This window comes from Apus apus, chromosome 1, assembly GCF_020740795.1.
Source record: "Apus apus isolate bApuApu2 chromosome 1, bApuApu2.pri.cur, whole genome shotgun sequence".
NCBI lineage: Eukaryota > Metazoa > Chordata > Aves > Apodiformes > Apodidae > Apus > Apus apus.
Window position 1 is genome coordinate 130258975 of NC_067282.1, and position 143483 is coordinate 130402457.

Genomic DNA, 143483 nt, shown 5'->3' on the forward strand with positions numbered 1-143483 from the left:
CTGGGAGCCCTGGGAGCTGCTGCCCTCCCTCCCGGAGGTGCCTGGCGGGCCTCCCCGCGCAGCACTTGGGCGAAGGTGGAGCTTACCCCCCTTCTCCTCAGCCTTTCCCGAAGGGAGACGCCGAGCCTCCCAGGCCAGACGCCAGGAGGAGGCCGGCCGGCTCGGCTGACACCCAGCGCTTGGCTGCAAAACCAGGAGGCGAATCCAGGAGGCAGCCGGCACTCGGCTGCCCCGCGGGCAGCTCCCCGGGCCGGGCACGGCACGGCCCCGCACGGAGCGCGGGACGCCGGGACGGGCGCCATTCCCAGCCCGCCCAGGGGCTGCCAGGCACGGCCCGGGCTGAGCTGGGGGGCCGGCTCGGCCGGGGAGCCCGCCTCCCAGGACTTCCAGGCCGGGGCAGGGCGCTGTGCCGCCGGCAGCGGCTCCCGGCCCGCCCCCCCGCACACCTCCCGCATCCCGCTCGCCCCGCGCGGTGGCGGCTGGCCGGGTGGTTCGCCCGCTCCCGGGCTTCGCTGGGGCTGCACCGGCCGATTCAGCCTCTCCCCCAACCCCCCCCGGGCAGGGCAGGGCAGGGCAGGACCGGGGCAGGCTTCCCCGGTCACCCCCCGGCAGAGCCTGATGTCCGCCGCGCCCGTCCGATCCCCGACGCTGCGGCCGCACAGGATGAAGAAAGACGAATCGTTCCTGGGCAAGCTAGGCGGGACCCTGGCGAGGAAGAAGAAAGCCAAGGAGGGTGAGTTCGCCCGAAGGAAAAGTGCGCCCGACCGGCGTGACTTGCAGCTCCTCCGTCCCGTCCCTCTGCGGGAGCCTGGCGTGGGGGGGCAGGAACCCCCCTTTTTGTCCTTCAGCCGCAGGGGGCAGCGCCGCCCGGGGAGGGGGCCAAGGGCCGGGCGGTGTGCGGGGTCCCGGCACGGCGGCGGTCCCGCGGGGAGCCCCGCGCCCGGAGCCCCGCGCTGCGCGTTCCTCGGGCGTGCGGGGCCGCTCGCAGCACCCCGGCCCCGCTCCCCTCCTGGTGCGGCTGCGCTGGGGAGCCCGCCGCGGGCTTTTCTGCTGCGCGGGCAGCTCCTGGTGAGCCGGGGGGCTTGGCGGGGGCCGTTCCTTCTGGGCTGGGAGCTGAGGAAGCTGCAAGGGAACCCGCCCGTGTTTCCTCGCAGGCCCGCGTCATCCGTGGGTTTTGTGTTGGGTAGAGAGGTACTTTTTCCAGAGCGGTTTATCCGACAAACACCCGCTAGCCCTCGAGCACCAGGGTGTTGCCTGGGCACCCTCACGCCAGGGTGCGTGGAGGGTGTGCGTTCGGGTTGTCACTGCTGGCACCGTGTGGGCAGGGAGGCCGGATTCCTCCCTCCGGCGCGGGGAGCCTGGGGAAGCTGCCTCAGCCCCAGCCCGGTGGGACCAGCGCCTGCTCAGGGTGGCTCAAACAGCGTGTGCCTGTCTCCCGCACTCCCAGGACAGCGTGCTCTACCCTCCTCTGCATCCCTGACTGACTCAGTACTGGCTTCGGTGGAGAAACTCATCCTGCGGGTTATTCCCACGCCGCCGCCGTCTGCTAGCGGGAAAACGGGGTGTCCTTGCCTTAACGTTTTAAGGCGGTTTCAGCTTCCCAGCCTTGGTTTGGTTCTAGTGTCCAGTGGGTGTAGGGAAGGGACAGGATGTGAGCTTCAGCCTTCTTACGGCTGGCTGTACAGCGAGCACATGTTTTACCCATATTGAGTCTATTAATTGCCAGCAGCTTTTTAATGTTTAAAAATAACATCTGGCTTCCAAACCTGGCTGAAGGAAATTGCTTCCTTTTCCTTCTCCTGGCTGTTTTGGTGTGGCTTACTGGTACTTCCTTGGCTCTCTGTTTTTACTCAAGTTTCTCCAACGTGGTTCTGCTGAGGAGCAGCAGAAGCGGTCGCGCCTTCCTGATGACCTCATCTGCTTCTCAAGGAAGATGGTGGAGAAAACTCGCATCCAGCGGGGGATGCCGGCCTCACACTGCAAAGCAGTGAATTTCATTCAGAAGTGGTTTGTAAGTGTCAACAGGTTGGCAGCACCCCTTCTGACATGAGAAACTTCAGCACTGCTGGGTGATGTGTTTTTGAGTCGACCGCTTTCGGCAGGGGCCACCCACTTGTTCGGCTGAGTTTGTCCTTTTGCCTGCTGATGTGGCTGCAGCTCCTCTTGGCAGTGGAAAGGCCTGTTCTGGTTACTTCCCTCAGTGCTTCGTGGTCACGCTGAAACTCGTGGCTCGGCTTTTTGACTTCAATATTCCTTCAGCCTGAAAACGTGGAGGGAGGGAAGGCCGCTTGCAAGCCATGGAGTGTGACAGGCTGCGGGGATGCAGGTGGCTGGGGCCCATTGTTGTAAGGCAAAACAGCTTCTTGCCTTTTGAAGTCTTCCTCCGCTTGTGGTTTTAAGGCCTGAGCAAGGCACATTTTACACTTTCTTTGCCCAGTGGCGTAGTTCTAGAAGCGGAATCTTTTTACCTAAGTGTGAAGCAGACGTAAATCGTAAGCTCACCTGAGTTGGCTTTCCTGGAATGAGTAGATAGACCATATAGGAGCCGTATGGTCAACTTTTTCTCTGTGCCTGGGAGCCTCTTTGCCCTTCCTCCCTCCAGGTAGATTTTGCTGGTTTTCTCTGAGGGGACCAGCAGAGGTCAGAATGATCTTCCCAGAGTAAATACCACACTCTCCAGCTGCTCTCCACTATAGCAAATGGAAGTGTTGGCTGCTCTTTTGCCACAACCGAAAATCATTCTTACTTCTCTGCCTCTAACAGCATGAATAACAAGCAAGTGAGAGGGCTCTTTAGTAATACTTCTTGCTTTCACTGCTTGTCTTTTGTAGAGCAGCATAAATACAGGCCTGCTGTCACCATCTCAGCTGTATCCATGTAACAGCCTTTAACCTGGTCTGTGCAAGAGCTGTAATCCAGTTATATTAATCTTTTTCATCTTTGTGCACAACTTCTGAGCCACGCAGCTCAAAGATCCTTCGGACGATACTGAAAAAGTTTGTGTTTGTTACTTACACAGATTTCTTTTTTTAATCATGGGTGGCCAGCACGTAATAAATAACAGTAATGTATGGCTACCAACCCATAAGCAACTAAATTTAAATATTTTTTTTTGCTAACTACTTTATATGATGTTACAGTCTTTTTTTTTTAGAGAGGCTACATTGGGAGAGGAGGGCTAGCTAGGCTTGTCAAGGTAGCCAGTGTAAGCTGGTACCAGTGCTTTATGACAGGAGGGTAAATAAGGTTCCTAGGTATGCTGGTGATAGTCACTGTCGCAGTATTCAAGAGCAGGTGGCAGGTAAAGAGCTTTGTTGCTGCTCGTGCCTTAGCAGCATGGCATGACTTGGTGCTTTGCAAGTGGGTGCTGTAGGTGTGGTAGGGTTAAGACCTCAGGTCAAATTTGTCAGTGTTTTAAGTCAAATTCTGTAGGTTGCTTAACTGTTTGAGAAAGCCTTTGCATTCCTACCTGGAACCTCGGCTTTATACTGTTGCACCTTTTATCTATGTTTCTGAATTTTTATGGCTGAAGTGGCTTATTGGGTAGCCCTTAAATAGCAGCCGTTTTTACCCTGGTTTCCTATGGAAGTATGGGGTGTGTGATCTCACTGTCTGTTTGGCTCCTCCCTTCCTTTTCCTTCTCAGAAATATTTTTAACCCATAATGTGGCTAAAAATGCCCCCGAGAGAAAACTACTGGTCTTAAAGGTTATTGGCACGACTGCAGATTGTGTCAAATCAGGTCACCAACAAGGACAGAAAGACCTTAGTGGAGTTCCGCAGCAGGAACACCTGCAGATGAGCTCAGACCTTGCACCTTACTAGAGACCCCCCGTGGGAGGGACATGGCTGGAGAAAGAGCCTGTCTATGGGGAGAGCACTGCATGGAGAGGGTCAGTCATGACACACATCCTTAGAAAAGCAGGATGTGTTAGTTCCAGTGCTTGTACGACTGCTTGGTTTTTACTTCTCCCTGCCCCCCTCCATTAGGCTGTGTGGAAATCTGCAAAAAACTAACTTCGCCTGATGTTACTGTGACATGGCTCTGTCTTGGTGTTGCTTGGGCTTTCAAGATGTGATTGCTAAACTTATCACACCTGTTCAAGAGCTCCAAAATCTGCTTTAATTACCTTAGGAAACTATTGGGGTGCTGGTAGGGCCCACAGCAGGATACTGTTTGTAAGCTAGATGATCCCTTAGCTTCTTTTCAGACCTGTAAAAGATACTTTTTCAGACAGTGCTGTGTTTCATCTCAATCTATAACAGGAACTTTATATATATATTTTTTTATATATATATATCTCCTTTCCTGCTGGTCTCTACTGGAATTAAGGAGGGTGTTTGCTGTAAGCTGTGCTCCAAGCCTCCTTGCAAAGCTTTGTTTTATTTTCGTCAAAACACACTATATGAAAGATCTGGGCAGCAGGTGTTTGGCTAAATAAACCTTGTATTATTCTATCTGTTTGTGTGTGTGTCTGTGTGTATAGCCCATATGGAGGATTCAGTGAGAGAAATACAGCAGACTTAATTGCTTACTTTTGTTTCCCGGTGACACTATTAAAGGTGGGCATAGGGATGAGAAAAATGCTCCAGAAAAGACCGGTTTTTGGTGCCTGATGAAATCAACAGGAGGGGGAGAAAGAAAGAGAGATGACAGTGCTGCAGAGGGCAGAATTATTGCAACAGCAGCTGAATAATATGAAAATTTTATGCATGTCAAGGGAGGTTAAAGCATTGGTCTTGGGGGTCTGTGGCTCAGTATAAAAGTGAGACAAAGTGGCTGTGAAAAGTTTGCTGTTGTGTTTGCCTGTGGGCACACTGATGTGATCAGTAGCTTGGTAGACGTGTATTTCACTAGATGGCAAGGTTTTTCTCTCAAGAGAAAGGTGGCAGTTGTTGCTCGTGTTTTGCAAGGAGAAAAGGTGGAGGGTGAGAAGTGATTTCTTCAAGATTGTCTGGCAAGCAGCGAAAAAGCCAGAGGAGGAAACTGTTGCCTCCCGAGTCCTCTGTGTTGCCCTGATCCTCAGGCAAAATCCATAATCTGCCTGTTTCCCACAGCTCTGCACATGCTAAAATCCATCTCTGAATAGTTCAGGTGGGACTGCTTGTACTGCTCGTTCCACTTCGGCTTTCTGGAGGGAAGAACATGAGGAAATAAGCTCAACAGCAGAATTAAATAGGAGGAAACCGTTTCTTTATCATTCCTTTGAAACTGATGGGGCTGGTTGTGCAGATAATTGCTCTCTGGAGAGAGAAAGGTTCAAAACCAGATCTACTTCATTGCACATGTCAGGTCTGTAAGGCATCCCCTCAAATACATCAGGATAGGTGAACTGGACTTGCTTAGAAAATGGATCTCCTATTGCATTTGAACATGGTATACTGAAAATAGGGTAAATCTCTTTTTAATGCTGTATGTTATGTAGTTTCCAGAGGTGTATCTGTGTAAACAGACTGCAAAAATGGTAACTTCTCTGTCTTTGTTGTGCCTCATCTTTGCTTTAGCCACTGCCCATTGGCTGCTTGAGACTTCCAACAAATTTATGTAGCTTTAAAATGATGCTGAGAGATGCCTGGTGAATAGATCCTAGAAAGATGTAAGGCACAAGTAACTCAGTCTTCATTCACCTTGTAGGTGGGGATTTGTCCTGGTCGCAACCATTCCTGGCCATTGCAGATTGTTCCGTGCTGGCTGTGCCCATGTATCCTACTTGATGAGCTGGTTGGTACTGTTGGAGTGATTGCTCTGACCTTTCTGATGTGGAAGAACTTGAACTTCAGCATTCACCTGGTACCTAGAGAGGTCAGGGTGGAGGTGTGCTACTACTAACACGGTGGCTTGCAGTCTGGCCTTTGTTCTGAGTAGCAGCAAAGTGCCGTGTAACTTGCAGGGTAGGCTTGTGATAACAGCCTCATGAGCAAATCTGCCTCTCATGGAATCTTGAGGTGCACTGTGAGATAAGCCTCAAATGGTTGATTCTTACTATTTCCTGACCTAGTACTTAATGTATTTTTAAGGCTCTTCTTCTCAGTAGACTGGTGTTGGAGCTCACCCTGATCTTAACTTAGTTTCCATTCTGGTAGTATATGGCAGTGAGTTTTTAGTCAGATGATGAGAGAAATACCAACTGTGTATGGTTTAATTCTGATGTCCTGATTCACAGCAGTATTTTTGCAGCAACCTGAGAGGATGCTTGACTAAGGAAGCATGTTTGTGTGCTGTAGTGGGCTGCTGCTGCTGAAATATCCAAACAGAAGATGAGATGGTTGCTGGTTAAGCAGAATTATTTGCTTTTTAAGAGAGGAATTTGCATATAATTACATTGAAGCTATGTACTGTTCTGGACATGTATAGATCCATAAAAAGACTGTGTGCAGAAATATGAAAATTCAGGTTGAATTTATTATCCTTTCTACTACTAATTTAAACGCAGAGAGACCTAAATTTCCAGTTGGAACCTGTGTAGAGTAATTGCTGTGTTTCTCCTGTAGGGCTTAGCCATACCTCTGACCAGGTCTGGCTTCAGTCTTTTCTTGCTTGAGCAGTGCCATTTTGGGGTCTGACACTATGCTATTCTGACAAAAGCTAAACTGTGTATATATTTTGTGTCAGTGTCTCAACTGAAATGAACTTCACATGCACAGGAATCATCCTTTTAATTGTGTCATAAACCCCATGTTTTTCTCCTGTAACTGCAGCTACTCTAGGATGGTTCACTCACAGGCACAGTGTCTTGGTGAGACAATGGAGTTTTGAATTACAGCTCCAAGTTTTCTTGCAGACAGGATGCAGTGAGATATGCAAAATAGCTCTGTAGCTCTTCAGTAGTGGATTGAAGAAAATGACTTGTCTGGTTTTCTTAAATAAGAACATCTTAAAGTTTTTGGTTGGTTTTTTTTCTGTTGTGTTTTTTCAGAGTTGCAGTCGTTAACATAGAATTAAGAATATGATGTTGCATCATAAAACCTTATCAAGGTGATTATCAACACTTTTAATTTTCCACAACCAGATTTTAGAATTTCTTGAAGTACTAATGAAAGGATTTTGAAAGGGACTCCTTTTTCTCATTAAAAATTAGTCAACCTTTACTTAAAAGCACTTGCTCAGTGATACTTGTTTATTTCAGTGTCTTCTACAGAATTTATTAATACTAATACCTTGGGAGAGAGACTTCCTGAAGCTGGCATCAGGCTTTTAGTTTTGAGGAGCATGTGGATGAGCCCTGTGAGACTTCAGTGTATGGACCTGATAGTAGTGGGGGAAGCTGCAAAAGTCACAACTTAATTCAGAGTCTGTGCAGATTATTTCTGCTGGGCGATGTGAAGGGGGAATTCTTGGCCCAGCTGGTGGATCTGTGCTGTGTTCTGCAATGCATTCTATCATACTGACTTAAATACGTGTTTTTAATCTAATAGTTGTAATATTTAAGATATCTTTATTAATACATATGCATCATATTGATTTGCATGTCGGCAATACAGGAGTTCAAAAGATTTAGTGTAGGTAAGCATAACAGTACTAAATGTCTTTTTATGTACTTGAAGAACTGTTACAGGCCAGCTGATCCAAAACCAGATGAAGCTGGTGAGGTTTTCCAGTGCACTGCTTTGAGCTTTGGATCATACTTTGATGTTAGGAGATTTGGAAGATTAGCCGGCAAGCTCTTTTCCATTGTGAAGCATGTTGGAACAACTTGTTGCTAAGGGATCCACGGCTATGTGGTCTGTGGCAAGACCAGCACAAAGCAGAGTCTGCTCATTGTAGGAATTGGTGTTTCAGCAATTACAGCTTTGCTGTTGAACTGAAATGTAGTGTGTGTAAATTATGCATCCAAATGTTATGGACACAGGAGATTCAAGTTTGTAGCTATGGAAGAGACAGTGGAGCTGGTACTTCAAAGCTGCTACTGTGGGATTAGGATGCCAAACTGTTACTAGTTTTCAGAGGGAGTTTAGTGTATGAATCTCTTGGGCAGCAATAGAAATCTTGGCCTGCAAATACGTACCTGAGAGGTTGTCAGTGTGAGGATGTCTGGCATATGGTCTCTTGACATGGACATATAGCCAAACAGAGATGCTGACATTTATCATAAGCAGCAGGAGTTTTTTACCTCTCCTATAAAATAATCTCTTTGTGACCCATGTCACCCTTGCTGTTGCTGGTAACATAGGAGCCTTCTTAAACCTCAAGTCTTGTTCCCTTTTCAGCGTTTTCAGCCTGTCCATGTTCTTGTGCTGACTGGACAAGGTCTTCACTACAGCAGCAACTTCAACCTCCTCACAGTCGTTGGCCAGCAAGAAAGAAGGGAAAGCTTGTTTATCAAAGGCTTGTCCTTGTCCTGACCTCTGCACGTTACAGCAGTGATGACTTCAGCAACCTTCAGATTCTTTGAACTAACAGGATCTGCATATTTTGTTATAGAAGCCAGAGATTTGAAAGACAACCACATGGCTCCAGGGAAGGATCTGACCTGTGCCGGTGTATGGACATAACAGATGCATGTGCTCTGTTCTGGTCAACTGTCATGGTGTCCACTGGAGGATACGCTGCAATCTGATGCATTACTCTTGAGTTCTGTGTCATGACTTTGGTCGTTGCTTATCCTCTCCTTCATACGTCCTCTTTCGGCTCTGTGGAATGTTAGATATACACCTCGTCACTGAGGAACCTTATTTTTTTCCTCAGGGTAATGTAGAATCAACTGATGCAGTTGTCAGAGTTGTTTACTGTAACATGCAGGCTCTGTGTATGTGCAGCAGGTTCTCCTTGGGTTTATATGGCATTCATGGACTGACCCCTGCTTTATGTGCTGTCCTGGTGGCCTTGATTTACCTGTTTCTGGTTGTTGTTACAGGCTGCATCGATCCTTCTTGCCCTAGGCAGTGGAGAGAAGTGTGACATGAGTTGCAGTGAGGAGGAGTGACATGGAAGAGAAGGAGGAGCAGGGTGAGCAGTGGGAGAGCCCTGCTTTTTGGGGGACTCATCAAGGCTGCCCTCAGAAGGAGTACTGGATCCTGGGACCTCTGATGCAGGACAGGCCACTTGGTGATGGTACACGCTGTCCCCACCAGTCAGGAGGAGCTGTGTGTGTGTGAGCTAAACGAGCAGTTCTCATGTGGATGACAGTGACTCCCATCAGGTGGGCTGATCATGGAGTAAAAAGTAGAAACAGGAACCTCTGTGTTTCACAACTAGTAGGTCACAGCCAAGTGATCCCTCCAGGGTGAAGCATATTCAGCCTGGACAGGTATAGATTTCCTAATTGTGGGCTCTTCTGTTGGCCAAGTAGAAAGCTGCAACCTAAATTTCGTGACTTCTGTTGTATATGTCTAGTTGAGCTGGAAAAGTGTTATGGCTAACATATGTGGGTTTAGGGTTTTGTAATTTGAATCTTGCTTAGTCTTCCTATGAAAACCAGATGTGGAGAGAACATGCACACCTGGCAACGTCCACTGGCCTAGAGCAGTGGCTCTGTACTCTTCAGGCCCTTAAATCATTGTCACTTCCTTGTGGAAGAACATACATCTGCACAACAAAGCTTCTAATTATAAATCCTGCACACACAATTTGTTTCCATGCACCCGCTGCAGACTCCTCTCCCGAGCCCTTGGGCTGAGAGGGGAGGCCATGGGATGGGGTTCTGGCTTTGGCTTTGTTAGTGGCAAGCAACAGGATCTTTGGGGATTCTGTTTTGCCTCTCAGTCATTGTTTCTGCAAGTTAAGAAAGGATGTTTTATAATCCCTGGGACCTGCCTGGCAGTGAGATATAAACTCTAATAACATCTTTTTTTTTAACGTATGCTGCATTTTGGTTATAAAACAAGCAAGCTGTTCTGGCTCCTGGAATTCCATTTCCTTCTTTAGTACTTCTTTTGTTGCGTGGTTGAACCATAATGAAATCCACTGAAAAAAGATGTTGTGTGTATTTCATTATAGCTGCCATATGGCCTTATTACTAATTTTTAGTTAGCTGAGATGGTTGCATATATGATCTATTTGGAGTAAGGAAGGAGACTGTAAGAGCTGGATGAGGAGGAGAGCTATTCTGATGTCTGTATAGAGGCACAGTGTCTTTTTTTTACTGTTTTTAAATAGAAAAACATGAAGCTCTCAGAAAGTGTCTTTCCACTCGGTCTGTTTGGCAGATGTATGCATGCATGTTATTAAACAGATGCAGATACTTCTGTCATTTTAAAATAGAATAGTGTTGCTTGGTGTCTGGCTTTCCTCCTCCAGGAAATGGATTTAGAGGTTTTGCAAAATTGACAGCATTTTCTTTGGAAATGGTAGAGCAGGTGAAAGTACCAGGGCATCCACGCTTGCATTTTCTGCTTAATGTTCCTCCTCCTCAGGAATAGGATTATAAAACTGTGTCTTGGGCTTGCTGTTTGCCATCTTCCCTGTGTATGGCTCCCCGTATTGTCACAGTGATGGTTTCATGGGAAAATTAGGCAGGCTGGGAGGATGCTAACCCTATAGATACATCTTTGATCTCTACTGAATTTGGTCCGATAGGGATCCTGACTCTCTAATTAGATAATTAAATAAGCATATATAATAGAGCCCTATCACTGGGAGACTGGTTTATAATTGGGTGCGGGATGTAATGCTCCAAATCGTCCTGCTGTGCCAGGTGATGATTGTCTGGGAGCAAAGCAGATCTGCTGCCTCTCTAGCAGAACTGGTGCTGTCTGCCCCACAAACTGATGGGGGGTTTTGTGCAGTCATGACTGACCTCTTCTAATGTGGCAATAGTCCATAGAATAGAAGCTGGATCTCGGGAGGTCCTTCCAAGCAGTATTTCTCAGGTTCTGTGGAGCTGGATTTTTTGGGGGAGTCCCTGGGAGAGAAGCTGATGGGAAGGAAAAAGGGACTGGCCTTAGTGTCTGCTCTCTGCTGTATGGTTGAAGGAGGAAGGTATATACTTGTTTCCTTTAGGTGTCTGGGATAACTTGTGAGTTTTTCCTCTGGCTGCTCACACAGATTCAGACATAGTTTCCCTCGACTTTTCACGATGTGTTAATTAGACCTCTGTCTTGAAAATGCCCACTTTTACTGTAGCTGTAGCTGCATTAACACAGTGAGGGGCCGTAGTTTAAACCAGCACCTTGGATCTTCAGTATCATTTAGCTTCATATCATGTAGTTTAAGAAACTAAACTGTGGTGGCTGTTGTTCTGCTGACATCAGAGGAGAAAGCAGTAAGAAGGCTAGGGAGCCATGCTGGACCAAGCCATGACTCTGCCATTTAAGGTAGTTGTTTATTTTATACTGTCTCTCCATCTGTATATTTCTGTTCCCCTAATTCTTCTAATTTACATGTTAACAAACAGATCACAGATACCAACATTTGCCAGGCTAGTTCTGCACCTGGTAAAATGCCTTTCTCCATCAGCTCTTTAACCAATGGGGAACACTTCTGAATTTTCTTTTCTGTGGACAAGCTGCTAAAAAAAATAGTTTTTAGTGGGTGACTTTGCATCCCATGAATGGCATTACATCTTGATAGAAGACTGGGTTCCTCTATTTGCTAAAAAAATGTGCTGCCAAAACACAATTAATCTGAAACTGAGCTGGGGCGGTCAAGTTTTTTACTGAATCCACAGGAGATGGGCACCTTTGTTCCAGAGAGGAATTTGGTGTGTCGAAGTGTTAAGAACTGTTATGATTAATAGCCTTACTTAGCATTAGTAGCTACATTTGCTGAAGCTTTGAGCTTTCACCTAGATACTGCTGAGCCTATGCTGAACTTTCACTTAGTTACACAATGGAAGGTCCCCACATCGATGCAAGCCAGAAAGATAAGGTAGCCACATCTGTCAGCAGAAGCTGCATCCTTGAGATAAGAGAGCCTGCCTGTAGACAGAGAAAGGATCTGGTGAGGAACAAAAAGACCCCAGGCCCAAATAAAACTATGGGACGGGATCGTCGTGTGGGGCAAGGGAAACTTAGATTGTAAGCATATAATTGCCAGAGCTTTCTTTGCTTGGGATCCCTTTCCAGAAGCACCCGGCTCAAGCTGTTCTTTGCTGCCGTACTGCTCGATACATTCATCTGGTGCCTTATCGTGTCAGTTCCTCTTCTCCAGGGAACGTGGAGTCAGCCCTGAGGAAGAGGAGGCACCGCAGAGTGAGTGTGTGTGTGAGTGAGGAGGTGAAGGGGGCACCTGTGTGAAGGGACCCAGTCCGAGCAGTTCAAGTCTCGGGTCGTGTGTGTGCGACTCCTTGGATGGGGTGTGAATGCTCGGGCAGTGGCTTCTGGCTGGATGATTCTGTGGAACTGTATCGGGAATGTGAAAGATTTCATGTCTGTTACACTGGAGGAGTAAAAAAGCAAAGTAACTAATCCCTGAGACCCACAATATCCTGGGCTGTAATAGCAGAAACAGAGCCATAAGATTGAGCAAAATGCTTTATCCTCTCTCTGCTGAGCACTCCTTAGATCCCAGCTGATACGCTGTGTCCAGTTTGGGGCTCCTCAGTACAGGCAAGACATGGCTAAACTGGAGCCCCTTCAGTAGCTGGCCAGCAGAACGGGCTGGAGCACTTGTGGTGCGAGGAGGGCTGGGCTTGTTCAGCCGATGGAAGAGTCTGCTTCAGGGTTGTCTTTAGTAAGCAGTCTGCTGATACCTGTGAGGATATTACTGAGAAGACGGAGGCAGATTCTTCACTGTTGCGTATAGCAGAGGATAGAGACAACAGGTATAAACAAAGGAGGTTCAGTCTGGACAAAGGGAAAACACTTTGTCATGCTGGCGACTATGAAGCAGTGGGACAGGTTGCCGAGGGAGTTTGTGCAGCCTCCTTTGTTGGAGGTTTTCAGACATGACACGATAAAGCCCTGAGCAACCTGGTCAGATCTCAGAGCTGACCTGGCTTTTGAGTAGTAGGTTCAGCTGGAGGCCCTTTCCTACCCTGAATTATCCAATGATCTTATGCGACTCCCTGGCAGCTTAGACCCTTCCAAGACTGGAGTAAGGACATTTCTTAAACATTGTGACATCTATGGATTAATGTTTTATGAGCATGTGAATACCAGGGTGTGTAGTGGAACTGTGCTTCTCATCGGGGCCCTTTTACTTGTTTAGCACTGAGGTGCTGGTCGAAGTACACTTTTTTATTTCCTGTCTTTTTTGCCTGTCTAACCTTCCAGTGAGAAGGAAAGCATGGATTCCCCTGGGCTGCTGCTTTGGTGGCTTTAGTGAGGGTGAGTGGAGAGGCTGTGTAGTTAAGAAGCTGTTTTGGGACAGATCAGTCTGAGAGTATTCAAGATGTCTAGCCCCATGGAAACGCTACCTTGTCTGGCTCATAGGACCTGGTATTACCAGTGCAAAGGCTTTGAAAGGGACCACAAAAAGCTAGAACTGCAAATTCTGTAGAACTTCAGGGTGCTGACTAAGTAAAAAGGTAACAGCTGCAGGTCTTCTTGATACTTGGTGAAATGTGACATTTTCTTGTGCTTTGGACTTGTTTTGATTTGATTTCCGGGCTGTTGTTTCATGATGGCATTTTATTATCCCTTGAGGACTGTATTTGGGAGACTGGCTTGGAAAGGCAGTCAGAGGTCTGGACTCTACTCTTTCTACATAGTCTTCCAGCAGCTCTGTTAGGATGTGGTGGTGTCTGTTTCTTAATCCTGGCAGAGTTAAACATCTGAATGCTTTTATGGCAGCTGCTATCTTCACTGTACCTTCCCCTCATGGACTGCCTCTGAGTTCCAGGCTTTCTTCTACTGTGAGGTGTGTAGTGTTTATCACTTAAGTGCTTGTCTTGGCAGGCTCTTCTGGTGCTCAAAGCAACAAGTGAAATAATTTTCCACATATGACTTGTCTGGAAACCACTGGGAAAAATTCTTTGTATTGTACAGTGTCTGCTCTTATAGTGAGATGTTTCAGTTCATTTTCAATACACTGCTTTGCAGCCCTGGGTGCAGGTAGGATGCAGAAATGGTAGAGCTGGGCATGAGCAACCTTAGTATAAGGTACTCTGAAAACTGTGTGTTGAGTGTTTAGATGAAAGCTTCTAGTCTGTAGCACTGCCTATCCCTGCATTGGTCCTGTGCTCTGCTGAACTGAAAACTAGTATTTACTTGAAAACCCTCAACTTGTGGGTTGCAAATATAGTTGTTATAAATTAATGTTTTTCAGAGTTTTCCTTGTCTTTCTGGATGGCATCTAGTGAGTAGGCATGTGTGCTTTTTGTGGTTTGTGGGGTTGTTTATCTCAGATTATTCTTCCTGTAGAATAATGTTACACAAGCAAAAAAGTTGTTTGCTTTTAATTCCAAGTCATAGCTGTAGCTTCCCTTCCATTTGCGTGAAGTTGGTTTGTTGAGCTGTACTATCAGCTGGAGAAGGTGCCTTTCTGCTACTTCGTGTGCTCACCTGCCATCGCTGCCTTCAGAAGTGAGTCTGTTGCTCTGTACTTCTTTCGAGGTGTTCAGAAGAACAACCAGAATGGGATTGTTTCATATTTGCACAGTAGCCTGCTTTTGGTGGTGGTTGTTAACCTTTTCATGACTTTGGAAAGGGGGGCAAAGGATGTGGGGAAAGCAGTAAGCCGAAGTAGGTAAAACTGCTTGAGCTGTTAATTAACTGAGGGGGTTTCATTTGGGTGCCTACAAATTAAGTGTCAAACCATGAGAAGGAAGTGGAAGCTGGTGGAGGGAGGGAAACAAGCTTAGTTGTAAAATGTGTTACCATGAGCTGCAGTAGTGACTTTTTTGATGCCAAGTGTCCTACTTGGTAAAGTTTGCACAGTTAGATTTATGTGTGGGATCAGAGAGGGAGCTTGTAGGAGGCAGTAACCTGAAGTGCTGTTTTCTCCCTGGTTTCTTCATGCTGCAGCAGACAAGAATTGAAGGAATTGCCTAGGCATCTCTATTCCTAAGTAATGCTGTTCGGTCTGCTTCTGACAGCCTCTGCTGCCTTGGTGATTTGCTTTGGCCAGACACAACAAACATGGATCCCTTAAGCAGTGAGCCAATTCTGGTTTCTAAAGTTGCTTTTGGTTGAAGGAGTTTTGCTGGTGCTTGGCATCTTGCAGAACTCAACCTGCTTCACTGAGTCTTTGGACTGAGTTCCTAGACTGTGAATGTGTGGTTCCCTACCTACTTGAGCCCATCAGCTTTGGTTGGAGGAGTACACAGAAGCCTTGAAGAGTCCCAAGCACTACATAGTAGAATACAGTATTTCACAGAGAATTGATGGCAGGAAATCTAAAATGCCTTGTAGGTTTGTTACTGGGAGTGGTTACAGGCCTTCAGGCCTTTCCTCTTTTTATCAGACTTACTCTTTACCTGTGTTATCATCAGGCAGATTGGAAACCACATCCTTTTCTCAGGTGGAAGTTGTCCTGGTGCTCATGAAGTATGCTTGGGATAACATGATCCTCCACCATTGCTTCATGGGAAGAAACGACCTTTTGTATTTTGTGATGAAATTGTAACTGGGGGAGGCTGAGGAAGTACATTTTCCCTGTTTTCAAGTAGAATTTGTGCACAGAGGGAGGAGTTTAGCTTTCCCTATTTGCTTTTAAGGCAGTTATTGCCTGTGGTGTTTGGGGCAGCAGCCTTGCTTTTCCCTGTCAAGATACTTTTGGATTGCAGCCCTCTGATTACAAGTTCAGGACAACACAAGTGCCACAGGTATGTCCACTTCATGTCCTGCAGTGTAGAAGCTGTATAGTTTTGGTGTGTGCTATGTTAGTGCTTAGAAGAGCTGGGTGAGGGGTGGATGCTTTAGATATTATGGGGTTTTTTGCTTTAGAAGTAAAACGCACACATGGGGGCCTGGGACCCTTGTTACCTGAAACAATTTCCCATTATTAACAGGCCTGTGCAAAAGCTGCTGCAAAGGGCAGGAAATAGGGAGGAAAAATCTCATGTCCATGAAATGAATGGATACATGATGTTAAGTTGCAGAGTCCTGCTCCCAGCCAGGTGCTGGTTCCAGAGCTCAGAGTGTGCACAGACTCTAAGCAGCACTGAGCTTTTACAGCTAATGTGCATCCAGGATCCCACGGCACAATTCAAGCAGCCAGTGCAGCTTGTTGACCTCTCCTTGCTCATCTGCATGGAGGGGAGTGTTGTTCCATTTCAGGCAGGGAGGACAAAATGTCCAAACTGGGAGCTGCTTAAAAATGTCCTTACACCTCTCGGGCATGAGGAAATGGGATGAAAAACAGTATGCCATTTTCAAAGTTGTGGAATTGATGATGTAAGGTCAGTGTAAGGAGACAGAAGCAGAGCTGACAAGGTCAGTGTGTTGGCTCTGTATCCTATTGAGTGGCTTTTTCCATACTTGAACACCTTGCTTTTGTAAGTGTAGTTTTTTATATACTTTAAAACACCATTCTTGTTCACACTCCTATTTCTGCTGGGGTTTGTTGGTTTTTTTTAGCTAGCATGTGTAGTTGTATTAACTTTATATTTTTTTCCTTATGTGCTTAGTTTTCAGGCACACTGTGTCCCTGCTCTGTGCTATAATGTGGCTTCTGCAACTGCTAGAGCCAGCAAAAGGCAAGTGGTGAGTGGCAGCTAGGGATGGAGGAAAAGTCTGGAGTGCCCCTTTGCTGATAGCATGGAAGGATGCCTGCCTGATAAAGACAAGCTATGTAACTTAAGATAAGAATTAAAGAAATGAGAAGCAGGGACTTAGAGCTAAATGATGAAACCCAAGTTTGACTTTCAGTTTTGGCTCTGTAGCTCTGTCAGCTTCTGTTAAAGCCTGTATCTTCCTTTTCTGCTTTGCAAAGCATATTTTGAAGGATTCTTTTGTATTTACTATAATACTCTTGTATTTACTAAGTGGGTTTAGACCTGTTGCATGAGCTGAGCAGAAAGGGAGTAAAAAAGCCAGGGAGCCAAATGCTGAGATGCATTCTGGCTTGGTGCTTTGGTAGCTCTGAGGCTTGGATGGAAGCAATCCAACTTCTGGTAAGAAGACCTGAATGTTAAATGCAGTGGGTCTGTGTTGTTACTGTGTGCTCGTCTTGGCTTTTATCAGTGCCTATTAATACCCAGGCAACTGTCGGTCAGCTCCAGGTTGATAAGGTGTTACCAGAGCCAAATCAATACCTGAGGGTGAATCTGTCTGTTCAGTTATTCCAGCAGTGTAACAGCAGGGGTAGTCAGTCTTGCTTTGCTGGCTGTTGTGTTGTCTACAGCTGCCCAGCACAGTCAGTGGCTGGGTGAGGGCAGGATCCTCCTTCCTTCTTGGCAGCAGCAGCAGCACTGCAATCTCGGGACCCTGCAGGGAGCTGGAGCAGGAAACTGGTTCAACACAGAGCAACTTAATTTCATAGGATTCAGCTTTCTGAACTGAAATGGACCAAGTAACTGGCTAAAGATCTGTCTGCTTAGTACTTACAGTCTCATTTTGTTTGATTTGGTGTTCAACTGCCACTGCTGGTTACGTTGAAAGCCACTTGCGGTCACTGTGGTCTGTTTAGTGCTCCTCTCTCCCAAGATGCTGCTTCTCTGCTTGTTCCTCTTCTGCCTCTACACACCCTTCCTCTTTTCATGAGGGAAGATACATGTGCAGGGCTTGGCCAGGACAGCTGTAGCCGTTGACTATCTCAACACAGGCATCATCCACCGAAAAATGAAAATTTGTTTTTCACCAAAATTTAAAAAAATCCCCAAACAACTTGATAGAAGGGTAAGGATTTTAATGGGAGGAAGCCTGAAAGCATGATTTCATCCTCATAAGCAAAACAAAACAACCACCCAACTTCTCATACATGTTACTCACTGGCACAAGTATTGTATGTTCTGCTACATATTTTACCCCTGGAAAAAGTAAGGAAAAGATCTTTGTTCTGGCAGTCACAGAATTGACCACTGATTTCTGTAACACATCCATTGTAAAAGCAAACCTGTAAGCAAGAATCCTGCTTTTTTTAACAAAACAAAAGGATTATTACAGCCCTTTCCTAAAAGTTGACTTTAGCTTTACTCTTCACTTTTTTTAGGTCTTTCTGTTTCTTTAAGTGAGAGAGCCTGGCCATTGTGAGTACCTTGTCTGCCTACTGAGGCATATAAATAATTTCCCTTATTACCACAGTTCTGCTTTGAGTACAGTCCCTTGGTACAGTGCCTTTATGTGGATTTTATAAAGTCTTTCCCTTTGATGTGCCTGTGATTATTAATTCTCTCTTATAATTAATGGAGGCTTTGTCTTTCTCCTGCAGTCTCTATCAAAAGATCTCAGAGCCTTTTGTAAATGTGAAGTGATTAGTGATGCGGTAGCAGACTGGTTGAGTTGCGTGTGTGGTTTGTCTCTAAGAAGGAGACAAAGAGTTTCAGTGTATCAGCCTGCACTGCATTTGGGGCTGGTTTGAAATCTTTCAGTATTTCAGTTTTTCTTGGAAAATACCAGGTTTTGTAAAATGTTTTGTGTTCTTCGAAGGCTTAACAGTTTTGAAGATGACTTTTTGTGAAAGAGTCGTAGGTGTCAGGTGGAAATTCTGCATGTGTTGGTCTGTGATAGGCAAACTGAGGAGCAGGATAAGAGAGAGGCACTGCAGAGCCTTTACCCACCTGTTGCCTTCTCGTCTGACACCTCGTGGGAATTGGGAGCTCCAGCATCCTTGCAGGATATGCAAGGGTTGGCTACTTCATCAGGGGGATTTGTCCCATGGCCACATCTCACCTGAGGTGTGAGTGAATGATGTTCACATCACTGGTCCGAATGGGGTAGAAGTGGTCTTGAATATGGACTTTCTATTTTGCATCTGATTATCTGAGCTCTTAGGATATGAGTTGCAGGCAGGTGAGTTGCTGTCTGAAAAAGTGCAGCTGCTTGCAGATTTGCCTCTGGGAACAGTAAGGAAACTTGGGAAGCAGTTAAGATATTGTGGGCAGGAAAAGAGCTTCCGTGCAGTTCGCATTACATGGTCATTGCACATTTCCCTTCTGTGTGCCGCTCCGAGCAAAGAAGATGACAGTTACTTGAACAAATCATCTGTGATGGAGCCAAGAGTAACAAAACAGCCTAATAGCTTTGAAAGTTAGAGTTTAGTCACGAGATGAAAGTACATTGTGTAAAAGTTGTGGTCAGGCCATGCTGCGGAGCCAGCTCGGCGCTGGTTGAACGTGAAGGAAAGCACAGTATCCAGAAACCCGTGATTAGCATCATGAGGGCTTCTGCTTTCTGTGGGGTGGGATTCAGCTTTGCAGGCAGAAATAACTAGAGCTAAAATTAAGTAGCATTTACCATCTGTTTTTGTAAGAGGCAGAGGCTTGTGGTAAATTTTTTATTAACAAAGCAGTGAACGGTAAAGACTTCGGAGGTGAACTGTACTGTTGTTATATCTTTTAATATTGCACTAAAATTTTGAAGAGTGAAGGTAGAAAGGATTAAATTATCATCTTGCTCTTATAAAAAGGAGAAAGCAGGGACTTTTCTTCGTTTTATAGTGCTCCTGCTGACTTTAAAGGCCATTTTCTGATTTGTAAGAAATCCCTGACAGCTCTGGTGGTGCTTCCAACTTTCTGCAGCTCATTGCTCCTGTTCCGTGGAGTTTGCGTGTAATCCCGTACACCAAGACATCCTGCCTGGTTTACAGATGTAGTGCTGTATAGCATGTTTATGTTATATTACTTTGGTTGAAAGGCCAGCACAGCTTCCAATGTGACTAAATCATGTTGACTGCTTGACAGTGCCAGGAGACTGTTAAAACATTGGAGGGCTTCCAGGAACCTGCGCTGCTATCCTGGGGACTGGTAGAGAAATGACCTTTAACTCATGCATTTGAATTTCTGGTTTAGAGAAACACTCACGGTTTTTTGCTGAATGCCTTGGCTGTTTGCCCATCCCTTGTTACATTTGGATTTTGCTAGTGCTGGCTGAAGCAGTTCGGAGGACTAGTGCTGCCTGTTAATTGCGGATCTGCTCAGAGAGATCTCCAGCCAGAAGGGAGGGAGGCTGTAACAGACATCTGGAAGACATTGTAGCTAATTCTGCCAGATATCCTTCCAAAGCATCATCTTTCTGTGTCTGTAGTTACACCTCACTTGTCCTGTGTAAGTTCACAGCTGAGTCATTTAGACCATTGGCAGGTTTTGTATGAAGGTTGCAACCATTTGGCAGAGTCTGTGTTGTGGGTCAAGGTGGGGGCAATCTCTTTTTGCAGGCTGGCGAGGGTTCCCTGGATGCTGGGGCTGCTTATACAAGTTCTGCTGGCACGTCTGAGGGAGACCTCTGCCCTTGTCTGATGTGATGTTCCAGTGGGAGCAAACATATTTGACTGGAGCAGCAGATACAGGAAAGGTTCTGCTGGAGAGCAGCCTGGACTAAGCAATACTACCACAGCCTATCTTAAATTTCCTATCCCTTCCAAGTCTTCCCCTGCTTTAGGTTTCCTGTGACCAATCTGTGAAATTAAATGATCAGGCTTTAGAGAAAGATTTATTTTTTTTTACACAGATCTCATTTAGAGGGCGAAGAACTATGCCAGAACAACAGGGGGAGATGTTTCCAGTGGGAAGGGCAAAAGAAGAGGACCAGTGAATGGGCAGGTGGAGAGCAGAGAAGCAGCAATGATACTATAGCCTGTTGTGCAAGTGCACCTCTGTTCTACCAGTAAAGTGCTCTCTTGCATGGGTGGCTTGCTTGATGTAAGGATCTGGTATAAATCTGACAGCAAAGCCACTGTTGCTGGTATGAAATCAATTAATGTCCATAGTCTTTTACAGTACCTTTGGGTTTGTGAAAGTATGGGCTGTGAAAACCTTTCTTTGTTGTAAATTTGCAGTCAGATTCTTCTCAGAAATGTACCTGTTGCTCCATCCTGACTATTCTTTTTAACTGTCTCCACTTTGCTCCTTTGTGGGTTCTCTGCTTTTTCCAGTCTTGTGACTCAGTTCAATTTTCCTGCTTCTGTTTCTTTACTTAGTAGTGATAAGTGAACATTTGGGACAGGGAAAAAGTCCTCAGCGTTTGTTCAACCACAGTGTGAAAGGGTTCTGGAGTGCAGCAAGTGTTGGGAGTGCCCTGGCAAATTAGTGTTCCTGAGCACAATTTCTTCTGGTTATTTCTCTGTGAACCCATGTGTTCCTGGGACAGGCTGTCGGGGTGGGCAACCTGACTGTGCTTTGACCAGAGGGTGGAGATGTCTTTCTCAGGAAGCTCCTTGCAGAGGAAACACCATCTTTGAGGTGCCTGCTCTGAGGCAGCCACCATCAGACCAAGGGAGGCACTTGGCCGTCTCTAGGAGCAGCAAGGATTGGGAGATTCCTGGCTGGGAAGCCACGGCCAAGTGCTGTGTCCTCTGTCCTGGCCCCCACCCCCACCTAGCAGCTGGGAAGCTATCTTAGTGCCTCTGCGTGTGTCACTCTGCCCAAATTAACGCAGGTTTGGCAGTCCCGGGGTGGCAGCTCCTTATCCAGTTGCTGCCCCTCCTCCAGCACTCAGGCAGCCTGTGCTCTTCATCTGTGACCTGTGTGTGCTGCTGGGGCTGGGATGGCAGGGCTCCTGTGCAAAAGGCGCAAAAAAGGAGGTAGGAAAGAGTATAGTTGTAGCAAAAATCTCTTCCTAAGCTGTCTGCCTAGGAGGTGGTGTACGGGCTCTCTGTAAGCAGGGCTCTCACTGGGCAGCAGGCTTTGGGAGGCTTCCTGATGGTCTAGCCATGCTTTGCCAGGATCTGTAGCCGAGGGTGTTTTGGTCCCATGGATCTGATCCAGCCACATGGGATCTGAAGGCAAGTGTAAAGGTTTTATGTGGCTCTTTATCTCGTGAGGGAGGGGGCTTAATAGACAAATTCATGTTGACATTCTCTTTCAGGTCAGTAAATTGCTTGGCAAGTATTTGCACTAAGAAGAATGTGATATTTTTTATATTAAAAGAAAATGAGCAAGTGTATAATCTAATTGAACTTCTAGGAATAAAACCAATTTAGCTGCATTTGAAGGTATTCTGGCTTGAAATCTATGCAGTATTTTGTTTATATAGCATCCACTGAAGACATGCCATGTATTCACTGCTCTGAGGAACTTAGCAGCTCTCATCTGCATTTGCAGGGCATTAGGAACAGCGATGTCCTGACCTTACTGAACGCTTGGCATTCCCAGAAAAACAGCAATGCTGTAGTAATGACAAGAGTTACAGCTAGAAAGAAAGCTGGTACAGAGTGTGGTTTAAGTGGAATTCGGGCATTTAAAGTCCTTGCGGGGTTTTAAAAATCTCTGCCTGTAATGTCCAGTTTCCACACAATTTTTCTTGTTTCTCCTGGTGGCTGTATTCTTGTTGGCATCACAGCGTAGGAGTTGCTTGGGTGAGAAAGCTGGGTGTAGCTGGGTGTAATGCAGACAGGCTGAGTAAGGCATGCTGTGAGAGCTGCTTTGGTCTGTTGCATGAGGCCTCTTAGCTCCCTGACTTTTCTTTGGAGAGGTTTCCAAAAAATGAGAATCAATGCAGAAAAGGGATAATTAAGAGTTTCTTTAATAATGACGTTTATTCAGGAGGTTAAATCTCAGCCTGCAGATATTGTATTCTTTTTGCAGTCGAGAAGCCTCTTCTGTTCCCTTCCCTCTGCAGAGGGTACACAATACAGAAAGCAACCTGGGCTTCCTGCTGGCAGACCCTCTCCCCCACAGGCTTCATGCCATGTTAGCTCTAATCAGCCCCTCTCACATGGTTTATAAGCCAGAAGGTCTCAAAAATATGGGACTAGCTTTGTTGCTTGCAGAACATGAGAACACAGTTTCATAATTGAGGATTATAGTCATGCTCAATATCATGCTGCGAACCAGATTTAGCTAACATTTGGAACTGCAATTAAGAAATGTGGTAACTTGTTTTAGGCATCATCTTTTCAAGTATCCGTGAGAGAAGGAGGGGAGATTGTAATGTGTTCTTCTTCTCTATCCTCCTCTGGGGAAGTAGGATCACTGTGTTTTCCCCTTCTATCAAGCAGAAAAAAAAAGCAAGTACTGATACAGGATTTTGTAACCTTTGCAGACTGCATGCAAACGATTTTCCAGCATAAAAGAGGAATGATGACTGGTCCTGAAAGAAGTGCTTGTTGGGATACTGTGACTAGTAATTGACTGTTCTTCCTTTTCTTCTCTTTTTCTTCTGCAAGTTTGTCTTGCAAACCTTACTCATTTGGAAATCTTTGCTTTCCGCCTAAGAGGATGGGACTTGGACCTCTCCCAAGGAGACTGCAATACCACAAATGCTGCCACAAATTATCTTAGCCCGTGCTAACACAGAACTGTAACTGAATAGAAGGGGTTGTTACCTTGTCTTTGTATCCCATTTAAAATGCGTGTGCTTCTATAGCTTGACTTATAAATAATAATAATAATAATAATAATAATAATAATAATAATAATAATAATAATAATAATAATAATAATAATTTGAGCTTAGGGAAGGGTCTACCTTCGAGAGTGTAGAAATGTTACAGTGTTGCTAGTGCTCTTCTTACTGTAAAGCTCTGTCAAGATACTAAAAAATTATCCAGTACTTTTTCTCAAGTACAGTTCCTCCTGTGTGGCAGGATGTAGGAAAGTAATTTAATATCTGCTCTATTGATGAAGGGTTCTTTATTGACTTTCCCAAATGAGAGCTGTAGGTTTGGGATAAAAGCTTGAAATTACAAATTCCAGATTTGTGTTCACCAGGTTGTGCTACATTTTTAGCTAGTGGCACTGCTAGAATTAAATACACTTTCATCTGTACTTGGTAGGTCTCCCTGGGATTCTCGGAGGCTTTTAATAAGGCCAGTAGCAGGTTGCAGTTCCTTGTGTTCTGCAGCTGGAAAAGGTGAAGATGAGTGGTGGTTGTGCTGCTAGAAAATAGTTTGTTTTTACAGTTTGCTGTCTGCTCTAGATCTGGGCTGTCCCGCAGGCAAAGCCCACGCCCCTTCCTTCTGGAGAAACAAGCACTCTGAGGCTGCTCTTTCCACAGAATTGGGATTCTTGCAAAATATTTTCAGCCAGTAATGTGGTGGCTCAGTTTAATAAGAAACTATAAAAGGATGTTACTTTGATTTTATTTTCCACTGTGGCTGCAGTTCTTAATTCCCTAAACCATGGGCCCATTTTGAAATGGTTCTACCAGATGTTTTCTTTTATTATGAACACCCACCTTAACCCCTGCATATCTGCAAACTTTGCATTTATTACAGTCTTCCTTTCTGTTTTTTCCCTCTCTTCAGTGAGTGACCTCCAAGAAGAAGGTAAAAATGCTATCAATGCACCAATGAACCCAAGCACCATGGACATCCATCCGGAAGACACACTATTAGGTAAAGTATTTGACCTAAAGACCTCAACTGAGCAACTACTCATGAAGGTGGCCACTGTGACCCCCATATCCATTGCTTTACTGTTGAATGTAGGTTGCTGAGAACCATTGCATGTCATGACTGGAAATTAGAAGGTATAAAATGGAATTTATAGAGTAGTGCCAGCTACGTAGATGTACTTTAACTAGGTAGTTTATGGGAAAATGGACTTGTTCAATGAATTGGCAGAGAACTTCAGTTATTCTGTGATCACTCTCAGAGCAAACAGAAAGTTGATATTTGCAGAGAATTAGATGGAAAATACTCCTGAATTTTCCTGCATAAGGTTTACTTCAGTTCCATTAGCCCACTGGCCAAGTGGATCTCAGTCTTTATTTGTCCTCGTGGACATCATTCTTTGGTGAGGAAGGTGGTATCTTCTCTCTACAGATAGGGAACTGAATTGCAAGAAGAAAGCCTGTAACAAAAATTTGTTTTCTGGTTCCTATGGAACCCTTAGGCTGCCTTGTCTTAATAGACGTTTACTCATAGAACAGTTTGGGTTGGAAAGGACCTTAAAGATCATCTAGTTCCAATCCCCCTGCATGGGCAGAGACACCTCCCATTAGACCAGGTTGTTCAAAGCTCCATCCAGCATGGCCTTGAACACTTCCAGGGATGGGGCTTCCATATGTACATATGTACATATGTATGTACATGTAGTACATACTGCACTGTTGTTAACTAGTGGATGCCGTATTTCTCCTTGGTTACTCCTGCCACTTTGCAAGTGACAGTACAGCAAAATATACCTGATACAGAATGAACAGATGAGCATTTAGGCTGCTGAAAATAGTAATTAAATGTGGTTAGGATAGAAGTATGTAAAACAAGGAATGATTTATAAAAGGAAAGCAAATATTAAAATTTCTCTTCTCTCTTTTCCCTGTCTTCCTCAAATCCCTACAAGAGCAACAGCGTAATTTAATAGCAAAAAAGTGTTTAAAACTTGTTGGAATAAACCACTTTTTTTCTTTCCTGGCCTTATTTATCTTAGTCTATGTAATTAGGTGAAGCAGCCTGTCATGGTGACAAATAATAAAATAGGAAATGAAAATAAAAAAAGTCTTACTAATTTAGATTTTCTGTTTAGAAGAGCAGTAGGAAATGCTAAGTGCTGTTCTTCTGAGACACAGGCAAAGTGTTGATTGCTCTGTGTATATGTATGGGCCAGCTGTGTCTCCAGCGATTTCTTCTGGGTACCACTAAAGGTGTGTATGACTTCAGAAGATGCAGGACCACTCCTGTAGGCCTGTCATGTAAAGACATCATCACTGGGGAACCTTAAGCAAAGTTCTGTGGTGACTCATATGCCATTATTGGTCAAATCTTGTTCAGATTTTCAGTTAGCAGTATTTTGGGTGTGTTGTGGGTATCACTTCCTTACAACTAGACTGCTTGATTCATCTCAAGGAGTAATGAGGAAGTAAAGTAACAGGGGGGAAAAAGCAGCAAAAGAATTCATGTTTTTTCCTAGGTTCATAGAAATTTGTCAAGGATGTTCAGATAGCAGGGTCTTATTTTTGCCCTTCACTTGAAGGAACAGATCTAACCTAGATCACAGCTACCACTTGGCTACTAAAGGAGCTAAAATGAAGGGTGCAGGGAAAGGTCTGCTACTTGAAAGCAAGCATCAGAATTTAAAATACGAGACTTGCTTCAACTGCTTCCGAAATACGGGTGTCCATATCCGTGGTAACATTACACTTGCACATGATCCACGTGTCTATATGTGTTGTTGCAAAGATAATTCTGACAAAAGTTGTGCAGTGGTGAGCCTTATTGAGCTCAAGTTGATTCTGCTACCAACATTTCCGTACCAAATCATCCCTTCTAAAATTAACATTAACGTTCATGCTTCTTGAGGTAGTTGTACTGGCTATTGGAGAAAATTTCTCATGTCTCTCCATCCCACAGCAGCAGCAGATAGAGAAGACAACTATACCTGAGAAATCTGCTTTATGTTCTTCGCCCATGCACAAATACAACTGATGTAAATGGGGGTAATTTTCATTCTCCAGCTTAACCAGAGGTTAAGGAGTTCACGCACTCAGGGCCACATGTGTGACCAAGTTTCAAGGAACCAGAGGGCGAGGCACAAGTCTCAGCAGTTGCCCTGAGTGCAGTGCCATAAGCTTGCTGTACTCTTCTAGATGGTGTAATTTGGGACAGGTGTTTTCAAATAGAAATTTAGTAAAAGTTGAGGAGAGGGAGAAAAGTAGTGACAGCACTTTTGGGCATGTTAATATTGACATGCCCCACAGGATACAGATGACAGTGATCTTCCTCTGATGCATTCTGAGTTCAAGGAGGTCAGTGGAAACATTTTAGGGTAGTTAGGGCTGTGCTTCCTTTCTGTGTCCCTAAAAACGCCTAACACTTTGATTGTTGGATATCCCCATGCTAAGAGGATGACTAATCACTGTCATTTCTTGATCAGCTGACAGACCACTTCATGATTAGGAATTGTTACAGTGTTTCAGCAGTGTGCATTTGAAGTGGCTCTCACTAAAGTTTCCCATTTTACTTGGACAGAGGAGAACGAGGAACGCACTATGATTGATCCTAACTCAAAAGAAGACCCCAAGTTCAAAGAACTGATCAAGGTAGGAGATCACTGTTTTGTCCTCCTTCAATTTAACTAGGGAGCTGGAGTAGTTTACAGGCTGATTACCTAGATATATTATAAAGAACACATCTTGTTACTGAAGTGTATCTGTGAAAACTGAGGTCATCAACAAGGTAAGGTTAAAACCAATGAAAGAAACAAGAAAAAGCTGTCAGAGTGCTCATAGTAGTTATGGAGTAAAAGCCTTACTGTCCATTTATATCTGTGTGATTATTGCAGTGAGGATCAGTGCTTAGCTTGTATCTACCTGAAGTCACTGCATGTAAACCTGGGTTCCTTCTGTCTATGAAGACAGGGAAGGAGCTTTGGAAAGTGTTAGTGAGATTTCAGGAGAGGAAAGAGCAGGACAGAATAAGCAAGGGCATGGCAGGGGACAATAAGGAGATCTCTGGTTTAACAGGAAGGTTGGAATTGAGATTCTTCTTACCCTGTATTCTGTTGGGTTTTTTTAAAGAAGAAAAGTCCTCATTTTCTCTGTGTGCTAGGACAGGGGCTAGATTGTCCTGAACCTGTATTGTCACTGGAGACACCTGCCCAAGGTGTTGATAGTGGTGTTCCCAGCTGTGATGATGTGGGGTGGGTCTCTCTGCCCAGCAATGCTCTTGAGGGAGGATATGATCTTGAGGGATTAGTGTTTAGGAGAACCTTGTGTATGCGGTAAGTTGTTGAGGTTAATGGTGAAAGCTTGTGCAGGGTGAGAAGAGCTGGCAACTCTGAACAAACACGATCTATCTCTTTCCAAAACGTGTTCGTGCTTGGGTTGTACGTCCCGCTATACTTCCTCTTTTTTATTTTTAAAATTTTGTTTTTAGAAATATGTTCTTTTAGAAACAACAACACAGCTGCAGCTGGGTGGGTCTGAAAACTTTGGATGGTGTATAGTGTCTCCAAACAGGGGGTTGAGCTGTGGCACATTCCTTTCAGGAGACCTTGTGCACCTGGCTGCACACATGCTGCACAGAATGCCTCAGCAAACCACTTGCCTGGTACATCTTTAGAACAAGCCCAGTGGTCTGTTATTAAATGAATAACATTACAAAACCACATCAAACTGAGTTTACCAAGGAGCTGTGCTCAAGTTTCTTTGTTATTCTAATTCACCTGGAATACATTGTGGCTTTAAATTAAGTGCATTTGCACATTGTTTGTTAATACCAGATTTGTTAGTTCTCTCAAAAGGTACAATGGTCTTGCAACACTCATTCAAAATGTCCTGTGGTTTCTTTGCTAGTAGGTATTATAATGAATAATTCAGCTGAACCAGAGTCGTTGCAGTGAAGGAACCAGATGCACTCTGTGATGCAGGAGACTTGATATTAAGATCAGAATTGCTTTTAAACTGGAAATTTTGCCGTTGAATTTAATATCAATTGATGAGTCTTTCCTGGATGTCATAGTTTAGCAAGGTTGTATTTTCCAACTGAAAAACCTGAAAAACTCTAGGGGGAATGAAGATCAGGGATAAAGCTGTACTTGGGATTGTATCTGAGTGCAGAGAGCACATTACAAAAGCAGGTTCTGATTCACTGCACCATGAAGAAATGGAACATTTGCTCTGTAAAGAAAGGCTGAGAGAGCTGGGTCTGTTTAGCCCGGAGGAGACAAATGGGGGTTCTCTTGAATGCTTATAAATATCTAAAGAGCAGTTGTCAGGAGGATGGGCCCACTCTCTTTTCTGCAGTGTCCAATGACAGGACAAGGAGCAATGAGCACAAGATGGAGCACAGCAGGTTCAGCCTAAACATAAGTAAAAAATTCTTTACTGTGAGAGTAACAGAGCACTGAACAGGCTGCCCAGAGAGGTTGTGGAGTCTCCTTCTCAGGAGCCATTAAAAAAACTGCCTGGACACGTTCCTGTGTGGTGTGCTCTGGGTGACCCTGCTCTGGCAGGGGGGTTGGACTATGTGGTGTTCAGAGGTCCCTTCCAACCTTGACGACTCTTGACACTTTTTGACGTTTACACTTGAATGAAAAGAGACTAATGTATTACCAATTGAAGTGGAGCAACTGGTGCAGGGAGCAGCATGCAACTGGGGATTGTTTCCTTGGGATCATCCTCAAAGGAGAGATGTCTCCTGTAGTGTGCCTACTTGAAAATTACGTAATTTAGGTAATTGCTAATCATTTGCATACCTCTCAGCAGTTGAGAGTTTTTACAGAGATTCAGCTAGAGAAATATTTAACACTATGTTGGTGTGAATCTGTAAGGCAGCAAGAGGTTTGAATTATGTTGGCAAAACCCATTTTGTGCCGCAGAGTTTGGATGATGTGAAAAAATGAGCAAATGTATTCCTTGTTTTCCATTCTTCAGTTGTTAATGACATTTTCCAAGAGCCCATTGCTGGATGACAATTAGCCATGCTAAGTGCTATTCAGCAGCAGCCAGCAGAAAAGACTGCCTGCCCCACAGAGCTTGAAATGAAATATCTCCACAAACTAGCCAGGACTGACGAGTTGAATAGATGGAGTTTTTTCTAGTTCAGATTATTCTCTGTCTTTTCCCCTCAGAGAGGAATGTGTCAATAGCAGCGATAGAGCTTGGTGGCTTTTGAAATTTGGCAATGTGACTTTGTTTAATTGGTGCCAGCCCAAATCTCTTTCAATACCAGAATTAGACATGCCCATGGTTTGCCATCACTGATCTGGGGCATTTCTGTTCTGTCAGTTGCATGAAGTTTAGTGAGTGGATCTCCGTGCAAAGAAACAGCAGAGCTATCTCTTGCTGACACTGGTTTAGTATCTTTGTCTCCACAAAATGTTGTTTTAATGTCTGCTAGCCTCATCCCATAGGAATTACGTGTGTAGTGGATTGATCAGTGCAAGCTCATGGGAGCATTTAAAAGTGATTTTGACAGAGTTGTCATAAGTCTGGAGAGACAGATTGTATAGCATTGTGGTAACAGGGAGAGAGAAACAGAAGAAAAACCAACATTCCTCAAAGCAAATATATAGTGTGAACCCCCCTGTTGCAAGCTATTTAGCTGTGGGTGCTTTAAGTCCTCTTGCACATACAAAAATAATCAGGAACTAGTATTACGCTTCACAGTGTTGTTTTTTATCGTCATTGATGGTATTCTAAAAATAGTTGGCCACAAATTATCAATATGAAGTCTTCAACCAAGTTCCCTCTGTGGCCAGCAGCTTTTTTTTCTTCATTTACTCTGTGTCTAGTCAAGCAGAATTTGGTACATGGCTGAACAGACCCAAAGCTGAAAATTCAGATCAGGGAAAGAGAGAAGAGTTATCTGTTTCTTTAAATGTGTGTATAAATAATATATTCACAAAATACTCTAGTGTCTGAAACGTGTGAACTTCTTTTCATTGCCCAGTATTTGTCAAGTGACAAGTGCACAACTAACTTCAAGTAAGTGAATTACAAGTTTGGAGTATTTTGTGATCGGATAAAGAGGTATCCTGTGATACATTGTTTTTATTGTATGCTTTGGAGTCAGGTTTCTAGTCTATGTGTTATTGTGAATCTGTTTAAAATTCAGTTTCCATTAATATATAAAGTTCCCTTAGCTGGTCTATGTCACTAATTATAAAGAGCGTTTTGGGGTTCTTGTAGCTCACTTTTGAATACTTAAAAGGAAGCTGATCTGTGTGTGCTTTCCTTGTTCAAATGTGTTTCTTTGTATATTGGGTGTGAAGGTGGAAGGAATTTTTTTTCCCCCTTCTGGTTCAGATATGGCTGAAGGGTAAAAGTTTCAAAAGCTTCATTACTGGTTGTCTCTTAAACTTAATGAGACTTATTAGGCTGTAGGAATTGACTCAGAGGCTTTAAGAAGACATTTTAACATTTCATATAAGTGGCAGCTTTCCTGGAGTTTTCTCATGTATTTTGGTAGAGATAGTATGAAGAAGAGTTTCCAATAATTGAATGAAAAATTTTAGAACAGCAACTTGCAAGAATTTGGTCCCATCTGAAAGTGCCTTGACAAAAGACAACAAGTCACATTGCAAGATGATTTCCCTCCCTGCAAAGATATCTGTAAGAGCAGCTGATATTACAACTTGGGGCCTTTAAAACCTCATCTAAACTTAACAGGGATTCAAACATTTCTGCTCTAGATACTGTCTGAATGAGGAAATATCCTCATTTGTAGTAAATCATTAACTGTCCTAGAAATTGTCACCTTTTTCTATGTCTAATTTTACGGCTTTTTAAAATTCCCTGTGGTAAAGAGAAAACCAGAGTGAAGCCACTGTCCTTTTCATAAGGTTTCACATGTGACCAGATGAAATAATGCTTCCTAAATGCTCCATAGTCTGCTTTTCAAAACAAGCAGCCTTCTCTTTGTTTACAGTGCTTTGTGCTTAGTCAACAGTTTCCAGGCCTGAATATGAATTTTTAATATTAATTTCCATGCTCAGCCCTGAAGCCAGTTAAGCTTTCATACATTTGATCCCTTGTTTCCTAGTTCTCCCAGAATTCGGGAGAAAAGGGTCATTGAAATCAGGGTTTGCTTTCTTTGCTGGGCTTCCTGTTTTCCAATTGTGCCAGATGTGTTCATGTATTTTGTCTTGTTTTTCATTTTGTTCATTACTGTGTAGCAGTGACTGTGGAGTCCTTATGCCCTTGATCTCTGCAGATTATCTCTGAATGTGCCTCACCCCCGTGGGAGCAGCCAGCCTGCAGAGCACAAATACTGCACCGAGCTGGTGAAGTTGGATGTAAAAACCCATCTTGCATGAACTAAAAAACAAAGTGGCCAGGCAGACTCATTTTTCCTTCTAGATTTATAGCACTCTTTTGTCTCCGCTATCTTGCCTCGTGGTGAATTTCAGTTTTCAATCCAGTGTTTAGTAATGGCAACATGGCTCATTTAACCAGCCATACATTTGTCCTAAAAATGATAGGATAAATGGATGTGTCAGAATTTAAATCACCCCTGGAAATTTTACAACTACTAATGTGTATGTCTGGGTATTTGATGCAGTTCAGAAATGTTTTATGTAACTATGGATAGGCATGAAGGAGCAGCAAGGCTTTTGAGGACATGGAGATATTGTATTAAAGCTTTAAAATCATGCTGCTAATCCCAAATGCTATAGACTCTAGAAAAGCAGCTTTTAATGAACGTATGACAAGTTAAATGACCTAACAAACATTTCCATGTACCTGCATGCTGTTTTGTGAGTCTCCAAGTACTGAACAAGAAGATGAGCCTGAGGTTCATTGAAGATCATCAGCTGCATGTGGGATTTTATACCAGCCGTGGAGTGTAAGGCATGTTGTTAGGGCTAAGACTGGTAGAACAGTCATTGCAGTGAAGCACTTCCTGCCCAGCAAATGGCATTAGGTGGATGTGAGAGTGTGGGACAACTTGGTGGCATGTGTTGGAACGCTGGTGGTAGTTACAAGTGCACAGCAGAGGCCATCTGATAGAGGGAATGGCCCAAGTGATAGCTAAGGTTCCTACTAAGTCACAGGGGAGCAGTGGGGCAATAATTCTGGTGCAGAGCACATCCTTTTAAATTCGTGTCTCTGTTCAAACATAATCTCCACTTTCCTTTATGCTTTAGAGAAGACCACTTTTGATAAAAGTTGCAGATACTGACTAGTGAACAACTTACCAGAAAAGCTTTATTTTGAAAGAAAGCTCTTCAAAGGAGTAATTTTTATTATTGAGATTTTTCATCCCTCTGGGCAGCTTAGAGGGCAAAAGTGATTTACATAGGTGAGCGTTGTTGCTGATCCTTGTTTTCCATGAACTGACTGGTTGCCCTATCCCCAGATAAAATTTGCCACTTACACTATTTTTAGAGCTGAGTTTCAGTCTTGCACATTTTCAGCATGCTTTGGAAGTACTATAGGTATAGATTAGAGGTACATAATGCATTAGTATCTCATATTTGGATTGTACATTTATTTGTGGATACTAAGCCTAGCAAAACCCAGTTGAGGTTCATAGATTCAATGGACCTCAGTAGCCAGACTGAGTCACTTAAATGTTCTTTTGACAAATGCTTCTGTTTCCTAGAATTGCCAAGTAGGTGTTTTCCAGTGCAAGCTTATCTATAGTTTCTTTATTTGCTTTTGTTTTACAACTTCTTTTATATTAAAATGCCCAAACTTTCTTAGCCCTCATGACTGCTGAGAAGAGGCAGAATGGGATCTAATCAGAAAATAAATTTAATGAATTCACAATTTCATATGAAATAAATTTAAAAATGCAGAATTTTTAAATGAGGATCGATGCTTTAGGTGGCTCTAATTAATGGATTTTGTGTGTCTATGGCTGGCAATACTCTTTTCCTCTTATAGGATTTAGCAGTATTTAACATTCCATCTCTTTCCACAGAACGATATTACTTTTCCAGAAGTAATTTAATTTTCCAAATTACAAATTGGAGGAAAGCACTACTACCAACTTCAAACAGTCTAGGCTGTTTTTCCTGTAACTGCTTGGCAATTATTATCTTTGGCACCTGAAAAACTGAATTCAGCTCCTTTTATTTTTAAAGGTTCTTTATGTTCATTCCTGTTTTGCAGGTGATTGAATGGTTTTTATAGTTACAATAGTCAGCCTATGGGGACTATTATATGTGTTGTAGAATGGTTATTGGGTCCATTTGACCAAAATTTTACAGAATACAGACTTCTGTTTTCTGCAGTATCTTAAGATAAAATACTTCGTCCTGTTGCTCATGGCAGGGATCTGTTTAGTGCATCTGTTCAGCTCCTGTTAGTAGAAGTGTTCACTCTTTCCCCTCTGAAGATCTTTCTGGTGCACAATCTACATCTGTTCATGGCAGGGATCATGGTGGGAGCGTGGGACTCTTGTCATCTATTGGCAGGTCTGCTGTTCACATGAAATAGGTAAGACATGAGTTTTGTGACATGTAGAACAGATACACTAGCAAAGATTATTGTTGCAGAGCTACTAGTTGCTACTTGCTTTAGAATTGGTGCAATAAGGGGAATGTTTTAGTGAGGAAAAATAGAGGGCAGTAAAATTGCCATGCTGCAATATCTGAATGAAAACACAACTGAGCAACAGTATCTCTGTTATTTCTCCATAAATACATAAATATGGTTATTCTTGCTCTGTTTTATATTCCTGATTACTACCTGGAATGGAAGGAACATATTTCAGTGGTTTATAGACATTTGCTTCCTTTTTTTTTTACTTTCAGGTTCTAATTGACTGGATCAATGATGTGCTGGTGGAGGAGAGAATCATTGTCAAACAGCTTGAAGAGGATCTTTATGATGGGCAGGTGCTGCAAAAGCTGCTGGGTGAGTTCACACAAGAGAAGGCAGCCCCAAAGACTGGAAGGGGCCCCAAGTTAGCATCTTCCAAAGCTGCGGAGAGCTGTGCAGTAACTCACCATCTCACCAGGGATGCAGTTAGTTTCACTGATAGCTACAGTATCAGCTTCTTCATCTGTTCTTCTCAGGCTGTCTGCTGAAAGGAGAGAAAGTCCAGATGATTCCTGAGTATCTGTTTCATGGACTAAGTATAGTCCATGAAATGGACTGAAATACGTGGTATAAAAAAGGTGTAGTCCAAAATTTTATCTGTGTAGTTGCTTCTGAAAGCTTTTGGGCTGAGAGCTTTTTTCAGGTCCTGATAGAATTAATTTTAGGGGGAAAAATGAGAAAAAGAGAATGTGTGGCAGCAGGGACATAGGCATAATGTGCACTTCTGTGCAAATGATTCATGGAAGCCTATACTCAATGCAGCAGTTGTGATTTTGCAGCCCCCTCACATCTTAGCAATAAGTGTGTTCATGCAAGAAGCACAGTGGAGAAAACCTTACGATGATGCTATGATTTATGGGGGTGCTTTTAGCAAACAAAGAGACTTGAAGCTTCAAGTGCCATTGTAAATCCACTCTTTTTCCACTGATGAAAAGTCAGGCTGCTCTCAGTTTTCTTATGACATGTTTTCAAGAGTGGGCTGGGATGTGTGATGCATGTGTTCGAGTGGGGCAAGAGGACCTACTGGTGCTAATTCCACTGGTGCTAACAGATGCTGATGACTGAATTTTCTGCACATGCCCCTTAAATAGCAGGTCTGCAGCATTTTGATTAACGTTCACAAGCTTTTAAACTGGGTTAAGAACAATTAACTTTGTGTGCAATTTAAACTCCTCAAGAACAATTTGAGGAATAAAACAAAGAGTACTTTTAACACTGCTTGGTTAGACTGCAGCTGGGACCCTCCAGACAGGATGGGGAGCAGGAGTGTAGAGTTAATTTTAGCTTGGGAATATTTGTGTGAATACAATTGTACTTCTTAACCTATAGACAGTACTGGTTCAGCAGATGGTAGCACATTTCACTGGAGGCCTTTGTCATAGGTATCACTGCTTTCTTATACTCCCTCTGGAGGCCTTGGTTCCACCCTAAGGCCTGCAGGCTTTTAGAAGGTGCTTAGGTGTACATACATATATTTCCCCCTCCCTGGAAGTGTTCTAGGCCAGGCTGGATGAGGCTTTGAGCAGCCTGGTCTAGTGGGAGGCGTCCCTGCCCATGGCAGGAGGGTTGAATCTAGATTATCTTTAAGGTCCCTGCCAACCCAAACCGTTCTATGATTCTATATGTAGTTCAGTTGGACTTAGCATAGCTTATAGAAGAAGAGGTGGGCACGTGTGTCTTGCTGCCTGAGACTTTCACTGGACTGTTTTTTCCTCATTTTCTTACTGTTGGGTCTCTGACTGAAGATGTTTCTCTTCTGACCTGAAGCTATCACTGCTCAGTCCCAATCTTGTGTGGTTCTTCAATGATGTCTTGGTTTCTTCAGCAAAACTTGAATTACTGAGTCTATCAATCTTCCTGCTGTCACATGGATGCAGGAGGCAAAACCCATCATGCTTGTGGCCGTGCTCCTGATGCTTGAAGCCTGAGAGTTAGGTCAGCCCTCTGTTGTGCAAGTCATGTTTTCTGGTGCCTGGAGGAGGTGATAAGAACCCAGGGTCATTAACCTTCAAGTAGTAGTTATCATTCCTTGTGTGTGAGATGTTTTAAGCAGATCTGTCTTGATAGGCAGACCAAAAAAACCAAAAGACAACTAAAGAGCATTTTTTCCACTTGTATTATTCAGATATTGATAAAAAATTCCTACTGTAGATTGATGGAAACAATCAAAATGTTCAGTATTTGTGAGTCAATAACTTGGAAGTCTCTTCTGTTTGGGTTGTTTTGCGTTATTAAAGTGCTCTTGTAGTTTTGTAACTTAAAATGTAGACATAAATATATATATATATGTGTGTGTATCTCTTCAGCTAGTTGAAATATCCAGAAGAAACATTTTCAGAGCAAACATATTTTCATTATTGAAATCATAACTTTTGACAACTCTGAAATGTTTCTGAAAGAATCTTTTGAGTTGAAGCCCATCCCATTTTGTGAAAACAGTTCTGGTGATGTTTTTTCTATTTTAAAAACTGGAATAATAATATATAATTGGAGTATGTTCAACAAGTCCTAACTTCCTAGACCCTGCAGCAGGGTGAGTTTAACCACTTTTTTCTCCTTGGTTGAGGGAGAGGAGGGATCAGCTGTTCCCATGGCTTTGGTGGCTGGAGGACTCTACCCTACCTTCCTCAGCTCCTGTGTCTTTGGCAAGGGCCACAATACAGAGGAAGAGAATATATACTATGGACTAGTTGTCTGTAACTTTGGCAACAAATAATTATGTTACAGAAGTAGAATTCAGATTTTAGTAAGGGCATTTTACCAAATTTTCTGCAGTATTTCACTTTTGGAAGTAATCAACCATCAAGTGACAATGTCATAACAACATGAGAATATTATACCAATTTACTTCTTTCTTTAAATTAGTTCCACTAAGCCAGTGCAAATCTGTGGGATGTATGACTTGATGGTTTGAGGAGGCAAACTTTGCTTTAGCTTAAATTTGTGCCTTCAGCTAACCTGAAATAAAGCGTATCAAGCTGATTAAGTGTTCACATGTTTCCCCTTTTTTTCCTAAATTAACTTGTTATTAAAAAAAACACATTAAACCTGAGCAGATTCCTTGTGTAGTCAAGGCTGTGTTGTGCTACATGCTTTTCTGTAGTGAAAGAAAATGGGAGGCACAATAAATGTTACTACTAACTTGGTGCCTACCTGAAAGTTGTTATATATTTTGACACCTTATTGCTGAGCATGTTCTGCCAGACCTTACCAGTTTTCTGTGACAGGTTTTATTGGAATTGACACACTTTGATAAAAGGTTTGCTTCCAGGTATTTTGCTTTCTGAGGAAAAGGAATGATCTTGGAAAATTTCTAGCAAAGTCCAGCTCTGCCCAGTGCTCTGTGCTTGTTATTATCACCCAGGCCCTCGTTAAATCTGATTTTGCCTGTTCTTTTTTGTTGTTATTTTTTTTCAAATACAGAAAAATTGGCTGACCGTAAACTGAATGTGGCAGAAGTGACACAATCTGAGATTGGCCAGAAGCAAAAGTTGCAGACAGTCCTAGAAGCTGTCCATGATTTGCTCCGACCCCATGGCTGGACAATCAAGTGGAACGTTGACTGTAAGACCTCTGTTGAGCTTTCTGTCTCAGCTTTGCAGGCAAGGAGGGTATGATAATCACTAGGATGATCATATCCTCTGTGATGCAGTGTGGGTTTTAAATGACTCATTTATTTGTGTAGAGGGTGCTGCCACATCCATATATGGATTGTAACTGGTACCTTCTTCTGTGGTTTTGTTTAAGGGCAGATGTACATGGCTATGGGATTATTGAAGTAATTTTTTCCTTTAAGGGTAGGCTTTCATTAGAAGGTTTTTGTTTGCTTCCAGAATTTTGAATCCCTGCAGATGTGAAAAATGTTAGTCATTCAAGTATTGGAGGGTGGTCTAACACTTCAGGCCACCACAGTGAGAGTGAAAGGATCCTACATCCTACTGGAGGATGCAGCCTCTTCCAGGCTAAGCAGAAAGTGCCCTCAGCCTGTTGCAGTCTCAAAGTAAGAATGGAACTTGAGAAGTCCCTTCACCTAGATAGTGGGTGGGCTTGCAGCCAGGAAAGCTTGTGTTAATACTTTGGAAGCCTGCTAAAAGCATCATTCTCCAGTATTCTTCAGTACAGCGGAAGGTGAGTGATTGAGTCTGTCTGTCTTCATTGACTAGAGAAGGAGCTGAACTGTTTGGGCTCCTAAGTTAGGCATTTAACTTAAAGGGAGCATTCAATCTAGGCTTTGTTACCTGTAAAACTGTATTGTAGAACTTGTTAATTTAGGTAAAAGAGGAAGGAGGATTAAAAAAAAGACTTTACCAAAGACATTTTTCACTGCTTTTTTCCTGCCTTTTTATCAGAGCTATTTGTTTTAAAAGAGGACATCAGTATTCTTTGATTTGCTTCATTTTCCTTGTTCCCTGCAGCAATCCATGGCAAGAATCTGATTTCCATCCTTCACCTTCTGGTAGCTTTGGCAATGCATTTCCGGGCTCCCATTCGACTGCCTGAACACGTGGCTGTACAAGTGGTAGTTGTACGGGTGAGTATGAACTCAGAAGAGAAACTGATCAGAACAACCACTATTTCTCACTCTCCTTTTGCAGTACTGGGCTCATCCCATCCATTGCCACTCCATCTCTTGTCATTTAGAAGATTCTTGTCCCAGTTGTTTAGTGAGTCCCAGTCCTGGGAAGGCATTTTTGGTGTGCTTAAAGTGATCCTGAGGGCATTACGTCTTTAACATGTTTGGGACCACCATTTGCTACTGCAATATCCAGCTAAAAACATGTGATGGGATTTTTGTATAAGAGAGAGCTGTGTCTGTAATGTGTGGCACTTTAGTAAAAGGGTTTTACCATGCTTTGTTGTTGTTGTAGAAAAGCCATTGAAACACAAACAGCATAGAAAGGAGTTTCAGCATGTAGAATCTCCATAATCTGGGAAGCCTGTTACTGATGTTTTTCCATACTGACTTATTATGCAGACTTAGACACAATGTTTTCTTTGGCATGCTAACAGATTTTCATTATTTCTTTCACAGCCTTGTATTTTTGTTAGCTTTCCTCAGATATGGAGAAGAGGTCTGGCATGAGGACCCCTGACTTATCCCCTCCTGACCTAGATATTGCTCTAGTTACTCCTTTCTCTTCTTGGTGTTGACCATTTCCTTTCACTCTACAAAGACACTACTTTCAGAGCCTATGTACTCTTGGTTTTTATCTTGCCTTCTGTACCCACTGAAGCTCCTGTAGCATGGAAACCCAGCTTTTCTCAACAGCTGTTGAAACACCAGGCAGTGCTTTTTCCAGCTGGCACTCTGATCATGCTGTCACTGTTTGCTGTGGTGCTCAGTGCTGTTGTTGCAAGGCAGGCTCAGCTGCTGGCAGCAGGCTGTGGAAGGCTTTCTGTGTATGCCATTTACTGTTAGAGCTGTCAGGCTGTAGAAGGTTTCCTTTCAAGAATAAAGAAGGTAAAATTATCTTGGACTCCGTGTTGCAAATGTGGATCCCCTTACAAGAAGCGGTTGCATGGTGGTTGATTAGGCAAGCCTCATTTTGCCTTACAGTTAGATAATGCCATTTTCCAGGCTGCCTGCCTGAATGCTCTAGAGGTGCAGGGTGTGATGTAAAGGATGTAAATTGATGGATACTCCCTGGCTCACAATAAATGTATGTATTATCTTAAAAGAGGTGATTTTGAACTGCTTTCAGGCTGCTGTAGTTCTTTCAAGAACAGTGAGTTAGGTATAAAGGTACGTGAACGTAAATAGGAGATTATGTTTACATTTCTTTTGACTGTGTTGGAAACTTAAGGAGGAAAATGTGAATGTAAAAAAGGTGGTAAACAGTCCTCTGATACCCTGATACTAGAAATCTTCTGCCCAATACAGTGAAGTGTCTTCTGTAACTGGTAAGTCAGAAAAAAAACCCCTAAGTAAAGAGGTAAAGCCTCCCTTTACTTGTCCTTAGTTCAATCTTCAGGACCCTCTCTCTACCTCTGTGCAGGGAGAAGGCTGTGGAAAAGGTGTTTTCACAACTTTTTCCTGTCGGAGCAATATAGGGAAGACACCAACCAAAAGCATCTGGTTCACCAGAGTCCTTGCATCTTGAGACTAGACAAAGCTGAGGTGAAGACAGGTTGAAGTGAAGGCTGACAGAAACTAGGGAAAGAGAGAAAAGATAAAGAGCAGCTCTTGGGTCCCCAACGGAGTGCCTGAAGATGTCAGAGCAATGGTACAATGAGAGTTAATTTAAGTTCAAAAGGCTGCAAGCTTTTGCTCTTGGACCTAGAGCCTGGAGTCCTGGAGATAGTTATGGCATCTGCTGGCTTTGAGCCTACCTGAGCTGGCCCCATGCAAGAGGAGGCTTGTCTCAGCCCCCTATCCCACTGTTAGGTAAAGCTAACAACTCTTCAGCTTTGTTTATTTACATGGGAAGCAAGGCACAGTATAAACCAAAGCATGTTTCTTCTGGAACAATAACCTTTGCCTTATAGTTTGGTACATTGAATTTTTGTAGTTCAGCATCCATAATCTGGACTAAAAATACATCCTGATTCAGTAACGTAGGTCTCTTTAAATGGAGATAACTTAGCTTTTGTGATACTGATGACAAACAAAAGAATGGTAGTGAAGTTAATGTTACTAATCCAAGTAGGAAAACTATTAAGATTATTATTATAATTATAATTATCAATTGATTGTTAAGTGATCTCTTATTACAGATTTCAATGATGATTAGGGTTCTGTCAGACTAGAGCACAATTAACCTTTCTGGTCTGAGAGGTCTTAGTTTAAATGCCTCTTCTTGCTTGAATATGCATATAAGGGGATTAATCACCAGTTTAAGTGACTTCTTTGTAAGCTTTGCAGAATTGACCCCGCACGCAGAAAACCTTGTAAGATGTTGTGGGAGTATTGCACAAGAATACACCCACACGGAAATTTAAAAAACTAGTTAAGTCTCACTTTCATGGGTGACTTTGGCACTTAGGATTATCATTATCAGGTTTGTTAAGCTGTCCTTAACACTGTGCAGATGCCTGAGGTGCATTTTGCCCAGAGGGGCTGAGCTTACGCTATGAAAATAAGAGTCATACTGGTTTAGCAAGTTACTGCTTAGCCAAGTTGTGTGCATTTCCATAGCCCATCCCAGAGCAATGCAGAATATTGTGTAAGTGTTGTGGGCCTTTTCTTCTCTAATTTTTAGTGTCCTTCTCCATAAAATGAGATAATATTAAGACAATAGTGTGCTACTTGGAAGATATCTATCAACATCTCCACAGACTGGTGATTCTGCCCTTCCCTTAAATTCTTCTCTTCCTTTAACATCTTGAGGTGTCAGACTGAGACTTCCCTAAGCTGCTGTATTTTTTTTTAATTCAAAACAGTTAATTTAGATTCTAAGAAAGATCTGTATCTGTCAAACAATACACCCTCCTATTTTGCTCCTGCATTGTGTAGTTTGCTCAGAAGCCTACAGAATTTTTGGAAAGAACTTTCTGCTGTGCCTTCCCTGGCAGGAAGAACCTTTGCCTATCTATTTGTCTGTCAATATTACCTGGAACAACTACAAGACTAACCCAGCAGAGAAACACTTCTGTTTATATTATTTCCTAATGGAAAATAAGGCTGTGAGGTAACCCCTCTCAAGAGCAGAGTTCCTGAAACCTAGTTACTTTCAAACCTTTTTAATACCAACCTTCAGAACTGGTTTTCTTGGTGGCTCTTGTGTGAAATAGAAAATTTTGTAACCATGGCAATGTATGACCAAGTTATACATCATGTCCTAGCAGAGCAAGGATTTAAGTGGGTCTTCAGTTAAGATCCTGTTGATAGCTGCTGCAAGTGCTGAGTTAGGAGTTTAAGATGATACATGTTTTAATACTGGTGTCACTCAGCATGTGCCTGTTATTCCAGGCCTCCTCAGTGAGGGCAGGGGGGAGAGAAACTTTGTGGTTTCTGTGTGTGCTTCCAGTGAGACTTGAAAATCCTGAGAATTTCCTTCTAGCTGATTCTACTGCCTGATGAGGAAGAAATAACCTAATTCAGGAAAACAAAACACTCTCAGAAGTAAGAGTAAAAATTGTTCTTAAGGCTTATTGCTTTGGTTGTTTTTAGAAGGCTCAAGAATTGAAGTTTTTGCACTTAGCTTTCCCCATCCTTATTTTAAAAATTGCAGTGTGTCTCACCTTGGTGGTTCTGGGAGATGTGAGGTATTTTTACAGTAATTCCCTTGAAGTCTGAGTTGCGGACTGAAAGGTCAGAGGCAAGGTAGGATGAAGAATAAATGTCTGATGGCAACGGTGCAAGGAATCAAAGTTTTATCAAAGAATGACATTTGCTTTTGGATTACAAGCCCAAAGGATTTAGGCTTGCTGTGTGAGCGACATGCTCAGCTGCCTTGGAGGCGGCTAGGCAGAAATGCTGCCATTTTTCACCTGTTGGGGAGTCAGTATTGGCATCCACTCCTCTTTCTTAACAGGCATTTTGAGGCATTCATCACCAGTCACCATTTACTGAGTTTTTGTTCACAGTTTGGAGTGTCTTCTCCCTGAGGTACGTGATGTCTGGAAGGTCCAGAAACCTGTGATAATAAAGCAGAGACGTGGTGGGATGGAATACAGACAACATTGTTTTGTATGCAAGAAAACACTGCCCTGTCAGATGCTTTCCTCATCCATGCTGTCATCCTGGCTTGTTCCACCAAACCTTCTGGCGCCGTTCCTGTAGCTCCCTCGGGGGAGCAGGATGAGATGTGTGCATGATAGGGAAGTGAGGGGCTGTGAAGACAAGGCCAGCTGGCAGCTCCAGCACAGGGCCCAGCTCGGGGAGGGAGCTGTAACAGCACAGCCCACGGCTTCTACCGTGCTTTCAGCCAGGCTCCCTGGGGGTGGCTTGAGAAAGCAACACTGCCTCCGTTTCGTTGAGTAGGGAGCAGAAGGGCAGGAGTTCCTCTTACTGGTTTTTCTATTTCCATTTTTATTCCTTAGATTGCTTCTGGGGAAGGACGTGTTTCTCTTCAAAGCCGTTCTCCCTAATCAGTTCTTGGTTGAGGTTCGGCTGGTGAAAAATTATTGAGATGACATATGTGTATGAAACTTGTGCCTAGGGGGTGGTTCCCCTGCTTACCTGAGCTAGCAGTTTCATTAACCCTGCTGTAAGTCATTCTGACAGACCTGGTTCCTAGATGGCTGCTGAGATTTGAGCTCTTGTGTCAGCTTTTTTAGTACAGAGAAGGGAAGAAATAAATTCCTTCATTCAGGCATAAGGCTCCATCCCATAGTTTTGGAAGGGACCTCCAGGGGTGCTAAGAAAGTTTTTGACTTGGGTAAAAGCTCTTCCAGCCTCTAAGAGGCACATGCTGTATCTCTAAAGCTCTGGAGAGGCTCAGAAATGTTTTCCCCCACCTGTGTCAGGGGGCTGTGTCTTAACAGAGCCGAGGAAGCTGTTATAAAGCTGTTTTGCAACTGAGTCTCACTGCATGCCTGCTCTCTGTTGGGTAGGAGACTTCTTATTCATGCAGAAAATTATCCCAAGAAGAGTAAACCCTGTAACAGGGAAATACTATTTATTGTGAAATCACTAGTTGGATTTTTTATGCTCCCTACATTTCCTTGGTGTCTGTGTTCCCGACAGGCATGTGGCTGGTGGCCCCAGTAACATGCCTGCTTAGGAGAGCTGTTCTCATGTTCTCCAGTGTGTCAGAGCTTTGCTGACACACTGGAGCCCTGGTCTGAGTGCAGCCACCCATGTTATTTCAGCCCTAGACCTCAGTGGAGAGCCCTGTTGCTGATTGTGTCAAATTGTTGGTTGACACCATGACATGAACAAGTGCCCTTAGGGAATTTACGACTGGGCTCACAAACTCGCTGTAAGTTGTATTCCAGGCACGATGTTGACTCTGGTCTCAGGAGGAGAATTGTTAGCAAGTTTGTTGGCTGAAAATATCTGCATACACACACACACATTTCCCAAACATCCATTTGGTTGTCAGGCTGATAAATGCCACTGTTCTGGGAGTGGGCCCGTCTGTGTCGGCTGTTTCACCTCTACAAAATGTAACTAGCACGCTTTATCCTGTTTTCTCCTCGGGGATTTTGAAAGATGCTGAATGCTGCAGAGCACCTCATGAGTTTCTCATTTACTAATGCTGTCTCGCTTTCTAACTCCCTTTCCAGAAACGTGAAGGCCTCCTTCAGACCACTCATGTTACAGAGGAGCTGACGACTACGACAGAGTAAGTATAAAATGCTTTGGCTTCGGAGCGTGTCTGTGGTGCGTGATGTGAGATTATTTACAAGGATGAAAGAGAGACTTAACCCTCCCCCCTAAAATTTGCTATATTAACAAAATCCCTTAATGTGGTTGTTCTGGTTTGAGCTTTTTTAAGTATATAGAAGTAACTTGGTCTTTTGAAATAGGTTACAAAGAAGAAAAGTGTCTTGACATTCTTGTGTTACAGAAGCTTTCAGTGGAGTATTTCATTGACAGTAACCTTTGTGGGCCTTCTTTTTCCCCCCCTGCCTTCTAGAGGTAGCCATATATAACTAATTTCTGCCCAATGCTGTTGCCTTTTTCAACTGAGGGGCTCATATAGATATTTTGAGGAGGAATTAGTTTGACCAAAGGCATTTCTTTGAAACCCTCTCAAAACTGAAGTGATACCCTACTTAAACTGTAAGGAGAGATAAGCTCTGTTTTCAGTAGTACCTCAGGACAAGAGCTCAGCAAAAACAAATTAAATAAATAAACATCTTCCCTCTCCATCTTTTGCTACAGATTACTTTTCTTTATGTTTTTATAGTGCTTTTTATGAGGAGAAGGCTAGACATGCACTTTGGCTGCAAATAAAAGCTGTTTTTCCTTTGTGTGGCCTGAAGGCAACTCTTAGAGGGACTTACATGAGCCCTGCTTCAGTTTATCAGTGTGTTGGCTCCCTGTAGAGTTGGCTCAGCTTTCCATGACTGAAAATAAATGAAGTACCATGTGGCTAGCTCAGTGGGGAAGGTCTTTTAGATGGAAATGCTCAAAAATGAAATCATAATATCTCTGTGTGGACATTAAAGATCTCATGGTGGTTTTTGTAGGAGCAGAGCTCAGCCTCAGGTTTCTGGGCCAAAATTCCTCCCCTCACTCCTGGGCTCTGGAACGATGTAGTTAGCTTGTCCTCCCCTTCAGATGTGGTTTTTAAGAGGTAATCTGCAGAGTGGGGTTTAGTAATTTTTTAGCAAGAAAGATGTTTACAGACTTGCATGTGTGTTTATACGTGTGTTTTATGAAGTTACTTGGTATTACACAATATGAAGAGGTTTGCTGTTGCATACCCAAAGGTAAGTGTAGCTATGGAAAATGCAATGATCAGCAGGATCCAACATTCATTGAATACTTTCAAATTCCTTGGTGCAAATCAGGGCCTGAGTCTCAGCTGATAAACATCTGCATATGTCTGATGATGTCGCTGTGTATATAAATCATTTGTGGCAGTTTTATTTACATAATATCCAGATCTGATGTATGTTTTCTCTCTTCAGAAGAAACAAATTAAAGTCTGCTAGATAGCCTCGCTCCTGAGCTCTGTGCTGTAGTATCTAATGACTCTATTTGTGGAAAACACACAAAGAAGTACTTTTGTTCGTTCTCTCTTCATCGTAAAAATAGTTCTGCACAAGAAATCACAATTATGTGCAGAACATATTTATGCATTTCCATTCATTTAAAATGTATCTCCCTGGCATCATTGGTGGTCTGCTGGGGACGTTGCTGCAGCACGTTGGGTCAGGTCTGTGACATGCTCAAGCTCCTGTCTTGGTAGGAGTGGTTAGCCCTCAGCATCTGGCAGGAAAGGCCCATTAAGCCCATGGCCTTGCCTTTTCAAAGTGATTATTCATGAACTAACCCTATCTTTTTGAATGCTCTGACTTGCAGGATGATGATGGGAAGATTTGGTGAGTAACAAAGTTGACTCTGACTTTTTTGTGTTTATTTATGTCATGCACAGAAATCTTGTCTATTATTCTTCATTAGATCAAGACAATGAATTGAGCAATTCCATAGGGTTGAAATGTACCGTGGGGACAGGTTTTGTTGCTCCACACAGATATGGAGCCTAATGTGTAGGACCAGATCATCCAGTATAACTTCCTGTGCTCTCTAGACTGGTCTCCATTGATTTGTTTTTGGTTTTAAGTAATGAATGGTGGAAATGCTGCACAAGGCAATATTTCCTAGTCCTGTTGTTACTGACTTTCAAGTCAAAATCCTTGCAACCTCCAGCAATAAGAGTTACACCTTCTTGATAATGTGACCATTTACTTTATATATAAATAAATACATGGAAATTACTGAAGTAAAGGTGTATGGCATGAGGTCAAAGACAGCTCAGTTTATTTGTCTGCTTTCAGTGACCAGTCAGCAGCCCTCTCTAATTCCTTTGTATGGATTATCTTCCCCTCCTCCATGTTCACTAGATTTTAGAGTTTAGACCTTACCAACCATAGATCTGGTATTCTAAACAAAACCCATTTCTTTTGGTGCTGCTGCCAAGAGACTTCTCTTTTTGCATTTAGTTTTGTTACTGGCATTAAGTCACTACTCGCCAAAGAGACGTGGGCTCCTGTAAAGGCCTGTGTGCAATGAAGAACAAGTAATTTAGTTTCTCTGTTCTCCGGTTATAATATGTGAACGTGACCATTTCCCCTCTTGCAGAACATCTTCATTAATAATTAAAAAGGTACTAAAATGTGTTCTGTAAATAAAAATTATTTGAACTTGGAAAAACTGTTAAAAACTATGTTTAAAATTTTATCAGCTTAATACTCAGACACTTTTCCAGCATTTTTATGTTTGGTTTTTTTTTAAATGCAACTACAATTGGTCAGATTTCCAATTTTTTCATGTTTTCCCTGATGGTGACAGTTGTCATAAAAAAAAAAAAACACCTCAGTGTTTGGAAAATTTCAGCCCAAAGCTGCCAAAATGTGAAATGTTGCACTAATATAGTACTTTTTTAGTAGATTTTGGATTGGATTAGATACTGTTATATGATGCTTTGAAGGTCTAGACATAATTTAAAACTTCATATTGTACGTAAGCTTTGCTCTTCATACAACACTGAATGAGATTCCACTCATGTTCAGTTTTAAGCTTTACTGAAGTCAGGAGTATTACGAGTAATTGTAAATTAACCAAATGACAAATTTTGACCCTGAGTGGTGGATGCAACCATAGCTATCACTTTAGCTGTAGTGCACCAAAACCAGGCGATGTTTCAGTGGCTCATTTAAGTTAGGATTGAAGCATAGTCAAAATCTGTGTTTCGTTTTAGTTTTTCTTCCACTTACATATTTTGTGTTCCAATTATTGAGTGGAAGAAAAGGGAAATCAGTGAATTATCTCTTAATTTTCAGTTACCTCTCAAATTTCCTGGGGAATTTGCTCGAGCATTTAGTTAGTCACCAAAATACAGTGATAACTTTTAGCTTGAGTCTCTGTTACCTGGATTTCTGAGAAGGACCTTTAATCTTGGGACATATAACTGTCTTCCCACACTTGGCTATTTGGAAGTTTATTGATTTTTCTTTTTTCCTCCCCTGTAACCAGAGCGTGACGCCTTTGACACACTGTTTGATCATGCACCAGACAAGCTCAGCGTAGTCAAAAAGGTGAAGAATAAAATTCAGGTTTTCTTTTCTACATTGCTTTTTTTCTTACGCTTTTGGAAAGATATTGAGAAAGATCTGAACAATAGCAGAAAAGGATTCTGAAATAGTGAAAAGGCTGTTTATCCCCCAAAGCTCACTGTTTCAAAGCCAGGGCTTTGGTCAGGCTTGTGTCATTACTCTCTTTCATCAGCCGAGGCTTTTCTAGGTAGTGCTTCTAGATTCAATCCAATTTTAGAAAAAGCCACTCTGCAAAGTATCTGCAGTGGTACAGATCGTTCTGGGTGGACAGTTGTACATATACATATCCCAGGTGCTGTCCTCCAGTGAGGAGGGACTGGGCTGTAGGCTAATGAGCAGCTGCTGGTGGTGATCCCTTTGCTCAGCTCAGCAGCAGCCGGAGTCACGTGTGTGTCCTCAGCCATAGCCTCCCCAGGATGGCCGGGGAGTTTGGGTGTTTGGTTTTCAGCTCATTCCTGCACTGAACATGATCTTCCACAACTGGGAGATACTTTCAGCAGTACCCTGAAATGTCATTCAGCCATAAATATTTTTGCTAAATAGAAAGCTTCTACTGAAGAGTTGCTCTTGTCCCAGGGCTCTTCTGCCTAACACTAATTCAAATGGTCCTCTGGTCTGTCCTCCAAGGCTGAGCACCATTGCAAAGCACACCTCTCCAGACATAGTCCTGACATGGCTCCTTACACCAAGCAGAGCAGAGGAGTAAAGGAACTGTTGATCTCTGCCAGCTCCTCATAGTTTTAGAGAACATATAAGGAAGTGACTCCATGTTGTTCCATCAGCCAGTTCCAACATGGCTGTTAAGCTATTTATTAGAACAGTAGTATTCAAAGATCAGTGTTGTAATTTGCCCCTTTACTTTGTATGAAACAGAGGATGTATACATTTATAATAATGCTTTGAAGTCTCTTGAAGATTTAATCTTTCCAGTCTAAAATTTCTTCTAGAAGAGTGTTTTTAAAGTTGATAGAGGATTCAGTTAACTCTATCCACACAACAGAAGTGTTTACGCCCAACTTTGTGTCCCTTTTGTGAGTGTTGTAAGCAGGCTGGCAGATCTCTGGCCTTCAATACATTAACATGTATCTGGCTCCTAGTAACAGGATCTTGCATGTCTGCTTCCTGTGGGAATAGAAATGCCAGACTTGGGTTGTATCATGACTGTAGTTTGCTAATTGATATGTACACATCACTCCATAACAGAGGTCTGTGCAGAACAGTTTACTGTTAATATCTTCTCTTGGAGTCTTCACTGCTCATCACAGAATCATAGAATCATCATGGTTGGAAGGGACCTTGAAGATCATCAAGTCCAACCATAACCTAAATCTACCTACTATAACCATGCTTTGCTCCCAGGCAGTGGATCTCTCCAAGAACCTGGAGAGATAATGTGGACAGTAAACCTACTGCTTACTTCATCTTCACAAAGAACCTACAAAAGAACCAATGTCATCACAGCTTTTTCCCACAGACACTATGGTGTGCTTTAAGTACTAGGGAAAATAAATAGTAAGCTGTATGTAATAGCACCATCTGGTGACATCTGGCATATGGTGCAACAAAAATGACTTGAGTTGTTTTCAGTTTTACATACTTATTTATGCAAAAACAAATAGCACACATGCATGTTTTATTAAGCTTTAAAAAATGCCTTAAAATGTTATGTACTGACTGCAGTGTCTAACATCACCGGTTCTGGTATTTTCTTTTATAGTCTCTGATCACCTTTGTGAACAAACACTTGAATAAACTGAATTTGGAAGTAACAGAGTTAGAAACCCAGGTAGGAGACTTTGTCTTTTTGTATGTAAACTAACTGTGTAAGTTGCAAATCTAGGCCCTTAATCCATAAAACTTTGTTATGGAACTGTATATCTTTGGGCATATTTATGGGATCAGGGCTCTGCCTTTTCAGTAGCAGTGACATTCACTGATTCTTGCTTCCTTCACGCATGTTTACACATGCTTCATATTACTGCTGATTTTTTTATTATTAAGTGAAATTCTTGGAAATGTAATAGGTCTTACTGATGACTGTAGAATATGGCTGGATTTCAGGGCAGCTTGTCTCTCCGATCAAAGAGGAGTGCTGCAAAGCAGTTGCTATAGTTATGGGTGGGTGGTGGGTTGTGTCTTTTCTGGCTGTGAGGGTTCATAATGAACTGGTATAAGCTCTTAATAGCTGGCTCTCTGGAGGAGGGTGGACTGCAGCGTGCAGTTCATCACAGAGATACCAGTGTGAGCCTTGATCACACCAAAGTGAGACTGGAAACAATTTTGTTGTTGCAGCAAAAGCCTTTATATCCTCCTTTTTACCCTGCTGTCTCGGGAGCACATGTACTGTGCTTGCTTCTCAGCAGTGTGGATTAATGACCTGAAGCTCCTGTGCTACACTGGCTTGCCTGCCAGTGGTATCCATGTTAGTTTGTTTAAAGCTAGAGGAGGTGACTTTGTCAATCACCACCATCTACTCTGAGGAGTTCTCAGTCTCTACAGCAAAGCTGGGTACCAGATATGCTTGAGTGTAAATTTCATTGTCAGTGGGACAGTTCTCATTTTACAGATAAAGTTAAGCAATTTTCAGGCATGGGCTTGACTATGCAGAAGCAGTTATTCTTTCCAGAGTTCACTGAACTATGGAGAGATGGTTGTTTTTTTCTCCCAGTGAAGAAATAAACATGGCACCTAGAAGATTATACCAGGATTATGAGTAATTGGTTTGAGCCTAGCTTAGTTTAATACCAATAATTCACTGCTGGTTTATAGCTTTCCTGAAATAAAAGGGTCACTGGGTCTCACCTGTCACAAGAAATTGTTGCTTAATGCCTTGGAAGTACCCAACAATTTATTTTTGAAAAGGTTAGAGGATGTCACATATGACATATGAGGATCACAAGTGTTACAAATACATAACACTACCCCCCACAGGCAGTAAGTAGTCATCCTGTCTGGTAGGAATACTGAACAGTTAATATTTACTGAAACTGTAAACAAGTATTTTGACTTGGAAAAAAAATACTTTGTGAAGCTAGACTTACACATGAAATAAAAGGGATTGTGGTTGAAATTACCAGGTACTGTAGAAGTAGGACTGGGACTATATAATGTGCAAACATGTTTTCCAGGAAGTCTGTCTTTTTTTAAAATAAAAAAGCTTTATTAAATACTGCAGTGAAGTTGGCAAGATTCCTCAAGCAAATAAAATGGATGTAAGGAAAAGCAAGAACAGACATACCCCAAGGTATTCAGTAGCCTAGTAAATAGGTAACTGGCTGGAGATGAAGATCTTGTTTTCAGTCCCTGCCCATTCAGACCATCTACTCTGCACAGCTAAGGAGTACAAATTGTAGGCAACTCCCAGGTGAATTGCTTTTGATTTCTTCTGCTCAGAGCTATTTACTGTATGAAAGTCATTTAAATATTCTTTGGCACATGATCTTGCATGGGTTAATGCTATAGCAATAGCTGATGGGCTTCCTTGTTTTGCTCAGGAAATGAAACTAGGAGAAATAATGCTACCAGATGTAGGGAGAAAGCCTTGTATCCTGTGTTTTTTTTCTTTTCTTTAGAGACTGATGATAAAGCAGCTATATCAACAGACTGATTAGAAAACACAGATTTAGCTTGCTCAGCTGCAGTGGTGATTGCAAGGGTATAGGTGGATCCAAGGAGCAGATGAAACAAAGCCCTAAATGCTTGTTAGACTTGCTGTCAGTCCCTTGCTATGCCTGAAAGTAGCAGTCTGTGAATTGTGAGCCATCTTACACTTCTGTGCTATCAGACAACATTGGTAAAAATCAAAGTGCACCATTTGGGCCAAGCATTCTTTATTCTGCTTGTTTATGAATGCTTATCTGAAAACAGATGTTTTCACCTAGGAATGTCATCAGTGTTTCTATGTAGTTTGCAGATGGTGTTTACTTGGTTTTGCTCATGGGTCTCCTTGAAGACTATTTTGTTCCACTTCACAACTTCTACTTAACACCTGAAAGTTTTGATCAAAAGGTGGGTAGAAACTTCAAGTTATATTCTCTTTCCCTTATTACCATATGATATTTTCCAATTATGATATCTTTTCTCTTTGTGCCCAGTAAATCAGAACCCAATATATTCTTCTCTTCGGGAGCTGAAGCAAAGAAGCATTGGGTATAATACTTTGTAGTTAGTATCACTAAAAGTTGCTTGTGAAATTAATGGGTAAATTTCTCATAGTTGACTTAAGAAAGGTATTCTTTTATTAGTATCAAATGACACAGAAAGCTCATGAATAGAATGAATGAATCAGTAATAATTGCTTTGTACTGCATAGTACTTTGCATAATCAAAATTATTTCTTAAATTGTAGTATTGCCTGAAGTGTTTTTGACATGGAGATGGAGCTTCACCCCAAAGTCACAGAATGTCATCCCTAAAAACTACTCTCTCATCTCACTAGTATCAGTTGCCTCATACCCATTAGTTCTTTTTCTGTAGTTTATTTATTGTTCCTACAGACCAAGCAAAAAATGTCATTATTCAATATGTAAATGAGATACTGTAGTAGAAGAGGTGGTACCTGGTTCATGATCTTGGGTTGATCTGGGTTTAGAAATAACGTGTTGAGTGCTCACAGTTAACATGTCTTGGAGCTGATCTAAAGCCAAGAAGGATGTCCTAATCCCATGGTGGGGGGGAAGCATGGAAAAAATTGCCTGTCTGAAGTCAATTTGTGAGCTCAGACATCTGGTTCTGTGTCCTGTTTGTGGCAGGATCGTTGGCAACATTGCTGACTTTAGCTTTAGAGAGAATGTGCTAGCTTGTCTTTTTTGGAAATTTCTTTCTTTTTGGTAAGGAGTGAATAACTTGCTGCCAGCTTTGAGAAAGACAAGTGGATTCTTTGCGGTCTTAGATTGTCTTTTACTCATTATTAGGGTATTAGAGATGGAAGGAGACAAAATATATGTCATACTCTTAGCCCTTCACTTGCTCCTGTGTCCTTCCTAGTCTTAACAATGAGAAGAGTGCTTAACAAATGCTTTATTGTCATAACCAAAAGTTTACCTCATTCTGCATTTGTTCCTGGGCATACACGCCAATCTGTGTATATTCGGTGCCTGGTATCAGAATACTCTGAGCCTGGTTGTGCTGTTGTAATTCATCTCCCCCTGCTTTTTATTCTGCCAGATTCTGCAGTGGAGTGGATGCAACTATTGTGTTGGCTGAGCTGGAGGAGGTTAGGAGTGGAAACATTGTCAAAAGTTAAAAGATCGAATGCATTGTAAGGCAAGGGCTGTTTAAAATGGTGCTTTTTTCATAATGACTTCAGTGCAGGTTGTTGCTGTCAAGCACCCCTCAGCAAAGGTCCATGCTCTCCGAGGGATGCGACTTGATCATGATAGAATAGCCCAGCTTTGCCTGGGTGGATCATATCAGCATTGCAAGAGGAAATTGAACTGCACCAAATGAGCACCGTTACAGACCCAGGGTAACGTGCTGAACCTGCTGGTTCTCGAGGTTATACAGGGTTTGTTGACTTCCTCCAGGGGTGGCTAGTTGCTATTTGGGAGCTTAAGGGGTCTTCATGAGGGCAGGAAATCAGGTGCCAGTTAAAGGGGGCTTCTTCAGGCATTAAGTTTGTTGGTAAGATGGGGATTAGTTAATTTTGAAGGTTGGATACTGCGCAGGAGCTTGATAGAGCAGTGAGAAAATGGTTATCTGTTGCATCTTATACAAGCTCTCCTTTATAGCTTTCTCTTGTTTTTTTATGCTAATATCTTGAATTTTTGCCCTTGTAGAAATGCAGGATGCTGTCTTGTAGCCAGCACCTGGTTTCAGTTATGGTTGTGTCCCTTATAATGTAAATTCATAAAGAGCATCCAGTATTTCTCAACCAATGTTCAGGTTTTGTGTCGATACTGCCTTGAGGAAAGGTGATTTGTAAATCAAAGAAGGAGAGGTGGACTGTGTTTTTGGGAAAGGAAATAATATTTTCATCTTGCAAGTTACTGGTTTTGTCCCAATGAATGAGGAGGAACTGTAGCAGATAAAAGGAGATTAATAAAGTCCTGAGCTATAAGCACCAGGGAACAGGGCCTTTCTTCCTTGTTGTAGGGGGCTTTGTATGTGTAAATCTCTGATTTTCAGGTTGAGTAGCTTTCATTAAATCTTTCCTCTTTGCTGTGTATCTCCAGAACTGTCACTTGCAGTATCAAAAATGCACAGAATTCATAATCCAAATTGCTTTGCTTAAATTTCAGTAAGCATGGATGAGAAAGCTGCTATGCAGATATCTCTAAACCATAATGTTTGCTCCTCAAATGAGAGATTAAAACAAGACACCTACTTTCTTGCTTTTTTCCTTTTCCTCCATTTTCTTTCCTCTGACTTCATGTTGTGTGTGACCCTGGGTGGCTTGTTCAGGAAGCTCTTTCTGTACAGTTGTGCCTAGCTTGTTTTGCAGGTTCACCAAACAGCCTATCTAGGAGCTGCCACCACCAAGCATTTTTTGAAGCATTTGCTTCAGAGAGAAACTTAGTTTGACTTCTATCTGTCTTCAAGTAGAGGAAGCCAAAGAACCAAGAGACTAAGAATGGTTGTACAGGGTCATGCAACAAGGAGCCTGGCTCCTCATTGACGTGATGTTTATGTTGCTTGATATGCAGCTGATAATAATGCAGAAAATAGTGATGTTTGAAAATAATTCACTTTAGTGTCCTTTTTCTTCTTATACACCCATATGTATTTTCTCATCTCTGTTCAGCCATGTCACTTCTGTTACATTCCCTGTTGCCTGGATGGCGAGTGATTTCTTGCCTTACAGTCAGAAATGTTGATCTTGTGTTCAGGCAAGAAGAGCTCAACATAATGCAGCTCTGCTGTAGTTGTTACTGGGAGCATTCTGGCCTCTGCCAGAGAGACTGAGATTGGGGATTAATGGGGTTTCCTGTTTCATGTGGTACCCAATCACATTTTTACACTTGAAATTTGGAAGTACAAAATTACTTCCTTTGTATCAAAAAGGGAATAGTTACCCTATAATGAAATCAACTTTCATTTCTTAGTCTCTTACATGTACTTTATGCCATACTTAGGCATGTAAATGTTTAATACTGATTTAAATAGAATTATCATTCTCTTATGCTAAGTATAGAGAGGATAGAGAAAGCATTTTAAAAATCTGATTAAACATTTTCTGTGCCTATGTAACTTTGAGATTCTAAGCACTTTACCTCTTTCAGGTCCATAATGTTGCCTTTGCTTTTGAGCTGATGCAAGATGGAGGACTGAAGAAACCAAAAGCTCGCCCTGAGGGTATGGACATGCCATGTGGCTTTTAACTGTCTACAATAGAAACATGATATTAAAGTGCATTTCAAAATCCATTCAAAGACAGTAGCAGTAGTACCACAAAGCAGAGCTATAAATGTGCCCCTCAACAGTTTTCCAAAGGATTCATTGTCTGTGTCTGGGGTAGATCCTTACCTGTGTTTCTTGTCTGGAATAGATTGTCTGGGGTGGACAAGTCTGGTTTTTGTGAATGACACAAGAGCTGTTCAGTGCTGTGTTATAAATTCAATTTGTATTCTCAAAAAACAATCCAAGCAGAAAGCTTTTCATGGTCTAATTCTCATCATTCTTACAGTTAGCACTAGTTTGGACTCTTGTGATCAGATTTCATTGGCAGATAACTGAAAGGCTTTTGGATTTTTAAGAGAACTGGTAGCAAACTCTTTTATTGATTTATGTGGACTTGGGAGTCAGAATTGAAAAGTATAAAACCTGAGTTCCTACTTTAAAGTCTCTGAACTTTGAAATTCATTAATGATGAGGTCTGCATTGTTGTTTGCAGTAGGGATAAAAAGAGGAATTAAAACTTTATGACTGCTAAATGAGCAATTTTTATTCCTGGTGTTACAAACTACATATGTGATAGTGGCTTCCGTAGAACAAAGGAAAATGAGGAGCCCCCAAGAAGTGTTCAGTCTGACTTAAAATGAGATGAAATTGTGATAGTAAAGAGGTTAACAAATACTGGTGCTGGTTAGATTGGGGAAAAAGGGCAAAGGACAATATTAAATGCACAGGTATCCTGTCAGCATTGGTCTTTTAAATTTGGGTTTGAAAAGTGCTTGTGAAAAATTTGGTGAAGAAAGACACTGATGTAGGAAAGTAAAGGAGTGTTCTGAGTATTGGAGCTGAGTCATTGAGTATATGAGGAGGTCAAGGAGACTGGAGAAACAGGAATGCATGATCAGAAATGTCAGGGTTTTGTGTGGAAGTATTAAAGAGATTGCAGTAGGAAACCAGGTAAGCTAAAAAAACCTTTTCAGAGAGAAAACGTTAAACATCTAAGAGACTTGTCTAGTTGAAAGCTTTTCTTTTTGTTTTGTTTTCATTGCTTGATCTGGTGTGTAGATTCAGTCAGCAGCAGAGTATGTTTAAGTGTTTTACTGATTGAAAATTTAATTATTAATAGAAGTTAGAGAGCCTTATCTCATAGAACGTTTCTTTTTGCTTTTTGCTGCTGCAGGATGCACAGTCTCCTGTGTGTATTCCCTCCTCTGCTGTGTGTGTACCTACTCCCAGCAGCAGTAGCTCACAGCTGTTGGAGTCAGTGTGCTGGAGTGGTGTCTGTGTGGCTCAAATTGCCTGTAAAACTGACTGTTGCTGTTGAAAAGCTGCTCATGTGGCAAGGACAGTAACATCTCGGGCTTTGCTTGTCATCACGGATTCATCGAATTCTCTGTAGGATCTTGACAGTACAGCCATGTAATAGGTTTCTTAGAACAGGAATTCATTTTGCCGTAGACTCTGATGCTCTGCAAAAAGTTTTGTGTATAGTATACTCTGATACTGCCACGCTGATCTATCGTTGATTCCTAAATAGCCTGGAAAAACTGTTAGATGAATCCACGTCCTTTGGCTTGAATTGGGTAGTAAATGCCTCTTGAATTAGTTGTAAGATTTTAATGCAGAGTGTTGTCTAGAGCATAACATCACAAGTTTAATTTCTATAGCTTTCTGCAGTGCTTGCAGGAAAGGTGTCTTGTTTAAATATTTAAGTGAGTCTTTGTACAGGTGATAAACAGAAATAGGAGCATGCAGGATAGCTCCTCTTCTCTGTTCTTCCAGCCCAATTCAGTAAATTGAGCCAGCAACAGAACTCTATGCTGAGTTATAACAACAAAAGTATGTTGTAGCATATTAATTTATTATCCCTTAATAGGGTTGTTATGGAATATGTAAGTTTTAAATTAACAGAACATTTTAAACTGTTTTGGCGATTTATGGCCACTTTCAGTTAATGGTTTATTAGTTGTTGTTAATGTTATGACAGTGCATGCTTCATCTTAAAATAAGAAACAGGAGGCTGAGAATATTCCTGGGAATGACTGTTAGACTCTGATCAATAAGGAAGACTATAATCGCCCACACAGGGTGCATCTCACACAGTCATTCTCTTTAGTGCAGCAAACAAGGGCATAACAAGGTCTGAAAGTTAGGAAAATGTCAAACTAGAATTACAGTATAACTTTTGCAACAGTGAAGGTAATTACTTATCAGTCTGAATTGTCAGGAGATGGAGGTGAAATTTCCACCAGGGGATGTTTTAATTCAGCCACAAGTTAGTTCATAAGCTCACTACAGGATTTCCAAGGTAAAGTTCTCTAAGGACTGTCTTATATGTGACATCAGTCTATGTGATGACAATAGTTTATTCTGACCCTAAATTGACATCTCATTACACTGCCAAATAAAAGAGCTGGGTCCATTCCTTCTTTTATTGATGGGGCCTCCCACACCTTCATTCCTCAGGGTAATCACCAGGGGTGATCAGCAGCAGGTAGATAGCTCAGATTGCTGTTAGAGATTAGGAGGAGTCAGCCTTAAAGGCCTCCATGAGGGCAGATGGACATCACCTGCCCAGCACAGTGCTGCAGGCCTGGATCCCCTTCTAGCTCCTGCTTGTGCTCTCTCTGGTGCTCTTAACTCTTGCTCTTGCACTGGGCTGCCTCTTACTCTCAGCTCCTCTCTCCTTGACCCATGCACTTGTTTCCCAGCTGTTCTTCTAGGCTGCAGTGATACTTCTGCTCTTTCCTCCAGGTTTGTTTCTCTTTACTGGCACCTTGATCTTGCTTTATAGCTTTGGCAGGTCCTGCCTCTGAACTGATGTCCCTGTAGGACTTGATTACACCGCTTCATGCTGTGTCAGCTGAGATGGGGGTCATGGTGCCTCAGGCAAAAGACCCATCCTGCTTTAAATGGGAAGTGGAAAATGGTTCACATGGGGAGAAGAAAACCATTTGGAAGGAATGGAGCATACACACACTACAAATCTTGACCACCACAGAGCTGACTGTTTGGGCTAGTTTTTTTTCACATTTTCATAGTGCCAGTACTATTTTGTTTAATTGTTTAGCAAACAAAAGTGACTGCCAGCATCAGTGGATCAGATCTGCAGGTAGTTGTCTCTTCTCCAGATGTTTGTCTTGATTTCCTCGCTTTAGAAATGCATAGCTGGAGGAAAGGGTTGTTTCCACTGGCTAAATTTACATTTTAAATCTGTCTGTGAGGGAAATGAGTCTTGGTACAGAGGAACCAATGCTGATTCTGGCTGTTACCTTACTGAGAATGCTATGGTAGTAAGAAACTTTATATGATACCTGGAAAAATTAGAAATGTGTTTTGTATTTCAGTTATCCAGATAAGGCATCTCTACAGCAGTTGGGGTCTTTCTTTGGGGCAGGAGAAGATTCCTTTGCAAATGCAAAAATCAAAATCATAAATGGAATATGTAAAATGATACAGGAAAAAGGGTAGAAGGAGAAGTTAGACAGGTTTCTGAAAATATGAGATGAAGATGAGCGTTATCCAGTATGGGCTGGGAGGGAAGGGTGGAGAGGTCTTGGCAATGGTTCTTCAAAACAGGCAATAGGTGTTTCTCCTGGACCTTAGCTGTATTTAGCTTGTTAACTGTTTGCTGTCTTCCTACTTCTTTGACAATTTTTTTAATTACCTGTTGTTCCTTTGTTCTGCTTCCGTATATATTGTTTACTGTGTGATTTTTGCTTCTCCCTTCTCCTCTTTTATTACATGTTATATCCAACCCTTCTTTCCACCTTTTCAGCCTTCTCTATGCTGTACTTCCCCCCATAGTCCCTGAATTGCATGTCTGTGGTACTTCCTGGTGTTTTATTCTAGTAATAAGTTGGGAGGTGCTAGCAGAAAAGCTTTTTCTTAAGTACTGTTCCAGACCTGTGCTCTGGCCTAGCATGCTGTGAAGGGATATTAGGTAATAGAAAGCTTTGAGTCTACTAAGAGAATTCAGGCTTTGTTTATGTGTAAACTGTATCATTGCAGAGTTGTGGATCTGTGAGGTTCAGTATCTCATCTAATGTGTGTGGAAAAGCCTTTATTCCAGGTCTCAGATGGAAGTAGACTTTCTCTGTAACCCATTTTAGACAAGGAAGGGGATTATGTTTCTTCTGTTTTCCAGAGAAGTTAGCTGTGACTGTATTACTGTGAAGGTATTTTGAAATGCATCATGTGGGACATTTAAAAAGCTTGACTTGCTCAGATCAGAACTCTGTGGGGTTTTTTTATTGCTCATCCTGACGGGTCAGACATGTGGGGACTGTTGTTACTTTGAAGGCAAATGAAGGAGAGCAAAAAGCAAATTAAGAATTTCTTCTTTTCTTCCACAGATGTTGTCAACTTGGATCTGAAGTCTACCCTCAGGGTTCTATACAACCTGTTCACAAAGTACAAGAACATTGAATGATCCTGGAAGCTGCTGAGGTCTTCATCCCTCCAGCCTCCTTAGGCAGATATTACAATAAACACACCCTCTGCACGCTCCCGTTGTGCCTTATGCTGTACTTCATGCATCCTTTTTACAGTTGCTGTGTCTTTCTGTAGCTGTTTGTATGACAATCCCACTAAAAATAATGCACGTGTATTCTCTAGGTCACTTGAAAATGTGTAGATATTTCACACCTTCACCGGAAGAAACTGTTGAGTCTGATGTTTGTTATGGTCAACAAATATTCTTTTGATAAAGGAGATATACCACTAACTACTTTAGTAAGCAGGGAAAATGTGATGTTCCTCATGGCTGGAGACTATTTGATTCTTCAATAGGCTTTCTTTTGCATACTCCTTGGTTGCAACTGGCATTTGATGATTTTCCAGGCTTAAATGTTAGCAATAGAAAATCAGCATTGGAATTTATTTAGAAGCTGAGCCTTTTCTGTTAAATAAGGTTTTGTATGTTCTGTTGAGTGGGTGGGACTGAGGGGAATTACAGGCTCTATCTGAAGCTAAAGGCAAAAGCTTCAGATCTTATGTTAACCTCATGCTACTCAGTGTTACTTCCATTCAGTGTTTACACAGACTAAGTCTCACAATGGCATGACCAGCTAGTCTTTTGATATCTGTTTTTTATTTCATCTCCTTTCTAGGATAAATTTGATTGCTAGAGCCACTGTCATCCATTAAGCATGCAGCTTCAACCAGGTCAGTCAGGAGCTGGTCAAAGAGGTACAAGCTGGCTTACTGCATTTTGCTCCCAGTCCTTTCTGTAACATACACAGGGAATGATCAGCTTGAGAGTTTAAAGGCTGACTCTTCATTTCACGTAGCTAAGTTAAAGGGTCAGGTTCATTCCTGTTAAGAGTTACTTGCAGTTGTACAGTTCTGGGGATCAGGCTTTTGTAAAGAATTTTTAATGTAGATTCATTCCTAAAGAGTAAAACTGAATTCCTGTGTAAATAAGAGCTTGCCTGTACTTATGGCTTGCACTGGGCTATGCATATATATATGTGTGGTATACATAGTGCAAGCCAAAGGTTAGCACTCAAGTGTGAAGCTTTTCAGTGATCAGTGATGCTTCGAACTCATTTCAGCAAGTTGCCCTTTGCCATCCCAAGAAATACTCTGCTGGGCACTGGCCTATTCCTGTAATCTTTTAAGCTGTTATGGATTTTAGTGTGAATCTGTTTTTTTAAAAGGATTGCTAGATTTATTCAGTAAACTCCAGGTATCCCATCATTCTTAACAGGTTTCATCTGTAGAGAGTTGTTGGCTGGTGATTTGCTAGGTGCAGCAGTGTGTACAAGGAGGCTGTGCTGGAACATGAGCCTCTGAGTAGACTTTTGAGGAGAGCTCTGCAAAGGAAATGGAATTATAACTTCCAGAGTAAATGATTAGTGGAATATGTATATAGTAGCAGTCCTTTGCTTGGAGCGTATAGGGGAGAGATTTGACTAGTGCTTTTATGTATCAGAGCAGCAATTCTTTTATGGGCAGCTGTGATTTTTTGTGAAACATCAGGCAGAGTGCCCCAAAGAGGAGGCAGGTAGTAATGCTCTGCTCCATGGGCTTACTTGAGTCCTGTTGTAAGTAGACATCTTCTTTCCCTAAAAATGGATTTCTTACACCAAACAGTTACCCTTCTGAGTTCAAAAGGAAACATGCTGTTTGAGTGGCATAATTTTACAATTGGGATTTTCTCCTTCCATCCTCAAACATTTTTGAATCTTAAAGAGGAGAAAGGAGCTTCTGTTTCTTTGTTTCATATTTTTGGGTTGTGAGTTCTTGTATTTGAATTAATTGGGTCACCTCCTCTCACACCTCCAAAACAAAGATGGAAGGAAGTTGCCCTTTCTTTCCATGAAAAATTCTTATCTCCTCTGCTCTGTAAGTTTCTGTGGGGAATCATTGCTTGCCTGTACTTTAGGAGGTAGCTGGCCTCTCAATATTTAGGCAGAGCCTACAGCAATTGGACTTGAATTGCAAACAGTTCTACTTGATTTTAGCATGACTAGCAATTTTTACAGAGGAGGTACTAAGACCAGGTGGTTCAGTGCTCCTGGCAAGTTAATGAAATTGGTCTATCTTTTTGTGCTGTGAAATAAGGGTATTGTGAGGCTGGAAGGTGACTGAACTGAAAGGTCTCTCAAACTTTCATTTTAATGCAGTGCTGTTTGTGGGAACCAAGTCTGTTAAAGAGCTGTCATTCCAGCCACCTCCCTTCAGGTGATGCGGAAGTGCTAACGCTGTTTATATTCTTTGAGTTGCTGGGAAAGGCCTCCAGAGAATCTAGTTTTTTAAATTGCAAGCAATATTAGTATCAAAAGCTAACAGAAAATAGAGAGAGGAGGCTGGTAAGAGCAGTTTGGCTTTGGAAGAGGGAATGGCTGTTTCTGAGATGGAATTATACGGGTGGCATCTTCATTGCATGTGAGCAGATGTGAACATACCACCAAGTTTTAAAGAGTCTCTTTAATTGAATTATGTGTTTCTGGTCACTCTGAGTCTCTCCTCTACAACCTGAGGCATCTCTTTCAGCATTCCTCACATTAGTATCTCTGTCAGTCAAGACTGCAGGCTTGATGCCCTGAACAAGTTGGGGGCAGGTGACATACCCTGTTTTGTTATGTTTTTAAGTCTGTTGTTAAATGTTGCACAGGGAAAATACATTTTGCGTTCCTTGGCTACTTGTTGCCTAGCCAGCTCTCTCTTCATATAGATGCTGTATTTATTGTTAACCAGATTTGGAACAGGGTGGATTTAACTGAGCTGGAGCTTCATCCCAATCAGTCCAGTTTCCAGGCAGAGCAATGTAGGTAAAGCTTCTTTAAACACCTGCTTTTGTCATGCATTTCTGTTATAGGTGCATGATACTTACTTTTTTCCTCTGAAAAAGATAAGTGAGCATTATAGCTGTAATTCATGAACTCTTTATTCTTTGTCTTACTGAAATTTTAGATAGGTTCCCTGGGTGCCACTGTGGTAGATCTAAATGCTGTTGAGTTCATCTGGAATGCTGAATTCTCTGCAGCATTAAAGCTTCCACATTTGTATAAGTGCTTAATGAAAGTCTGTCTTTTCCAGTGTGTACAATTTGGCTTTTAGGTGCATCTGCTTGCTGTACTCAGTTCCAGTGAGCTATATTACCACCGAAGAAGCCCAGATACTCCTCCGCTGCATCCTGTTTTTCCAGATGAAAAAACAACAGTGGCAGATTTATTTTTTTTTAATCCGTTTAAATCTTATAGGATTTCTTACCCTTGTTCCTCCAGTGCTTTCAGTATTAATGTGTTTTTAAAGAGTATTTTCTACTGTTTTTAACATCATTTACTCTGGATTTCTAACTACTAAAAACGAGCCTTGCAGATAAAATTTTAAACTTGTCATTTGCTGGAGACATCCAGCTTTGTGACAAGAGTTGTGTACTGTAAGCAAGTTACAATGCAATGCTATGTTTGCTAAAACTCACAGCAGGAGTGTTATGCATGGTTTATGACAGTTGTACTATTTATTCAAATAAATAAATAATGATCACTTGGTTTTCTGTATCCTTTTTTTTTGTTTCTTGCTAAATGGACAAGCCTGTGGGAGGAACTTTAAAAAGGTGAGCTTCAGCATCTTCTTCATCTAGAGTCCTAGACACGTGATGATCTCTGCAGGCCTCACTAAGCAGTGATCTCAGGTTTCTGGCTGTGGTACAGGTGATGTGATTGCACGGGCAGACACAAAGGAGCTCCACTGCAGGTTTCATCAGCCACTTTTTTTAAATAATGCTTAACTACTGGACCTGATCAAGTTGTTTACCTTTTTTCCTTCCACAAGAGAAAAGTAGCTGCATTATACTGTCTGATACTGTTAGAAGACTTAGGGCCCAGATCTCTTGCAGCGGCACAGGAGGGAAGCCTGGCATGGTGAAGCCAGTCCTGTGTGTGTCCACAGAGCACTTGGGAAGCCAGAAGCCCAAGTCAGTTATGGAGTGATGTTGAAAACTAAACACAGGTCCCATAACAGCATTAAACCAGACCAGCATAATTAGTGTGGCTGTCTACTGTCTCATTTGGGGATGTTATGGAGGGCTGCAGAGCTGCTTTACCTTTCTGGAAGAGTTATCAAATGTCACTACTGCCTGAAGAAAATGTGTGGGAAAGTGGTTGCTATAAGGAGCTTTCCCTCTTAAACCAGGAATGGGAAGGAAGAGCAGCAGCACTGCCTAGTGGAGGTAACTTGTCTTCAATGAGCGTTTTGGGCCCTGGTGTGGCTAACTAGCTCTGTGAGGACAAATTAGTTAATCTCCTTCTGCTTGGGTTTCTCTTTCTACCAGGTAGGTAGAGTAGCATTGATCTGCTTTATAAAATGCTCAAAGTACCATGAGTAAAACGTGTCATGTTGCATGATGATTTCTCCTGTTGTTGCCTGTTTTGTTACTGTACACACAGCAAAAATGCCCTGTGAGTTGCCCCAGATGCAGGCCAGCAAGCAGTCGTGCCACATGGTGCCGTGGCCGAGCGATCACACCTTTCTAATACTTTCTGCTATTTCAGGGGCTGGGGGTTTGCATGTTTCCTGCATTTGTACTTCTGTTTATTTTGGTCTCCTGTAAGGGGCCAAGCACATAGACAATAAAGTTCCGGATACGACTGTGGTTTCGTTTTTAAGAGCAGGCAGTACCAGGCAGCACAGCTTCCCTCTCGCACGCTCCGCCTGCTTCGCGCTGCCCTGCAGGGGAGGCTGCAGCTTCGGGTGCTCTGAGCCTGGGGGACAGGCCCCTCTACCCAGAAATTCCATCACACCTGCTGTGAGAAGATCTTGGAAGAGCTTCTGTAGAATTACTGAAGGAGAGAATAGTAAGTTTGGGAAAAGGGACTCTTGTGGGTGCTTTTAAAAAATGATTTTGTGTTTTGTTGGTTTTTTTAACCGTGACTTGTCTGTGCCCGTGTGGATTGTTCTTGGTAAGACAACATCTCTTCTGATGCTGATGAGCAAAAATGGCTCTTGAAAAGGCTGGTTCTGAGCAAGGAAGTAAATTTTAAACTCTTTTTTTCTTAATTATTTTTAAATTATGGTTTTCTGAAGGTGGGAATACTGCTATTAACATTCCTACTTGGTTTTTGTTCCCTCCTTTGTGTGGTCTATTTTGAGAACTGTTCCTAGGAAATGTGTTTGAGCTACAGCGGATCAGGGCTTTTGTCTTTTCAAACAGGAAATAAACCAGTTGAAACGGTTTGGTGACATCAGTAAGTGCCTTGCATCTATTCTACAGCTAGTTAATATGCCAGAGACTACTGGTAGCTCATTAATGCTTTATGCTGTATTTTAGGGATATCTATGAGCCAGATTGTGTGAAGAGACTTTTCCTGGAGGAAGAGTTGGAGGAAAAGTGAGCCACCCAAGTAGAGAATTAGTTTTTTATATAGGTAGTTGTGTCATTGCAAGGTTGTGCAATAGTGTAGCTCTTGGCCTAAGAAAAACTCACTTGTGGGCTGCCTCAGCAGGTGACACAGGAGAAATAAAAACACCTCTTGACTTTAAAACAGACAAGTCTGTACATCTATGACATTGTCAGACAATGAAGGACCAAATGATGCCATTTCATTTGAATAGTCAATAACTAAACCTCAGCTTTTATTTTAAAATGTCACCATGAAACGCCTCTACAATCAGTATTCAAGCAGTTGTCTTCTACAATGATCTCTTCTCCAAGTACTGATAAATAGTGCGTGCAGGAGGATGGAGGCTGGAAAAAGCAGCATTTATTCAGTCGCAGCTCTGAATAGCAAATGTGGATGATGGGCTGCAGAGGCTGGTTGCAGCACCCGAGGAAGCTTGCACATGAGAACCGAGTCTTCCATCCCTTCCTGTTTCTCGTTAAACAGATAACCCCCGAAAGGTGTTCAAACCCAGTCAGGTTTCATTTTATGTTGTTTCTGCAGTATGTTATTCTTTCAAATAGCCTCGAAGAAATGCATCTTGCCAGATGAAGGGCTATTCATGAATGCTAATTGCTAGCAATAAGCAACGAGTCTGTTCAGTGCTAAGGAACTGCAGATGACAGGCTCTGAAATGGCTGTGGGAAATCAGTATCGAGAACTGTGAGGTGAAACACATGATGGGGAAAAAACTACTGACTCTCCAGATAAACGACGGCTCTGAGTGGTCTGTTGGTATTTAGGAATAAGATTTTGGAGGTATAATAGATCTGTTAAAGTGTCAGCTCAGTGCTCAGTGGTGATAAAAAAAGCGAACAGCGTTAGGAGAGGAGCAGAGAACACTGCTGTGAGTGCTGCAGTGCACCTCTCTATGTGTGGGCAGGTCTGGTTCCCAGCGCTTCAAAAAGGTTCTGGTAGCACGGGAGAGAGTTCAGAAAAGGGCAACCAGGATGACCAAAGCAGATGAAGAGTGGTTTCCCTGTGAAGGATGGCAAAGATGTAGCCTGTGCTTTCACAGTGTTGGAAAGAGATGACTGTTCAGGGCATAGGATAGTGATGCGGTAGTAACATGGAGAAGAGACACAGAGGATGTGAAGAGTGTGAATCACTTGGTCTCTTTTGCACTCTGCACTGTAGGGAGCTTCAGGGGGAGCTGGCAGATGGCAGATCAGAGCAAGCAACAGCAGGTGGTGCTTCACACAGGGTAAGGCCATGCTCTTGGCTCCTCACTGCTGAAGGGTGGGAGATACACATATTCAGGGGGTGAATTGGAGGTTCCTGGGAAGTAAATGTGTTGACAGCTTCTAACTACCAGGATCCCAGTTTTGATTTAGGAATGCTGAGCTGCAGGCTGTTGAAGTGTTGTTTTAGGGAAGTACCTGTTTATGCTTACTCTGTTCATGAGGGGTTTTTTTTCCCCCCTAGGCTTCTGCTTTTGGGTGCTGTAAGGGACTGGATGCTAGGCAAGCTAGTCTTACCCAGTAAAGCAATTCTAACACTCCAAGTAGAACACACAAGACTGAGGCCTCAGAGGATATTAGCCTATGCTATTGCAAATTCTTAATTTCAGGCCTTTTCTTACAGGCTTCCAAATCTTAGAGTGACTTCTGATGTTTGGTTTCCTTGGACAAGCAGAAATCAAGAATGCAGCAAGCAGTGCACGTCACTTTGATTTGTAAATAGCCAAAGGAAGTAAGACATGCACGAGTATTGCAGCAAAGCTGAGTTACTGTAAGTTATAGTTTACAAAGATGATTATAGAAAACTTATATGAAGGACTTCCCAAGGCAGAACATCTGTCAGAAACCTAATTTAAAAATAAGTTGTCCTTAGGTTGCTCTGTAATAATTAACTTTTCTCTCTCAGTTAATTTAATCTGAGCAGTCTTATCTCAGATAGTTCAGTTGTTCCTCAGGCACTAAATGACTCAATTTCTCTTATCTTACCAAGGACCTTTTCAGAGCCAGCATTCAGTTTTGCAGGCGCCGTAATGAAGCTAATGCTCTTGTTATCCCACCCCCTAGTGGCTTACTGGGAATTTTGTACCTAATCAGTTTTACCAGACTGATGTGCAAAAGCATCCAGTTGGTATTTTCTACCAATATCCTTGGGTTGGCATAATCTGTGTTAAAATACACATTCTTAATGCACTGTAACGGGAGCCTTTCGTAAATATGTCAGAGGGAGCCTGCAGAACAGCACCATGCTGTTTGGTGTATAAAGCTATCAAGGAGAGAAATGTCCCTTTGGAGATATTCTGTGGGTGCTGTGCAACAGCATTTGCAGTGACTGCCTTTCTCTGCTGTGCTACAGGGCTGGATCATCATAACAGCTCACTTCAGGCACCTGCAATAGCAACTGAGGCTGTCTCTTTGGGAAGAGAATGGAGGTGGTAACTGAAAAAATGCCAGCCAGGGTTAGACCCTCATTTAAATGCTCTGGATTGCTCTTTGAAGATGCCATATCCACTCATTACATAGGGAACCTTGAGAGACAGTTTGCCTAGAATGGGCATCTAGGATGGACAGTAGGACTCCTCTCCTGTGTGAACCTCTCACATGGGGTAAAAAGCAGAACAAGTCAGCCTCCCCTCTCCTACAGTGGCCCTGCAGTGCTGAACTTCAGAGAGAAGGGACACATTTCCCATCCAAGCAGGTAGCACTCCCAATTACAGAGCAGAGCAGCAATCCATCCCACCAGGTACCCCTTGTTTAGCAGCAGCTGGGGTTTGATAATTCCAAGTGTAAAAAGTCCTCCTGGTCATCATATTCTCTCATCTGCTCTGGCTTTCATACCTTTTAGGACTGTTGGGAAAGATGACATCTCTTACTCATGCTGCCATGACACAAATCATAAACTGCCATGGTTGTCCAGGGCTCAGAGCCATGATCTTTGTGGTTCCCTTCATCTCTACAGACAACCATTTATTTGTACAGCTGCAGTATATAACTCCAATTTCTTGCATTTAAATGAACATGCATTTGGTTTAATAAAGAGACATCTTACTTCTTGCGTGGCTGGATGGCTGGGCCCAAAGAGTTGTGGAGAATGGAGTTAAACCCATCAGGTGGCTGGTCACAACTGGTGTTCCCCAGGCCTCAGGTCTGGGGCCAGTTCTCTTTAATATCTTTAGCAATTACTTGGTCACGGGGATCAAGTGCACCCTCAGTAAGTTTGCAGATGACACCAAGTTGGAAGGGAGTGTTGATCTGCTTGAAGGTAGGAAGTCTGTACAGTGGGACCTGGACAGGCTGGATCCATGGGCTGAGGCCAATTGTGTGAGATCTAGCAAAGCCAAGTGCTGGGTCCTGCGTTTTGGTCACAACAACCTCAGGCAACGCTACATGCTTGGGGAGGAGTGGCTGGAAAGCTGCCCAGCAGAAGAGGACCTGGGGGTGCTGGTGGACAGCTGGATGAACATGAGCCAGCAGTGTGCCCAGGTGGCCTAGAAGACCAACAGCATCCTGACCTGCATCAGGAATAGTGTGACCAGCAGAAGGAGCAGGGAGGTGATTGTGCCCCTGTCCTCAGCACTGGTGAGGCTGCACCTCAAGTTCTGTGTTCAGTTCTGGGCCCCTCACTACAAGAAGGACATTGAGGTGCTGGAGGGAGTCCAGAGAAAGGCAACCAAGCTGGAGAAAGGGTCTGGAGAACAAGTCTTTTGAGGAGCATCTGAGGGAACTGGGAATGTTTGGTTTGGAGAAGAAGAGTCTGAGGGGAGACCTCATTGTCCTCTACAGCTACCTGAAAGGAGGTTGTAGGGAGGTGGGGGTTGGCCCTCTTCTCCCAAGTAACAATTGATAGAACAAGAGAAAATGGCCAGTTCTGCCAGTGGAGGTTTAAACTGGATATTAGGAACAATTTCTTTACTGAAAGGATTATCAGGCACTGGAACAGGCTGTCCAGGGAAGTGGTTGAGTCTTCATCCCTGCAGTCTTAGGTTTACAGTTGGATTAAATTATTTCATGGACTTTTCCAACCTAAATGATCCTATGATTCTAAAAAACCGTTTGTAAAAGAAATTATTGAGATTCTAGTATCTGTAACTTTATATTGAGTTTCAGTCTTTGCCAAACTAAAGCATCCCAGTTTTTTTAGTCTTGTGGACCTGACTGAAAAGCCTTTACATGAAGATTAAGATTGCAAGAGCAAGCACTTAAGACTGAATATTTTTTATACCATGTAAGCTGCTTATGAAGCTTGGCTCCATCTTTTGTGTTACCCATGTAGGCAGCATGGCACAGCCTTACCTACCCATGGTTAAAAAATCAGTCTCCTCACCTCTTGTGCTGTGGTTTGGGTCACAGCTTCTGGAAGAATGGGAAATATTGTTGCCAGCCTCTCAGTCGTTTGTAGATGCTGGTGGTAGAGATGAATTTTAGCTGGGTGTTTGGTAGAACAGCACATAGAGATGGCCATGCAGCCTCTCTACCCAGCTCCAACAAACCCATTCCTTTCTCTGACTTCTGCTGTCCTCCAAGAAAACTCATAGCTGTGTTGCAAAACCTCACCCTTAGTTTTGTGTTTGTTGACAAAGTAGTTTAATCACTGTATCATGTATTGTCATTCTGCTTTCATTTGAGGACATTGGCGTGGGGAGGAAAGTTGTTCTCCAATCTGCATTTAAAATTAAAAAAAATCTCTGAGAAGCCATGAAACTTAATCTAACAAGAAGATGTGATTGTCTACCCAGAAACACATCATTTTTTTTTTCCCATAGCTATACCAGCTGGTCTAATAAAGGAAACTGCTTTTATTTATAAGCTTGTCTCAGTAATTTAACTACTATATTCTTGATTTTAATGCTTCTTAAGTATTGGTCAGTTTTGTAGCAGATATCCATTGATACAGAGGAACTGAAAGCTCTTCATTTCAGTTGAAACAGGATTTTACTAATCTAATTCAGATGAAACAGATTAGATGGAATTAGGGCAAGCTTTAGTTCTGTAGGGCTTTTTTTCTCTACATTTTGGTGGTTAGCAGAAAAAAAGGAAAGTTCTTTTTATCATGTTTTTCTTTACATACACTTAAATACATTTTCAGATGTTTTTTCAAAGGGCAATCCAGCAGTCATGACATAGCAACTGAAAAAACCCTTCAGGTTTTTTGCTTATTTTCTTCTTAGCATTGATTTTGATCTTTACATGCCTTTACTCATGTTCCTTTCCCCCCTGTATATTTTACCAGTTTCACAGGAGTGAGAAAAGGCAATGGATCCAGACTTTTTGAATGTGTTTACACAGCCTGCTGCACTTCATCAGTTCCTGACTGAGAACGTCACTGCTCCAGGTATGTACTATATGAACTAGGACAGAAGAAGGTCCAAAGAATGACCTTAAGAACCAAGAAGAAAATGTGCAGTAGAAAGGAACCATGCATTTTTCATCAGCAATCGCATGGTTTTATCAGCAGTGATTAAGCTCTGTGCATGTAATTTGGCTGCTGACTCTACAGAGGCAGATCATGAAGAAGCAACGCAAATTCTAGCTGGTTCTTTAACTGAAGTTTAAATCTCAGAAGGATCTGACCAAGTTTTTTTGTTTGTTTGTTTTGTTTTTTCCAGAATTATCCATCTAGATCCTACACAATTTAATGACGTTGAAGCATAATTTCCGACAGCAATCCTAATAGTCTGATAATATAATTTTCTGGCTCATAATGAATCAGTTAAAATAAAACATGACAGTGTTTTATAGATGGCAGTTAGTGATGCTGGGTAATATTAAAATGACAGCAGATTTTACAGCAAACTTGCGTTAGTCATATCTGATAATTGTAATGGATCGTGTTTGCTTCCTTTCATAGGTGAGAAGAGGAAACTCATAAAACCAACCTCAAGCAACAATCCCAAATTTGAGGAATTAAAATCGGTACAATTTCTTTTACTACATTGTTTAACCCTCACCTCAAATTGTTTTAACCTGCTGTGTTAATGCTCAGCCCTCTAAATTACCCAAGTCTGTGGCCTCAGTTTCTCACTCCCTGCGGATAGGGACAAGCTCTGCTTTTGGCACTTGGACTCCACACAAGTAAAACTATGCTTTTGCTAAAGGATAGTGCTAGGATGGCTGGGGCCTACAGGACCAAGCTTCAAATGCCTGAATCACACCCCAGGAGTGGTCACTGCTGTGTGGAAAGTGGAATGTAAATTTAAAAACGGAGTTTCTTCTTGTATGATACCTCTCCTAACTTGGGACATGTAGATGAGCCACACCAGGAGTACCCAGTTGCTCCTTCATTGTAATGAGAGTGTAATGAGAATCCAGCTGGAATGGTGGATCATGACCAAAAGCAAACCCACGTTAGCATTTGCTGTGGCTGAAAAAAGGTGTTTGCATACATGCAAGTTTGCTTCCCTGATCCCATAAAACAAGTGTTAGGATTGCTGTGTTGATTTGCAACATTCTTATGTGTTGTCTTCTACCTCCAATAGCAGCTGGCTCAGCTGCAAGGCAGCTTGGTGAGGGCAGCCTAGGGCAGAGGGAGAAAGGAGGAAAGGGATGCAAGTCACCAAGAATTCAGGAGAGCAGCTTTCAAGTTGCTGTATGGGACATTGTCTGCTTGAGGTAGATGTGAAGGATGAATCCTGTTTCATGGGAAAGTAATTTATTCCCAAGTAATTTTGAAAATCTCCCCTGCATTCAATAACTGTTTCTCTAATGCACAGCCCATGGGAAGGCTGAAATTTCCTGGAAGAAAACTGGCATGTCTCTTATGAGACCAGAACTTCTTGTGTTACAGAGACACTAAAATTGTTATATTATGAAAACCAGCTTAGACTATGTGCTGATGTGTGTATTAGATGGCATTCATAAACCCCTTAGTATGTGCATTTTGTATTACATCCTTTTCAACTGTTGTGCACATTTGATCAAAAAGGTTTAATTTTTGTGTCAGGCTTCCACAATGTTTTTATAGAAAAGAGAAAATCTGAAAGGTGGTGCTGCAAAATGCAATTATGTTGTCTGCAGAGAGACTGAATTTTTTCTTTCCAGTCTGCCAAAGATGAAGAGCTTTCCTCAGTTTATGAAGATCAGTGAGCTTCAGTGCTTAATGCATTTCCTGTCAGAGACTCCTGAAGCAATGTTCTTCACTATTTTCTTTTCTTTGGATGGTGAGGGGGCAGAAATTGGGTCCCAAGGAAAGTCAGTCCTCTGGGTGCCCATCAGTGCCACTTATGGCCTTTTTAATCTAGAGTTCAGGGCTCCTCTAGAGAATGGGATGGAGGAGGGATCTTCAAAGGTAGAATAAGGGAAGCAGAGAAACTCACTTGGGAGAAAGACTCTGTTCCACTGCATTTTCATTTTGAGGTGGCTTTGGAGAGCTGCAGAATGTGAAATGGCTCACTGTAGTTACTATAAATACCAAACTGCATGTAAAATAGAAGATGGTTAAATTTGAAAGCCAGCAGCAGACTTCTTGAAGTATTCCTTTTTTCCTTTCCCTAATTACTCATTATTAGACACAACTCTGCTCTGCAGCTGTGTGGGTCCCCGACAACTGGACTGAAAGCAGAGCTGTGTGAGCTGCAGGCTGTGGATGTGCCTGTTTAGAGCTGAGAGACAGCAAACAAGGGATCTCATAGATGTGGACTCAGCAGAACATTCTGTTTTTCTGACTTCTGTCTGGTTGTGCCGTTATTTTTGGCGTACTGCTCTGTCCCTCACACATCTAAAGCATTGTCAGGTCTTAACCTGCATGTATTAGCTGAGGAGCAAAGCTTTCTGCTCCAGAAGATTCATGCTACTTCTTAGCTGACAAAGTATATTATAAACACTTTGACAGCTTCTCAGTTCAGGCAAGTGGAGCTGCCAGGCATTTTTGGGTTTGTGTCGTTTAAAGCTTATGAGAGATTTTTATCATTTTCAAACTGCTTTTTACATTTTTGTTAACGTTGGCTAACTTACAGGGATCTGCTATGAATTTTCTCCTCTGTTTACAGCAAGTGCAAAGGATGTTATCCACCCAACAAACTCCAGACACTCAGTTGTAGCAATAACAGCAATACAAGTGATACCGATCCCTCTTTTGAGAGGTTCTTGTTACCTGTCATCTGAAGCTACTGCTCTTCAGTTCTGCTTCAGGAGATCATCTTCCCTTTTTGTCAACACATGTGGGTAAAACACATGCTTGGGGAAGTTCTGAGGAGCTCCTCCAGTCTCCTATGTCCGCAGCACAGTGCTCAAGGAAGGGGCGGCAGGGCCAAGGGATGTAACTGGGTATGTGGTTCCTTCCAGTTGCAGCCAGGCCTTGGCTTCCTGCAATCTTCCCCTTGCAAAGGCAGGAAGGATATTGGAAAGGGCAGTGGGAAGACTGCCATTCAAGAAAGAAAGAAAGAAAATGCTCGCCCCCCACCCCAAAAAAAGGTATTTGGAGTCAAATAAGTACAAAGTTGCAGAAAGAAAAAGAAAACAAAAATAAGAGAGGACAGGGAGGAGTGTTAGTGACATGAATGTCTACAAGAAACAAGCAACAGGAAGAAGGAAGCCTCTTTTCTTACATACTGTCGTGGTTTGGGCACACCACCACAACAAAACGAACAGCCCCCTGGCTGCTCACTCGTTTCCCCAAGCACACACACACTCTGGGATGAGGAGGACAAAGCTCACTGGTCAAGGCAAAGGACAAGGAGGGTTATTCACTAATTGAAGTCCCGGACAAAACAGACTCAACTTGGGGAAAAATAATCATTTAATTTCACACTAATCACACACACCCAGGACACAGACACACACAAAGAGCAGGGCTTGCATATGTTACCCCACCCCTCCCTGCTTCCCGGGCCCAAATCCCTTTGTTCCCGGTTTCTCTCCCTCCTTCCCCCCAGCGGCACAGGGGGACAGGGGATGGGGTTTAGAGTCACTTCACAGGCTGGTGGTTCCTGCTGCTCCTTCCTCCTCAGGAAGAAGGATTCCTTACAGTCCTGCCCTGCTTCCCCACGGGGTCCCTCCCATGGCAGAGAATCCTCCACCAACCTCTCCTTCATGAGTCCTTCCCACGAGGTCCGGAGCTGCTCCAGCCTGGGCTTCCCACAGAGTCAGGGGCTGCTTCGGGAACAGCCACCTACCCTGGCCCCGGGGTCTTCCACAGCTGCGCAATCAGAGTCCACTGGCAGCAAATCCACTGGCCACAACATCCCAGGTCCGGTGGCCAAGTTCACCCCTCCTGGCATCTTCAGGGAATGTTGCACCACGTTCCTCCATGAGTGCAGGGGCACAGCTGCCATCTCGCCATGGGCTGCAGGGAAACTTCTGCTTGGGCACCTTCTTCCCCTTCTTCCTCACCAACCACCAGCACTGCTCTGCCCCTCCAGCTCAGCTCTTCTCCCTTAAGTGCTTTTCTGCTCAGATGTTACCTCAGCTCTTGTATACGTTAATGGCAGAGGCGCATCTCTTGTCCCTCTAATGGCTCCTTGGCTGGGTTTGGAGCAGGGGGAGCTTCTCAGCTTCTTACCCGAGCCAGCCCTGAGGCCCTTCCCCTGCTACCAAAGAACCCACCAGACCAAACCAGAACAAATACTTTTTTTCTGATGGTTGAATTTTTGTGAATTCTGTGATATCTAATGAAGGCAAGGGTTGGGAAGTGTACTCTGCAGACTTTCCCCTCACAGAAGTGGAAACAGGGTCTGTGTCTTCAACTGTGTAACTATTCTACAAAATTCGTATGAATAGAGCTTGTGAGAAGTCTATCTCGCTTGAAAATTAGGGAGAACTGATACTTAAATTCCCTTTAAGAAAACAACCAAAAAGCACAAAGGAAGCACAGGTTGAAAGCAATCCAAGATGTGAGATAAAGAGCTAAAGAGAAAGGTGGACCACAATTATAGCACTGAGTGTTATACTATCTAAACAACAAGAACATAATTGCCCGCTGCTTCATTTCCTTCCTCAGATACTGATTGACTGGCTTAACACAACCCTGAAAGAGGAACACATAGTTGTTAAAAGTCTGGAAGAAGATCTGTATGATGGGCTGGTACTTCATCATCTGTTGGGTAAGCTACCTCTTTGAGTTTAAGTTGCAAACACAACGTGGAGGAATTTCCAGAGTGGAAACTAAACCTCACAAATCGAATTGCAGTTATCTGCTGGAGTCACTTCTTGCAAAGGAAGAAATGACTGCATTGGGAACCATCCATGATAACTGCAATTCTGAACAAATGCCTGATGAACTGCTATTGTTTTTATGTAATTCTTTCTCTTATGAGAGAGTATTTTTACCTGCTAGTTAATATAACAAAAAGGTTAACTTTGAAATGCGAAATTACAGTGTCTCTGAAGGGAAGGAGGGCTTCCTGCAGCTTCCACTGGGTCAAGGAGGATCGTAGAGTGCTAGGGTTGGAGGAATGATGCTGCAAGGAATGACTTGAGTGCTCTCCCTTTTGCAGAGCTTCACTCATTTTACTGAGGCTTTCAGAGAGTACAGGAGTTTAACAAGGCATACCGCTGTGGGACGTGGGTCTGTGGAAGCTCTTAAGGGGTATCGAACATTTAAAACAAGACACTGTGTGCTTTGCTGCCTTTTTATGTTTCTGATATTATTTTTTTTTTTTTTTCTTATGGTGGTGTTAAAATACATCTTTCTCCTTCCTGTGGACTCTCTGCCAAAGAAAACCTAGGATCTCTCAAGCTGGATGTTGACAAGATCGCATTAACAGAAATAAAACAGCGGCAGAAACTCTCTGTGATCCTGGAAGCTGTGGCTAAGTGTTTGCAACTGGAAGAAAGTCAGCTGAAATGGAGTGTGGAATGTAGGTACAGAACTGAAATTGGAGAAGAGTATCCATCACAGGGCTTCCTCTGCTATAAGGCTGCTATGAGGCAAAGGGCTGCCAGAGTAGTAATTAAACAACCTGTTTTCAATTAGTGCTTGAGTCAGAAGTGAGGTAGGAGTATCTGACCCTGACTAGGCTCTGCAAGCTGTCTCCTCTAAGTGTGTGGCTTGTGGACCACTTAACAGCTCTCAGCATCTGTGTGTGTGTCTCATAAAAGGAACTTTTAAGGTGCAGTATTTCTGAATTGTGATATTAGGTAAACCCCATCTGATATCCCACCTGTGTTATGGCCCTCCATGATTACAGCATCCTCTTCACAGGGAGAGTTTATGATATTAAAGTGACATTTACTTGTCTTGCAAACTAAACATTGTTTTCTCTCTTTACATGGAACAGCTATCTTGTCGAAAGACTTACTGAGCACACTGCATCTGCTGGTTGCAATAGCAAAGCACTTCAAACCTAACCTGGCTATGCCTCCAAATGTTCAAGTGGAAACAATCACCATTGAGGTAATTCTAGTTTCAATATTTGTTACAGTAGATCCTGGAGACTTTTCACTAGGCTGATGTGATTAGAATTATGAAGAAACGTGTGCTCAGCTGTGAAAGGTACACTTGCATTTACTATGAACAGTGCCTTTTAAATTTCTGAGTTTGCTGGACTAGGCTATCATTTTGTTCTCAGTTTAGATGCTGTATCTTTAAAAGGGTAGAGACACTGCTGGTTTTCCCTCCTTGATAGAAAAAAAAAAAAGGAATGTTCTGAGCTGAAAACAGCTGTTGAACTCAGTAAAGAAGAAAACAAAGAAATTCTGCTGCTACTATCTCTAAGTATTTTTAAAATAGAAGTCTGCACTTGTAAATCATAACACTGGTCTAATGCTGGGGATTTATTTCTTTAGGGGACAGAAGTTTCTATGCCACTTTCAGTGGGGGTCACATTTTGATATTTTTCTCTACAAGCTGAGATCTGCATGCATTCTTTTGCTATTTTGTTTTCTTAAAGTCAAGTCTGGGACGTTGGAATAAGATCAAATATCCTGTAATGTGGGATGTAGTTGCAAAAATTAGCACCACTATGTGACGCTTTTAACAGAGGGTTTGCAATTCAATGGCGTTGGGAGCCCAGCACATGGTCTGTATGGCATGGCCCAGCACTCTTCCCTCTGAGGAGGTTCATAACTGGAACTGAAACAAAGCACGCCCATGAGCTACATGTGCCACTTTAGGAGGTTTAAAAGTGTCCTGGAGGGTCTTGTTTCTGCCAGGGTAGCTGTTGTGGCTCCCTCCCAGCAGAGCGCTTCGTTAGAGGCGTGGTCTCGCTGGTACCTAATGGGAGTCTGAAGTGTGTGTTGCTGCCTGCTGTCCTGTCGTGTGGGTCTGATCCGTGACAACCCAGACTCTGAGGAAGCAGCCCCCCCATCTAGTGCCTGACGGGGCTGCGAGTGCCCCAGCTGGGCAGGAACCTGGAGGGATTCTCTGTGAAAGCACAGCATGGGAAGGGGCTGTTACCCCGGGAGACAGAGGAACAGCGAGGCCGATCATGGGGTTGTGGAAGTGAGCTGACTTTCTGCAGGAGAAATCATTGCCCTGCTGGGAACAGTAATCATCAGGTCAAAAGTGAGGAAAGCCCATGAAGGCACAGCTCAGAAGAGGGGTTGATGGCAGGAAGGGGGAAGTGTTTAGGAAGCACAAGTCAGGCCACAGAAGGCCACATGTACCTGCAGAAAGGACCTGCCTTTGCCCTGGTGGGCTGGATGTGCTGCTCTTCAGCAATGAACTGACCCAGAGGAGTTGACTCACTTTGTAATCAGAGGGTGTTTTTTCACTGCCTAAAAGGTGGTGGTGGCAAACACCAAAGACTCCTCTGTGATAAGAGGTGTTTTTCAGGTGCCTGAACAAAGCAGCAGGCATGCCCATCCTCTCCTGTGTCTTCAAACTGTTGTTTGGGTTATCACAGAACCACAGAACATTAGGGGTTGGAAGGGACCTCCGAAGATCATCAAGGCCACCCCCCTGCCCCAGCAGGACCAAAAAAAACCAAACCAAAAAACTAGGGCAGATCACTCAGAAAGGCATCCAGACAGGTCTTGAAAGCCTCCAGAGAAGGAGACTTGACAGCCTCTCTGGGGAGCCTGTTCCAGTGCTTCATGTTGTTTTTGGTTTTTTTTTAAATGTTTTGTGGAGTACCAAGATTCATATAGAGGAACAAAGATACAAGAACATAAACAAAGATCCCAGGTGGCTTCAGAAGTAGTAAGAATTGCCAGCCTAAATCAAAACAACCCACCAAACTTAAGTCATCTGCAGGGAGGGTTCATTGGTAGATGGTAGGTCCTGGCGTGGGATTTTTGTAAGGCAGAGGTGACCACCTCCAGTGCTGTAGGACTGAAGTGTCCTGAAGTGCACAAGGAGATAACTGCCTGCCCAAAGCAGCTTGATGCATTCATCACTTCTCCAGGTGAATATGCCAGCCTCTGAACTTCGCCAGATGAGGGACCATGTTTTTCTCCTTCGGCTTCCTCTGGTGGGGAAGTAGGTAACTTCTGGTTGCAAAGTGAAGAGAGGAGAAGGGATCAGCAGTCTCTCAAAATTCCTATACTAATTGTACTGTTCTTCTCAAATGAATGCCCTCTGCTAATCATTTAAGGCAGCAAACAGGTCCTAAAGGCTCACTTAATACTTAGGGACTTTTCTGTATAACAAGCAAAATAGTATTTATTGTCTTTTCAACAGAACACCTCCAGAGGATTAAAGACAACAAATGCAGTGGAGTATATCACAGAAAGCAAGTAAGAGGGGGATATATCTGGCTTTTACACTGTCAATCAGAAAGGAAATATTGTGGGTGTTTTACCCCCTTCTGAAAAATAGCTGGGATCAGGATGATGACAAAAAGTGTAAATTCAGGCATGCATATGTATGTGAACTGTTTCTCTGATTTCTGTACTTTTTTTTTTTCCTCTTCAGATTTGATAATACCATTCTTTATATAAACTTCTCTAAAATATATTCCTGAGGCTTAGTGTTTGATATTGCCATGGAATATAATAACAAATATAAGAATAAAAATCAAGCACTCTAAATGTATTTGTCCTGGACTATACTCGAAATTTTCTAATGCCACAAGGGTTTAAATCAACTTTTATTTTATTGCTATTGTGTTATTAAATAAAGAGAAAGGAGGCAATTATTTTCTTATTTTACTGTGAAATAAAAGTTTGAGCTTGTTGGGTTTTTGAGATACTGTCACTATTAAAGTAGTTAAGTAGTAGGATGCTGTTCATATAGTAAGAAAATATGGACATCATTCCAAGAACTAGAAACATATTTTCCTCCTACTATCTTTTATATACTAGAACATCTTAAACTTATGAGCAGCTTATTGAAAGTGGATGTTATGGATTGTGCTTATAAAATATGTGTTTGTTGGTCTGCAGGCCACTTGAAATCTTGTATACTTCTGATACAGATACATAGTGCACTTAAAACTATCTGGTGGAAAGTGACTCTGACATAAAATTAATGGAACTTGTTCTGGATCCCCTGCTTTCCAAGGTAGCTGGTGGCCCAGATAATCTTTGATTATGGGTAAGATTAGTTATGCTAAATGGTTTTTCTAATTCTTGCTTTTTATTGCACTTCTAGGGAGAATTTAGAAGCACAGTCAAGTAAGTACTGGCATTACCAAGTTCAGTGTTCTGCTATTATGTGCTATTATACACCATATTCTGATCCATTTTTACCTCATGATAAAATCAGTATGCACCCACTAGAGTGCATGGAGATCCATTAATTTCTCCTTGTCTTTTTCTCCAAATGTCTTCTGTTGATGTGTGTTCATCCCAACATAATAAAGTTTGGAAACTGGGTGGTCACTTTGCTCTAGGGCTACAGGCAACAGATGGGAAGTGAGACAAGAAATGAAACTGTGGGTTAATGACCCAGCAGAGAAGACCTGGCTGGGGCAGTCTGTATGTCTTAGATTTACACCTTGACCTCATTCACTGTTGGAACTATTTAGGAGAATAATAGCTTGAGAATTGTGGTGCTTGTTGCTAACAGTTTCAATGTCGTTTCCTTTCTGTAGTTTGCAAAGGAGATTTTAAAATCTGGTACTCAGTTATGGGTGGCAGCTTAGTAAAGCCAGCTTTCCCAGAGTTTTCATCCTTAGGGCTTTTGAGGGCTACTTGAGGTGAAAAATGTCCATGGGCACAGAGCCTGCAGAAGGTCTGGGCACTTCTCAGGCTTCAGTGTGAGCTGCCCTTCCTTGCTGCAGAGGAGCATGTTGCCTCCCCAGTGAATCAAGGCAACCATTTTAGTTCTCTAACATGTCCTTTATGTTAGCATTTTCATGCTCTGCAGAGGTGCAAACTGTATCATTTAATACATATTTAGCACTTATTCCACTGAGTGGTCTCTAGTGTGGGCTGAAATTGTGTGAAAAAACCCCACAAAACCCCACCACCCTGTAATTAGCTGTTTTTTCCAGTGGGCTGATTCTGCTGGGAAGAGAAATCTGCAATTCACTCCTCAAAATGCTCTCTCCCTCTATTTTTGACACAGCTTGCTTAGCAAAGAGAGAAATCCCAAAGCATGGCTCCAGAAGAGGGCTCTCTAGTTTGCAAGACTGTTGCAGGTTTCAGAGTGTTGCTGGGTGATTTGTTTGATGGATTCACCTATTCCCTGACATTGTTCCTGCAGCAACCCCTTCACAGGGAGAACACAGAAACTCAGGGAAGCTCTTCTGCAGTGGGGGCTTCTCTGTCACTGGCTTTTGGGTGGAATCTTCCTTAAGAAAAGCTGCCTTTGCTTTCCTGCACTGTAGAAACTGGTTCTCCATTTAGTCATGCTGCCAGAGAACCCTTTATTTTTCAGAGTGCTTCAAATGTTTTGTTCATGCTGAAACCAGAGCAGTCTTGTGGCCAGGTGACTGTGGCAGGATGTGTCCTGCTTTCTCTAAACCTGGGCAGAAAATGGAGGGGGTTGGTGGGCTTTCACAGGGACTTGGCTGACTCTCATTTCCTTGGAAATCTTCAAACTGATGCTAGTTCTCTGCTGGCAGCAGCTCAGTGCCTGCCTTTAAATTGGGTGGCAACACTGATCATTTCTGAGGTCTGTGAATTTTCACAGCAAGGGAAGGGGCTCCAAACCCAGTATCTAGTTTGTGTTTTTTTGAAGGAAGGGGCCTGTTTTTCTGCAAATTTGATGTGACTGACATTTCTGTTGGGGGACAGCAGAAAAATGGGTAGCTCTTCTCAGCTTTCAGTATTTTATCCCAGAGATTTATGGTTAAAGAAACATAACTGAAAAGAGAGAAACTGTAAAAATGCAAAACTTAGCCATTGTTCAGACTGGAGGCAGCACAAATCTTGAGAACCTCTGCTGGCAAAGATTACAGAGCTGAACGAAGTAAATTGCTTTCTCTGATGTAGTCAAGCTGCAGGGAAGCCTGTCACCCTGTCCTCTGATAGATATAATGGTGGGATTTTTTCCTGACTCCCTATAACTTTTTTCCTCCTTGGTTTATAACACCTTTTTTCTTCTGGAGCCACTTTAAAATCTCTAATCTGACAGTTATTCTAAATAATTCAAATTAATATTGTTTTGGTACAGAAGATGATGCCTTTGATGATTTATTTAACCGTGCTCCAGATAAACTGGATGCTGTAAAAAAGGTAATTTACTTTTTTAATAGTCATCAAAAGTTGTAATGTAAAGCATAATTCATTACTTGACTGAAAAAAAGTTCTGTTTTCTCTCACCTTCCCCTCCCCTTCTGTTTTCTTTAGGTATTTTTGCAGTTTGTCAACCAGCACGTTGGAAAATTAGGATTAAATGTGAAAGACATTGAATCTCAGGTAGCCTGCTCTAAGATGCATGTTAACCATGTTTTGTCAGCCATTTGAGTGTTTCCTCTTACTATAAGGATTCCTCCTTTTTGTTGTAGTAATTTGGCAACTTAATTATTTCTAGTCCAGGTTAAAGTATCAAGCTTCAGTCTCTGGACTTGCTGCAGCTAAGAAGTAATGAAAAAATATAGCTGTGTGTTGAATGCTGCTGCCCTTGCAATGTTGCAGAGAGTAATTTTCAGAGTCTGCTGGGCTCCTAGGCATGTACTTTGTGTCAAGATGGAAATAATTGTGTTCTAACAATTAAACTGAAAGCCACGTTGATTGTTGGCACTTCCTGATTTTTAATGCTGGATTTCCTTCATGGTAGGAAGGCCTGATTTTCAGTGACATTTCAAAGTCCCATCCTCTGAGCATCGAGCTTGTTTAGAATTTATGGAATTCCAAGAGAGGTGCTCATTAGGCACCTTGGGGTCACCTCCCTGGGTGCTGGTGAAGAGAGACACATCCACACCTCCTCTGTCCTCCTCTGCTGCCTCCCAGGAGGGTGGACAGCAGCTTGCTGGGAGCCGGGGAGCTGCAGCATCCTCCCGGTGCCTCTCCGGGGAACGAGCAAGCCTGCAATGGGAAATGAGCTTGGGAACATCCCTCGTGGCTTTTTCTTTCCCTGCTTCTGCAGACACACACACACACAGTAACTGCAGGAGGAGTAAGCCCACAGCTCTTGTTTTGCTCCAGGCATTCAAAACCCTTGTGCAGTGGCAGTCCCTGCAATTTATGCCACACAGATGAAGAGTGGAGCCGTGCCCCGGTGCTCTTTTGAGTAGTCTTGGTTGGCAACTGTGAAAGGAAGTGTTTTGTCATAAATCTTGGGCACTAGGCACGATTTTATTTTATTTATGGTTACATGTTTGTCAGTTGTGGTTGTCTGAAGTCTCTGCACATCTGGAATAGTTTGTTTTAATAGCTGTCCTTTCTACAAGGTCATGTTTTTACTAACACGAACTTGGGAGCCTTACGTAACTAAATACGAAATTCACTGTAGAAGGGGTTGAGGGAGCTGAGTCACTAGGCTGTCTGCTTGCCAAAGTACCATTTACATTCTTTTATCACTCCAACAGCATTTTTCAGAGTGATTTCCTAAAAGTCAATGTCATAAATAATATTCAGGTAATTCTTCATCCAGTTTGCAGATGGAGTTATCTTACTTCTGTTAATTGGACAACTGGAGGGTTACTTTCTGAATTTAAGGGATTTCTTCCTGACTCCGGCCAGCACCACAGAGATGGTAGGTTATTATTTAATTACTTAGAGCTTAAGGCTTCCAACATCTTGTGTATCTAATGCTTCTGTACGTCAGTGAAGAGCTTTAACTGCTGCTGCTCTGAATGTAGTCATATGCATGCGCAGTGTTTGCAGGATGTAGGTTTGGGACAGTATGCATGCACGTGCTTGGTGCTGTAAAAATACCTTGGAACAGGTCACTATCTTCTTCAAAATGAATTATTATCTCATGTGAGATGATGAAGGGAGTGGAACATCTCCCTGATGAGGAAAGGCTGAGGGAGCTAGGTCTCTTTAGCTTGGAGAAGAGGAGACTGAGGGGCGACCTCATCAGTGTTTACAAATATGTAAAGGGCGAGTGTCAGGAAGATGGAGTTAAGCTTTTTTCAGTGATGTCCAGTGATAGGACAAGGGGCAGTGGGTACAAACTGGAACACAGGAGGTTCAATGTGAATATCAGGAAGAACTTCTTTCCTGTGAGAGTGACAGAGCACTGGAACAGGCTGCCCAGAGAGGCTGTGGAGTCTCCTTCTCTGGAGACATTCAAACTCACCTGGACACGTTGCTGTGTGATGTGCTCTGGGTGACCCTGCTCTGGCAGGGGGGTTGAGGTCCCTTCCAACCCCTAGGATTCTGTGATTCGGTGAGGCAAATTATTGTTACTTTTGTTTGTTAGGCAGATACATGTTTCTGAAGCCTTCCAGTGAAATACAGAGACTCATGTGGCAGGGAACTGATGTGCTATCTTCTGCAAGTCTGTCCTGCAAACAGTATTTTGAAGTGGTTCACACCTCTTGCATAACAGAACTAGGTCTCTATAGGTTTCTTTATGCTGTCCTGAAAATATACCTTAGTCAAGACATGAACGGAGCGTTCTGTGTTTAGGAAGCTCTTGAGAATTTACATCTTTTCCTTCTCCAAGGCTAGGAGCTGTAACCTGCCCCGTCAGACTTGCTTGACACCTTTTTCAACCTCTATGAGGCAGAGTCCATCAGTGCTTTAAAAGAAGAAGGTGGCATCAGCCAGAAGGCAGCGTGTGCTGGGCTGCAGGTGTAGCTGCCTCCTCCACAGATCTAGGATGCTGAAATATATTGAAATATTGGAGATATTTTCAAATTGTCTCTGGTTCCGTTAGGGGTTTTTCATTTGGGTCACTGAATAGCTCTGAAAATCTTGAATCCATTGCTCTTTTTCTTGGTTTACGTCCAGTTAAATCTCTGAAGGTGAAACATGTCATATTCTTTTTGCCTGAGACCTGCCTGAGAAGAGGATCTCTCCTCTGGTGTGGTTTGTATTACAGCTCCCCCACACAGACCAGGCTTTTGTCTGATTTCTGACTTCACTGCAGTTAATCTCCCTGGGCACTATTTATTTGTAACAAAAATTCTCAGGGGTCCCATATTAATTAATAAATACTCCTGTGGAGCATTTCATCAAAACATTTAAAAGCACAGCTGTCTGAGCCCTAAGTTCAAATTTTGTCAAAAATCCGTTGCTGTCAGTTGGTGACTGTCTAAGATATTAGGAAAATTCAGATTTTCTTACATCTAAGATGATTCAGAACAGGGAAAATGTATTTTGAAGGCTTGAGTCAAACAAAATCATTTTCTTGCAGTTGCTTTTCTTCCCTTTCTCCTTCTCCACTAAGTTTTAGAAAATGTTTGCTCTGGTCCATTGATTTGTATATAAATTTTGAACATTTCCACTAACTTTATTCAGAGAAAGGCAATGAATATATATATATATATTTATTTAAAATTTCAAAGATAACATTTTGCTTTTTGGATCAGCCCTATTCAAGCCTCACAGATCTCTTTCAAGAAATGAGATACCCCTGCATTCTAGGTACAAATCAGAGCTCAGACTTTCTAGTTCTTACCCTGCACATGCTGGTCACTGGCCTCAGAGAAGTATATAATGGGGTTGGTTACTGGTTCAGTACAATTCTCTAGGTCTTAGTAATTTAATTTTAGCAAAGTTACTTCCAAGTACTGGACATATTGTTGAACAGTTTGCCAAAGTGGTATTTACCATTTGTTTCTCCTCTGATGTTCATTACAAGATGAAAAGTGGGATGACAATATAGCTAAAAATACTGAGCGACCATAGTTCATCTGTCATTAGTACATAAAATACGTCTTCCAATTCCTCCCTGCTTTCTAGCTCCCTGTCATTTTAGATGTTAATTGGTACAGTAAAGTAGGAAAATGTAACCTTTGCTGAGATTTAAAACATGTCATTTGTGTTATAAAAATGGTGACAACCACATGCAGTGTTATGATCGGTGCGGTGCATCAGCTTTCATTCAAGTGGAAGGCTTGAGGTACAAAGCTGGCATGTACACCTCCTCCTGAACTGCACTGAGGGGAAATTTGGATAGAAGCAGTGATGCTGAGGAGGAGTTAGAAACAAGGAACAGGGAGGGCAGGAGCCTGTGTTAAGATGAACAGGAGGGGTGAGGAAAGCGGGAACAGAAATTTGGGATGTGACCCGCCTACAGGTGCAAGAAGGCAGCACTGTATGTTTGTAGGTTTGTTGCAGGTTTTGGGGGGTGTTCAGTGCCAAGAAAGGAGGTTTGTAAGTCACTGTAAAGCAAGTCTAGTCCAGGCGCTCGTGTGTATAAAGGTGTGTGTTCTGAGACAACGAATATAATCACAAAATAGGTCAGGCTGAAATTAGAGGTGAACTTACGTTGTCAGGAGAGGAAGAGGATGAATGAAGGCCCCTGTGCTTATCAAAACTGTGCGTTTTGCCCAAACAGGCCCAGAGCTAAAATACCCCAAACATCCTGACCTCTGTCTGATTATATATTCTAGAGAATTGTCCAACTCTTTTGAGTCTGGAAGCATGCTGGATGAAACAACTGGTTGTTCTAGGTTGCCTTTCTTTGGTAATTATCAGTATTTCGGTCTGAAGATTTATTTTGAAACCTGCATTTCTTGCAAATCTCATGTGCATTACAGAGAAGGAAATGTGCCCCTTTCCCTGGTTCATTATGGAAACATTTCATTTATTCATTCCAATCAGAAAATTCTGTAGATCCATATGAGCTCAAGCTTTTCTGGCTGCTGACTATCAGAGGAAGAAAACAAGCCCAAATCCAAACTGTCAGTCTTGGTTACTTTTAAACCAGAGAACCAGATAAAACATAAATCTATTGCTTCACACAGTTTTTGCTTGGCTTGGGAGACCCCTGTGCTTATTGTCAGAAGGTAACAGGGAACAGCACAGCAGCAGTTATGTTATGCCTCCCAAAAGACAAATTGCTCAATAGCCCAAGGAATGTAAACAGAGACAATTTGAAGTTCATTCAGGTCTTGTTACTTCGTTAGAGGAAGGGAGCTTGCTAATTACCAGCCAAGTAAACAACTGCCCTTAAGCTGTTAGAAGCTAGTAATGGGATGTTATATGACTTTAAAAAATCATTGCTGACTACTGCATATGTGTGTGATGCTGCTTTTATGTGGGAAAGGGAGAGAAAAACAAATGAGGAAAAAACAGGAGAAAAAGCCTGGCCTTCATTCATGGACTTATGCTTAATTTCTCATGAGTAATGTTAAGTATATCATCATTGCTGCTATGATGTACAGACATCATTATATGTTAAAACATACACTTGTAGCTCACAAATACAGCTCATGGAAGATTTCTGATCTTTGCAATTCTGAATGAGATATAGAAGACTTTTTCCTTACTTATCTTTTGTTTATTCCAAATGTGGAAAGCATATGGGCATTGTTAAGAGAGCAGACATAAATTCCTTGCATCTATTGGATCCAGTTATGAATGTGGCCTCTTTCCAATGTGGAAACTTCTATTATTATAAGACTTTCACATGCAAGGTCTATTTTTAAATAAGTGGATTCTTCTCCCCACCTCATGGAATATATTTCATTTGAGATGGATTTACATCCAATTTTATGTGATAATTGGTAGGAATCCTGAAGAGCTCTTCATCAAAACAAAGGAGATGAATATAAGTACATATTTATGAATCAGAATCTTCAGTTACTGGAGAAACACTTAAAACATCCTGGCCACTGCACCACCGGGTGGGAAATATTTTCTGTTACATTGATCTCTCTCTCATCAACAGCTTCACAACGTTAACCTTGCATTGGACTTGCTGACAGATGGAGGTCTTCTGAATTTCTCTGTGAACTCTGAAGGTGAGTCATGACATGCAAACTTGTCTGGAACAGAATTGCTAATATTTGGCTTAGCAAAGGTTAGGATAATTGAAGAAAGTAGGTTGTGCCATGTGACACTGACACTGCATTATGTGGCTACCCCATAGCTACTCTTTCAGAAGGAATAGTAATAAAGCTGAGAATGGTTTTGAATAGTCTTTAGTTCTATACTGAAAATGTTGTATTGTTATAAGTTTAGTGACTTTCCACTAAACCTAAACTATTTGGTAAGTCAGTACTTGTTAAAGATTTAAAACACTGTGTCACCGTTTGACTTGGGTCCGACAACAGCGCTCTCGATCCCCTCCCCCTCCCACCCAGGTAGGGAAGGAGAGAGAGAAAAAGAGAGAGACTTGGCTGGATTGAAAACTAAACTACAGCTTTAATTAAACACTGATGATATAAGAAAATATACACAATTATATACAAATATGTTCAGATATGTGCAAGAGCCTCTCGCCTCCCCCCACCCCCAGCAACTCCCACTGCATCTCCTGAGCTGGAACAGTCCCGAGAAATTCCGGAGCTGCTGGAGAGAGCACAGAGTGATGAGGGTCAGGAGAGCTCGAGCCTGGGGGTCTGTGATCTCTGACCTTCCTCTGAGCTTACGTAGATCTATGGAATGGAATCTCTCTGGCCAGTTTTGCTGTCTAATTCAGCCTCCTACAGGGGATCATGGATCTCCCCGTAGTGCCTGAGCTGGCAGAATGAAGGTGCCACCTTGAAGCCCAGCAGTTAGAAAAACATTCCACTGTTACCAGCCTTAGTCAGAAGGCTCTGTGACTAGTTAAAAGAAAGCTTACTGAAGGAAAAAAAAAAATCAGTAAAAGGAAAATTGGCTTCATCCTGGCTCAAACCAGGACACAGTGGCAAGTCCCAGGGAAATGAGAGCAGCTGAGCTGGAGAGAAAGATATTTTTGTATCTCATAAAAAGTTTTAGTTCATTAAAAACAAGCTTGTTTCAAGTGGGAAGATAGAGAATATGTCCTGAAAATCTGGAACACTGAACACTCTGTTCAAACTCAGAAGAGATGGTGGGTCAGTCTCCTGAATGTGACATTCATAGGTTTTAAATTCCTATTCTGCCTAGTTTGGGCCTGAGAGCTGGGTCTTGGCCTCCTGCATCCAAGTAACCACTTTCATCTCTGAATCAATGGGCATGCATGTTTCTCTCTCTTGCCCCACTACAACAACAACAACAAAGTTTCCTTTGGATTAGACCAGTTTTCCAGTTAAAAAAATGCTCCACAGAAAAATTTTTGACCAGCTCCTGGTGGGATGAGGGTTGTGGCTACATTAGTGGATGGTCCTGTGACTGCTTAGCCTGACCTCTTGCAGGGCATGTAACCTCATCCTGTTATTCCTCTATCAAGCTCAAAAGCTTGAAAAGCTTGTAGTTGAATAAAGTGATCAAATCTTTGTTAAGAAATAAAAAGCATGATCTCTTCCCCTGTTAGTTATTCATAAGCAAGTGGGTGGGTGTGTTTAGTATGTAGTCCATGGCATCATGGTGTGAGAAGGATAGAGTTTAGATCTACTTTGGTTTTTCTTTTGTATTCTTTTTCCACTAAGGCTTTGGTGATGTTGGCAGTTTGTGTTGATGGGCATGCAGCATTTGTGGGCTTTTTGCCATATTGCACAGAGGTAGGAGTTTGGAAAGCTATTTATGTTAACTTTGAAAAGAGTGTTTTACGTGAGCTCAGGTCTCCATGCTGAGATACACCTTTTGTATGAAAGGAGCTAAAACCATGCTTTCTTTCCTTCCCTCTGGCACTTTGGCACTGCCTCAAATAGAGAGTCTATCAGTATAAGAAATACTGGTGCCAACATCTGCAGATCCTTTAGCTTCACTGGGAAATCCTCAGCTAGTGACTGAATTTAATATGATTTAGGGGTACTTATTACAGCTACACTATTTAGACTGTTCAAGGATCTCATTTACTAGAGTTTCATTGTTAGTCTTCCTCCTGGTGCTTTACAGCACTGTAAGAAGAACAGTAAACCCTCTGAATTGGTTGCTGTCTTCCATTCCAATTATCAAATACAAGAGCAGTTTGTCTAGCCAAGAAAACAGGAGCTGAAAGCTAAATGAAAAAAAGAAAACAGCCAACAGCAGCAAAACATGATGGAAACATTACAAGTCAAAAATAGTGTCAGGTAATTTCCAACACGATTCCTGGCACAGAAGAATCATTAAAAAAACAAAAGCTGTGAAGTCCTATTAAATTATCTTCTCTGTTCTCTGCTAGTGAAGAATTATTTCTTACTATGCATTATTTCTCCTGTCTTCCAGCAGTACAGTGCAGTGAAGGTCCCTTTTCCTTAAGTTCATTTAACAAATAACTGGCTTGCTAGCCTGTAGTTCCTGTTTTGCTGCTTGTTCCAATTAGATTGTTTAAGTTCACATTATAATTGGTGAAAGGTGGAAGATTGTCTTTGGCAGTTGCAGTCTATTTCTAGTCAAGGGCTTGCTAATACTTCCCATCTGGTTTTGTTGTTTCTGATTTGTGTCCCCACAGATATTGTGAACAGAGATGTGAAGACTACAATGCGGATTCTGTACTGCTTGTATTCCAAATACAAGACCAAAGAAACATGAATAGCAAGGCCAAGAGCTTGGAGTTTTGGGGTTTATGGTTTTTTTCCTTTTTTTTTTTTTCCTTCTTTTTCTTTCCAGCATGTCATGGTTGGATTTTTGGATTCCCAGCTCTGCCGCTGTTTATGTGCATGCACTTGTGTTTGACACTTCCTGTATTAACACCGTACATGCAAGTATGTATTCATGCAGGGTTTCACAGCCTGAGCAGCTGTAGGTATGTGTGTGTCCAGGACCAGTGTACTCTGTAATTCTGTGGCTGTAGCTCTTGCTCCAGACCCTGTCTCTTGTACTCTCTGAGGCCCCCCTAATGCTGCAAAGAAGTGCAATGTGTGTTTACTCTAGACTGTCAATGCTTTGCTTCTGAGATGATTTTGAAAGCTATTCTTTCACTGCTTCTGTTTCATTCTGGAAACCAGAGAGGTGAAAGACCCACTACAGCATTTCTGGGAAGATTGCAGACACACTTGAAGCTCAAGTTCAAAGCCTTCTTCAGACAGATGGCCAGCTGTTGTCAGATAAAAGGATATGGGCTGGACACTAAATGAATAGGTAGCAGAAATTTGGCAAGTGTTTGAGAAAAGTTTCACCATTTGTCAGCGTGGATACGGAAAGGCACCCAGAAGAACATGCTGACATGAGACTGTGCAGTAACAGAGGGGTCTCCTGCATGACTATGGAAAGATGCCCTTATTTCCTTGCTAAGCTGATGCCAAGCTGTGGCCAGCTCCAGCCTGCTGCACTGCTAACGTGATGTCTGACTGGTGGGAATGCTGATTACGGAGTCAGGTTATAGGAGCAACTAATATGTCTCTGCTTTTTCTCTGGTACGAGGCGGATAGATGCTGGCTTTCTCTGCAGTGGGTAGAAATAGAGGCTGTCATGGATGGGAGTAGTGAAACTCAGCCACTTCTTTCAGCATGCCCATGCTGTGGGGACTCTCAAACTCCTCTGAGCCTCTCCTAGCTGAATTTGTCCATTGGCCATCCCCAAGCATCCCTATGGCTACCTCTGGATGCAGCCAGACTAGCCACAATTTATGTTAGCTGTCACCCTTGATCTGTCTCGGGGGTCTTACATAAGAATTCCTTCAAAACCTTCATCTACTCCCTTGACCTTAAGATTATGTCATGTTTGTGTTGCATAAAGCTTGAGATCTAATAAAAATAGTAAAAAAAATTGTATGATTTTGGCTTCCATCTGAACTGATTTAATTTCCTGTCGTCAGTGACTCTGACATTTGATCTCTGATCTGATCTGTGTGTTAAGGAGAAACCAAAGCTTGCCTAGTACAAGGGCTGACATTTACAGCTGAGAATTTGTTGTGTCTACTTCTGGATCACAAAGCCTAAGAAAGATCCTTAGATAGAAATGCTGATAAGTCTTTGAGTCCTGCCTTTGAACGTGGTAATGCTGCACAGCTGCAGGAGGAAAATGTTCTGTGAACTGCCCTGAGCCTCATCTCTTTTGCAGCAATAGTTACCTCATTATGTTTTTTACAGAGAAAAATCCAACGTGTGGTGCCAGTGAACTACAAGATCAGCTTGCTTCCCTAGCAATGACTAAAGTAAGAAATACTTGTTTTGTGCATGTGCAAGTTTCCGTAGGTATCTTGCTTTATTCCTTAATGGGCTTCAAACAATGGGCTGGGAGACCTGAGAAGTTTGTTCTTGCTTCAGAGATCCCTGCCACTGTTACTGCACCTTAGCAAATGGGTTGTAGAATAAGTAATTATTGAGCAGATAAAACCAGGATGTGGATTGTGGAGAGCAGAGGCGAGGGAGTGGGAGGGCATTTGGTGGTGGTACCATGGTAGTGTGGCCTTTTCCACCAAGGAAGCCAGCTTGAATCTCTCCTGCCGTGCTGCTGACCAGAAGTTGTTTTTGATGTGTGACTTTAGACATAACCTAGAGGCTGTGAAAAAAACAGTGGTGGGAAGATTAGCTGGTCCTGCTCTGGTCGGATGGTTATTATTGCTCAAGGAAAGAGCTGGATTTTTCTCTGCATGTTCTGAGTTTTGTGGTCCACTCCTCTGGCATGAGTAAATCCAGTACTTGTACTTCTGCAGACTCCTGGCAGGGGAAGTCTAGTTCTTGGTATTTAGGAAATGACAGGATCATATTCCCTTCCCAACACCAGGTTACCTAAACTGTTATGAACAAGTCATTCTTCTGAAAACATACAGGGGAAAAAATGACAGCTAATGTTTGTGGCAAGACCAGGAATGAATGTTTTAGTCTGTTTTTTATGCTGAGCCAATTTATAATATGCTTGATGTGTCTGAACACTTTGATAAAGAGCCTGTGTTTGATTCTTGAAACACGCTGCAGAACTTCACTAATCCATGGTACAGGCAGCCACTCCAGAAATTGGTGTAGAATATACAAGTGCACTGTTTACATTTGACATGTACTCACAGACTTGGTGTAGTTTTAATAGTAAATATGAAGTGACAGAGCTAAAAAAAGATATCCCAACAGTATGAAACAGGGGAAATAAGAATTTTATAGTATTGTTCTCAGATGTTCCTTTTGCCTTACATCAAGATAACCTGTTCCCCTTTTTTTCTTATAAATACGAGCTAATGAAAAACAAAGCTGGCAACTTAACGATGGTATTTTGAGTAAACTAAGCGCTCTCTGTGAGTCTGTTCATTGGTACATAGTTGAGTTTACAATTTTCATGTTAAAATCCTAGATAGTAAGTGGTTTTTAATGGAAAAGCCTGGTGGAATCTTAAGGTGTTGGGGTTTTTCTTGTGCTCCAGAGCTAGATATGCAAGTTTCACTGTGATGACTGTTCAGCTTTCCAATGGAGTCACTGACTGTGTCACACTCTGTTTCCAAGGAAGAACATGTAGTCTATCTTATAAATAACCAGGAAATGGTCCAAGAATTTCTCCCCCAAAGAGCCCTATAGGAGGTTCTGTTATTATCCCTGTCTCAAAGATAAGTGGCACGGTGGCATCACAGCAAGGCAATGGCTGGGACGTGGAACAGATCCGAAGTGTCTCTGACTCCTGCTTGCTGTCGTTTTTCTGTTGTCCTGTCTTTCCAAAATACCCAGCCTCATAACTTAAAGATGTCTTTCCAGAGGCAGAGTGGCAAGGGTCGGCGGAGAGAAGCGCAGGTGGAAGGGGAAGAGTTACCATGGTGACTTAAGGGAAGCAGCAGATGCACAAGAATTTTTGTTAATGGAATGAAGGGACCAAGACAGGTTCTGGCTGTACAGCCTGGGAAAGCAAACGAGAGATCTCTTGCTGTTGTCAAAACCTCTTCTCCTCAGGAGCTACCTCTGGTAGGATTCCATTGCCCTTTTTCCATGCCCCCGTGTGGCTACAGCCCTCTAACCAGGACCTGGCTGGTGTGCCTCTCTGGGAACTGGCCAGTCAAACTTCAGAGACAAAACACTGGCAGCCCCCAAATGCACTTGGTAGGTGGGAGCAGCACCTACACACCTCTGAGGTGGTGCCTGTTCTTAGTGTCTATCCTTTTCTTTCTTCTAATTTTTAACCTTCCCTTATTCTTTTCCTAGGGTTTCTATTGTGTTGCTTCTTGCAGGGAGACATCCCCACAGTCACTCCCAAAGTCTGTTCAGCAATTAGGCTTTCAAACCACGAAAGCAGCTAATTCAAATTCTTCCTTTCCATGAGCTTGAATGGCATGTGTGTGTTTGTGTCTATCTTGCTGTTCTTCCTCTGACAAGCTTCTAAAATTTCCCCAAATAATAAGAGGCATTGTCAGTTTTTACAAAATAATATATTTTTTTTCTAGACAACTAATAGTATAATAAAGAATAGAAGAAAGTGCTCCTTTGGAGGCAACAAAATAGTGTATATGAGCTCTTCTCTTTGGTGGGTTTCTGAGCTACTCAAAATTTTCTAGGACGGTGACAAGGTGAGCAGGACATGCAAAGTAAGATACAGAGAGCTGAGTTTTGAGACTAGACATAGTGAAGTCAAGAGGGAAGGACTGTAGACTGGAACATCCCTGTCCCCCCCTGTCCTCTCATCAGGAGATGCTCAAACGCCTTTGGCTTTCCCCCTTAGCACCTCCAGATTTTTAAGCCTTTCCCCCCCCATGTCATTCCATTGCAACTGGAGTCCCCATAGACATTCTGCTTCAGCTACTGGCTAGAAATTAAGTTTTTAAGGACTTTATCCACTGATACCATTTTTCAGGCTGTACTTAATTTCATATACCTCAGCAAGAAGCCAATAAAATAATATGAAGTAACAGATAAGTGTTAGAGGAGAAGAGAGGAGCTTGGTCAAAAGCTGATTAATTTTATCTGCACAACAATGGCTGCCTGCTTGGGTGAGAACTACATTTAGGTCCTAGAATCTTGCTGTCATGAAATACTGGGGAAATGTAGTTCAGGAGCTTCATGCTGTCCCCTGCATCTGAATTCCAGGTGCCCATCAAGCTTTATCTGCTACAGAGGGTTGCAGTCTGTGCTGGGCTCCATGGCCATTGGGTAGTTTAGTTTCTTTTGGGAAATAGAGCCTGATTGTGGAGGAGTTGTGCCCATGATGATAAATGAAAAGTTGAAGTATATGGACTGAAATGCCTATGGTGTAATGTGAAATATATTATTTTTTCCACAATTTTTCATCTTTTCCCCCCTTAACTGCCCTTTCTACCCTTTTTATTTCCGTCTAAATCCCAGTTTTCCCATTGGAAAGCATTTTATTTTAAAGAGAAACGTCAACCATCACATTCAAGAATCACTTTCATGCAAGAACAGTCTGTGTCTCAGAATCCTAAGCTGCAGAGTGTACTTTCAATGAAATGTCCAGGGGGGTGATGGGGGCTGGACTTGGATGTCTTTTAGGACCACCTGTTTCATAATCCAGTTGCCAGCTCCAGACCAGAGAACATAATAAATATTTTAAAGTCTGTAAGCACAGTGCTAGTTTGGCTTTTAGGGACCAAAAGCCAGGAAAAACTAAACTTCATAGAGTAAAAAAGCCACAAGTTTCCAAGTAGTTCTTGTTGTGGATGTTTTTACTAGAAATACAATTGCAAGCATAATATGACCTTAAATGTATCTAAAGAATGCAATTCTGTTATGAAATAGAAATCAGTTTAGATAGTTTGGGCTACATTAAGTTATGATATGATACCATCATAGTAAAGTCTTAGTGCAATGAGATATATTACTTTGTCAGGTTTTTCTACAGACACAGCAACTAAAATGATGCATAGAAATAATCAACCTCAATTTACAGCCTCCTTCTAGCATCTGACTTTTCAACGTGTTCTTCCCCCTGCATATTTCAGTACTTTGGCATTCTGACTCCTTGCTCCCACAGTTTTCAACCCTCTTGTGTCCTCTTGTGCTGCCGGTCCAGGTGGCCAAACAGCTGCTTTTCCACAGTGCCTGCTCCTTCCCTTTGCTGTGCTCAGAGCTGCTGGGCTGTCACTGGGAAGGTACCTTCTGGAGAAGTAATATTTGCAATGCAAAAAAGCTGTGAAAAAAATCTGGAAACACCAGCTGCCTACTGTGTATAAGAATTTCAAGTGTTTCTCTGTGGTATGCAAGAAGAATTCTTTTGTTCTTCCTCCAACATAAAAAAGTAATACTTAAAGGTCATATTTTGACTGACCCAGGATGTTAGGGATGCAGAAGTACATCCAGATGGCAGGAACAAGCCAATTTTCCATCCCTATTTTACCTTTTTATGCAAGGCAGCTAGGATGTATATGTGTGTGTGTGTGTCAGTGTGTAGTTTGCCTGGATCTGTTCCCTTTTTGGCAGGAAAATGTCGAGTAGGGAGGTTTTGAAAATCTCTGAGTGTTGGGGAACTCCAGCAGATCAGATGCTTCTGATGCAATTGTTGTATGCTGGGATTCTTTGTGGTCATTCGTAGGATTTCTGGATGCCAGTCTCCCAGTTGGCACTGGTGGGAAGGAACCTGCTGATGTAGTGTCATGTGTAGCAGTGTCACTTCTCCTGGACGTGTCAGTTCTTTAGTGTGCAAGTCATGTGTAGAATGTACCTCATGGTTTTGATGCCTTGGGTTTGATCTGTCTGCACTCTAGGTTTTGTGCGTAAGAAATGTTATCATGATGATGGCCTTCTTCAATAGCAAACAGTGACAAGGCTGGACACATCCTAAGGCAAAGCTTGGAGGTTGTTTTTGGGACAATTACAGCACAGACAAGAGGAATACAGCTCTCACACAAAGACTCTTCCAAATGAGTGTATCTTGGGTAAGAGAAAATTATATGGATAATTTCTATACACAAATACCTGCAAAGCTTGCATCATCGTAGTGTCCCGGGACTTGAAGAACCACAGGTTTGATGTCAGTGCTTTCTTAGTCCTTAAAGTTACTCATGATATCACCAGCAAAATACACTTTTGAATAGACTTTTGGTTCTCCTGATGGTGTAGAGTCGGTCTGGAAGGGCAATGAAGTCTGTAGTGAAAGGGATTTTCTGGGCTCTTGGACATGAAGCCAAAAGGGCAAGAGCTGTTGAGAGAGTTTCTTATAGGGGATCCCCACTGTAGAAATGTTGACTCTGGCTCACTGCTAAGTTTAGAAGTGGTGTAAAACATGTACCATGCACTTTATGCAGAGCAGATGGTACAACAGGCTTTACTGCTTGCAGTGTGTCAAATAACAGATTGCCTAGAAAAGTTTGCTTGCTTTTGGCAGACAATTTAATTCAGCTCATAGCATGTTGCTGAAGTTCACTGAGCGTCTCTGCAAAAGTAGGCAGCTAACACATTTTATGTCATCTGCTACACCAAAAGTTTCTCAAATAATTTAAAAAAAAGTGTTAGAAGTTGTGTCCCTACTTGTTCTCTTGTGTGGAGGTGGGGAGAGGAGTCTGGAGTGTGTGAGTAGAAAAAGGAATCTGAAATCTGTGAAACTGATTCATATTCCAGGGCCACAATCTCCTTCCAGTTGGTACGAAATTATATTTTCATTCTCTTTTAAGTATATTTTTAAAAAATAATTCCTCTCTTTCTTTTGGAGTGGGAGAAACATTCAAATCTCAGAATGTATTGAAAAATAAATAGAGTTTCTACAAACTTTTAAGATCTACACAGAACAGTCTACTAGGTTTGATACCAGTTATGATTGGACATTCATTAAACTGAAGTATTGCTTAATGTTAAAAATAAGAACTGAGCATACACAAAGATGGATGTTATAGCACTAATAAAGATATCTTGTGTACAGCTTGATCATATTAAGCATGGTCACATTAAGAAGGGATCCTAGGAAGGGCTTGCTTCTTCAGGTCTCCCTCTGTGTGTCACTGCAGTTTCTGAAAAACATTGTAGTGTAATCTGGGCAAAAGCACTTAGATAAGCTGGTTGTCACCTGCACTGGTCTGGTATGCTCAGCAAGCAGGTCAAGGCTTTAGATACATGTGACTTGCTCTTGCAGTGCTCTTCTAGTTTTGTCAGATGCTTGACAATCAGAAATTACTGTCAAATTACTTTCTTGCTATTAAGCTGAGCTAATACGTTGAGCACCCCAAAGAACAAGTCACAGGATAGTGTTTACAGGTGATACCTGAGGAGCTGCAGTCCTACAGATTGTAGTTGTACATTATTCCAAGGGGTGGTAATGTCCTTAAAATGGACCTTTTCTTTAAAATTACAGTATCTGTAGCTGTGAATCACCACGCATGTTTCACATCATTCTGCTGTTGCACATCTTGCATGTGAAGTCCGTTTGCCAAGGTGTGTCTTCTGTGAACCCACCTATGCCAAATCCAGAGGATGAGAGTCTGTAATACGACTGAGTTCTGCAGTGGGAGCCCTAAAAATGCATATTTTTTCTTCTCCAGACCACAAGTCCGGTCACTGCCTCTGCCAGAGTGGTGGCCAGCGCTGTGTCAGGTGGTGTGACTTGTCTGTAGGGGTGAGGTAAGACTGTGTTAGCAAGACAAGGCTGGGGGAAGGAGGAGCTGTGCTTGCATCCCTGCTGTACACAATTCCTCAGGGCCTCTGAGTCTCTTCAAGACACAGACGACAGCAGGTTTCCTCCCCCAAATCCAGCCCACTGACAGACGATGCTGTTGCCAGCTGGCATGGTTTTATTTTGACTTTGTTATTAATGATAATTTGCCAATTTTCTCTTGCTCAGCCTGACGGCCGTTTCTCACTATCACCAGCGGAGCTGCCAGTGTCCCCAGTGAGGGAACTACCATTTCTGGTACCTCTTTGCCACGGTCATTGCCATCTATTTGGGTTTCCAGGGAGAGTGAAACCTGCCCAGAGTGTAGAGCTCTTTGTGTGAGGGGAGATGATCAGCATCTCTGTGAGGATACAACCTGTGAGGAGCAGCAAAAGCCCAGTGACAGACGTAAGGTGTGGCAGGATAAGCAGACTTAAGGGCTGGAGAACATCGCAGAGGAATGTATTACCTGGAGGAGGAGAGTAAGAGGGCACAGGTAGCCTGGAGAAGGAAAAAACTTGGCTGGGACGGAAGGGGGAAGCTGAAAGGTGCAGAGGGAAGATTTTTATTTTCTCAGCAGGGTCACAGTTCTTCGTGTCTTACCTTCAAATGAGTTGGAGACTGCAAGAGGACACAGTAATACAGGCAATAAAGCTGCCCAAACCTTGATCATGCAGGAACAATCTGGGTGATTTGCAGCCTTCAAGTTTGGGTGCCTTAGGGCAGAGGGCTCAGTGATCAGGAGGCTATGCACAGCCTGCTTTAAAGTCAGATCATCTTGGCTACTGAGGCCCTAATCTTCTACTGCTTCTCCTTGTGCAGATGCTAAGAAAGGTGGACTCAGACCTGAGTCTTTGCTGAGGCCCTATCATATATAAGCTGGCAATTATATCATGTGCTCATAACAACATCACTTGGGGAAATGATGGTGGGCAGCCAATGCTTCTAAATACATTTTTTAAAGGATTGGTAATCCAGCATATCAAAAGCCATCAGCAAACAGTCTTAACTAAACATACTGGAAATTCTTCTGTTCTCTGACTTCTCACTTCCTTGGTCCTTCTGAGATTTTTTCCTACAGAAACTGGATATGAAGTGCTGCCAGCACAGAGCAGGGGTAATACACAGGCAGCTTTGCACAGGAGTAAGCCACTACACAGTGTTGAGGGCCGGAGAGGAGGTCTCTCAGAGGTGACAGTGTGTGATGAGAGGTGGAGAGCGTGCTGGGGCAGGCAATGCCTTCCCTCCTACCCCTGCTACCCAGAGGAATCATTGGAAGTGTCCAAAATTGATGCTCTCTGGGTCCCGTGGCTGCTTTTTCTCAAGACACCCACCCCTGATTTAGTTGTGAATTCAGTGGGAGGGGAGCCAAATGAGAGCATTTCAGAAAATTCTTTTCAAAATATGTAGTCTGCTGTTGGTGGGGATGTTGCCTGGACGCCATCCAGAGCAGCTCCCAGGCCCAGCAGGGTGGTTGCTGAGCCTGCGTGAGAGTGACAGGCTCCAGCCGTGGGACACAAATGGAAGCAAGGGTGGGATGAGTGTGGGCACCTGAGTGCTGACCTGCTATGGAGAGAGCTACAGACATGCACGTTGGAGGTGATACCACCGCCTGCTCACAACCTTCCTCTGCAACATAATCCATTATAAACTCGGTGGCTCTAGAAAATCCATTTTTTGCTGGCCTGGGACTAGTCCAATCAAGAAACTCTCCTTTGCAATCTTAGTAGCTGCATGAAATGTTCACTTCAATTTTGCTCATAAGCTATTTTTGATTAACTGCAGACATTTGTGCTGACTTTTCAGCAGCAGCCTCTCTGCCTGCTTAGCCGTATTTGCATGTGGCAAAGGGTCTTTGAGCATGAACAAGGATGTTTCCTTATTACTTTCTGATATCTCGGATTTCCTCCCATCCGAGTGCAGAAGCAAATCCAGTATTAGTGATTTAAGAATTAATTGTCTGTTGGGAAGCTGAAGCAAACAGTTTATGGAAATCCTGTTTGCATTATCTTTGGAGAAATGACTGTGGACAGCCTGTACTTCCCAAGGAAGGGGGTTGGTTTTTAACTGGTGGATAATCAAACATGGCAAAATCCATCAGCAAATAGCCTGACTTAGTGTACTGGAAAATTAATTAATAGCTGGAGGTATGCTCCTCTCCCAAATTATTCTTTCTGTGATTTGACAGCTCTAGTAGTCCAGTTGCTGTGAGTTTAATTTCATATATATCTTCCTGTGAGGAGGTGTTTTAGCGGTTGCTTTAGCTTGCTGCCCTCTGATCAGGAGTTTTACATTTTATTTTCTTTTTTAAAGAAGGTGCTTTGCAAACTGGATTGATTTCATAGGAAGGAAAACCAGTCTTTCTGGTTGAGGTGATCCTCAAGCCCTGCTGGGTGAGCAGCTGCCAGTGGTGGTCACTGCAGGAAAGGCTGCCATCAGAGCCCTGTGGTGGGGGCCAGCCACTGCTCCTGCATGGGGTAAGGTGACTCTGGGGACATGCTGCTGCTGTGGGGGTCCCTGTGAGCCCAGCTGTGTGGTTGGAGATGTGGAGAGAGAAGGGGTGCCGAGGTGAGAGGGGCTGGAGAGGTGTGAGCATGGTTAGCATGCCTCTTGGGTACTGTGCTGCCCAGATCCTTGCTCAGTTTTGGCCACGATGATCTGTTGTGGTTTCCTGACTCAGGAACCGATTAGTGGTGGTGTTTGAGGGGGCAGTTGGAGGCAGCCCTAAGAAGCAGCCCTCCTGCCTCCATTCCCCATCTGCTGCCTCTCCGTGGCTGCTGGCATAAGCAGGCTCATTTCTAACTGGGAGTGCATTTTCTTGAAGGCGTGTGATTAATCTTGTTGGGTCTGCTTGTAGGGAAGATGCCAGGCTCAGCCCACTGCTCTGCAACACCCACCCACACCAGGGAGCTGCTCTGCTGCTTCCGAGACAGGAGATAAACCCCCTGCAAGTCCCTCCACCTCTGAAGCTGCTCTTGAAATTATTGCTCCTTGTTTTCTCCTTGGTTTATTTCTTATTTCTTTTAATTCTGGCTTTCCCCAAAGTCTCTACCTTCAGCGCACAAGCCAGCGTTTATTTTGCTTTGCAGCGAGTGGCCACCAAGGCTCAGACTTTTCCGGAGGCTTGGCCAGGGTGAAGACATCTGCCATAAAGCCACTTGCACGTCCCTGTGGCATGGTGAATGTGAAGCCGTTTCAGAACATAACCAGCCCTCCTAGGCAGAGCCACCATGGGTGATTCTGAGGAGCTGGCCTGGGGGGTTTATCTGGGCAGGATGTGAGTTTTCCTGGTACAAAGGACATCCACCATCTTGGAAGTCTTGGCGGGTGCACACAGAAACAGGTCCAATAACTTCTTTTTCAGATTTTTTTTTTAGGCTCTGTTATTTTTAATGCTCTTTCACTGGTTATCTGTAGTGTTCTGTATGGGGGAGAGACAACTGGCCACCACTAACTGGCTGCTGGACATTTCTACACTGCCTGCTCTTTGCCAGGACAACTGGACACCAATTGGCAGATGCCACTTGCCCAGCACCCCCACGCAGCACCGTACCACCATTTCCCCCATGCATGGAGAGACCTGCAAAGGCCTTTAACAGCCTCCTCGAACATCACTGGGGGATCTGCATGGTGCCACGTGGGGCCTGAGTGCTTGGCAGGGAGTGGCCCCTCACGGGAGGTGGAGGGGGGACCAGCAACAAGCTCGTTCTTGCCTACAGTACACATGACATTAGAGGGAGGAGGAAGGGATGAGTGGCAGGGGAGGGCAAGCCAGACACTTGAGCACTGCCTGGTGGGAGAGCCTGCCGTTTTGTCATACAGGCCTTGATGTTTTAAAATACAAAAATTAAGACTTTTCTCAGCACAAGCGTGGCCAGCTAATGCACAGGCAGGATGGAAGGCAGTGGGGAGAACTCCAGGAGAGTTTTGCTCAGGAAGGCAGGGAGCAGGCAGCTCTCCCACCGAGGGAAGAACCGGCGTGGTGCTGTGACAGGGAAGGGTCTGTCAGGGGAGGCAGAGGTGGGACCACCAGGGAGCCCGTTCCTGCCCTGCCAGCAGCACACAGTGCTTCCTGCCAGGTGCCTGGGGCTCCCTGCAGCACTGCGCAGGACACCCGCTGGTGGTCAAGGTGGGCTCTTCATGGCTTTGGGGATCCTGCTGTGTGTGTGTGTGTGGGGGAAGCAGCACACGGTGCTGTGTGGGAGTGCTGGAGGAACACCCTCTGCTGATGAGCATGCTGTTGTCCCAGTGGAGAGTCAGTGGTGTAGAAGTGTCCGACGGGCGGTTGGTGGTGGCTGGTTGTCCTGGGCCTGTGTATGGAGGGGGTGTGTGTGTGTGTGTACACACCCATCTGGCTTTCTGCAGGCTGAGCTCTGTACAGCATTCTGTTCTGAAGTGCCTAAATGAGCATAATGACTAAACTGGGAGTAACCCAGTAAATAAGAAATTTCAGTAATGTTTTCTGATGTGAGAAGTGAGAATCTGAACAAACACACGCTGAATTAAAAGAATTTTTCTTGAGGGTAGGGGAGAGATCCCGAATTCACCATAAACTTATATTTAATCTCAAATTGACATCTCTCCGTGATTACAAGTCGTGGCAGAGGTGCCCTATTTATTGGAATAGAAAAACTACTTGTTGTAAAACAGTATCTCTAACAGAGTTGCTTTAGAGTGACTCTGTGTTAGACACTTGGTGGACAGCTTTGGTAACATCTCCAGGGATGAGATGGCTTGTGCACTGGCACATGAGAGATCATGAATCTTTCAAAACAAACAGTGGTAGCCTATGAAAACCACTCGCTGCAAACGAGAAATGAAGACAGTCCAACTGTATGTAATAAAGACAGAAGCAGAAAGCTCTGCAACCTGCTGAGGTAAGTGTTTTGAACCCTGGGAAATTCATAAGGCTGAAAATACTGTGAAGTCTAAGCAAGCTGACTGAGACAGTTATTACATGAATATTATTTATTTTAAGGGACAGTTGTCCCACTTCCAGCCTTTCTTCTGTTTTCCACATTCCAGTGTCTGAGGTATATTCTGATAATTCTCATGGGGAGAGCCATTGTGATGGTGGTACCTTTGTAAACTCTTAAAATAACATTTTAAAAGCCAAGGAAAGAACCTTTGAAGCAGCAATTGTATTTTAGTTTTTTTCAACAGAATTCTTCGATGATTGCCTCTAGGGTGGGGCTGGGGTGGGGGCAGCTGAGAGCAGATCTCAGATAATGAGCCTAGAAAAATAATAGCATGAACAGCTTGCTCCCACTGATTCCTCACAGAAATATCCAGGCTTATTGCTTTCAAAGGATACTCCACTGGCTTGCTATTTAAAAATGGTGTGTAGGGGACAAAAACTCCTAATCTTTCTTGGTCCCACTCAGTGTCCTGTGCCATTACAAGGTAATTTGTGTGGTTTGTCCTTTTTTCCAGTTCCCCCGGCCCCTTTAAACTTTGCACCTAGTCATAGTCCATGCCAATAAGTGCACTAAAATGCAAAATCTGGCTACAGATGTTTTATCTTGCCTGACTTTGTCTTGTCCTTCCCTCATGATGTGTGGGGCTGGGGGCAGGGGAAGAAAGCGAAGTCGGGATGCAAAAAGTGGGATCTCTGACATTGCCACTGTCATCCTGAACTTCTCCCAGAGCTTTTGTGGAGCAGAAGAGAGGTACCTTGCCTCCTTCATGCCTCTGCCAGCATTTTACAAGGAAGAACTGTCCCTCCATCAGAGCTGTTTCAACCTCAGATGCTGTAGTGCTGCTAGAACAAGGGCTTCTGTTCCTCTCTGCTTTTGTCCTGGCTCTCTCTTGACATTTCTTTGCTTGGGAGAAATGGACTTGTTAAATCAAACAGCTTTATAAATAATCTGAAGATAGTTAATTATCAAAACAGAGAAATATTCCATAAATCAAGAATGGCACCAGTGAGGGCTCCGTTCTTTTTTTGTAGCCCAATAACCCAGCTTGACATGCTCTGTGCAAGGTACAGATGTTAGGTTTAGTCTCAGTATGATAATTCAAACTTCCCAATATTGGAAACTGCTATAGATGCTCAAACATGATGTGAAGATGTGAAAGGACATCCCGAGAATTTCTGCCTTTACTTTTTAAGCTACAATCCTCTGGTAATGATACATAAAATATCCTGGTGGAAGCATGCTATTTTGTTGGCATCTGTTTTGAGCCTAGGGTCCAGGCTCAGGTTCTTGAGCTTAGCCCTGGAGCTGTGCATACAGCTGTCCTTGCATGAGCACAGCAGCCTGTCTGCTGTAGATCCTCCAAGTAAATCCAGCCTGGACTCTGGCACTGCTTATATGGCATGAGGAACAGCCAAGTGTCTCATCACAAGTATGTTACATGACTGTTCTGCACTAGCTGCTTCTGTCTTGATACTGACTTCATAAAAGGCCCAAGATTTGACCTATCAATTTGTGCCTTGGGTCAGTAACAGAATAGAATTTCGTTTGAATAGAATTAGGTTTAAGTAGAATTAACCTTTTTTAGACTTGGCCCTAGTTATAGGGCAGACGTATGTGTTGTTATTATTTTCCCACCATTTTTTTCCCCTCCAGATTGCTGAAAGATGCTCTGCAAATTTTCTTCCCTAGATCTGAAGGAGAGAGAAGATTCAGCCTGGAGCGATTTTCACTCTATTACCCAGGAAGGAAAGAAGCACTTGTAATTTAATGGAGTTATTGCCTAATTTTAAAACTCCTAAAGGTACTCACTGCCTTGAGCTGGACCCTGTTTTTCGTAGTTCTTTCCAGTAACCAACTATCTAGTTTAAAAATAATTTAACCATGTTAGGCAGGTGCTGCCAAAGCACTTTTTTTTCTGGTGTCGTTCACATCCTACAGGAATATTTCCACTGCATAAAATACAAGGAACGTCTGACTGTGCTTCCTGACCATCTTTGCCAGGAGATCAAAATGACATCAGCATTGATAATCCCTTATGCAAAACTGTAAGAAAATAAAATAGGCAAAGGCATCTTTGGTGATGAAGCAGTCTTTTTGAGAAGGAAATACTTGTTAATGGGCTGTATCAAAAGGATTGTGGCCGGCAGGTCGAGAGAGGTGGTTCTGCCTCTCTACTCTGCCCTGCTGAGACCTCCCCTGGAGTGCTGAGTCCAGGTCTGGAGCCCCCAACACAAGAAAGAGGTGAACCAGTTGGAATGTGTCCAGAGGGGGGGGCATAAAAATGATCCAAGGGCTGGAGCACCTCTCTTATGAAGACAGGGTGAGGGAGTTGGGGCTGTTCAGCCTGAAGAAGAGAAGGCTCTGGGGGGACCTCATAGCAGCCTTCCAGTACCTGAAGGGGTTGCAGGAAGGGTGGGGAGGGGCTTTTTACAAGGGCTTGTAGTGAGAGGACACGGCGTAGTGGTTTTAAACTGAAAGAGGAGAGATTTAGGTTAGAGATCAGGAGGAAATTCTTTAGTGTGAAGGTAGTGAGACACTGGCACAGGCTGCCCAGAGATGTGGGGGCTCCATCCCTGGAGGTGCTCAACGCCAAGTTGGATGGGGCTCTGAGCAGCCTGTTCTAGTGGGAGGTGCCCCTGCCCATGCAGGGAAGCTGGAACTCCATGATCTTGAAGGTCACTTCCAGCTCTAACCATTAGATCATTCTATGATTCTAAGTTTATCTCCTTTACCCCAGTCCTGACTGTGCACAGATAAGAGGGCAGTGCTTGACATTTCAGAGGCCTTGCTTTTTGCTACTAATTTCTTCCTTGGAAGCGCATGGATCACAGCATTGCCCCTCAGAATAAAAACCTTGCAAGAGAGAGATCAACATGAAATTAATGTTTCATGACAGAAAAATGCCAGAGTCTCTCTGCAAAGGGAAAAAAAATAGAGATACAAACTTCAACTGCAACAGAAGCAGCTTCGCACACATGGACCTAGCAGCCCTCTTCCCATGTGCCTTCATTTTTTTTCCAAGCTGGATGAAGTCTAAAACATCTGCCTGCATCTCTTAGAAAGTAGTGGTGAGCAATGCTTTGTGCAGCTAGCTTCAGAGGGTAGGCCACAAGGTGATTTATCATTGGAATTCGTATAGCCATGCTTGTTTACACATAAAAAGAAAAGCCAATATATCTGGAACTGGTCACACACACATATATCTTTCTAATGGAGAACATCTTGTAATTATGCTGGAAAATTGTTTCTGAGTCAGAAAAGCGAGTGCTCTGCCAGAGGTCTGGTACACAAGTGGATGTGGTAAAGCAAAAGGATGCTGTCGTGCTTACACTTCAGAAAAGCAGGAAGCCTGAACCCAAAGTGCACCTTTTATGGTCAATAGTTGGTAGTAAGGAATATTTCCATTTTAGAGCAGGGGGGTAGAAAGGAAGGATATTCTCGTATTTATGGGTGGGTATTAAATGGATTGTTTGGCTTCTCTTTAGGCTGTAACTTGCTTCTTTTGCCTTCCTGTTGCAAATTTCTTTCTAAATCAGTTGTCGGTAGAGTTATAAAAAACAAAACAATGAAGCCATAAGCCAGCTTAATTGAGCATAGCAAACTAATCTGCTTTATCACAAATACGTAAGCTAGCTATAAATCATTGGAAAAGAAAAAAAACAAAACTGTTTACAGGTAGTGTCACAGAATGTGACTGTTCTTGAAAGGCTTCTGAAGGAAAACTTATTTTGAAGTGATTTGTTTGCTTACTAAAAGAAAATTAGTGTAAAGTAATGCAAAATAGCTTTATTTTTACCTTTGCTCAGTTGTTTCCTTCCTCCCCTCCACCCCCTCCCCCATTTCTCCACTTTTTTTCCCTGCAGACAAATAAAAAACTCTTCTCTCACAGCCTGTTCCCTTCACGACCCAGTTGTTCAATAAAGGGAACTGAAAATTTTCATTTCAAACCCACTCTCCTCCATGAAAGGAGGAGGTTAAAATAAAATAAAAATACTCATTTTTCAGTGTGGTTGCACACCGTTTGGTCAAAAATTTTTCTAAAGGCTATTTTTGTGGGGCAAATAAATATTTCTGAGCCAGTTTCATGAGAGAAAGGGCAATGTGGAGGGGGAACATTTGATTTCTCAGCATCTCTGAGGGGACTTTGGCAGCTGACAAAAGTTGAGGGGGAGCAGAAAGATCAGTGATGGCTGCTGATGCTTGAGGAAGGGGCTGCGAGGCTGCTGCTCCTGGAAGAAAAGATACAGCCAGCCAGTAAACACAGTTGTTCTTTGCTGGTTAAGCACACAAACAAACCAACCAACCAAACAAAAAACCAAACAGGAGAGGGAAATCAGGCAGTAGCTCTCAGGAGAGAAGAGCAAGGGGCTTGTCTGGATGCACGTATCTGAGCCGAGCAGTCCAGCATGGTGGACAGTGACATCGCAGAAGGAAGCTTCTCATCAGGGAAAGGAGGCAGAGGCATTGGTGTGTGCCTTTCTTCTTCTTTCTACTAAACTTTCAGGCTTTTGCAGCTTAGCAGTATAAAAATATAGTACTCCAAGTGAAGAGTATTCGGAGAAGGGCAGGGAGGAGGAAGGGGGCTCGGTTGTGACTCTTCTTCATGAAAATACAGAAGCTTCTGGTGACGCTAAGCTGTGTGGTGGAGAGATCAACTTCCTTCACACTGCAAGTGTGTGAACAGCAGGCCCTGCAGCAGCACGAGGAGTGCAGAAGTGCCAGGTAGTTGTGGTTTGGGCCCAACATGACAAACAAGAAACAGCTCCATGGACACTCACTCAGCTCTCCCCACACACACACTCTGGGATGAGGAGGACAAAGCTGATGGGTCAAGACAAAGGACAAGGAGGGTTCTTCACTGATTAAGGTCCCGGGCAAAACAGACTCAACTTGGGGAAAAAAATTATAATTTAATACTAACCAAACACACCCAGGACACAGACAATACAAAGAGCAGGGCTTGCATATGTTACCCCACCCCTCCCTTCTGCCCGGGCCCAAATCCCTTTGTTCCTGGTTTCTCTCCCTCCTTCCCCCCAGCGGCACAGGGGGACAGGGGATGGGGTTTAGAGTCACTTCACAGGCTGGTGGTTCCTGCTGCTCTTTGCTCCTCAGGAAGAAGGATTCCTTACAGTCCTGCCCTGCTAACCCACGGGGTCCCTCCCATGGCAGAGAGTCCTCCACCAACCTCTCCTTCATGAGTCCTTCCCACGAGGTCCGGAGCTGCTCCAGCCTGGGCTTCCCACAGAGTCAGGGGCTGCTTCGGGAACAGCCACCTCCCCTGGCCCCGGGGTCTTCCACAGCTGCACAATCAGAGTCCACTGGCAGCAAATCCTCTGGCCACGACGTCCGAGTCCAGTGGCCAAGTTCACCCCTCCTGGCGCCTTCAGGGAATGTTCCATCACGTTCCTCCATGAGTGCAGGGGCACAGCTGCCATCTCGCCATGGGCTGCAGGGAAACTTCTGCTTGGGCACCTTCTTCCCCTTCTTCCTCACCAACCACCAGCACCACTCTCCTTCCCCAGCTCAGCTCTGCTCCCATAAGTGCTGGCTCTGCTCAGGTGTTACCTCAGTTCTTTCATATGTTAATGGGAGAGGAGCATCTGTTGTCCCTCGAATGGTTCCTTGGTTGGGTTTGGAGCAGGGGGAGCTTCTCAGCTTCTTATGGGAGCCACCCCTAGGGCCCTTCCCCCACTACCAAAAAACCCACCAAACCAGAACAATAGTACATGCAGTCCTGATTTTCCCTCACGTTTGTCCACAATCCCCAGACTGACCATTTGATGTTGGAGCTTGGGCAGTGCCAGGACACTTTCTCTGAGCCTCCCTCAGCCTGGCAGGTGAACTGCCCTCCAAGCAGATTAATGCTCCTGAAAGACTATACTTTGGGCAAGGGACTATAGCTAGTGCTAATTACTGTTCCTCTATTTCCTTTTTCTTATCTAGGATTGAGACAAAAGCACTAATTGCACCATGCAGTGAACTTGAGCCACCTCAGTTGCACCAGTGTCATTCTCCCTGACCATGGATGGGACGACTGCTGATATACCTGTGTACCACAGACTGGAAACAAGCAGGCAGAAACATGGGACATTACCTTTTGCTTCTGACGAGTAGTGTGCTGGCAGCCCAAGGTTTCCTGCACTGGAAAGCAAATAACTGTATTATGGAAATGGTTGGTTTTGCTCACAGCTTGCTAAAGCCATACTTCAGGGCCTTTTCTTAGTCAATGTGGTTTTTATCAACAAGTTAATAGTTGTAATGTGTCCTGGGAAACATGGTGCTTCCATGGCTGCTGGAGCATCCCCACCAGGGTGAGGGTGATCAACCAGGACAGCCTGCCCAGGCAAGCCACAGTAAAGCAGTGGGCCAGGTTTGCCTGTGGAGTTGAGGGACAGCAGATGCAGAGGAGCAGCAGCATCAAGTGAACAAGGTGACAATGAAGTGTGAGGAAGGTGGAGTCTGATAGCTCTGTTTGTGTGAGGCTTTCTTATATTTGTTTGGAGCAACAGAAAAGGCAATTTCACTTTGCATACCTATTTCAGAGCCAGGTTCCCAAGCCCGTGTAGAGAAAGGATTTGGAATGTGGCTCAATACCTTGCTGGACAGAGGGAAAAATCCCAGAGAAGATGTTACTTCCAGCAAGGGATTGCAGAATCTCTTCTTCTGGCACACTGTACTGCTACAGGACTGCTAGGAACTCAAAGACCTTTCCTCACCCATCCAAATCCTCCATGTAGAATGAAAGCTGCCTCTAGTAATTACTCAGTAATACTCTCCTTTTTCTGGGGTCCATGGCAACTCTGGAGAGGTGTTTCCTCCTGGCATAGTATGAGGCCAGTTTTCCAACCGTGCTGTGGCAGTCACTGAGCTGCACATCACTGCTCCCCTTGGCTTTGCTGAGACTTTGCTGGCTTGTTACCTTATGCATTTCCCTCTTCTGTTACAAGTGTGTTTGTTTGCTCCCATTTATAGTCCTTGTTCTCAGTATCCAAATGGCAAGGATGGAGGACTCCCTGGAGTGGCTAACTGCTGCCAAGCTCCCTATTATCATTTGTCTTTGTTCAGTAATTCCCAAGTGCAAGCACTTTACATAACAAATCCCATTTTTCTGAGGCTCCTAAAGTGCTTGAGAAATGCCAGTTAACAAACTGATCTATAAATTTTTTCCATAAGGAAGGTCATGAGTATTATGTCCATGTTACTTGTTGGCAACCTGTTGAAGACAGCCAGTCTTCCTCTCCCTTTTATTCAAGCTACACTGACTGTGTATGCTACCCAATATTTTAAGTAGAGATGCTTAGAACACTTACCTTCTACTCACTGAGCTTATTCCAAGGCTCTTCACTTGTGAATTTGGCCTGCTTAGAGGATTTCAGCACAGAATAAGGTTATACAAAGCCCCCCCCCCCATATGGATGTACATAGATGGGTATCTATTATACACTACCATGACAGAATTGTTCCCTCACACAGCCTGTTGAGCTGCTTTGTGCTAGATGTTTGAGGCAGGGGGGCAGGGCCATTCCACGGAGCAAATTGCACCATTGTTCTATTTTCATTTAATATTTTTTCAGCATTTTCTTTTGCTCAGTTCCATTCCACTTCCTCTTTGCAGTTCTTTATTACTTACCTTTAATGTTACTTTACATGCTTTTTAGTTTTTCTTGGGCCATTGGTGACAAGAACAAATATGGGATCATGGAGAAGCACCTACTGCCCTGTTCAAACTGCCACCCTAACACAGAAAGTAGCAGTTTTCCAAAAAGATCAGCAGAGAAACTTCCCTTTCAGAAAGATACTCAACACCCATCTAGATGGCTAATGCAAGGCACAGTTTTATAAGCAACTACAAGCAGGGCTCTGTGCAGGCAATACTAAGCAATTTTAATAATAGTTGGTATTATCAGCCCTGCCTCCACAAGAACTGAATGCATCATGTGAGATTACAGTACAGCACCCTGATTCAGCTGTTGCTGAGACACAGGGAGAGGCTGTTATTATGCATTTAAATTAGGGGCCATAATGATTAATGATGTGCAAATTAGCAGCGTTCTTCTATAAGTAATTTTTGCTTTCATTCTCCTCTCTCGCCCCTGAATGCTAACATCCATTTGCATTTATAATATTCAAATGGTATATTAAATACCAAATCAGATATTGGCTCATCTAATTCTCCATGCTGAAATGCATCTAATGCAGAGAAAGTTTTTCCTTCTGTGAACCTTTGCTGCCCCTTTGTTAGCAATTGGTATCAGATAGCATTCACAACATGCAGCTTTATTTAAATTGCAGAGCTTCATGCTACCTAGTATTCTTTAGCTTTTCAATTAAAGACTAAGTATTAACTCTGTCTGCAGGTTGGTCTGCCTTCTCAGTAATTCTCACCTTGTAATTATCATATCATCATCATTTCCTATGTCTGCTGCATTCTTTATGGCAAATGGATTTTTTCCTGGGGGATAGATAAGGAGAATTACTGCTTTGACTGTCACAATTCAGTATTGTGCTGCCAGGCATTTTTTTACCTTAGAATGCAGGTAAGAAATGTCAGTGATTGCCTTCTTCCCTCTCCTCTGATTATGTTGCCCGTGGAAAACAACCACTTAATCTCCTTAATCTCACTCTTAATCACTTTTTTTCTTATTTATTTTTTCTTTCCTTCTTTTTTTTTTTCTTTTTATTTTAATGCCAGGGCGGATACTTTGTGTCTGTGTACAGTGTTTGAAAATTGCCAGGGTTTTGAGTCTGGCTTTCCTATGTAAAGAAACATCTTGATCTCTGAAATGAATAATTAATTTCCCAGGGATTACACAGGCATAAAGGCATAAAGGCATAAAGACTACTCACCGAGTTGAGGGGAGCAGAATCTGCTTCCTTATGCTTCTGGTTTTAAACTGAATATTAGTGAGCTGCTGCTCATAAGGAAAAAACTGTTTTAAATGTTGGTGTATTCTTCTCAGTTCTGATATTTTCCTCTGAAGACTTTCCCACCCTGTTCTGCTATTCAGGGCAAGGATTACACAGGGCACTGGCAGTGAATGCCCCCCTGTTAGCACTGCCTGTGAGCTGGCTGCACAGCATCTCTCCCGCATCTCTGGAGCCTTTGGATCTGACAGCTTTAGAGGATTACGTGCTGGCACAAACACTCGGCTGCTTTCCCATGGGAATGAGTTTGTTTCGTTACCCCTGGGCATTCCTTTGGCATCAGGAGCAGGATGAGTTCAGGGATGGGGCTGCACCACCCGGAGCTGCCCCTAATAAATGGGAGCCCCAGAGAGCACAGTGTCAGGGAGCAAAGTGGGTGCTGTGCCCATCAAGCCACCCCAGGACTGGGACAGGGCACCGGTTCAGTGGGATTTCAAGTATCAGTGTCAAAGTAAGTTTCTCATAAATTCTGTCAGGAGTCAAAGCATTAAGATGTTCAGCTAGAACATGCCTTATCCAGCTCTTCAATAGTTTGAGATAGTGACTTTTAAAAGGCTCTGACCAAGTTTAAAAGGCTCCTTCACCCCATCTGTGGGTGGGTAGTGCAGCTTTTAAAATGGCTTAGTCACTTAAAAGTCACACTGGCCAGAGACAACAAAGGAGAAGGTTCATATCTCCTAATACTTGTTTGATACACTAGACATAAGACTATCATCAAGGTAGGAAAGTGTTAGCTCAAGGAAATATGGAAAATATTTAAAGCAAAGTTTTAATAAAAATCAATGCAGACTGTGTACAGTCAGGAAGAATCTATATGACACACCAAATCAGAGGTGACAGTGAACTTAAATAATCCTTTTTAAAGCATTAATACTTGCTTTTAACTTTAATGGAATGCAAAAAATTGTAATTTACTGTCCAGGGTATAGCTAGTTCTATGCTAGGGTGCTGCTAAATGATCTGCTGAAGAAGGAAATGTTTGCCATTCACGAGAAATATAGTTGTCAGAAGTTTTAGAGAGAGTTAACATTGACATGCATCCAACAGTGTTCATGCCCTCATGTGGTATTTTGGTAATTTTTAAAAAAGGGTTGGGCCTAAATTAGAAAAAAAAATGAGGCTTATTTAAAATCACATGAGATGGAACATTGCCATTAGCATGCTTCTAGGTCCTCATAGATGTCTTAGGTCGAGCAGCTTGTGTATTAAGATGTGTTATACAAATTGTTATTTGCCATTTTAGAATCTCCCTTGCAAAGTGCTGTGCTGATCTGAACTATCCTTGGTTTCTCAGAGTATGTTTAACTTTAAGAGTGGTTAGAACATGCTGCAGCTGTTTGTGTGGTAGGAAAGGGTGTGGGATGATAGCTGAAATGTATGAATCTTCATGAATGAAGAGTATAATACTTTGAAGTTTCTTGCAAAAAAAAGCCCCAACAAACTAAAACTCATAACATGCACATTTCCTTCAGTCACCTGCTGGACAAACTTTGTTTCCTTTCGTTTTCGGGGACAGTTGGATGCTTGAGCATTGCTATGCTGCCTATTAATCTGAAAATAAGCAGCAGCTGGCTGGCAGTCAGGAAACATAATTCAATACTTGCAGAATTTAATTTCTGCTGCTTCTTGTGGTTTGGTCTGGCATCTGTGTAGTATTTAAAAGATCTACAAGCTGCCTGGTAAAATACGACATTCCCTTCATCAGTGGATGTTGTGTTGTCAGAGGTGGCTTTTAGTATCAATGATGGAAACTCATTTTTGTCACTGCTGCTTATTTCTTTGGGCCATGTGGAACCAAACCATTTGAAGATAGTGAATGACACGGTATATCTATGAGTTTTAGTCTCAACTGAATTATGAGTGGATATAGGGTAGAATTAGTTTCATAGGTAGTACAATCTTTAAAAGCAAATGAAGTGGGCGTCAGGGTACAACCCGTCTCCAGTCGTGATGGTACACTCCACCTTGGATACTGGGTAAGACTAGATAGGAAACAGACTCTGATGGACAGGGCTGCTATTTGGGAAGATGTTGGGATGGGCCTCAGTCCTGTACATTTCTTTTTAAAACAGCTTCTAAGGCATGTCCAATAGAGAAAAATCCAAAGTGAACCTGGGCTCCCAGACCTAAGAATTTCTTCAGAAAAGGTGCTAATCTCTTTAAGATGTGGATTTCTGTATGGGACACAACAGAGAGCAGCTCATGCCAGTCAGATTTGTACGATGTAAAGTCAAAAGCTACTTGAGCAGCCCTGTAGAGAAGCTGAGCAGCTTCTCAAATTAGGGTACATGACTGAGATGCTGGTTTTCGGTAATGTTCGATTTAGCTTTGAGTATATATGTCAGCATTTCTGTAGGCTTCTGAAGGAACAGGATCAGTGCTTACACAGGTATTTTTGGCAGTTATTTTGTCCTGTCATGATTTTTCACTTCTAATCTGTGCTCTTATTTTTAATTAAGCCACTGGAATAATGCTTTATTTGCATAAGTAAGCATGACAGGGTATCCTCTTAGCAGAGCTGACATCTGCTGACTCAAGAAATCAAGGAGAGCAGAATAACCAGAGCAACAAGTTGAAACAATTCTGTATGAAAGACCAGTGTTAGCACCATCCTGAACCCTGGCTTGGAGCCACTGCACCATTCTGACTGGGTAAGAGCTGGAGATTTAGACTGGTGGTTGTACTCATCAATTAAAAAAACCCCAACAACAAAACCAAAAAACCCTCCAATTTGCCACAAGGAAAACGTACTGTTTGATTTTAATACCCAAGTCTGTATGAGCAGGGCTAGAAAGCCAGAGAAAATATGCTTCCTGTGGTGAAATGATGTGGCTGCTCTGCAGAGGTGCCACATCTTCAGAGCAGTTCCTCTCTGTAAGGGTGAGCTTATTGGGCTCTATGTGCTGTCAGGGGGTGAGTCTGTGTTTCCCCATCATGGGCATCAACCCCCAAGGTGGGTTCATGTAACTCTGGATGCAGAGTGAGTTGTTATACTTTCAGTCAGTGTCTTAGTGACACACACAACTAGTTAGCTAATCCAGATGAATTCAATATCTGGCTGGTAAGAAGATTTTAAGCTGTATCTCACGGCTTCTACACAACCAATGCTTTCATCTAATAAAAATTAGCATTAATTAACATATCCTTCCCACCCACCCCCCCATCTTCTGTATACATTTAGCCATCGGGGCAGGATAAACAAACCAAACCCAGTTATTATCATTTTAATTTGATCATATTGTAGAAATGTCAAAATATTAACTGGGAAAATTAATTCCTACAATTTAACATATGGTTTTTCCTGAAATGAAATCAAGGGTAGCAGTCATCTTCCTTCAAGTCCTCCCACAATATTGCAGGAATTGTCTTCCAAAAAATTTATTTGAAACGTCCTCATGCCTTTAACTGGCAGGAAGTCAGAAAATATTTCTAACTTCCTTTCCAGTGGAAGTGCAAATAGGCAGGAGATTGCCTAGGATGGTGGTGGTACCTCCATCTTAGAGATGATCCAAGATTGGCTGGATGATGCCTTCAGACAGCTAAGAGCACTTTGTGAACAGTCATGTTGCATTTTATGCGTTCATAACCTTAAGAACTGTCTGCTTCTTTCATGGCTTTGCCTCAGAACTTGGGAGAGCTGAAGGTGAGGGAGATCCCAAGAGGGACATTACTCCCCAGAACCTTTGTGTTCTGTCTGGAGGGAGGCAAGAGAGGGGGGGGAAGCCTAAAAGTTCTCTTAAAATGTAGCTAGTGAGTGAATGCCTCACTAACAGACACTTAAAACCTAATTTTAGTGACAAAAAAGTTGGATGATTTAGTAATCTTGGAGATGGATGCTTTTTCCTCCCAGCTGGCAGTGTGAACGGAGGTTTTTAAGTCTGAGTTGATGCTCTGACATCCCAGTTCAGCCTTTGTTTGCAGGAGGTGCAACTCACACCCTGCCTGTGGCTGTGGCACGAAAGCAGCTCCTGTCACCAGGCTGCCGTCCAGGTTGACGGGGTGTCGGAAGAAAGAATGGGGGTCTCATTATTTTTTCATACAGAAGCCCTTAGAGGTGGGAGCTCTTATCATGTGCTTTTTCTCAGAGTGTTTAATTTCTTTCTGGGTCAAATGACAGACCCTTTTCAAACCGTGTATGCTTTTGTTTCTTTTTGGTGCAAATATCACAGCTATTTCAAGGCCCAGAGTACTTTGATCCTAAAGGTGTCATAAATGTGGGCTTTTTCTGTGTGTGTTCATTATTTATTGGGAGAAGTCAGTACTTAGAGATAATGTATTTTGGGTCATGCCTTAATGTATTTTAAAAATCAAGAACACCACACTAGAATATTGTTTAAAATCATTGTAGGGTTCATGCATTAATTAGGACAGTATTTGTTGCAGAGGACAATGTGTAACCCTTACTGCAGATGGCACAATCAAACACATTATGTGGTAGGGGCATTGCCATCATGGCTGGGAGCAAGCACAAAGAGTCAATATGATGGGAATAACACAGGAATGGGAATAATGTCTTAGCAAAGATGCTCTGGCATTCTCTCCCCTGAGCGGTGAGCACAGGCAAGGCTTTCACTGGTGGTGAAAGGCTTTTTTTGTCCCTGAGCTAGCAGAACAAGTCCTCTGTTTTCAGATGTACAGCTCATCAAGGGTCTGTTAGCAGCATGCAGCTGGTGGTCTTCATGTGTAGGTGGTGTTTTGGCATACTCATCTGTTTATAGCTAAGGCACTTACCTTGTGTGATAAACTTGTACCTTGAGTCATTTTAATATAAAAAATAAATTAGTGGAATCTCTTTAAGGAAACATTTCCTTACTCTGCCCTCTTGAATTATTTTTGTTTGCATCTCTATGTACAGGGAGCTGAAAGTAGAATGCTGCACAGACGTATGCTACAAATACCAGGATACTTCTAATTGGTTCAGGTAGAAAAGAAAAAGATTGAGGACTGTGTTTGGAAACATAGTGAGAGACATGAAGCAAGATGCAGCCAGGCAGGCAACTGGTGGCATCTCACACCTGTGAGAGATGGTGGCTTCCAGATCCCAGATTCCAGATCCTTTACCAAACTCTACATTTACCATGAAATGAAGCAAAATCAAATAAATGAATTATTATTTATGTAGGCACCCGAATGTTTATATTCTACGTGAATACAGTCTTCATACCTTTAGACTCCCTTAATAGCCATGCCTTTTACAAGGCATCATGTACCCCTTCATCTGCCACTCTGAGAATGAAATGTCTATCCATTTCCACGTATAATTTTTAAAAGCAACTTCTCTTGCTTGCAAGCAGCAGGGTTTTGAGTTCTATGTTCTCACAGGTCAAGGGCAATGTTGACGGTAATGTGTCTAATTATTCCTACTCCTCTTTCTGTGTTTCTTCTTGTGGGATCTGCAGCCACCTTTTGACTTCTGTGGCAGCAAGTGGAAAGCTGGAAGGTCTCAGTGCTTCCATGCTGAGTGGCAAACTGAAAGCCAGTGGATCGTGTGATGTGGAAAGCTTAGGTGTTAGCACAGCAAGACAGTTGCATTTACAACCAAGTGAGGCACAATCCTGTGAAAAAAATGACCTTGATAATGTATCTTAGCAAGTTTCACTTAGAAAGTGAGCAGTGGCTCTGCTGACAAAGCCTACTTTCCAGTGTATTCCCTTTATTATAAACTATTTCAATTAACTACTAGGTACACGTGTTAGCTAGAGCAGGTAGTGCCAGCTGTCCGTAAAGCTGCTTCATGTCTCTGTGTGGGCTCTGCTTTAGGCTGGTGGCAGCCTTGCAGGGCCTGCAGCTGCTGGTGAGGATGGTTCCCAGGCCCTCTCCCAACCCGATGGGAAAGCTTCAGAGAAAAGTGTTTGGCTGTTCTCTAGAATGAGGGAAGAGGAGAATGTCTTGCTTTCACCCAGGGTAAAACCCTGATTTCTGTATACTCGAGATGTTCTGCCTTGCCCAGGGTGAAGTGATGGTTCAACATCTCTGGCTGAGACAAGTGCAGTACCAAAGCTGTGCTCTGGGCTTGTCCTGGCTCTGCTGCACTTTGCATTACATCAGCAGAGACTCATCAGGGGTTGGTAGCTGAATCCTCTGAGTCTTGGGTGAATTCAGTGCAGTCAAACATCCCTCCTTCCTTGCTCGGTTGACTCGTTACCAAAAGGCACTATCAAGTTCAATGGGAGCCTGTGCAAGTGGTTCTTCACCACCACACATTGAGGACCCAGGACATCCAGACCTTGTAGATAAGCAACTGAATCATTGGTGCTTTCACTACAAGTTAGTGTTTAAAATTTCCTGGATCTTTACAAGGAATCTGTATTGTAGTTTTGTGCTTTGTTTTTTTCCCCACACAAGAATGCACAGTACTGCCCAGAATCGGTACATGGCACTTCTACCTATTCCCAAAACATCTTTGTCTCTTTCAGTGTGATGATTTTAAGAAACCTGTCTAGATTTGAGCCCAAACTGAACCTCTTCAATATGATCTCTTTTTATTGTAGGACCTTAACATATCAGAGAGTCAATTGTGCAAAATTTGGAATTGTAACTGTGGGAGTCTGTGACCATTTGTTTGTTGGCAATTTATTGGACCAAGCAAAGTTTGAGTTTATTACAATTTTCAGGTATTTCAAGACAAGGACAAAGAATGCCAGCTTTCTAATGCTTCTGTGGCTTCTTTGCACATTTTTACTTCTCTGCTGTAGCTTTGAAACTTTGCCTGCAGAAATCATGTATTGTTTCCACTGGAAAGAAAGGCAACTATAAGGAAAATTCAAACAAAACTAAACCAGTGTTTGTTTCTGAATGCAAAGCACAGCAAAGCCTTTGGCCAAATTCATAAATAGAGCCCTTTGTTTTTTCTAACTGGTCAAGTGCAGGGGATGAAAAATTAGTGATTAAAAAAGTATACTGCTGAACATTTTCTACTGGGTGTGCAGAGGAATGTCAGGTGCTGCTGCAGCATTTACTACGTTGCAGTTCCTCCAGCTGGGCTTCCTTTGTCCAAGGACTCTTTGCACAGGGATTTTCTTACTTTTCCTCCTGTATAAGTAACAAGCAGTACAGATCTTAATTCTTGAGAGGAAGATATTTATGCAAAATTTGGTTATATTAGCTGAGCTGTTGCTTTTTGAGGATCATGAGGAGAGTTGAAATCTCCCTGAGAACAGGTGGCTGAAAAAATTAAGAAATCAAACTCCAGATTAATTGAAGCTAATCAACTGATTGTGTGTCTCATCAGCACACATTATCTGCCCCTGTGATTTTCATGGTTGCTAGGTAGCTGGTTGATGACATTCCTGAAACTATAGGTATAATATGATGTATAAATCTCTGACCAATGGATGTGTGTGTAATCAGTGACACTTGGAAGAGTCTCTGACCTATGAATGAAATGTATGCAGACACACACCACTACTTATCTCCAAGGAATGGTTTGGACTTGAGAAAAGATATCTTGCAATGCCAAAGGTACATTCCTTTCCAAAGCCATTACAGTTTATCAGCAAGATTATGCAATGGAGTCAGTGGCTGCTCAAAGTGCTTGTGTAACACTGAGCATTGCTGTGAATTTCACGGCTGGGGAGGAGCTCCCAGGATGCAAATAGGCCTTCAAGATTGGTGCACAGATGCAAGGAGGAAGGCAATCCAGCTATGTTCTCGTGGTGTTGTCCTGGAGCCAATAAGGGTGGGGAGGTAACAGGGTATTTGGAAAGAAAATGGGCTAGTTGTGCTTCATTTGTTGCTTTTGTAATTATTTTTATTTAGTGAGATAGGCAGAAAAAATAAGCATGTACTAATGGAATTTGCTGCTGGCACAAAGTTGGGAGCATTTATCTGTCTGGGAATGGAGGAGTAGCAGGCTGCAGGATGGGAAAGAGCTGTTTGTACTAATAGAGGATAATGCAAAAACTACTAGGTGTTTGTTAGCTAAACATGTAGTCAGGCTGAAAATGAGAAGGTACCCAGGTATCAGAAAATAAGATTTTGAAGTAACCTTCCTGTAAGGGCAGTAGAGAAAAAACTGTTGATGTGATAGAAGTTGGTCAGCTACAAAATTATTTATACCCTTGCCTGACAGCAACAGCCTTGATGATGCTGGAGACCTCTCCAGGGTCCTTATGAGCCTGTGTTTCTGGTCACAACGTCTCAGCTCCCTGTGTGACTACGGAACAGTGTGTGCTTTAGAGAAGATGTGAAGGTAGGAAAGCTGGATTTTCCTGTGCAAATCTATAACAGAGTAACCCAAGAGTAAATAATATCCTTTGGTAACGTAGCTGTCAAACTCTCTCTCTATACAACATGTCTAAGTTGTTGTATTCAGAGATGTTATTAGCCAAGTGAATACAGTGTTTTGTCAGAGTGGCAAAGGTGTGGCTAAATACTGGAATAACCCCTGAACGTTCATAATATCATCCTTCAAACCGTGGGTGATATAGTGGAATCTCAGCAATTTCTCAGTCAAGCAGTTGTAAAAAACTTTAAATAGCAAATAATGTTCCACTACCTGCCCCCCCAGCCCCTGATTTATGCTAAAGAACATTATTATTCTTGTTGCATTCAAAAAGGAGTTCATAAACTTACTCTCTAACACTTTATGTTCAATTCATTTGTGTGTCAGGGAAAGCCTTTTAATAAGGAGAGTCATGCATCATTAACTCTACTATTGAAAAAAAAGAGGAGGAATTTTTGTCATGTGTTTAGTTACTAGGCATCTTTTATCAACTATCTGCCTTGGATAAGAAAACAAGCTAAGCCCTTATTGCTTGTTTAACTCATTCCAAAGGTATTGAGACTTACAGGATTTAAGCACAACATTAATGTGGAATGTGTATCTCTCTGCTTGGTTGAATAGGGACAGAAGCAGAGACAAACTTGGATGTGTTGCTGATTTCAAGATGGAAGGACTGATAGATGAACGTGGGCAAGTTAACAGACCTGTTGAAAGGAAGAAGGGAAAAGCAGAAGGACAAAGATTTAAGGTAGAGCTTTTAAAAATTTTATTATTTGTACCAGTAGTTTCTCATGGTAAACTGAACACCACTGTAGGATGTGAGAGCTATTCTTTGTGTGATCCCAGTGATATCAACTATACTAAATAGTTATATTGTTTTAAGGTGATCTACTGGATAGAGTTGAGGGAGGAAAAAAGGTGTATAATGTGGTCCTTGGCTCAGGGATTCTGTGAGTGGCTTTGGTTTAGGTGGTGCAGAAATCTCTAAAAAGTGAACTGCAGTTAGTGGATATTTTGCCACATAAGACTGAGTCTTGTTTGAAAACTGTTTAAAATGGTAATTGGCTGCCAGGGGCTGTTTCTGAATGTCCCAGAGCTTTGGTTCCTTGGCTACAAAATGAGATGATTTATTTTTCCTTTTTTCTTCCTTCCTGCATTTTAGTTGTAACAAGGAATATTTTCAACTTTGTGAATATGCTGCAACTGCTACCGTGAGGCCCTGGTCGAAGCTGTGATTTCTACATGCTGTTGGCTTCTCTGGGTTTGAAACCTGAGATCTAAAGTCACAATAATTAGAAAAGGTAGAAAACATCCAAATGCTAGGTAAGACCTCTGGTCTCCAGCTTGGCAGCAGTGCACCCACTTCAACCTTGCTCACCAAAAGTACCTAGCAGCCTTTCCACATTTAGTAGCAGAGATTAGCTGGTCTCCACAGAAGGATATTTACTGAACTTCCTTGACAATCTGACCCTTTCTGTATTTTGTCTCTAGTCCACGACATAAATTCCTGTCTGTAAGGACTTTTTTGGTCTTTTCAGAACACCTCATGTCACTATAAGGTCAAGTTTTTGCTGTCTCACGAGGAGATGACATGGGGCTAGAGCTGTTAGGACTTGCTGTACAGTTAAGCTCTCTAAATCAGCAGCTTTCACCATATTTTTCTCCAGCTTCTGAAATTCTCATCCTTAATAGAACAGCCAGGGATGAGCAAACACTTCAAAATGTGACAACACCATTTTATAACCTCAGCCAACATCCTATCCTGTAACAGTGGTTGCAGAACCATTCTTATTTTTTCTGAGCTATATCTCCAGGTTATGGCCATTTTTTAGTTTAAATGGGATGTTTTTCTAATGTGGATATACTGGCTAAAGTATGCCAGGGATTACTGAATCTGCTTTGAGCCCTCCTAAGGAACACAGAGCTTTTAAAGCTACTGGGAAAACAATTGCACAATTTTTCTCTGTAAGAAAAAAGAAAACTTCAGTAGTTCAGCTTGGAACTGAGATTTTGTGCTGGTGTGATAGAGGATGCAGGGTCTGTCCTGTGTGCTTTCCCACCCATGTGGGCTGAGTGCATGCTTGGGTCTGTGTCCCCAGGACCATGAAAGGGTGAACCCTGGTGAACACCCAACCCACTGGAGACAAGAGGGGGCACAAGGTCACCATTTGCAGGAGGCCTTAGCATGGACCTGAAAGGAAAAACGCAGGTTTAGGTCAAAGACTCTATTTTAATGAATGCTAATGCTCAAGAAATATTGCAAGCTACTGCTCACTTTTGAAAGCAGGCAGCCTTTTGCACAATGGAGGGTTGGGGCATGCCTGCCATCTACCATTGTGATGGAACCCAGAGACAACAAGCTTTCATTGAGAGCAGGGTCAGCTGGCACTGAGCTGGGAGAAAACTTTTCCCACTGCTTCTAAAGAGCAAGGCAACTTCTCAACACTGGTGGAGATCACCAGCCTCTTGCTTTGACTGACTCAGTGGATTATCTCATCACTCACTCAACTGCTCACCTATCAGTGTCCACACTAAAAGAAAAAAAACCCAAATTAAATCCTGTGAGCACTAAATTTAACCTGGTGTCAACTCAGACTGCTGGCAGCTAAGGCAGTTTATCTCCTTGCAGTCTGAATGAAGGGATGCTGATCTCAAAGCAGACTGGTTGTCACAGATGAGAGTGAAAGATCTTACAGGTCACTTAATCACAGACAAAGATACCAGGAAAAGGTGTTTTTTAATATAGGTTTTTGAAAGTGCAACTGAAAAGAATTCAATGGCAAGGTTTGCTCCCTTACTATGAGAAAGGGACATTAGGGGTTGGAAATGAGTTAAAGTGACTTACATGGAGATGAGGGGAAATTATTTATACAGAGATAGGGGGTACTGAGGGAGATCAGGGGGAATTATTTATACAGGAATAGGAGAAGCTGAGTCAGGACTGGGTTGGAGAGATGTGCACAGGAATCAGGGAAAAGGAAGATCCTCCCTTTGAGTCAGGAGGCTCAGAGTGGACCCCCTTGCTTTCTAAACTCCTTCTCAGAGAGGAGCCTGGGTGTGGTGGTTGGGTCCACTCCTGGTCCCAGACTTGGTCCATGGTTTCCAACTGGGGGGTTGAAGTGTAAGGATTTCAGTGTAGTGCTTTAACACATAATTATGGGTCTGGTGTGATTTGAAACAGCAGTAAATTAAGATTGAGCGACACTACTACAATGAAGCACAAAATGAGATTATATGATTTTTTAACAACTTGCTAATAAAAAAAATCTATTACAATCAGTACAGAGGTTCAATTAAAGATCTAACAAAGTTTCTAAACTAAATTGTGCACACAGATATAGAAGATATTCTGTTAAGATGTTCAATTTTGGTACCTAATTGCATGAAAGAAGTTGCAATGTACCATCAATTAACCCACAGAATCAAATTATTATTATGTATTATAATAAACTAATGTAATTTGACTTTCCTCCCATATTTAAGAGAAGTGGCTGACTACTTACTCTTCCCAACTGGATGAACCAACTTCCTTTGTGAGGCACACAAGACACAGGGTCGCAGGTTGGTGTGATCCCAGGGGGCTCCAAAGGGCCTCCTTCTTAGGACCACTATTTATAGGGCCTTAAGAGGATTGACTTTAGTCAATATTTTTCCATCGCTGCCACAATTCAAATGAGGTCATCTTCAGAAGCTTTCAGAGTGGGCCTGTCATCTGAACAGGAAGGGTCTGGGGTAATTTCCCAGGCAGCAGGAGTTCCAGGTGCGTTTAGAGAGTGCCCGATTGCCTCAGATCTCACTCTGGTTGCACTGGGAAAGACTAGAAGGCACCCAACTGTCTGGAATCAGCTCTAGTAGGCAACATCTCTTGTTGAAACAAGAGCAGCGTTGTACCTACTGCACTTGAAATTAAAGCAAGAGCAGTGTTGGCTGGTGTTGATGTTGCAGCATGGCTCAGACAACGGGGGGTCTGCACCACCACACTAGTTCCACTTCTGCTGCCAGCAGGAGAATTTCCTCACACTGTGCACCAGGCTGAGAGACCTAAGATAACTACTTTTAAGTGAGCTTGTATTGCTTTATGTAGTGCAGCATCTTACAGAATAAATACATAAAGGATGTCACCTACCTGTCTTTTTTTCCCCCCTAACTGAAAGTCATTTTACCAATGCTTGCATGTTTAAATGCACATTTGTTCTGCTCTGATTGCTTGTGCTATGTTCACTTTCTTTTCTAACACAATTACTAGAAGGAACATAATTGAAACTGCATAATTGAAGAAAAAAGATTGGGGAATACCTGCAGACAGAGGAAACCTGCTTCAGGGCTGTGTTTACCTGGGTAGAAAATAGAATTCTGTCTTCTGTGATGTCCCAGTCCTTTACTACAGCTCACTGTGGAGACAGTATGTGCTGTGCTAACATCTACAGCCTTTGTTACTTTCTCCCATGGTTCTTCTGCAGCACTTACTCTTGTTCTTGCTCTTCAATGAGAAGTGTTTCAAACATTTTCTAGTCGCCAGGGCATCTGCTGCTTTATTTTATACCCTATTGTCTCTGGATTTCGTTGCTTCTGTGTAACACAACTGAGAGAGTTAAGTTCTGGATCTGCAATGGAGGTGTGCTGCCTGTGGAGCATGAGGGACAGCACTGGCCCCAAAGAGTTTGCTGGTGAATAAATGAAACCAGTCAGTGAGCAGAGGTTTGATACGTGTGATCCCTCCAGGGTCAGAGACTGAGCTGGGATCTGAACCTATTTTCTGACCTCTAGCCCAGGGTACCAAGTCCCATGCAGGCTCTCCCGAGTCTTAAATTAACCTTTGCCTCTTCAGCATTACTAGATTTAATTTTGGTGTGTCTTCTTTCATAAACCCATTTAAAATATGTAGTTTTTCCAGATTAAGTTGTATATTAGAGTCTATCTTGTTGCACTATTTGATGTTCTCGCTACAGCTAAAAATATAATTTTGCTCTTTTAAGAGTCCCTAGGACCTTCACTCAGCATCATGTAGTAGGTTTATTCCCTGGCTGTAAAACCATTTCCCCTTGGGCTTCTGCCAGAATCTGTGGTGAAGTTTGTAGGGACCCAGTGTTTTTCTTAACTTTTTTGTGACTAACCTGGTTTGTTCTAGTTCCTGTTATCTCTTTCTAAAAAATAAGATTCAGTTGCCTTGACATCTCCCCATATGATCAGGAAAAGGAAGCAATTAATTTGCATATTCTGTTATCACTGCTTCTGCTATTGCCAATTTGCTTCTACTTCTCTGAGTTACTACTGACTATTCTCCAGTTGACTTCTTTTATCTTCTGTACTGGGAATGACAGCTTCTTATCTCTCGACGGGTACAGTGCAATCTTCATTCTGTTCTTTGCTTCAGTTTTAAATGTAACACTTTCCTCTCTGCTTTTCTGGGACTGCTCCCATCTGCCTCTTCTGTGAGATCTGGCATGTTATTAATCTCAAAGGCATGGGTGTGGGGGTTTGTTTTGGATTTTTTCATTGTTTCTTTGGGTTGTTGTTTTATTTGGTTGGTTTGGGTTTTTTTCTTTGATGTTTGTTTCTCTTTGCATTTCCTTATTCCTCCAAGTTGACATTCACCACCATTGGTCTATCCCCATTCATCAGTATTTAGCACTGGAAAAATAAATGTCAAATGCAGTGCCTTAATGTCTAATGGTGCTGGCTGTGCTTCTGGAGAGAGCTACACTCCCCTCCTATGATGGTCAGCAATGCCCCCTTGTAGGACAACATCAATTTTTGTTTTTCATTGGACATCTAGCACTGTTTACATCCCCCCTCTTTTTCTTATTTGTGATGAAACCTATACCTGGGGATGCAATTTAGTGTCATTGTCAGCTGGTTGTTTTGTAGTAGCCTGAAATTTTTAAAGAAAAAACTGACTCTTTCTTGAAGCTGGGTACTCTATCTAGCCTCTCTAAATACCTGAGTCTATTTATCAGCTATAATATCTTGTTGCCAGTGAAATCTCTGCACTCTTTGTTGTCTGCTTTTCCATAGTCACAGGTTTCTGGCCTCCTGTGATTAATTTGAAGCACAGTAAGAGAATTCAGATCTTTTCAATCTAAATCTGTAGATTACCAGTGGCCTGTAAAGCTCCTTAACTTGCTGAAAATAAGGTGCATAAGTTTGGCAAATATCACAAAAGATAGAGATGCAGGAAAGAACAACTAAAATAACAGTTGCAAATGATTCTAAATACATGGGGGGGGGGAGGGGAATGGAACCCAAGTAATTAAAATACAAAACAACAGATGTCATGAAAATGGGTTCTGACTGTGAGGCACTTCTGTCCAGTGGAAGGACAAGAAGCAATTGAAAACGTGTCTGGACACAGAAGCAGTGGCTGTACAGGCTGTTTGCAGGAGCTACTGCAGCTGGTTACACGTGGGAAGGTCTCTGTGTTATGCAGCAGTTTCAATGCAAATGGTGTCAGGCTACACCTTGGTTTATTCCAGACTCTCGATGAGTTGTCTAAAAGCTGGCAGATGGAGTTTTGTTGTAGTAGTAATCTAGCATTACTGATTTTGCAGTTCTGCTGGAATGTAACAGGAGCTTGTGTTGTTGTGAGGCTCAGCTCCCTATTGTTGTGAGGTGCAGGATGTCTCTAACCTCCTAAAAATTCAGATTGCCTTAAATTGATTGTGAACTTTTTTTTTTTAATCCTAAACTTATTTTTTCAGCAAAGATTTTTTAATTGCTTTCTGTGAGGATTAGCATGGCTTTTGAAGCCCAGCTACATCAGTTATTACTGAAGCTAAGTTGTTCCCTGCTGCCCACACCCAAACACCCCTCCTCAGCTCCCTTGGGGATTTATTTTACCCAGTTACCACAACTGCTGGGCAAAGCTTGCCTTTGAGACAGATGCACTGACTAGGGAGCAAATGCCTTCCCTTGAGTCCTCGAAGAGCACCAAGACTGATAGCCCTGCCAGACCTTGTCTCAGTCCTGATTAGATCCTGCCTTGCCCTATCATCTTGTTTACTGTGAGACTTCTCCTTAGAAGAAAAAAAGAAATCAAACAGCTGCTTTTCTATCAGATCTTGTTTGGGAAAGGTACTGCTGGATACAGATATTTTCAAAATTAAGGCCAGAAGATTCACTTTCTGCTTTCAATTCCCAGCTCTGCTATTCATTCCTTCTGAATGGAGGCAAATTACACCTTCTGCTTTTTTTTTTTTTTTTTTTTTTCCCCCCCCAGCGTTTTTGGCTGGGTTTCTGATATTATCTTTCTTCTGCTTTCTTTTTCATCTCTTTAGATGCTCTGATGAAAAGTGTGCCATCAGTCCCGTTTTGCAACGAGAGAGCTGAAGCACTGATACCCCCGAAGTCAAGACTTTTAAAGTGATTTTCCTTCAAATAGGACTGAGAGGTGTTTTCATCAAGTGTCAAGGCAACTGGTTCCCCTTCTAATCAGGGGAACCTGCTGAAGGTCACGCTGGCTGGTTTGTGCCTAAGCGAGGAAGATGTCCCTTCCATGGGATGTGAGATGGTAGGGTCCCTTCCACTAGAACTAGAAGAGGTATTAGGTAACTTCTTCTAAAGGGGGCTGGAAAACGACACTCTGTGAATTGGGTAGAAAGATGTCTTCCCAAAGTCTAATATCTTCAAGAAATGATCTTGAAGGCAGCGTGATGGATTGCTAGCAGAATTTAATCTTTAATGAGCTGCTTCTCTGACTTCATAAAGCCTGATGTGGCTTAATACTTTTTATCATCTTTGATTAAAACACATTATCCCTTTGGATGAAATTCATGTTCAAACGTAAGAAGGTCATTTTTAGACTCATGGGGGAAAGAAAAGCAAGGAAGAATCAAGATGCATGTTCAGGTTTTCGGTTTTATCATTATAGGTGCAAAATAATACATTAAATAAGTTCTTCTTAGAACAATGATTTTATTTTTTTTGGTCATTAAATCCTCTCTCTGCAGTTTTGGTTCTTATCTTCCCACAACTATCACATTAATTTCTATAATCCTTACATTTGCTGTTCATGCTGTTGTTATTAATTTGGTATCACAATCATTTGAAACCAAAAGGAGATTACATACTGACCTGCTAGATTTGAAAATATTTTCTTATCTCTTTAATTCTTCTAAATGGTAGAGTTTGTAGAAAGAACTTTTGCTTGTCAAAAATACATCCAGGCAAGGGGGTGCTTATTAAATATTACCTCTTTAAGTGTTAATTTGCAACTTCAAAAGCTCTCCAGGAGGAGAAACAATACCCAGGCACTTAAGTAATCAGTCACACAGCATTAACAGCAAATAAATGACAGGGAACCTACCACACCATCCTAGTGTTTGGTAATAGTGAGTGGTCTGTGTGTGGAAACAACTGATCTCAGGCTGCTTTGCGTAACAAAGGTGTTTCTAAAGGTCTGACAGACCAGCCCAGGAGCTGGAGGAATGACAATCTGTTCAGTAAGTGTTTAATGGAGTATTTCACTGGGATGCTGGCATTCCCAAGCACTAGCTGGACAACGTGTTGCTGTGGCACTAATGCACTTAACTGGCACCACACCAGTAGGCCTACAGGCAGCAGTGGGACAAGGTCTTGGGCATCTTGGTGAGACTGAGAATTTGGGAGCTGTCAGTGCCTTTTCCATTCAGAAGCTGCAGTGGCATTTTGACCAAACTTTGGAAGGCTTGGGTGCCTCTGTGGGATTTTCTAGTGCTTCTGATAAACTCAGGAGGTGGATAACTGTGCCTTTGGCTTCCTGAGCAGAGATTTGGGGTTGATGGCACTTACTTGTTAGAACTTATTTACTATTTCATTTTGATGCAAGGATCTAGGATGAAAGGCAACTTTGAAATATTTCCTCTGAGATCACTGGTGTTACATCCTCTTAAATCAGACCCAAAGATAAGTCACAATGCTTTATGTGCCACAGAGTGTGCTTTGCAGCCTGGTACTTAGTGTATCAGTGCAGCTGTGGGTAGAAATAATTTGTCATGGAGACAAAGGGAGAATTTATTTTAAAGGGTTTGCTTCTTCCAGAATGTTCAGTAGCTTATATTATATTCATAAGCTGCCATTTTCATTAGAATACCTGGTCTGTGAGTTTTTCATAATGCTTAATAGAGAAATGTGATAGAAGGAGGGACAATAGTAAAGCTAACATGTTTTCAATAAGTATTATAATTAAATTCTCCTCTATCCCTGTTTCTGTGTTGAGGAAATGTTCTGAAATAATTTAGCCCCCAATTAAATACTAGGATGTGCACTGCTTTTTTTTCATTTCTTCTTTGAGTCAAAAAGATTAAAAATGTGGGTTTTGATGGAAAAGGAAATCTGCTTCTGAAGTCCAGTCCTTTGCTCTTTTAATTCAATTGAAATTAGGCTCCTGGTGTGTGGATGGCATCCTGGCTGCTGCTGACGTGCCACAAGGTGCAGTGGCAATATGTGTGATGTCAAATTCAGACCTTTTAGCCGTTCATGCTTTGTAGGACCAGCAGTTTCAGACTAACATGTATTTATCCGTGTAATGCTAATTCAGAGGCCAGCAGGGATAATTTTGGCTGGTAAGTAGTTCTTTTGATAACTCCTGATGGATGGCAGTCTAATGTTTTATACCTAGAAGTTCTTGAGGAAACTAATATTTTAGATGGGAAAGGGGAATGTGAGCATGGATGAACCTGAGAAAAAGTGAGTGTGTTTGTTTATGTGAACATATCTTGTAAGCAAGTAAGGAAAAAAGGATTAATTATTCTGCTCATCATTTCTCACTCTGAGGCAATTTTCTTTCAGTCTTGTTCCCAATCCACCTTTAACAAAACCAGCTGGTAGACAAAGACCGAATAAGTGGATCTCATTTGTATAAATATGTTGCTATATGAATTACTTGGTCTCAGTTTTCCACTCTATTTCTCATTAGTTCTAGAAGAATAATGGTTATTTCAAGTGTTTCATTAGCAGCTGTATCATTTTGCTACCAGTTGCTGAGGTGCTGGTATTGTGAGCATTTACCTCGTTATAGACACCTGTGGAAAAGCAAAGTGTGGGTTTGCAGCAGAGTCCAGAGAAGAAGGAAGCAGAGTTTGTGCATCTGTGCCTCGCTCGGTGCCTTCTGCACCAGCCCCACAGAGCTACCCCTCCACCCAGGAAGGGGGGAAACCCATGGCAGCATTTTCTCCAACACAGTTTGTGGACAAAGTGGTGATAGCTCACTGCAGATTTTCACAAAATGACAAACTCAGTGCACTGTAACCACAGTTTTTAAAGGCATTTAATGAAATGTAATAATATTTTCTATTTGGAGGCCTAAGTGAGCAAATGACTCTTCATTCTACGCTTACAGAGTAAATGTTGTTGATGAATTGTCCAGTTCTGGAGCCCCCAGCACACAAACATGGAGCTCTTGGAGCAAGTCCAGTGAAGTGCCAGATGATCTGAGGGCTGGAGCACCTCTCCTATGAAGACAATCTGAGAGAGCTGGGGCTGTTCAGCCTAGAAAAGACTCTGGGGAGACCTTATAGCAGCCTTGCAGTACCTGAAGGGGCTACAGAAAAGCTGGAGAGGGGGCTTTTAGAAGGGTGAGTTGAGATTTAAGGAAGAGATTCTTCAATATGAGGATGGTGAGACATTGGAACTGGTTGCCCAGGGAAGTTGTGGAAGCTCCATCCCTGGAAGTGCTCAAGGCCAGGTTGGATGGGGATTTGAGCAATCTGGTCTAGTGGGAGGTGTCCCTGCCCATGCAGGGGGGTTGGAACTGGATGATCTTTAAGGTCCCTTCCCACTCCAAACCATTCTATGATTCTGTGGTCTCAGAAAAACCCATTGACACCACCCCTTGAATCAAAGTTGCTGTAGTTCTTGCAGTCAATCAAATGACAGCATATACATTAAAATGTTCAGTATTGCACCACAAAGGAGCCCAGATTTGATAAGTATTCTGTTTAGTGCCTGTAAAGCATGTGATGAAGATGGGGAGGGCAGTTTGGTACAGAAAAAACTGCTTTTAGGAGCCATCTGTGTTTTTACTGATGAAAATGAGCTTTAACTAATGAAAACTTCAGTGATGAATGTTGTGCATATTGCAGCAACTACAAAGCATGATTAGATTTTGTGTAGTAACTTAAGGAAGAGAGGTGGAGAATCCTGCAAAGAACACCTGCCTTATTTTGAGCTGCAGTTGAATGGTGGGTTTGCTTTTTGTTGTTGTTGTTTCCCTCCTCCCTCCCAATACTGAATTGACATATCCTGTTGGAAAATTTCAGAGAATTTTTCCAGACTTTATTTAAAAAGTGAGTCTTCTTGAAGATGTGGAGCCATCACATCCTTTCCTGAAGTGAAATGGTCTCTGCCAATTAAAGTCAGGGTTAGAAATAATGTTCCCAAACTCTAAAAAGTTGTAGCTTTGGGTTTTTCTGCAGTGCAGCTTAGCAGGCCTAGTTTAAAAAGAAATAAAATTGTGGACAAAGGGAATACTGATGGTGATTAGTGATTCCTCTGTATATCAGTAACTCTTCTGGGATGCTTGGAGGAAAAAAATCTTCTCAGAAACAATTTGGGTTACATATTCTTTCTGTGAAAGGGATGATGTATGGATGGAGTAGCCCATGGGCTCGGGATTCTAGTTTTTCAAATATTCCTGACAACACATCATTTCTGGAACTATCTTTCAGGTGCTGAACAACTAGTCTCCAGACCCTGGCAACCTCCACAGGTGGGGGGGTCTCGTCTAGGTTATGTAGTCCTAGTTACACATAGCTATGAACTGCTCAGCTGGAAAGGAGGCTTTTGCAGTAAATGCATCTCTGTTTGATGTGGGCATCAAAAATGACACTGCTACACCACCCAAGGCTGCAACCACTGACTTCTCTACTTTACCTGGAAAGGGAGTGTAGATAGAGACGCTGGGCAAGAATCCCACCTTAGCTCCTTACTGCCCACAGGGGAGTCCTCTGGCTGTTCTTTGTCTCCCTGGAAATTAAAAAGGAGATTCTTTAATTCCTTTTTTTTTTACCTGGATATCATTTCACAGGTGACATTACCTTGGAGCTATTCCCCTCCCCATTCCCCCTGTCACCATGTTTTTAAAATCTCATCTATGATGGCACAACGCTGTGGGAAAAGTAGGAGAAACCCCTGGAACTCATTTCTGCTTGTACATGCCAGGTTCTTTTGGCTCCGGGTGATGTGACCCTGACACGTGGTTTCCATGCTCTGTGTAACTTTCTATCATCTATTGCTTTGCAGGAAAAAAAAAAAGCCCTCCTGGTCTGTTCAGTGTGTTTCTCGATAACTGCTGCTTATGTGAACGTGCAGCAGAAAAGGGCAAAATAAATGCAATTTTCGAACTTGGTCATGTATAAACGGCTCTCTGGGACCCAAGACTCTTTTCTCATAGCTCTGTTGCATTTTGTTTCTTCTGAGGTGCCGACCACCAGTCATAGTGGCCAGGAGGTACATCCATGTTCCTGGCAACTCTGCACCCTGAGCGTCTTAATAATCAATATCCACAGCTCTATGCAATCTGTATGGCAAATTCTCAGTAACAAGATGACTCTTTCAATGCACTGACATTATCAGAGTCTTTCTGCTATTTGAATTTGCCTGCAGCTGCTGTTTTCTGCCACACTGAGTTGATGTGATCCTTCACAAGGGACCTTTTTCTGAAAGAAGAAAGAGAGAAATCAAGCTTGGAGAGGGAGGAAGGCAGCCAGAAGTGGCTTTTGGTTTCCTCCTTTGCTTGGCTCTAAATGACAGGGGAAGATGTGTGGAGAGAGAAAAAAATAAAATTGGTAAGTTAAATGAAAAAGAAAGTGTTTGCATAGGGACTTGGTCACAAGTATCTAAACCCCAGCACTTCAGTACTTCAGAACTGCAGGTTTGGGTAAACGCAATTACTTCAATAAGGTTTACAAACTGTAAGTATTTTTCAAGGATACTATAGCACATCATTAAAGATGAAAGGTTATTTTCAGAGCTCAGTTAAGTTTTAAATCGCCTCCTTAGAGTCCAGGAATAGCCTTTACTCATTTTGGGAGAGACAACAGCATCCAAAACGTGGATCAGCACACAACTGCTGAGAAGTTATGCCTGTTAGGGAGGAGGAGCAGATCATTAGGGGCCACGTAGAGTTTCAAGTTCTTAGATTCAGAAATGGTTTTCAATACTCTTGTGATCTGACTTATTCTTCAAAAACAAAGAAATACAACAAGGCTTCTGTTATAAAATCGGATGACATTGTTATTCAGAGACTGAATATATGTCCAAGTCCAATCCTGTTAAGCTAGATATTTGAAGGAACCTGCACAGCTGATTTTAAATGATGCACAGAACTCTCTCCAAACTTTTTTTTTTTTAATTAAAACAAGCATTTACATTTCTATCATCCATTTAATGACTTTTTCTCCTGCTAATTTCTCAGCAGTGTCCCTCCACCTAGCAAATCTTTCAGCAGATATGCTTTTGAATTGGCAAACTCCCTTTTCACAACTATTAAAAAAATTCCATCTGTAGGTATGTTGTTTTTGTGTAACTAACACTTCACAGCTCCTATACTTACATAAATGCTTAAACCCTTCTTCTACACCCTTCCACACTACAGTTGGAGCTGCCTTGGCTGCTGGAGGCCACTTACAACAGCAGCCCATGCAGCTGCATAGGCTGGGGTGTGTGACTGGTCCCACTTCATCTGCTGAGTAATTCAGATTATAGGTCCTAGCCATATGAGGGAGGAATGAGCATTCTTGATTTCTGACTTGCTACTGGCACTCAAGGTGTTTAACATCTCATAGCACCAACCTCCTTCTAGGGAAGGCTGGGGTAGCTGCATCTGACCATGCTGTTCTGCTAAGCTGTCTTTTCATACACCTAAATAAGATCAGTGTTTTCCAACTGACTGAATTCCATCTGATTTCCATCATGATAGTTGCTGGCTTGTTCACCACAGTAATTATATTGTAGAAACATTTCATAGGGTGACAGGGAAATTTATGAGATGTCAAGGAAGGAGAATTACCTGCTTGTAATATGTTGTCATACAAATATGATTCACGAGGATTTGGACTTGAAGGGATTTTTGATAATTCTTTTTCTAATTCTGCCTTTATGAATGGCTAAGCTTTCTGCTGTTATAAGTTTTTATAAATTTTATAAGCTGTCTTTGGGGAAGACTATGAAATAGTATCAATTCTGACAGAAGAAACTATCCCTAACAATTCAGGAGTAGAATGGAAAACAAGACTAGGGAAAATCATGCTTTGTAGAGTAACACTAGGGCAAGGATGTTACAGTCCTTCAAGCTTTTGAAGTTTTTAATACTGAATTTTCAGAAAGAGGGCATTGCATGGGAATACCCATGTGTTATTGGGATGTTTTAAACTGAAAGCATTGCATTAGAAAACTTTATCTTTATTTTGTGGCTTTGTGGCTTTATTTTGTGGCTTCCAATAAAGTTGGAAAAAAAATTAAGCTGGAAATAATTGATGTGGATACTAAGTTGTTACAAGAACAAGTTATCACAGCTTCACTTTTGGAGCTGACACTATTACCTGGCAGAGGCTTTGTCACTAGAGCTTTAGGGCAGGACCTTGACATTTTCAAAGAGCTATCAGTTTGGTGAACACATTTTCCGTAAATGAACTCTGCATCTATAAGCAACTCTGTGTGCAGGCCATTTAAGCAGCTGTAGGAAGACATGTCTTGTTTGTACCAAATAATTATGGTGATTCAGTTTATGCTGTTTAATAGATTTGAGGGTTTTTTTCAGATATTGGGCCTTTGAAGTAGCCTTGGTTTTAAGCTAAAGGTGTTAATTTTGACTTTGAGCTGGACCAAATAAAGCAAGTCCCAGATTCTGGGTCAATCAAGTTAACAGTCCCTTTTCCTGATAACTTTGGTTTGTGTCCTGCTTGGGGGAAGGATGCCACATACTTATTGGTAACCACCTCTATTTTTGTAGTATTTTGGATTTGATTCTGCCCCACCTCTGCCTAGCTTCTATGATCTGACAAGGTCAAAGCATTTGATGATTTGGATTGTTGGAAAAAAACACTGTGTGAGATAATTTAGGAACTGAGGGGAGTTATTTGTTAAAATATGAAACATATAAAGAAAAAAATTTGGAGCAGCATTGTCCTGGTCTGAGCCAGGATGAAGCCAGTTTTTCTTTCGCTGACCAGGACAAGCATAAATACATTTTCAAGGTCACTTTAAATATGGATGTGAAGTTATATTCAAAAAAGAAAGCTGTTCATCTTCTAATATTATGGGCCAAATTTTCAGGTGGTGCCTTTGCAGTAAGCTTTGCATAAGTTATGAGGGGAAAGGTCTATAACACAACTTGAAAGTACGCTTCTCTTCCTCTGGTTGGTGTTGGGAAGGTCTGGTCTTAAGACTTGTCCATCCAATTCAAAAGAATTCTGGAAAAAATGTAGTATATAAACAGCAACATTAAGATAGAAAACTATGCAGATCATATTTTCCCAGCACTGGTGCTTTTTTTTTTTTTTAGGTAAGTGGTGGCACCATTTTCTTCCTGATCCCAGCCAGTGCCTCTCCACTGCAACAGCTGCTGTTTTCTGCCTGTGCCTGCCTGAATCCCAGTGCCTGGTAGCACCTCTACCTGCATGGCCTTACCCCCTGCTTGCTAATTTCAGCCCCTGCCTGCAAAGTAATTTCATCCAAGTCATCTTCTGGCACATTCAGATGACTGGATTGTCCACTCCTAAAGGCCTTTGCCATTTCAGAATAACACTGACTTGAAGTCAGCTAACTTCAAAGCAACTTAAATTTGCTTTTCAGTGTTAGCCATGTTACCCCATGTCTCACACTTGAGATTGTACTACTTATAGTCAGGTTCTGCCTGTATGAGGTCCTTTTTGCTTGGTCATGGTGAGCCATTTCTTTACTCCTCTCCAAATTAATGCTAATTGCATTACACTGCTATTCTCACAAGAAAAAATTGGTTGTATGATGCTGAAGTACTCTAGTCGGCTAAAATTCCTTCTTTGGGAAGCAGAACTCCTGGTTTTTTTTTCCTTCTGAGCTCTACACTTACCTTTTGTGTCTTCTAGGGACAATTCTCAATGTGTGTTGTTTTCCCGGGAACCATGGCTGGAAACTACTTTTTATTTTTCTTTCTTTTAAGATGCTGTAATGTCAAGGTACTCCTATGATTCCAGGAGCTGAGGCTTTGAGCAGTGTGCCTGACCTCTGCATCCTGCCTTGCAATGTTCTCTAATTTCTGTGCATATTTTAGGAATGCTGGCAGACAGATAACCTTGTGGTCTTACCCCTTTGACTCTGGAAAAGATGCCTGTATGATTTATGTATTTTATTTATTGATCTCTTTTCCCCTCTTCTACAAATGCTACACTGAAATGTGCGTCTTTCAAAAGAAATTAAGTGCATCCAGCACACTTGGGTCAAAAAAAAACACACCTGCTTTCACTAGAGAAGAAAAATTTCTGCATGAAAAGTTTACACATTTGTCTAGTGGCTGTAATAACCTGCTGCCTCCTGGAGAGCTAAGACAGGAGAAAGGAGAGGGAATTGAGGAGCTGAGCCCTACAGTAAGGAGCACCAACACAAAGTCTGAGTTTGCTGAGAAAAGCCCCATGAAGAAAGAAAATCAATTTTCTATTGAGAAATCTAAAGAAAGGGTTAAAAGCTATGACAAACTTGTCATGTTTAGGAGGTGTTCAGACAAACTGATGAAGCTTATCTGTGATCCATGGCCCTTGGGAAGCAGTCTTCCCTTTCTTTGGTTTGGGGTTGCACCACAGCCCTACTGCTGCCTCGCTTCACAGAATTGCTGGGTAATCTGGAATGAAAAAGGTTTTCTCCAGCTACACTGGATGGATTCTGAAAAAAACGCTTCTGCTTAGCAGAGAGAAGGACTGAGAGGGCCACCCTGGCCAGGCAGGTGTGCAGTGCTCTGTCTAGGTGGGAGATCTGAAGAGCTGGCCACTTCTGCAGGAGCCAAGGAGGCAATGTGGAGCACTGTGATAAAATCCAGACCCTGCCCCAGGGAAGCTCTGATTTTTGAAAGGCAGGCAAAAATCTTTTGTTGCCATTCATAAGGCATGACTGTCCCCAAAGACTGAAGAAACAAAGCTGAGAAAGATAGTTCTTGGACTTCTATTGGCTATTAGGTGCCACCCACCAGACAATACCTGCGGGTTGTTCTCATTTAAAAGCTGTAAAGCTACTGTCTCCTGTATCTGGCTTGTTCTGGGAAATGTGTTGCCCTGCTTCCTTCCCCACAGTCCCTCTGCCAAGGACTCTGCAGGGACACGTGTTCAGCTCCCATGTGGGAGCTGATGATGCTGAATGGGGTGATGGGGAACAGAAGAGCTTGTGAAGTGGCGCTTAGCTGAGTAGTAATTTCCTGAGTGTCGGTGCTCAAACCTCCAGCAGATTAATTTTGTACTGAACAACATACTGCTTGTTGGTGAATCAAGTCCCCCATCTAACTGCTGTAGCTAGAGCTGCATTGAACTTGTACATTGGTGCCCTTTTCTGTCTAGGGATGGGGAAAAATAGGACAAGATCTAACTGGAAAAGATGTTACGTGATAAAACTGAGCTGAGGAAGCTGTGGCCAAAGATAACTGACACTGACCCAGATATCCTGGAGGTTGTTTTCCTTGTCAGATGATATAATTATAGGAATTATAAATGGAGAGAAACTATTGAAACGATTTTGTCCTTTCCATGATAACACAGTGCTTCTACATCACTCTTCCCTGGTTCTCTGCACATCTACTAGCACTTAGCCATTGGATAGTACTTTGGTAAAATTAATCCTCAACTTTATCTAACCCTTCTAAATAGCTATGACATAAACAGCATTTAGCTCTCTAATAGTTTTGGAAAGCTGACTAAATGAATTAGGTGAAACCATCTAAGAGATTAATTTTTTTTAGGGGGGCAAGTGCAGGGGGGGACAATGGGTGGTCAGGAAAGCTCTTTAAATCCCACATAATGGTTTGTATTTGAGTTCTGTCATTGCATTGAAAGCAGACAAGCTGTGCATGAGGCTTTTAAGGAATAGATCCTAGGATAGGATAGAGAGCACCCTTCCTAACTTCTGACACTGTAAACCTCCTTGAAAGGATCTCATCTTTTTCTTGTGCTGTGAAAAAACCTGAACTGCTGTTTTTCCAAATGAGACTTGCAGTGTTTGTGCATTCTTTGTGCCAGCTTTTTTCTCTACTCTGATGTGACCAATTCTGAACAACCAGAACCACTTTGCTATTTTATCTGAGACCTGGAAGACTTAAAAGAAACTTCTTGAGATCAATACATCAAGGAAACAAAACCTCAAATTTCTTTTAGTCTGTGGAAGATAATGATGCTCAAAACCTGGCAAGAGTAAGGCATCCAGACATTACTGCATATATTTGTGTCATAAATGTGCCTGGGGAAATTCAGGCTGCTTATGATCATTGCAAGGCCAGAAGACAAGCAAAGTATGCTAAATAACAATAACTGAGCACTGGCCTGAAAGGCTTATGGTGAGTTTTCCCAACCATCTCCTGATAAAACCTCTTGTGTTGCTTAATCCATTTGCATTCATGGCAATTGCTCTTTATTTAGGAGAGAAAATCCTCAAGATTTCAGTATTTATTCACTGAATATTTATATAAACTTATCTGGAGAAGAGCACTGTCTTACAGGCCTTTATTCTTTGTGAGCTTGAAAGTGACTCTTGCTGCCTGTTCCAGAAAAATCATCCTGAAGTGGATCCATGAGCCCAGTGAATCCTGAATGGTAGCAAAGCAAGTAGGTTAAAGTAGAGGAAGAATGTTGTGGTTGAAGTATTAATTCTGCCACAAACTACCCAAGTGATTATTTGGTATCCCACTTATATATTATTTGGTAATCCCACTTAAGGTGGGATTTGACTGCCTGGACTTAGCATTCTGGTGCCACCCGTGTTGTCTTTATAAATCTGAGATGTTTGGACCCTGATGGCAAACACAGCAAAGGTGACAGGATTTAAGAGAGACATATCTTTCTGGAACAAAGGTAACTGAAGACTAGGTGGGGCATCCCATTGTACCTAAAATGGTGCAGAATGTTCCAGTAACTGAATCCCACCCTTCCTGGGCAAAAATGGGAATTGGCAATGCTCAGAGTACTGATACCTCCAGTAGCTCCTGCACATTTAGCCTCCATGGGGAATTCAAACCCCTGGGCAGGCTCCTGGCAGTGCAGGAGGACACACAGGTTGTCTCAAAACTCACCAAATCCATTGCACTTAGCTGGAGAAACAGCATGGGATACAGGGATGTCTTTTGAATCCTATTGCTCTTCAAGACAGCTAAATCTGCAGAGTGCTGGTCAGCCAAGCCTCACTAAGATCTCCAGCCTGAAGCTCCTTCTGGGCAGAACCTGCCAAGAATCTTGCTCTTCGAGTGCAATAATCCTCTCCTTATCGCCATTCATGCGAGTCCTTTTTCCCAGCAGGATACTCCAGGCCCCATCTCCAGATATGAGTGCAGAATATGTTTCTGACATCCTCTCTGCCCTGCACATGAATCCCTAACTGCTGCAACAGCACCGGGAGCAACCACTACGCTGGGATTCTCTGCGAGGGCGTGTTTGAACACTGGCATGATCAGACTAGCTGAAATATGACATGTCTTTTCACCTGAAAATGGGATTTCACAGCCTGCTGGCCTGCAGAGAGGAGATGTGTGCTGCATGGATCACTGTCAAGCAGGGGATGCAACCGTTTGCACGTTTATTTATTTTTTCCTTGTGAGAATACCTCATAACAGTGATCAAATTCAACTGGACTTTTTCCTCTGCAGAAGTTTCATGACACCTGTGGGCTTCTCAGGACCTTCAGAGGTAGCCTGTAAGACAGCTTTGTGTTTCAGCTACAGAAGTGCAGTGTTTCAGATTCCTCTTTCCCAGTACCTTGTTCAGGAGAGAAAGGATCCCTTTTTAGTAAGGTGAGAGGACCCTTTGTAAAATTCAGTCTATTTGTGTCTTACCAACAAGGTGTCAGTTTTCTTCTATAGCTTCTTCCATACTAAAATCAAAGGAGCATCTTCTTTGAAGATATGATCCTACCCCTTCCTTCTGCTCTGCTTCTCTGGTTTAAACAAGCTCCCTTTGAACATCCAGTATTAAAGGGTACACTTCTTTTATCTTGGTTGCAAATGTTTCCAAGTTCTTGGAACCCCACTCTCTGAACTCCGTGCATTCCAACCCCTGGCACAACATTTTAAGTTCTTCAGGGAAAAAACAAGACAACAACGTAGATGTGAGTGGCACCCAGCACCTGTGATGATGTCTGCTGCTATTTAATAGTAACAGTAGTTTGATACTAACAGTAATCTCTGGGGTTGTTGGTTTTTTTTCCAATAAATGCCAGAGATTTGGCACATGCAGTCAGGCAGATGGTGCAAGCAAATACCTAAGGCTGCCTTTTTAAAGCCCAAGCTCTGCCAGGCGGAGTTTTTTCAGCTTCCAAGCCGGCATATTTTGTATAAGAGAAGACCTCTGCTTGCTCACTTTTCTGGGATAGGCATGCAAGGATAACATCTTGGCAATATAGAGCTGAGTAGAGGTTTATGTGGTTTATTTTCTGTTCAACCTTCTTGCCCACAGTACAGGTCTAATTTGTTTGGCACAGCAGGCAGTTGTGTTACTTTGAAGGCTGGACATCTGCAAAGAAGAAGGGGCAAGAAAATGCTGGGGTTGTCATGAGCCACTTCCTAAAGATAAACAATTTAGGTTGAATTTCCGCTGTTACTGGGGCTCCCCACAGACACTTGTGCTCCAGTTCTGTCACTGAGACACTGAAACACCAAGAGAAATGCTAACTTTTAAATTAAATTAATAGATGGACTGTCCTCTCCTGCTGCCATCTCCCCAAAATTTAATTTGAAAAATGTTTACTTCAGGGAGGCAGTGAAAATGTTTGTCGTTCATAAAAACTGATTGTTTGACTTGAGGTGATAGGTCCATAAAGTAAATTCTGCAGAAAACCATGGTCTGACCAGGTTGCTTTACCTAAGTTTTAGTGTGTTTCTGTGTTTTCATGGAAAATATTAATGGTGTTATTATGTTAATGATGATGTAACTTTTGCCTGTTTTTATGGAAAACAACATATATTAGCCATTCTCATTACCATAACATGCTCTTCCCATTTTAAATTTAAAACATGTCCAAGTTAGGAAAAACAAATGCCAGAACTAGTTCTCCTCACTTCTGCATTCTTCAGTTACTCTTGTGACAGATTTGGGATCTGCCTGTGCCAAGCTGAATTCCATTTGGATGGCTGAGCCCCTCTGCCTCACAGTATTATTCATCCTATCTGATGACTGTGCTTTGGTATTTCAGCCTTGTTATTGATTTAAAACATCTTTCTGCAGCAGGGATTTGTTGCTGGTTGGGGTGCAAGACATGTTTGCAGCTGCACAGCCCAAGATGGAGTGGATGTCCCCGACGCAGAGGCTGGGAAGGCAGTAGCATCATTTCTTGCAAACCAGAAGGGAAGCAAGAGGGAAGCACTGAATCCTCTAGGTCTGTCCCCAAAGTCCTGCTTCTGCCTGATGTGTTACCAGTTAGAAAAGGCAGCTCACAGTGCCCTGCACCTTTGCATGGTGTGTTTTGGCCAGGAAGAGCCATCTGCTGAAGCCAAGCGTTTTCTGTTCAGGGACTGTTGATATTCCTGGGCTGCCTTCCAGGCAGGTGGGATCTGGAATCTTCTCAGCAGCAAAGGATGGACATTTCTGGTTCTTAAAATCAGGTGTTTTCCTGACCAAAGAGGTGGCAGATTGACATGTTGTCACCAGAAGAAAGTTGTGAGGAGGGAAATCAGGGTGAGCTTTTTGTTCTGTGCACACAATCGAGGGAGACTGGAAGATTTCTTTGTGGGTAACTGAATTTATAATTTGTTTTTTTTAAAATACCAGCAGTTCCCTTCTACTTGCAGGAATAAAAGTGATGGTGGTTATCGAAATTTTTTTAAAGAAACTTTCTGAAAGGGGTTAAGTGGCAATGCAGAGGGCTCTGGCGTGAATCCTCCTGCCCACATGTGGGGGAGAGTGGGTGAAGTAGAGGGTTGCTAGAACACCCAGAGCTCTGGTCTTGGAGGATGCATCCCCACAGCTTGGGAAGGGCAACGGGCATGGAGACCATGTGGATCCATGCAGCTGGAGATACAGACACTGACTCCACATGTCTTAATGTCTAATCTTTACAGTTCATTGCCCTGTGGGAGCCAGGGGTCTCTTTGCAGTGAATGAGTTATTTTGAAAGATGGGATGACTTTTTCACAGCCACAACCATCAAAAAATAGTGGAGAAGAAAACTTTTTCTTTTTTTCTTTTTCCTTCTCTCTTTTTTCTCTCTGCCTTGCCTTTCCTTTTTTTCTCTTGTTCATTAATTCCTCGTATGTCCTTTTCCTCACACAGTGAAGAAAACTGAGTGGTTTTCTTTTGATTCTAGCTGGTTTATCTTTCTGCTTCTCCTGAAGTAGCACAATATTGCAAAATCTGGATTGCAAATCAAGCAGGGATTGAGTCTGTAAATGGGAAATGAGTTATGTTTTGCTTGGGAAAAAAAAAAATAAATTATAATTAAGACCTAAAAAGTGCTTACAGAAAATTATCCAAGAGCATTGTTTTTAGACAGGAATTTCAATTTACACAAGTGGTCTTCATCCCAGGTGTGGCATGAGTGGAAAATACAGATGAAAAAAAACTTTTAAGTATTTCTTAAACCATAATTTTATCTCTTCATTTTTAATTGATATTTAAGTAAAACTTTGCCAACTGCCTTAGCACCAGATTTTCAAATAACTTTTCAAGAGAAACCTGTACCATGAATGATTATTTAGCACAAACAGCCCTTACAGAGCAACATGAATTCCATTCTTCCACCATTTGCTTTTCATACCCATTGCTGCTGCTGTAGGTAGCACCTGTGTGACACGGTCACTTCATACACCATTTTTATTAAACAGAAGGGTTCTCATTTGTGGTTTCTTCTGCATATCCAGTGTGAGATCAGAGAAGAGACAAGGGCTGTGCAGCAAAGCCTCACTGAGTGTGAAACTCCATCAGCTTTCAGGCTGTCTTGACTGAAGGATGGTACCCATGGAGCTAACACAGCACCCAGCTCATCCCCACCCTGGGATGCAGGAGTCTCACAGGCTTGCACAGGGACATTGTTTCTGAGCAAGCCTGGCTGCTGAGCTCTGTGGTTTGCTGCTCCTGAGGACTCTGTCTTTCAGTGGAGAGGACAGGAAGAGGATATTTGGGAGAAGTCAGCCCTGATGAGGCAATGGTGACAGCTTAGGGGCAGCGTGCTTCCTTGCCACTTCCCATCACGGCAGCTGATGGACAATTAGCAAATCGTGTTGGTGGTCGGTCTGCTGATTCTTGTTTACTTTCCTGCTCACTCTCATAATTTTCTTTTAAGATATGCTATTCTTCACCTTTTCTGTGAAAGGTGTAAAATGAGCTACAAGAGCTGAATTAATCTCCTCCTTTCCCCTTGCCAAGCTTCTCTGCAGGGGTAGGAGCAGCACACAACCAGCAGTGAGTCACTGTGCATCCCTGCATGTGCAGCATTTTCTGGAGCAGGGGAGGTCACAACCTAAAAAACCTTGCTTCCTACACCAGCTATAAGAAGAACCTTACATTATATTAAGCATTTCCAATACTTACGTGGCACAAAAGAGGAGGGTTTCTTGTTTGCCTTACTAATCTCTTGTTTAATTTTAAAGATCACTATTAGGGTGGAGAGCAGTTAGGTCTAGCTCAACATCTTTCTTAGCAAAAATGGGTGACCCATAAAGTTTCAGATGAGATGAGGTTTGATGCTAGTCAGAGAACGGGGTGATGTTTTAATTAAGTGGGAGAGATGGAATGAGTAACATGTAGGAATAGATAACAGGACTTTGTTCTAAAGCAGAGGACAACACATCAATGGAAGATCTGAATGTTTCTGTTAACCAGAGGTGGATGGAGCTAATTCTACCCCAAAAAAATAATAAAATAAATAAATCCAAGGAACAGGGAAATATTAGTGCTCTCCTAAAGGGCTGCACTGCTTTTAGCTGA

General features: G+C 42.6%; 2 protein-coding genes across 3 annotated transcripts; both read left to right on the top strand.

The window, feature by feature from the left end:
• The first annotated feature begins 437 nt into the window (after positions 1-437).
• On the top strand, positions 438-62846 carry PARVB (parvin beta). 2 transcript variants are annotated; one of them, XM_051630723.1, is made up of 13 exons: positions 438-733; positions 24163-24252; positions 26827-26897; positions 34061-34163; positions 37272-37412; positions 38264-38379; positions 44019-44077; positions 45766-45785; positions 47440-47501; positions 49237-49305; positions 51426-51527; positions 54740-54812; positions 59207-62846. In XM_051630723.1, exons 1-13 carry the CDS (start codon positions 619-621, stop codon positions 59281-59283), a joined length of 1098 nt encoding a protein of 365 aa, XP_051486683.1. In that variant the 5' UTR covers positions 438-618; the 3' UTR covers positions 59284-62846. The 2 variants fall into 2 exon arrangements, with proteins under 2 accessions (XP_051486683.1, XP_051486693.1); XM_051630733.1 differs by lacking the exon at positions 438-733 and adding an exon at positions 21404-21498.
• A 1193-nt stretch (positions 62847-64039) lies between these two features.
• PARVG (parvin gamma) lies at positions 64040-90623 on the top strand. The gene is made up of 13 exons (XM_051623478.1): positions 64040-64156; positions 69926-70027; positions 70544-70608; positions 74630-74732; positions 75348-75488; positions 75909-76024; positions 78251-78306; positions 79163-79185; positions 81131-81192; positions 81307-81375; positions 82553-82654; positions 86747-86819; positions 89360-90623. Exons 2-13 carry the CDS (start codon positions 69949-69951, stop codon positions 89437-89439), a joined length of 969 nt encoding a protein of 322 aa, XP_051479438.1. The 5' UTR covers positions 64040-64156; positions 69926-69948; the 3' UTR covers positions 89440-90623.
• The last annotated feature ends 52860 nt before the right edge of the window (positions 90624-143483 follow it).

Excerpts from the sequence above, each read along its gene's own strand:
- PARVB (XM_051630723.1), top strand. The coding sequence starts at position 619 with ATGTCCGCCGCGCCCGTCCGATCCCCGACGCTGCGGCCGCACAGGATG. Across the intron at positions 47,502-49,236 it reads AGCTCAGCGTAGTCAAAAAG|TCTCTGATCACCTTTGTGAA; the intron begins GTGAAGAATAAA and ends TTTCTTTTATAG. Across the intron at positions 49,306-51,425 it reads TAACAGAGTTAGAAACCCAG|TTTGCAGATGGTGTTTACTT; the intron begins GTAGGAGACTTT and ends GTTTCTATGTAG.
- PARVG (XM_051623478.1), top strand. The coding sequence starts at position 69,949 with ATGGATCCAGACTTTTTGAATGTGTTTACACAGCCTGCTGCACTTCAT. Across the intron at positions 70,028-70,543 it reads TGAGAACGTCACTGCTCCAG|GTGAGAAGAGGAAACTCATA; the intron begins GTATGTACTATA and ends TTCCTTTCATAG. Across the intron at positions 86,820-89,359 it reads TTTCTCTGTGAACTCTGAAG|ATATTGTGAACAGAGATGTG; the intron begins GTGAGTCATGAC and ends GTGTCCCCACAG.